At 44.9% G+C, this 102,802-nt stretch overlaps 1 protein-coding gene across 3 annotated transcripts; it reads right to left on the reverse strand.

The window, feature by feature from the left end:
- Window positions 1-14,517: 14,517 nt before the first annotated feature.
- Window positions 14,518-88,573, reverse strand: BLK (BLK proto-oncogene, Src family tyrosine kinase). 3 transcript variants are annotated; one of them, XM_072796052.1, is made up of 13 exons: window positions 37,844-38,005; window positions 34,909-35,017; window positions 32,659-32,710; window positions 30,809-30,902; window positions 29,837-29,935; window positions 28,560-28,663; window positions 25,068-25,214; window positions 24,472-24,624; window positions 23,018-23,197; window positions 21,813-21,889; window positions 19,649-19,799; window positions 18,277-18,408; window positions 14,518-15,970 (listed from the first exon to the last, which is right to left on the reverse strand). In XM_072796052.1, exons 2-13 carry the CDS (start codon window positions 35,014-35,016, stop codon window positions 15,786-15,788), a joined length of 1,482 nt encoding a protein of 493 aa, XP_072652153.1. In that variant the 5' UTR covers window position 35,017; window positions 37,844-38,005; the 3' UTR covers window positions 14,518-15,785. The 3 variants fall into 3 exon arrangements, with proteins under 3 accessions (XP_072652153.1, XP_072652152.1, XP_072652151.1); XM_072796051.1 differs by lacking the exons at window positions 14,518-15,970; window positions 37,844-38,005 and adding exons at window positions 16,329-17,619; window positions 88,399-88,573; XM_072796050.1 differs by lacking the exon at window positions 14,518-15,970 and adding an exon at window positions 16,329-17,619.
- Between the last annotated feature and the right edge of the window lie 14,229 nt (window positions 88,574-102,802).

The raw sequence follows: 102,802 nt of genomic DNA on the forward strand, positions 1-102,802 counted from the left end.
ATTAGAGGGACAATGTTTTGGAGAAGGAGGCCTCAGAGAACATCCCTTAATGCACCATGAGCACGCCTGTGGGACACTGGGTCCTTGGTGCAGGCCCTCCGATGCTGGGATGCTGCCATTCTTGGCCAGGCCATCCTCCCGTAGGGCCTGTGGCTTCCAGCAGGAGAGGTGCTTCCCAGCTCATCCAGATTTGCTGTGGAGGCTGCTAGTCCATCTTAGTGTTTACACTGCTGTCTCTGAGATGAGAGCCTCAAGCTTCCAACACGGTCCCCCAGCAGCAGGGAGCAGGGAGCGACCGAAGATGCCTGACCAGCTGCTGGCCCTGGGCTGACCCCCCTGACCCCAGAGTTATCACAGGGAGACAGTCCTGCGGTGGGCCCGGGACCACCAACGATGCAGCCAAGACAAGAGCAGTGATGGAGCAAAGGGGGAAGCCAGGGGAGGATCCCTCAGGCCCATGGACCCTGTCCTGGCTCCACTCGGGTGCTTAATAAATACCTCCTGCTTTAATGTACGAGAACCCAGACACTGGCTACTGTCTACTGAGCACATGACAGACATTTCTCCATTTATTTTCTCAACAGCCCTTGAGGTAGTTAGTTACATTTGATAGCCAGATTCTGTAGCTGGGGGAACAGACATGTAGCAGAGAAACGGTGAATGCTGCAGCGGGATCACTCCCCACCTGAGAAGCGACAGTGCCAGGAATGTCATCCGGGTGTGTTGGCCAGTGCTCACCTCACTCTACTGCCCTGGACTGAACCCCACCCAAATTCCCACCAAGCTTTTATTTATATCAATGTCTGGGGTCAGGAATCCTTGTGGGACACAAGGAAGTCAGAGAGACAAGGGAGGTAAAGATTGAGTGTTTTGAGTGTTGGTGAGTAGATAGCCCACCAGTGGTCCCCCTCCAGTCCCACTCCACACTGAAACTCACCATCAACCCACAGGATGTTAGCATTAAGGCTCTTCCAGCCACTGGGGAAGGAACTTGCCCAAGACCCTGCCTCACCTCCTCTGAGTGGGATGACAATACTGGTGGTTGTAGTATCTCTTGAGTCTCAGCCATCGTCTTAGTAAGGCTGGTCATAGTTTTGATTAACCTCGAGGGACAAGTTATAGAATCCTTGAGCCAGACAGAGGTCTTTCTTTCCAACCCCTGTCTCCACCTTTTTTTTTTTTTTTTTTTTTAAAGATTTTTCCAAATACTACCGGGTTGAACCACATGAGATTGCTAACATTCAATTACTTTTGACCAACAAAGATGGCAATTTCATATGGTCCAAACCAATACTTGAGAGGATGACACTGACCCAAGAAATTTACTGGAAAGCCCCTGATTGGAGCTCTGAAATCGTATTTTACCCCAAGTCTTTGCTCAACCAACTGACTGGTCTTGGCACAGTATTCTCCAGAGCCAGTTGTGTTGCGGGTAGCTGGGTGGCAATCCTGCAAAGGGTACTGGGTTGGAAGTCTAAAGCGATCTTGAACAATTCACCCAACTTTCTTGAGCTTCAGTTTCTTCATCTGTGCCTTCTCACAGGGTTTCTGTGCCATGAAACACAATGATACATGGGAAACATCTGGCTCTGTGCCAGGCACCCAATCTTTAAGTGTATTGGCTGAATCTGAGTCACCAAGAACAATGTTCAGCTCAGAAGATACATGCCCCAGAATGGATACGTTGGCATCAATCTCTTTCACCCCAACCCAGCTGCTAGAGGACACCTGCAGGTGCCTGAAGCCATTGCTGGCTACTATCCATAGTCCACTCTAGCCTTTCTCCATCCATCTTCTTTGCTTGCTCCATCTCCTACAGCCTGCTGGGTGTGATCTTGCCAGAGGCCTCATAAACATGTCTGACTTGCTGGTAGGGATCTTGGCTGGGGAGGCTGATGCCCTCTAAGACACACCCTCATGACCCACCCATCCTTCCCTAACCACCCCCAAAACATCCCACACCGTGACACCTTAACCCCCAACACACCCATCCTTCCATGAAACTCCACTCCCCAAAGCTCACCATGCCCGTGACACACCTACTACTCATTGGTCTTCTTCCTGTACCAGGGACAGGGTCCCGAACACTTTCAGCCACCCTAGAAATGGTCCTGGTAGAATGGCACACAGTCACCAAAAGCCTCTGGGAGAACCAAGGTATTGATCATGTTTTTCGAATTGGTTCCTCTAAGTCTTTTTTTTTTTTTTTAAGAGTTTATTTGTTTATTCATGAGAGACACAGGCAGAGGGAGACCAGGCTCCCTGTGGGCCTGCTCCCTGCTCCCTGCGGGGAGCAAACTACAATTTGCACAAGAGAAAAATGGAGGTACAGAGAATCTAGAACACTTGCCAGCAATTACTTGGAGGTTGGGCACAGGTAGAAGAGATTGTGGGAACTGTGAGACTTTCCAGCTCTGACAGTCTATGGGTCCCTTCTTTTTTTTAAAGCTTTTATTTATTTATTAATGAGAGACACAAACAGAGAGAGAGAGAGAGAGAGAGAGAACGAGAGAGCGAGTGGCAAAGACACAGGCAGAGGGAGAAGCAGGCTCCACGCAGGGAGCCCGATGTGGGACTTGATCCTTGGTCTCCAGGATCAGGCCCTGGGCTGAAGGTAGGGCTAAACCACTGAGCCACTCAGGCTGCCCCTATGGGTCCCTTCTATACTGGGGCCTACAACAGCTTTCCCCACTGGCAAATGGCATCACAACCTGGGAAGGAGCTGTGGTTTCATAACCAAATAGGGATGGAGCTAGAAGAAGGTGTCACGTCTCTGGATATCCAAGTAGCTTCTCTAAAGACCAGAAATTCCTACTCCCTGAACTCATGAAGGGGCTTTGTCCAGAATTTTCCAGAACTTTTCCAAAGGTCCCCAGATCCCAGACTCCTTCATACTTCCCTGGGATGCCACACAGCAGGGTCCTTCTGTTCCATCATGCCAACCCTTTCCAGTGGGATAAGGGTGAGCCTGACCCACAGAAGCTCTATGGTGAGAAGTTAAAGATTTTAAAAGTAAGATTGTTCCCGATACTTTCAGGGACATAAAGTTACTTGAGGTAGGCAGGCCAATGGAGTTGCCAGGGAATTGCTTTCAGAGTAGAAGGTCCATGGTGAGTGCATTCTGTAGGTTTCCAGAGGTTCTTGGACGCCTGCCAAACATCTTGCATAAGATGTTTCCTCAACTCAGTAGTATTTTCCCTGCAGTCTCACTTACTCTGGTTTGGCCAATCCTATTTTCTCAAAGGAAGTACCAAGGAAGCTTCACCTTGGCCTGTCACGATTATAAAAAGAGTTAGGAGAAACCTAAAAGATCATCTAAACTTCCCAGTCTCTTGACTTCATAAATGAGGAAACTGAGGCCCAGAGATTGGCGCAAACGAGGGTGGTGGTGATGGTGATGATGATGACATCACAGTTCCTGACACCCATTTACTTGACACCAAGAGGCATGATGTATATTAACGCCTCCTTTACCCCCTCACCCCTACCCCAGACACTTTTATTATACCCATTTTACAGATGGGAAAAGTGAGGCTGGCAAATGGCATGGCTGAGGTTCAGGGAGGCCTGCCAGGTCTCTGATCCCATGAAGTGTTCTTTTCACCCCACGTACTCTTGCAAAAAGCCAGGAGACACAAATTCTTAATTAGCTGGGCTAAGTTTAATGACATTTGTGTGAGCCACCCTCCATGGAGAGGGTCTCTTGCCAACTACCAAGGATAAGGGGACAGAATGAGTCGCTGCCGGGTGAGGGGCATCTGGTCGTGGTCCAGGGCTGGAACTGATGAGGTCCACTGGGACCCCCTGCTTTCCAGGCAAAAGTCCATGCAGTGGCCCAGGTCCAAATCCCAGTTCTGTCACGTTTGCTCATGGCCTTGGTCGCTTAAGATCTCTGAGTGTTTCCTCATCTGTGATGTGGGCACTCCAGGAACTATCTGTTAGTATGGGGTCCATATTAAGAAGAAACAAAGCATACTCACTGCCTAACACGGGGGCTGGCCCATAGTAGGCATACAATCCACGTCAGGTGCTCTCATAGGAAGACACGGCTGTCTGGAGAATGTCACAGGCATGTCACAGTCGTGGAGAGAGGAGACGCTGGTGGTGGGAACTTATTCCCGACCCCCCACCGCATTAGCCCACGCTGCCCTGGGCTGAGGGGTGGGAGCTCCTCACCATCTAGCAGCACCGGTCCGCCGCTTGTGATGCGCAGTGTCCGGACCTCCCACCGGCCCTGCTCGGGGCTGGGACGATAAGCCGATAAGCCACGTGATGGCACATTAAAGGCGTGGTGCAGGGCTTGGAGGCGGGTGATAACCTGGTGGAAGGCACTATCTGGAGAGGAAATAGGCTGGAACTGGGTGGGGGGCGGGTAGGTGAGTGAGGCCCAACATCAGGAGGCTGCTTACAGCCCCAGGGCGGGACCCAACCCCAGGGGTCACGTCATCCATTCTCTGCCACCAGGCACAATTGCACCCAGCAATCCATCACTGACCTCTGCCTGTCTTTTTTTTTGTTGTTGTTCTCCAAATGCATTAATGCATTCTCATACTAAAAGTCTAGAGCAATTCGGAAGAACAGAATAAAATGTGAGTGCCCTCCCTTATCTGCTTTTGTCCCATTAGCCATACCCCACCCCCAGAGGTCCCACAGGGCTCTCCTGGGTGGGTATCACTTGGATCCCTTTGCTGCATATTTATATACACACAAATGTGTGTGTGTGTGTGTGTGTGTGTGTGTGTGTGTGTGAGATAAATATAACACTGTGTGGGTGTAAAATCATGCCATATATGGTTTTCTCCACCTTTCTCCCCTCCTTGACACGTCTTGGTCATGTTTTCATATCAGTACATATAGAAGTACCCTGCTCATTTTAATGACAGAACAGAAATTTACAAAATAAACGTGTTCCAATTTGCTTTTATCTCTCCCACTGCTGTACCTTTAAGTTGTTCTCAAAGTTCGCTGTTTGGGAGGGTGAACATGTTGCTATGAAGGGTATTGTACATATACCTTTGAGAACAGGGCATGTTTTAAGGTAGGATAACCTTCTAGAAGGGTAACTGCTCTATTACTGAGTGTATGTATCTCCAATTTGGGGTGATGCTGCCAAGATATGCCCCCCCCAAAAGGCTTTATCAAATTGCACTTCCAGCAGCTCTCGATGAGGATAATCATTCTCCCACACCACCCCCAATACTATTAGATACTAGCAGTGTCACTATTTTGCCATTCTGATGGCAAAAAAACATTGCATTGCTATTTAATTTGCATTTTCCCATTTGTTGCTGTGGTTGGGCACGTTTCCCTATGCAGTGGCCCAGGAATTTAGCTGTTTGAAGTTCTCTTTCGGTGCAATTCCTATGTCTTATCATTTGTCTATTTGTTTCAGGCTGTTTGGAATGGGAAGAACTCCTTAGGTTTTCTTTGCAGTAATGCTTTTGATATAAGTACCACGAATGTTTTCTCCCATCTAATACTTAACTTTTAACTTGTTTGCATGTCCTGCATGAGGGTCTCCTCTGCATCCTATGTTTCTGGATGTTTAAGTCACATTTCTCCGGTAGAAATCTAGTGAAAATATGAACAATTACCCTTAAGTAGACTGTCCATTGTGTGCCAGGCTTTCTGTAGGAGAATGGAGAGGCACTGTCTTGTCCACTCCAGGCAGGGCCCCTGACTACTGGATATGCTTGGTGCATGAAGAATCAGCCATTCAGCTAATCAAGACTTGAGCCTCCAGAGCCTTGACCATTGGGCTCTTCTCTTCCCAATTTCAGCCTCCTAATGTGGCTCAAACCATCCTTGCTGGGCCCTCATGGAGCATGTTTTGGCTTATATGTCACTATCTATGGGATGTGGGCAAAGAGCAAAATTGCAACTTGTCCCCATTCATTCATATATTTGATAAATATCCATTGTGCCCTTTCCATATGCCCCATGCACTTTCTTGTGCCAGGAGCTGGGGACATGTTAGAAAAAGACACAGCCCAACTCAACAGAGCCCACAGTCCAGCCTAACCTTTGTTCATTTTGCTTTGTCATTTGCTTACCCACTTAATAAATATCTGTGGAAAAAAAAAATCTGTGAATCTCCTGGGATTCAGGTTTGGTGCATGGGGGTGGGTTGGGCCTCCTGTTTAATGCTAGGAGTTTACCAGGAGTAAGATGATGTCACCAGAGCCTTGGATGTAAGAAAGAAGCAATGCAACCAAAGAATGATGCAAAGGTCACCTGGATGGCTCAGTTCATTAAGTGGCTGACTCTTGGTTTCAGCTCAGGTCATGATCTCAGCATCCTGGGATTTAGCCCTGTGTCAGTCTCTGTGCTCAGTGAGGAGTCTGCTTGAAGATTCTCTCTCTCCCTCTCCTGCCTTCCACCCCACTTTCTCTCTCGTTTGAAAAAAAAAAAATTAAAAGAATGATTCCAAAGATGAGAAGCTTTACACAACTCTGTGAGTAAGTCTCCTCCCTGGATGCCCTAGTTTGGTTGGTCATGTGTGCAGTCATGCACACACATGTGTGCACACTCTTATGCACACACCCCCACTCTCTTGTCCAGCCTCCTGAATGGAAGCATGTATTCTATTTGCTATCTGGAAAGTGGAGGGCACAGCCCAGGCCCTGCTAGTGGTTCATGGGAAAAGGCCATTTGATCCCAAGCAATGAGCAGGAAGCTAATTTTAATCAAGAGATGCAGAGTGACCTTGGCACGGAAGGAAAGTTCCAGCAGAGAAGCCCCCAGATGGTACCAGCGCCCTTCCAAAAGACATCAGGCTGAGATTAGGGAACCCCCTTACCCTCTTGCTTTCCCACTGTCCCCAGCAATGCTGTCAGCTCATGGCAGCCATCCCTCTTCACCTCATCAGTCCTCAGCAATCTGCCTTCAGGCCCCTTGGGACTGGCTCCCGTCAGCCCCTGTCAGCCACTGTTGCCCAAAGGGACCTGGTGGCCTAGGGCCTGAGCTGCTGATTGGACATGGAGGCTGATGGGATGGGGGTGGGCGGGCTGGGCTTCTATACTGGCTCCCAGGTAACCGCAAGGAGGATGCTGTCTGGCCTGAGCCTTGACGGGGGAAGGAAGCGTGCATGCATTGATATCCTACTGGATGCACAACCCTGTACCCAAAGCTTCATAACATGCTATCTCAGTTCATCCCCATCTTTCCTTTGAGGTATGCTTGTGCCCATTTTAAAGATGATAAAACTGAGTTTCAAGGAGTTTAAATAATTTGTCAGAGATTCCGTAGCCAATAAGGCCACAGCCAAGAGGTAAGGCAAAAACATCGTCTGCTTCCTTCAAAGCCTATTTGTCCACAACATGATTTGTGACAGGCAAGGGAGAGAGGCCAAAGGGGTATGGGCAAAGCCCCTACCAGTGGGTTCCGGGGCCCGCTCCAGCTCTGCCTCCAGCCTGCTGAGTGGTGGGCAGCCACAAAGCCTTAGCTCCCACCCTCTCCTAGGGAATTCTCGCTGGAGGAGGCTGGGCACAGAGGCTGATCTGGGCTCAAGTCTTAGCTGCGTCAGCTTGGCAGATGACCTCACCCCTGAGAGCCTAGGTTTGCTCATCTACAAAAGGGAACTAGTAACAGAACCTACTTCCGAGGGTTGTCTTGTGGGCTAAATGAGTTTTTGCACATAGAGCTTAAGGAGAGCACCTGACATAAAATGTAGAGAGGTGGCATTGCTACTAGCATCCTCGATTATGAACACGGTGATAGGAGATTTAAGTTTCCAAGGATGAGGCTATATTTAAGAGTACTTTGGGTGTAGGTTCTTTTTAAAAAAAAATTTTCAATTAATTAACATATAACATATTATTAGTCTCAGAGGTAGAGTTCAGTGATCATTAGTCTTACGTAACACCCAGTGCTTATCACATCACATGCCCTCCTTGATGCCCACCACCCAGTTACCTCATCTCCTCTTCCACCTTCCTTCCAGCTACCCTTAGAGTCTCTGGGTGTAGGTTCTTGTCTTGCTCCTTGCTCTATCCCTTCAGGGTCAAGAGAGGACCTGAGAGGTCACTAGGTCCCTACAAGTGCCAGTTAGACATTTTCCATGTGCACCCACCATGCAGCCCACAAATTTTAACTTTCTCCCATTATCTTCTGGACATTCCCTGGTGGCTATATTTAGGTCTTTGGCTGATGTCAGGCAGAGTTGTTACCTTATGAATCATCAGCACAGTTCCTGACCTCATGCATGGGGACTCTGGCCACCTCACCTCTCCAGGGTCTGCATTACTGTCTCAAGTAGGAGAATCCATTAAGCCTGGTGGCCTCATAAGTGCCAGATGTTTCTCTTCCCTGCTTCTTTTCCACCAGGCATTCACAAAACCTCCTTGTCATCCTCTTGGAACGGTTTGCTTAACCTTATTAGAAGGATTGCACCACGAGGACCACTCCACAGGCCCTTTGCGGTTGTGTCTGCCCTGTTCCTCACTTCTCAAGAGCACTTTTAATCTCAGCACACTTGCTGGATCCTTCAGGTGCCGGGTGCAGAGCCAGGAGCCCAGGATTTGCATTCTGGCCCCTCCACTCTCTAATGATGTGATGTGATGGCGAGGGACGTGCCAGCATCGCTGCCTTCCTCCTGTCCTGAATGAAGAGAAACAAAGACAAACACACCAGGGAACACAGAGCGAAGACACCCCTTTGTAAACTGGCAACCCATTCTTAGGAGGAACTGTTTAAAGGCTCTATGCTCCGTTCCAAGAAATAAATAGCTATTCTGGCATGACTAAGGAATGAGGTTTTCTAGGGAATCAACTAACCTGATTTGGAGAGTGTTCAGGTATAAGAATTTCTGTATTCAGAAAAACCTGGAATCAATGAACATCTGTCCACCAGGAAACTGAGTGTGTTGGGGGGAACAGAGAAAGGACCAGTGCAAGTGTCTGGAGGGCTGGGCCCTAGTGTATGGGCTCCCTGTGGCTATGGGCTCCGATCTAGGCCTCAGTTTCTCATTTGTGAGATGGAGAAGGTGGTCAGGATATTGGACCAGATGACCAATCTTCAAGACAATTTTAAAGCCACACTGAGTTCAAACAACCCTTGTAAGGCAGCTGAATGTATGAAACAGACATAAGAGGGGCCATGGTACCAGAAGTGTGGGGGCGTGTGGGACCTTCTTGACTCCCAGCTCCATCCTACTGTGAGCTTCCTACTCCTGAGATCCCACCATAGATCCCCAAGGTTCCCAGGAGCCCAGCTTGGAGCATCGAGACCAGATTCTTTCCGATGAGTGGTTAAGCAGTGAGTCCTCGCTCCACCATTTATCAGCTGTGTGTCCTTGGGCCAGTTACTTACCTCTCTGTGTTCCCTCATGTATAAAATGAGGATCAGAGGACCTACCTTTCCAGGTTTGTGATGTCACTTCAGACCGAACAAATGTTGACTGATCATGAAGGTTTTTTTTCAGCTCTCTAAGTTCTAAACATAGTATCAAGGTTGGCTATCTATTGCAGGAGAATTTAAGAGCTCAAAAAAATAAAATAAAATAAAAGAGCTCAGCATGGCCACAGGGTTCACTGCAAGCCTGTCGGAGGCCCAAGTGTCTGTCATCTTCCCTGATCTGCCTGGGGTCATGGTGGCCACTGCCTTCTGCTCCCTCCTCTGTGGCTGAGTGCTCCATACTGGACTTGATGACAGAGACGACGCATGTCACACAAATCCTTGTGGACACCTGAGTGTGTGCCCACCAGGGGGTGTCTAGTAAGAGCCCCGTGCAAGTACCAGGCTTGTATCATCCTGAGGTGGTGATGGGACTGTCTCACCCAGGGGGCAGACAGTGGGAAGCCAAAGGCTCTTTCCTCAGAATAGAGTCCTGTTCCCCACCCGGGGACCTCCACCCAGCTGGGACCTGTCAGCCAGGCCCATGGAGGCCCCTCAGCCCCAGAGCCCCATGGAGACAGCAGATGCATCGGCCTGAAGCCGTGTATCATGAGCACACACAGTGGAAAAAAAACCTCCCCTAGAAACCAGTCACCTGAAGGTATGTCAGAGAGGGCTGAGGTTCTGTGGGGCCCAGATTTGAAGGAATTTGGGTTTATTGCTATTAAATGACACTGTCGACCTCACACCCAGTGGGAGGGCTAGGGCGAAACCAGCAGAAGATATCCATGTGGAGGAATTGAAACCCTTGTGTGCTGCTGCTGGGAACGCACAACAGAGCAGCTGCTGTGGAAAACAGTATGGCAGTTCCTCAAAAAATTAAAAATAAGGAGTGTTGGGGCACCTGGGTGGCAGTCGGTCGAGCACCTGACTTTGGCTTCAGCTCAGGTCCTGATCTCAGGGTCATGGGATCAAGCCCCATGTCGGGCTCCGCACTCAACATGGAGTCTGCTTGAGACTTTCTCTCCTTCTCCCTCTCCCTCTGCTTCTTTTTCTTCTCTCTCTCTCTCTCTCTCCCTCAAATAATAAATAAATAAATCTTTAGAAAAAAATAGGGAATGCCTGGGTGGCTCAGTCAGGTAAGCATCCAACTCTTGATTTCAGCTCAGGTCAGGATCTCAGGGTTCTGGGGTAGAGCCCCACATGGGGCTCTATTCTCAGCAGAGAGTCCGCGTAAGTCTCTTTCTCTGCCCACCCCTCGTCCCCCACAGGCTTGTGTACATGTGTTCTCTCTCTCAAAAAAGAATTAAAAATAGAACTACTCTATGATCCAGGCTTGAATCTTGAAGAGATATTTGTATACCCATGCTCATAACAGCCAAAAGGCAGAAACAACCCAGGTGTCCCTCAGCAGATAAATGGATACACAAAATGCAAAATATACAACATACAGTGAAATATTTTTCAGCCTTAAAAAAGGAGGAAATTCTGACCCAAGCTACCTTATGGATGAACCTAGAGGACATCATGCAAAGTGCTGTAAGTGGACACAGAAGGACGCATGCTGTATGATTCTACTTACATGAGATACTGAGAGTAGTCAACTCCATAGAGACAGGAAGTAGAATGGGGGCTGCTAGGGGATGGGATCAGGGGGGAGGGGAGTTAGTGTTTACTGGGGACAGGTTCAGTTTGGGAAGATGAACAAGTTCTGGAGGTGGATGGTGCTGATGGCTGTACAACAGTGTGAATGTACAGGACACCGCCGAACACTACATTAAAACAGTGCTAGGGTGGTAGGCACATTTTATGCTACTACGTGTATTTTACCACAGTTAAAACCAAAACCAAAACCAATAACAACATGAGACCTGAGGACACTCAAATACTTCTTTTAAAATACCTAAGGAATATAAAATATTCCTCTAGTTATGATTTATTACTTTATTTTATAAAATAAATCATTAAAGACAGCTTTATCTTTTGTCTAAACCTGGACTTTCACAGATGAGTTTGCTGAAAGCTAGTCCTCTGGTGGGGCGCCTGGCAGGCTCAGTCAAGGAGGGAGAGACTCTTGATCTTGGGGTTGTGAGTTTGAGCACCATGTCAGGTGGAGAGATTACTTAAAAATAAAACCTTAAAAAGAAGAAGAAGAAGAAGAAGAAGAAGAAGAAGAAGAAGAAGAAGAAGCTGGTCCACTAGTATTCCAGCTTAGCTGTGGATCTTACTTATTTGTAGATGAGAGTTTTATCCACACCAAATATTCTAGTTTCTGAAACTCATCAGTCACAAGAATACACTGGCACCTTCCATGTCCCTACTGCCAGGTAGAGATAGCAGAAGATTTGGAAGAAGAAATAATTATCTTTATGTGTTACTATTGTTATGGGTTGAATTGTGTTCCCCCCAAATTCCTATGTTGAAGCCTGAACCCCCAGTAATTTAGGATGTGATGGTATTTAGAGATGGGCCCTTTAAAGAAGTAATGGAATTAAAAGTCATTAGGGTCGACCCTAATTTGAGTGTTGTCCTCAGAAGAAGGGGAGATTAAGTCACAGACACACACAGGGGAGGCCATGTGAGGACACAGGGAGAAGGTGGCCATCTATAAGCTGACGTGAGAGGCCTCAGGAGAAACCATACTGCCGACGCCTTGATTTTGGAGTTTCTGTCTCCATAGCTATGAGAAAATACATCTCTGTCTTTGAAGTCCCCCCAGTCTGTGATACATGTTAGGGCAGCTTGGTATACCATTCTACTTTTTTTAAAATTATTTATTTATGAGAGAGAGAGAGAGGCAGAGAGACAGGCAAAAGAAGAAGCAGGCTCCATGCAGGGGGCCCAATATGGGACTTGATCCCGGAACTCCAGGATCACACCCTGAGCTGAAGGCAGATGCTTAACCGCTGAGCCACCCAGGCGTCCCTACCATTCTATTTTTAAAATACTCTTTAAGTCCTTAAAACAGCTCTGCTAGGGAGTCATTGTTCTCCACTGTTCATAGAAAAGGAAGCTGAGGCTCAGAGAAGTCAAGCTATTTACTCAAGTTTGGCCAGCTGGAAAGTCCAGGTTAAATCGAGGTCCTTGACTTCAAAACCCACCTGCTTTTTTTTGCAGGTCTGCATTGAGAGCAGGAAGGGGCATGAAAGTAGAGAAAGAAAAATCACAGCAACAAAGAGGTCAAAACACCAGTGGTACTAGAAGCCCAAGCCTGGAGACAGATCACAGGGGATGGGGGAACCCAGGTAAGGTGTGGGAGGTTGTGAGTCAGCATCCTTGAAGGCCTCTCTTTGGGGGCTATGCTAACAGTAATAAGAGCTAACATTTATTTTTTCTTTTTTGTATTTTTAAGATTTTATCTCCTTATTCATAAGAGACACAGAGAGAGAGGCAGAGACACAGGCAGAGGGAGAAGCAGGCTCCCTGTGAGGAGCCCGATGTGGGACTCAAGGCCAGGATCCCTGGACTATGACCTGAGCCAAAGGCAGATGGTCAACCACTGAGCCACCCAGGTGCCCCAAGAGCTAACATTTCTGAGCATTTACCAGAAGACAGGCACTGTGATACATGCCTCACATAAACTATTTTGTCTAAACCCTGAAACAAGCCTATATTTTAGGTGATTTTTATATAAAGGATATTTATTTGTTTGTTTATTTATTTAGAGTGCAAGCTGGGGGAGGGGAAGAGGGAGAGAATCTCAAGCATATTCTGAGTTAAGCTCCCAGAGCTCAACATGGAGCTCTATCCCACCCCTCACCACCTGCCTGCCCACAGGCATTAAGACCTGAGCCAAAACCAAGAGTTGGATGCTCAACCACCTGAACCACCCAGCTGCCCCATTTTAGGTGTTTCTATTATGTCCATTTTATAGATGAAGAAACTGAGGCCCAGAGAAATCCAGCAAAATGTCCAAGGTCACCCATCCTGGGAAAGGAAAGTGCTTGGATTTGGACCCGGGTCTATCTAACCGGGCAGAGCTTGCTGTTCTTCATTTTCCAACAGTGCTGCATGTGCCCTGAGTCGGTGGAGGGACACAGAAGGGAAGGCTCCATCTCCATCCCAGGCAGGGAAGCATGCTCCTCCCCAGAGCTCTGGGTGAAGGGCAGCCAGCAAATGTCTCAGGCCCGGGGCCCCCTTGCGACCTCCCCCCACATGCAGATCCTGATGGGAGACTAAGGCCTCTGCCGCCCTGAGTAAGCTGCCCTCCCACGTAGAAGACCAATTCCCAGAGCAGGACATGCAGCCTTTGCCCATTCGTGTTCTCTCTGGGTCTCTGTTTCTCTCTGTCTTGTCTCTCTCTGTCTCTATGTCTCTGTCATCCTGTATCTCCACATCCTCTCACAGTTCACTTTCTTTTTTCTTTGCTAAGGTTTTACTTACTTATTCATGAGAGACACACACAGAGAGAGGCAGAGACGCAGGCAGAGGGAGAAGCAGGCTCCCTGCGGGGAGCCCCATGCAGGACTCGATTCCACAACCACAAGATCATGACCTGAGCCAAAGGCAGATGCTCAACCACTGAGCCACCCACGCGTCCCCACACTTCACTTTCTGACGGGGAATTGAAAGGCTTCTTGCCCTTTACAAACTCACTTAGATGCCTAAGGGAAACCCACCCTCTGGGACACTGAGGCTCAGTTCTGGGCACCGCTGAGGCAAGTCCGCCCCCTGGTGGGGAGAAGTCTCCCTAATCCTTCAAGGTTCCCCTCCAGCCTCCCCTCCAAGGAACCGTCTGTGTGCCTGACAATGTGCCAGGCTTATGGGCTTCTTTCCTAGTTTCTGCAGGTTAGAGCTTGCATGCAGAACTGGGAAAAGCCACAGACACGAGCGAGTCCTGCAATTCCAGGACCCGAGCATCAAGACTGGAACGCCAGGTGCCTTGCAGCCTGCCCTCTTGGAAGGGTACTTCCAAACCCCACACGGTCTACCCAGTAGTTTCCAATCCTGTCTGAACTTTAGTACCAGCTGGAGGCATCTAAAATGTGCCCATGGTTAGCCCCGCCTGGAATCCTGACAGTGGTATTTTTAGATGTGCCTGCCTTCCATCCCCCGGTGATTTGAACCAAAGTCAGGGTTGGGAGCTAATCGAATCACTTAGAGTTCTTAGGAAAGATGAGATTTCCAGATCCTACTTTAGACCTGCTGGATCAGAATCTCAGAGAAAGACTAGAAACCTGTCTCTTACTTATTAATTTTTCCAAAGATTTATTTATTTTTAGAGGAGGAGAGCTCAGGAGGGGGGAAGAGGGAGAGTATCTCAAGCAGATTCCCCACTAAGCATGGAGCCCAATGTAGGGCTTGATCCCATGACCCATGAGAACACGACCTGAGCTGAAACCAAGAGTGGGATGCCTAACCGACTGAGCCACTCAGGTGCCCCAAGAAACTTGTCTTTCAAAACAAGGAGCGGAAGTGATTTTTATAAATAGTGCAGTGACAAAGCACTGGGAGACCCTTCCATCTTTATGGGAAGGTGGTGGGGTTCAAGGAGGTGGCCAGCCAGCCCTAGGCCTTGCAGCTCTGGACAGCTGGGGCCCAAGTCGTGGGAAACCACTTTAGAGGGGCCTTGAGGGGCAGGGAGGTGGTGCCCAGGCTGCTAAGGGGGAAGGAGGGACTCATTTCCTATCCTGCTGATATGAGCTCCTCCCAGTCCTACCTCCAAGGGTACCCTTAGGTCCTCTCAGGGCCCTGCTCATGTGAACCCTACAGGCTCAGATCTGCCTGGTGTGCTCCCCCACCCTCCACAGCGGCAGTCCACTCTGTGGTGCCCTGAACTCCAGCTTTATTCCCTCCAGCCATACCCCTCGTCCCAGGGTCTGAGCCTGATGGTCTCAATTCCCAGAGATTCTGGGGAGATGGGGTGCGGGCACCAAGCCTCCTCCAGAGTATGGGAGGCTGAGCTGCAAATTTTTTTCTGAAAGACTCAGCAGCCAACTCCCCCAAAGAACCCTTCCTTCCCGAGAGAGGTCAGAGGCAAGTCTCTTGAGACCCCCACTGCCCCAAGGACAGGGTTCCCTCTACCTCCCAAATCCTGGGCCGCCTAGAGGAGATCTGTCCAGGCCCCCATCTGACCACATTGCCCTCTCCACACACACACACTGAGACTTGCCCAGTGAGCCTGCCTGGCCTACCTGCACAAACATGCCCTGCTCCTGAGAGCATCATGCTCCCCTACAGAGCAGTTTATGGCAAGGGGCTGGGGGCAAAGAATAGGTTCAAATCTGTGTGTGGGGGGGTCCAGCACTGGCCAGCTAAGAGCCTCTAGACGAACTTAGTGGTGTGGAGTCTCTGCTGTTTACTTCTTGTGTGCAAGTGTGTAGGCATAATAACAATGGCGATGCCTTCCCAGAGCTGATTGAAAATCTATAGGGATCTATGGGAATCTATAGGGATCTATGGGAATGTACTCTGGAAATCGCAAGGACAGATGTGCATTCTTCTTTGCTGAGTCACCTCTGTTCCCCTGCAGAGGCAGTCCCCCGGTGAGGTCTCTCCCAGCCCAGCAGCTCCCCTCTAGTCCTCTGCTGCCACAGTCCAGCATCTGCATCCTCATCCCAATGAGCAGTGTGGCTTGGGAATACGCTTTGTGCTTGGCTTTCTTCCTCCGTACATGGTATGATGCTATTCCCACCTCCTTGGGTTTTCAGGATCAGAAGAGTCAACACATGGCAAGGTGATGGCCAAGGGTTCAAAGGGAGGGAGGGATGCACAGAAACACAAGGAGTTTTTAGGGCATTGAAACTATCCAGTATAATAGTGTCATGCTGGCGCCATGTCATGATACTTTCATCCAAACCCATAGGACATAACACAAAACGTGAATCCTAATGTAAACTACAGGCTTTAGTCAATAACAAGGTGTTAATTTGGCTCATCGGTTGTAACAAATGTACGTACTATTGCAAGATGTTAATAATAGGGGAAATTGAGGGGGTAAAGGGACATTCTCTGTACATTCTGCTTGTTTCTCATCCACCTGAGTACTCATAAAATGTATTATAATAAGTCTATTTAATAATCTATTATAAATAAAACCAAAAGAACCATGACATATAGTGCGCTTCCTGAACAGCGCAAAGCCTTGGCCGTTCTTGGTGTTAGCACGCCATCGTCATCCATACACCGCTGATGCTCCTGGTGGCAAGACTGGGAGCCCAGGGCGCTTGCAAGCACGGCTCTCACTGTCCCTTCTGGGGTTTTGCTGGGCAAAGGGTCCCGGACTCAAACCTGGAGCCCAGGGATTTCTGGGCTGAAGGCGCCACCTGCTGGCCCTGCTCAACCTCCCCTAAAAGGCAATGACCTTGGGGTCTGCCTGTTGTCCTTGGGGCTAGAGGCTCACTTTCCACGGATCCGCGAGTCCCTCGCTGCGCCACTCATGCAAACCACCTACGTTATGTAGTGATGTCCAGGCTTGTCACCAGTAACGACATGGCGAAGCTCAGATCTCGTGACTTTATTAAGGAAAAGTCCCCAAAGTGCTGGAGCTCAGTCTAGCTCAGGGCCGGTGGATGCTTCTCTGAGCGGACATCTCGGAGGACACAATCCTGCTTCTGGGGGAGCAGAGAGGGGGCAGCACGGGCGCGGACAGCGCAGGTGGGAGCAGCGGGGCTCCAGCCCCGAAGCCGGCTTTTCGATCTTGGCTTTTGGCGCCGGCACAGGGGAGTCTTACGTGATGCCAAACACTTAACAGTGTGCCAGGCGTGTGCCAGGCGCTATTCTGAACATCGTGGAAAAACTAACATAATCGTCTTGAGGAACTTACGAGGTAGGTGCTATTGTGGTTCTTCCCCATTGTACGAATGAGACATCTGAGGTACAGAGAGGCTAAGTGACCTGCCCAAGGTCACACAGCCAGAGAAGGGTGGGACAGCGATCAGATCTCCAGAGTTTATGCTGTTGTGACCCACCTGTCAGGCCGCCTCTACCTCTACTTTCCTCATCTGAGAAATGGGCGTACCCCGTCGGGGCTGGAATAAAAGCTGCGAGGTGAATATGCCTTGTCATGCTAGGTGGGGCGGCAGGTGCGAGCCATCCCCGAGGCCCCTCGGGCGCCCGAGCCCCGTCCCCGCACCGGGGCCTAGGGCTGCAGCTCGTACTGCTGCTCGGTGGCCGTGTGGAAGTCCTCGAGCACCGACTGCAGGAACTCGAAGGTGGGCCGCTCCTCCGGCCGGCTCCGCCAGCACTCGGCGATGACACCGTGGTACAGCTCGGGCGGGCACGAGTCGGGGCGCGGCATGCGGTAGCCACGCTCCAGGCTGCGGATGACCTCGGGGTTGCTCATTCCTGGAGGGAGAGGGGGCGCCCACGCGGCTGAGGGGCGAGGGGCCCACCGACTCCTCCCTCGCAGGCCACCTGGCTGCCTGGCTGGTGCCACTGAGAAGCATACCCCGTTCACCGGTCATTGGAGGACGCGCAGTTCCTCCGTGTGGGGGACCCTGTCTTGCTTACCCGTGATGGGCGCACAGCCCGAGCCCCGGGCTCCCTGGGCAGGTGCAGGCACCAGCCAGCTGAGGGAGACTGCTGGATTTCAGCTCCTAAGCTGCCCAAGCCCTTCATGGATTAGGGGTGGGGGTGGCTGGGAAACTTCACCGTCGGGATAGAGCTTTTGGGAGTACACCCAAGGCAGAAGGCCGAGGGAGAGACAACCTGTTCTCAACTGAGAACAAACCAATTTAGAGTGAACTTGAGTTCAGACCCTGGCCTGCACTTAATTCCGGGTTTGGGGGCTCACTGACCTCTGCTGAATGAAGGAGGCATAGTCCGTTGCCAAAAGCAATGTTGCCCCCAGAGTGACATGCATGGGCCTCTGTTCCGACTGTGGGGCCTCCATTCTGGCATGGACGTGGGCAGCCTCAGGCACCAAGGGTATGCTCTCTGTCATCGCAGCCATTTCTGGACAGCCGGGAGCCCCTCTAGTCACTGCAGGACGAAGCCACCTACCTGGGTATGGTACACGCCCGTAAGTGACGATTTCCATCAGGAGGATTCCAAATGACCACACGTCTGCTTTGATGGTGAACACTCCAAAGTGGATGGCCTCTGGGGCAGTCCACTTGATGGGGAACTTGGCCCCTGTGAGAAAAGGCATGAGCAGTTTTGTGAGGCCATGACTATCTGTCCCTATGTACCTGTCCCCATCCCACACCCCCTTTTGCAGGGCTTGGATCACTGTACACAACAGAGATACTTCCAGAGAACTATTAAGACCCACTCGGACACATGACCAGGCATGTGCAGGCACTGGGGGCCCACAGCACAAGAGGACAACATGACATAGATACCACCACCATCACCCTGTTTGGATCTTTGCTCAGTGGGACTTCATAGGACAACCCACATGTGTCACTACCTGAGACAGAAGAGTCATTTTCCACATCACATGCTTAATAACAGGAATCCATGGCTTGAGCAAATCACCTTAACTTGTCTCTGCCTCAGTTAATCCCTACCTACAAAATGGAAATGATGACATACGACCTATGTACATGGGTCACAGTGAGGAGGGCATTCCAAGCCTGCTGTCCCATGACGGCCCGTGGATGGCTGTAGCCCTGGCCAGCTTTCAAGCTACTGCACATAGCTCAGCCCTGGTTTACCTCTTCCCTTGCCCTACTTTCCTGGTCTCACCAGCCAGCCTGAAACATCCTCAGGGAACAAGCCCTATTAATCCTTCTCCGGTACCAACTGATTCATATGCTCAGCTAATATTGCTTGCTAGGGTACTTGATAGATGTATTTGACCATTTCAAATCCTTTTGTGAAAAGGATTTTTACCTCAGTTATAATAGCAAAGGAAAGCAGAGTGCTGTGTGGAAACCCTATCTTGAGTATAAGCCCTTGCTGTTCATGCTTCAGAGAAGTGTTTTCCAGAGTGTGTTCTGTGAAGCTCTAATTCTGTGGGACGGTAATAGAAGCTACGTGGAAAAAGTAACTTGGGCTCAAATTAGTTTGGGAGAGACCAGTGAAGCAATTATACACTGTTTTTTGTTTTTGTTTTGGCTGCAGGCCTTCTCAGTGCCTTTTATATGTTGGTGTGCATCGGGAATCTCCAAAGGGTGCCTGAACGGACTCTGCAGCATCTCCAAATGTACATCACAAAGCTGTTCCTCATCAGGCACTAGTGCTCTACAGAGTATCTTTAGGGAAATGCCGATCTACCTGAGAGTAAGGCCAGAATTGAGAAAACCACAAAGCTCTCAGATCTCTTTACACAGGGATTTGTTCTGGAGTGGCAAGAAGTCCAAGGGGGTTCGGGGAGTTGCTGGGGAAGGTAAGGCCCAAGGTCTCCCATGTAGATGGGGGCTCCGCTTACCCTCTTGGGCAGTGTATTCACTGTCGATGATGCGGGCCAAGCCGAAGTCAGCAATCTTGCAGCACAGGGTCTCAGACACCAGGATGTTGGCCGCCCTCAGGTCGCGGTGGATTGAATTCATTTGCTCAATATACGCCATTCCTTCAGCAATCTGAGGGCACAGGCCACAGAGTGAAGGACAGCGGAGGGACCTCCAAGCAAGGACGGAGCCCACCCAGCGACCCCTGCATGGCCCACATGAGGAGAGGAAGGACCCTGCCCACCTGCCCCGCCTCCTGTCTGGAGGGCCAGCCTTCACCCTCTCACTGCCTGGAGTGGGCACTTGGGGGTTTGGGTGTGTGTTCGTGTTTGTTGGCAGGTGCATAGGGGGTGGGGGGATGCTGCCGGAGAAGGACCAGGCTCCTGAGTGGATGGGAAAACTGGCTTCAATTGCTCCTCAGCCAAATAGGCCATAAACCCCAGCCCTCCGAAATCCAGAAAGGCAGAGGTGCAGGCGTCAGAGCCAGAGCTGCCTGAACCTCTCACCCACTCTGTCTCCTTCCAAGTGTCTGCAGGGCAGGAAGACAGCAGAGTGAAAGCAGGAGAAGAAGAAGGTCTCTCAAGGGGCAGAGGGAGAAATAAGCAGGGCAGGTGGGCAGGAAAGGATTTTCTCTTCTTGCCAAGTTGGAAGCAGTGTTCCCGTAGCAGGGAGCCATGGGTCGGAGGTGCTTCAACTCCCTGAGGGGTCACTGTCCTGACCTGGAACATGAGGAAAGGAGTCTCCAGGGTACGGAGTTGAGGTGGGCACCCCACAAGACATGTGGCCATGGGTTATGATTGTAGGGGAGATTTGCATTTCATCCTGCAAAGCAGGTAAAGGAGGCCCAGAGGGTAGGTAGTGTGCGTACACACGGGCATGGTGAAGAGCTAGCATGATTAGAATGTGATTTAGAAGCTGTTCACCTGGAAGGTTGTGATTTTCTGGTTTCCTAACCCTTCAATGCTTGGCTGCACCTAGGTATAAATGCAGGTGGCTTTTCATGTCCTTTGGTCCTGGGTGACCCAAGATTTCCCCAGGAACTGAGAAAGAGACAGAGGAGAGTGAGAAAAGGCAAAGAAAGAAAGAAAAGAGGGGTAGACACACCTATCACTGTTATGTGGTTTAAAAGTGGTTGCCAGTGTTAATTTTCCGAGACCACTCACCAGCCTACTCAAACTCATCTGCGCTTACCTCAGTGGAAAAAAGGGCGTCGTGATATCAGTTCCGGCACTGATACTAATAACAGATAATACCAGACAAGGTGGGGATGGGGTGAGGGGGAGGTTTCCTCTCTGCAGGCGGATGTGTGTATGTTTCTGTGTCTCACCGGCCGACCACAGACCAGAGCTTTTCTGCTGAGAGTTCCAGTTTTAACAGACACACACACCCAGGGCCACCAGATGTGTTTTCCTGCCAGTTAGAGCGCTCAGCTAAAATCCCTGGGGAGGAAAGATCCCTCCTCTCTCTTCTCCTCGTGAAGCTTGGACTGTCCTTCATCTACTAGGGAAGGCATTTGGGCACAATCCAGGAAGAAAGAAGGTCACGACAAAACACCTGCCTACGTGGTTACATGGGATTCATGTGAACTCTGGGTTCCCACACCATCCATTCTCCCTCTCCTCCTTAGTTATAGGACTCACCCTCATCCCATCCGGGCTGCCCAGAATAAAGACTACATTTCCCAACATCCCTTGCAGTCCAGCTGTGGCCAGGTGACATGGCTGGGGTGGGGGGGATATTAAACAAGTATAGTAGGTGATTTCGGGGACATGTCTCTGAAGGGAAGAAGGTGGACTTTCCTCCCCCTTGCTGGCTGAGAAGAGGACAAGATGGTAAAGCGTGAGCAGCATGAGCAGCCGTCTTGTCATCTAAGATGACATGCTAAGTACCCAGCAGGTGGAAGAAATGTGGGTCCCTGCATCTTTGAGGGGCAGACCCACCTACGTGCCCCAGAATGCTCACCTCTGGATGTTTGCACATTATTTGGGGTTTTCTGTCCTTCCCAGCTCAATCTAAATTTCATGGATGCAACCTCTAAACAGCCAATTTTGTGAAGCCACAGGGCACAGAGGAGAGGGCCTGGGGTCCTGGATCCATTTGGGCATCATTACCCTCAGGTTCCCCTGCACTCGGTAGCTCACAAACCTGGGCTGACATGTCGATCAGTCTTGGGAGGGACAGTCTGCTGCCTTCAACCGTCTTCAGGAAATCCAGTAAGCATCCTAAGGAAAGAGATGTTGCATCTGCTCTCTGCAAAATGATCCCAGCCTGCTGGTGCCAGCCTCTTCTGCGTGTGGGCTGGCATGAGGAAGTGTGAGGCGCCCTGTCAGATCTCTTGTACGTAGAGAATAAAACCACCCACAGCTGCAGAGTGCTTTCTGCTTTACAGAAATTCTAGTCTCCGTCCCCAGAGCACCCCAGGAGGCAGCTACTGCCCTCCCAGCTGCTCCGAGGAAGTTAGGTTTCATCCAGGTTCAGAGCCCCCCAGCCCGGAGCCAGGAGCAGAACCTGCTCTTCTGACGATAAGTTTCATGCCTATTCCTGGCACGACATTCCAAAGTATCTTCTTGCCCCCTTCACCCTTTGTTGGCTGATTCTGCCTCCGAGGACCAAGGGTACAAGAAAATGCCAGAATGGAGAGACCTGTCTCCCGGGGTGTGGTGCAGGGGACAAATGCAACTCCGCCATGGCATCTAAGAGCTAGGAGAGACAGTCACCCGAAGTGGGGCTGAGGAGAACAGGGGAGCCCTTATGCTCCCAGCTCAGTGTGGGGTCCCCTTCAGGACCATTTCTAGGGACCTAGGTTAACATGTCATGTTAGGATCCTACAGGAAGCAGTGGGCAATACGGGTCACGGGAGGTGGTGGGGAGGAGGTCACAGGCTGAGGCCAGACCCCTGATCCACTGCCTCATGAGACCTTGGCCCCACTGTGGACCCCCACAGCCAGCTGGCCTGACCTCTCTTCTCACCAGTTACAGTTGTCAAAGGTCCACGGCTAGTAAGTAGCAGAAGTGGAACCAGAACCCATCTCCGGTCGCCTAGTCGACCACTCTTTGCAATGCTCTGTCCTCCCTAGTGGGCATCAAACAGTGGCTGGGCCCAGAGGACCTGCCTCCTGAACGGGGGACACAGCTCTGTAAGAACCGTTGACCCATCTTGTTTCTGTCCTTCCCTCCTGCCCTGCCTCCCCCCCAGGCATAAGGAATACTGTAGATCTGTAGGACGTTGGCCAACTGATCCAACCCATGGCCCAAGGACTTCCACTGTGGCAGATCCTGCCCCCCCCTGAAGTCCAGCAGACCCACTGTGGCAGATCCTGCCCCCCCCTGAAGTCCACGTAGGGCACCACCTCTGGCCATGTACTCCGTCACGATGTAGATGGGCTCCTTGGTGACCACAGCATAGAGACGAACGAGCCGCTCATGCTGGAGAGTTTTCATCAGGTTGGCCTCACCCAGAAAAGCCTCCGGAGACATGGTTCCCTCCTTTAACGTCTTGATGGCCACTTTCACGTTGTTCTTGTAATAACCTGAGCCCGGGGCCGGGGACAGAATAAAGAAACCCTTCAGAAGACCCAGACACTATGGGAGTTGATCCCTTAACTAAAACATCTATAAGCTTCCAGCAGCCATCCTTATTCTATAAGCACTGAGGCCAGAGCTGCCCTCCTAGGGAGGGGCCCGGGCTAGAATGTACGGCTCCTGGGGTAAGAGATGAGCCTTCTCTTGCAGGAGGCCAGCCTGTCTCAGTCTCCTGTGCCTGACTGGAGTCTCGGGAAGTTGAGGAACCTACCTGCCTGGAGTGGGGGCTGTTTTACCTCCTGACTCCCACACCATGTCCCTGTCGTGTCCCCTCTGTCCCCCATATAGCCTGCCTCCTTTCCCTACATGAGTCTCCTCTACCCCATGGTCGATAGCTTCAGTATGGAAATTAGAATCTCAGCTCATGGCAAGATTGTCTAGGAGGCAGAGGGGGCTCATAGACTCCCTTCCTTCCTCACTATGCCCTGTGTTGTTCCTTTCCTGCTCCTCATGGTACCTGTACTCCACCTTCTCCCCTCCCTCCATCAAGTCCCCATCCACCCTGAAAGGTAAAAGATAAATAATAATTGGACCACCCTTCTCACGGAAGCTTTGCAAGGACCTATGTAGAGTTCCTGCCACATGCTTCAGGCATCAGCCCTGGGTGCTGGAGGACTTGGGACGCAGCAGGATCCTACTTGATATCATGCCCCAGAGATATGGCTCATTCCAGGGATAAAATAAAGCACTGTCTTTTATAGTGTGATAGTACCTTCAGTGAGCAGGAGAGTGGTCATTGGCTACACGTACAAGGACCTGGGAGTTAAGTGACTTGGCCAGAGTCACACAGCTACAAGCAGTGGCTTGGTCTATCATTAACTTCCTGGAGCTCCCGGGTCACTGTTGACCCTGTTGAACAAGTCATTTCCATCTGGCAAACCAAAGCTGAGAGGAGTCAACCAAATGTTCAAGTTCACACACCAGTCAACGGCAAGCTAGTCCCGGGCGGTGTAGAGTGGGGAAGGGAATCAAATAAGGTGTCCGGAGAGCTGGAGTCTAGTCCTACTGCACCACCATGGCATCCTAACAACTAAGGGCTAACTAACTTCAACATTCCAGGCTTGCGTTCATTACCTCATCTGTCAAATGGGTACCATCATCTCTGTTCTTTCTCCCGAAGAAGCCCTCTGGGGAAGCACAATGAAGTGTGCATATCCTAAGACTTCTGGGCTTCAGGACACAGGGCAGGGAGAGAGAGAGGCTCCTACTGCCACATACTCACCCATCCAGACTTCGCCAAACTGCCCAGACCCGAGTTTCCTGACCAGCTTGAGAGACTGCCGAGGGATTTCCCATTCATCCTGGGCCCAGGGGTTTTGAGGAGCCAGGCTCACACAGGGTTGGGTCAGCCTCTGGCATAAGCCATCCCCCTTCTCTGTGTTAGAGGAGAAGAAGTGGGGCTGGAGATTACCAGAGCAGCCAAATCACCTCCCCCACCTTGGGCACCATATCCTTCCCAGCCGTATCCACTTCTTGTTTTGGCCAACCACACTCCCATTTCCAGGTACACATGTGCACAGGTACACGTATACTACACACGCTCTGTTATTTGCATTCATTTTGTATAAAGCAAGGCATGCTCTCGTTGACCTGCTCTTTCTAAGATTGAAAATACTTGTTATTCTTCAACTGGTCACATGCTGAAGCAAGCCAGTAGAAGGGATTAGGGACATAGACTTTGAATCATTATGTTGATATTTGTCCAGCCTTGGGATAATCCCCCACCCCAAGATGGCACCAATGATTCACATGATCTTGAGGTCTTAGTGATAAATACAAGGGCTCCTCTGGCCCCCCAGTCACATTTTCCCCTCTTACGAGAATAGTGCTGCACCAAAGCCTGGAGAGTAGGGAAGGTGATGCGGGGGGAGATGTAATAGCCCCCTTCATCCAGGGAGCGGATCTTGTAGTGTTTGATCATCTCCCCCTGGGTGGTCACATCCTTCACAGTCAAGGAAAAGGCACCTAGAGGGGGTGATAAAGACACACGCATGAGAACAAAGTAGGGCATACACAGGGGAGATCAGGATTGGGATTTGGGCTTCATTTCAAAGCCTCCACAAATTCTGCTCTCTATTTTGACCCTTTCCACCATAGATTACCTTGGTTTCATCTCAACCTCAACTCTCCAGAAAGCCTTCTTTTTCATCTCCACCCAACTCAGATCTCGATGTTACTCCTCCAGTTTTCCTAAAACTCAGCCAGGGTATCCCAGAACTCTGGAGCAGGCCGGACGTTCTCATAGCAAACATGCTGTCCCCCATTTGGGCACCTGGTCATTTGGGGACTCTTTGCTGTGGACTATTGGGAAATGTAGGGTTATTGGAGGAACTAGGAGATTGATTCATGGATTCATTGGCTCATTCATTCTGGCTGAAAAGACTGGCCCTGCTCCCATAAGGAATAGCAAATCCTAACCTTATGAAGAAGGACATAATAAGCTACTTCCCAGGAGTTCTGTTCAAAGTCATACATGTCTATGCACTTGTCATGTATACTGCGGTCTGCCGGCAGACAAAGGATAGCAGATACTAAAGGGTAAGAGCAATTTAGTGGGAAAGAATTTCCACTGGAGAAACTTATTTCTAGAAACTTGCTGTTTTTATAAAATGCCTCTGTCCAGCTCTCTGGCTACCATACCTGTCACTCTTATTTGGAAGATGAGGAAGCTGAAGCCGGGAAGGGGATTGTGGCTTGCTCCGGGTCACTGGGCTGGTTAGCCACCTGGCTGGAATGCTCCCGAGCCTCCCTGAGGACGCATTTAAGGTAAGCAATACCACGCTCTCCCGCCAGGTGTCAGGCTCGGACACCTCTTCTTCTGGGTGTGCACACCTGGTTTTTCGCTGTGCCCTTTGCCTCTATCGCAAACCACCTTTCCCTCTCATCTCAGCTATCACTCCTCTCATCACCTACTTGCAAAAGGATGCAAGATAACGCGTGTACCTGGTGGCGCCAGACCCATCCACGCCCACGACCCTAGCTCCACCCTGCAAGCTGCAAACCATCTCCCCGGACTCGCCCCCTAAGTGCAAGTGCAACGCCCAGTATCTAAGAAACCAGAGAGTGGCTCTAGTGAGTTCATTCAACCTTGCATCACCGCACCACCCACCTTAGTGAACAATAGGGCGTCCCCCCCCCCCCCCCCCCGCCCCACACCCTCTGTAAGATGCATCATAAGAAGCCAAGGGGGCTCTGCTCTCCTCCACAGGATGCTGCTATGGGAGCTCATGATTTAGGACCCCTCACTTTCTGCAGTTCATCTAAGGGCCTGTCTCCTATTTCTTTCCACAGTTTAATATTCTTCTTCTTTCCACAGTTTAATATTCTTCTTTCCACAGTTTAATATTCTTCTTCTTAATATTCTTCTTTAGGACCTCCAAATCCTATCTGCTGGGACAGGGCTCTCAGAGATTGAGATTTCTTAACACTTGCAGAACTGTGCCTTCAGACTGGGAAACTAGTTGGTTCTCACACTCATAAACTGAGGCTTGAGAGGCTAAGGGACGTCCTGGAGGCCAACACTGAGGCGAGAATTCATTTCCCCTGCTTCTGAGGGCAACGGAGCCTTCTCTGCCTTGCATCCTCTGGCTGCATCCAGATGCAGATGGAGGGCACTTGCTTTGGAGCTCCGAGGAGCCTGTGTGCACATATCTAGGTGTGTATATGTGTATGGGCTTCATGATGCTGGGACAGTCCTGCAGCCCCAGCTCCATCTGGCCAATTTCCAGCTTGAGCTAGCTTCCCCAGGGTGGGCAAGGACAGGAGCAGATATTCCCAGCTTTAGACAACTCCTTCCTCCATCCTAAGGTCAGGGGTCCCCTTCTCCCCAGAGGGCACCTTAGCCATAGACAATGACTGAGACATCATTTCCAGGGGGAAATTGCAGGATTCTGGACTTGCGTCAAAATAATTGGAATGGGTGGGGATATACATGAAACACTATCGGCTGTGTGATCATTGTCGAAGCTGAGTGTTGGGTACAAGGGATTCCATTATACTATTCTATTTCTGTACATGTTTGAAATATTCTATAAAAACAAAACATGTATGTCATCTCCAGTGATTTCCATATCATTTCTTGGTCATAGGTGCTTTGCCTTCCCAGCTTCTGGCACTTTATTACAGCAGGCCTAGCAAATGAATATAGAATGTCACAAACAATGTCGAGTGGAAGGGACGAGACATACAAAAGATTAAAATAGTATGATTCCACTTGCATAAAATTGAAGAATATATGAAACATGGGTGGTAAAACTGCAAGGAGAAGCAAGGAAAGATTTGGGCTCCCTGGTTGGATCAGTGGTTAAGTGTTTGCCTTTGGCTCAGGTTAGATCCCAGGGTTCTGGGATCAAGCCCCGAGTTGGCCTCCCTGATCAGCAGGGAGTCTGCTTCTCCCTCTGCCTCTTCCTCTGCTTGTGCTCTCTCAAATAAATAAATAAAATCTTTAAAAAGAGAAAGAGAGAGAGAGAGAGGATTTCCCTAAAAGTTGAGATAGCAGTGATCTCTGGGGGGTGGGTTGGTTGAATCAGAAAGGGGCACAAGTGGAGCAATGAAAGGGCCTGTGGATGTCTAGAATGTTCTCTCTCTTGTGGCTGCACAAGTGTTTACTTATTATGAGTCTATAATTATACCTTCACTTATAATTTATGCAACTTTTATATGCTTTATATTTCATAACAAAAGGAACTTGAAGAAGGAAAGGAGAGAAAACCAAATGAAAGAGAAAAAGAAAGCCCAGTGGACTGTGAGCAGCGGCTGAAATGTTGTGCTCAGTCAGTAGGTTTGAATCCATGAGTGCTCCCAGTTCTCCACAAGTGCCACGTCCTTCTTTCACATCCAGCCACATGAGCCATTCTCCAAAATTCCATCACCTCCCAGGCTCCTGTAAGTGTCTGAGGTCACAGCCTCTGGCTGAGATGATCTTTAAGAAGTCTGTCGGCTTCCAAATTCTTTGATTCCAAAACGTGACTCTGGGTCATGCCCCCTCTTCTGAACCCCCCAGCTTCAGTGCCCCCGCCCCTGCGAGCCTGAGATGATGCACCGTGGTCTGGGTGGGAGCAGCCCTCCAACTGCCTCTCCTACCTGCACCCTGTACTTTTCCAGCCCAGCCGGTGGAGCCCAGTTGGTGCTACAGCCTCACACTCGGCTATTAGGCACTAGACAGGCTGTCCAGGCAGGGCCTGAATTGGGAGGGAGACGGGAGGCCTGGAAGCCCGGGTTCCCCTGGGTGGCATCCCCCCCCCCTGAAGCAGCCTCAGGTGGGGCTTCCTGGGGTCTGCATAGGAAGGGCGTGCAGGTTGCCACGCTTACCTTTGTTGGTTTCACTCTCTCTGATAAGAAAGGAGCCCGCCTTATTGACTGGAGCCAGAAGCTGTCTCTCAGCATCTTTCCGGCTAATTGACCTAAAGAACCATCTGGAAAAGGGCAAAGGCAGGCAGACCTCACAGGCTGACCAAGCTTCTGGGAATATTCTTATCCATCCCTCGCTTCTAAGCAGTACCCCTCCCCCACCCCCAAAATAAGACAGTGTTTCCCTGTTTTCAGGTTAGCTAGCCTTGAACTAACAACACCCCTCACACCTTGATTCATGAAATGCCCTTTGGTCCCTGGGCCCCCCTTTATTTCCACTTCCTATCAGTGGATGGACTTACTGTTCTCTTGAAACAAGAACATTTTGGGGGGCATCCCTTGTTAATTCTACTCAGGGGAAATGCACCCAATCCCCTTCCCTCAAAGCACGCCCTCCTTGAGGTCAAGTATGAATTCCACAAAGTGCTGAGGGTCTCAGAACACAGACTCCTCCCGTGTTCCTCTTCAGCATGGCCCAGCAGTGCCCACGGTCTCACATGCTATTCCAGGGAAGGGCATGGGGTGGGGAGTACCAGACACAGAGCCCTCCCAAAGGTGACCATCGCAGGCGGAGGGATACCAGGTGAGGCCATCACCCAGTGCCAGCCCTTTGCTCATGAGTTTGACACACTCTGAGCTCTTTCAGGGGGAAAAGCCACATCCTACTCATGTTTACAGTCTTCTCAGTCCTTGGACAGAGTCAGAGTCGGGGTACTGTTTGCTCAGTGTGTGCTGCATGAAGGGATGGATGAGTGGCCCAGGTCCACCTTCCTGGTGCTGTGTGGAAGTGGGTGGTGAGGATGCTGGGGAGTACTGCTCTCTGGAGGCCACTGCTCTGCATGAGGCCACTGCTCTGCGAGTTGCCCTGAGGTCTGAGTCCCTGAGTCCTGCCCACTTGGAGGCACTGGAGGTCAGAGAGCTTGTGAGGCCACAGGCGGGAAGTAGGGAAGTTTCTATCCAAGTAGGCCAGGAAACGGGCAGCTCCATTTCACAGATGGGAAGAGTGAAGTGAGCAGGGAGGGGAGGCCCGCTGAGCACTGGACAGCGATGTGAAGGTTGTTGGGTGAGGATGCGGATAAACCTGTGCAGCAGTTCTAGTTCCATGCCCCTTTCCTGCACCCCTCCATGCTGAGCTCACAGCAACCCCCCTTTCTCTGACCCCTCCCCGCCCAGCAGCCCACGGAGCAGAAGCAGCAAGCATGCCTCTGCTTTAGGGGGCCTTCCGTTCGTCCACCTACTTTTCCACCTCCAGGGTCTCCACTCGGGTCACAAAGTTGCTGGGCACGTAGCCTTCTCTTCCCGTGATGAGAGACCTGGCCCACCACCAGTCCCCAGCTCTACGGAGGAGGGAAAACCAAAATGGGGCAGTGGCTCAGGCAGGCCTCTGTTGGGGTCACCCGACAGCCCTCTCCCCTCAACAATGTCATTCCCGAGGCAGAGGATTCCCGGAGGGCCCGCAAGAGCGAACCTGTACAGGCTCAGTGAAGGGGTGCTAACTTGCTGAGCATCTGACAGGCCCAAGGGGTCCCTGGTCCTGGGAGGAAGGGGGTGATGCAGCCTCCAGGGGAAGAGTTTGTCCAGGCAGCCTGACCCCCACAGAAGGCCCCTGTCTTCAGTGAGTAGCCTTGATCTTGATTAATGGGACAGATTTCAAATTTAGTGAGTTGGGACTGAACGGGAAAGACAAAAGCAAGAGCAGAGAGCTGCTGCTCAAATGGGGAGCCGGCGGCCTACATGGGCCCAGAAGATCGGGGCTTTCGCGCTTTGGGCTCAAGGCCACCGTAGAAGTTCAAGAACACAAGTAGAACCACAGGATTCCACAGAGCAAGCCAGACATTTGAGAGAGAGCAGACTTTGGAGGAGTTTCTGAGAGGGAACAGGGAACACTGGGAATAGAGCTGATTTCATGGGTGGAATCCTGCGCGAGGTCTTGTCTGGCAAGGGAGACACACAACGCAGTGGTGGAGCAGCCAGGCAAGCGCTGTGCCCGTTGGGAGGGCTTCACGGAGGAGGTGATGTTCGAGGTGGGTTTTGAAGGAGGAGTAGGATTTTGACAGTGGGGCGGGAGATAGCGAATGGAAACCACCCTGTGAGGAAGACTTCGGAATGGCAGCTAGGAGGACGACGACCAGGTCAGGCTGGCGGGCAGTCCTGCCGTGATAGGCAGACACAGAGGCCTCTGACCGCGGGGCCACATTCCAGAAACTTACTCCTTCAGTATCTGCAGCTTCTCTCCCTTCAGCATCTGCAGGTCCCTGTCATTCACTGAGCTGTAGTCATACAGGGCCACCACGAAACGCTCCTCTGGAGGGAACAAGGAAGAGATCCGCACGCTCCAGCCCAGCAGCGTAAGGGCAGGGCCTGGGTGAGTCTGTGCTGTGGGCCCTCTCCGGTTCCCCAGGTCAGGATGACACAGGGGTGAGGGGCAGCTGTGGTGCGCCTTCTCACCCACCCACACAGCAGAGGAAACTCCTGTTTGGCAGATGGGCCTCCTGACCTTGCTGCCGGCAACAAGGTCTCCACGTCGAAGGCCTCAGGCTGGACAGGGCCATGCTCTAGGGGAGTGGCGGCCTGAAGATCTAGGGAGACTGGCTGCATGGGGCTGGTGGCTGCAATCCCGTTTGGGAACGCACGTTGGCTGATTCCTTACTGGCCCAGAGGCCCATGAGCTTCCCTTCTCTTCCCCTTCCCTGCCTGCCCCTTCCCACCTCTATTCCAAAGGGGGTAGTGCTCATGGAAACATGGCCACCTTAGCCGTGATCTGTAACCTGCCCAAGGCAGTGTCACAGGGCCCCCGGCAGCAGTACCCCCGACTCGCTGCTGGTGCCTGGAATGTATGTTCAAATAGCCCCTGCTAATGGGGAGGGCTTTTCTATACACCTCCAGGGTGCCAAGACCCCTTTTCCAGGTCACTTGGAGGCCACCTAGCTTACCTAGGAGTGGATGACTCAGCTTTGTCACTGATGTGTGGTGTGATGGGCCAGTTACCTCCCCACGGTGGGGAGAGGGGATTGGAATAGATGACAGTGGCCTCCTCCAGTTCTGAGATTTGAGTTATTGTACCAAAGGCGGTTAGTGTATTGTTTTCCCAGGGGCTTCCTTATGGAGATGTGAGCCCCCTGGGAGGAAGTGAAGGATAAACCCTGCGGGAATTAATTGTGATTCCCCCAGCAGGGATGAGAAACAGCAGGTAAGATAACTAATCCCGTTTCAGCCTTTGCTCATGAGTTGGACAGACTCTGAGCTCTTTCAGGGAGGAGCCGTGTCTGATTCAATATTTCAGCTTCCCCAGTATTCAGACAGAGCCAGGCTCTGGGTACTGTTTGCTTGGTGCATGCCCTGGAGAGCTCCTGGTGCTGTGTGCAGGTGGGTCATGAGGGTGCTGGGGTGCAGCTCTCCTGTAAGCCAGTTCCGAACAATGCTGCCATCCTGTGAGTGTCTCCAAGGTCCAAACCCCTGGCCCAGGAGGGCCAAGGTCACTCCTTAGGCAACTGCCAACTGTCCTCGTACCCATCCGAATGGAAGTAGAGACGGTGTGTGCGTGTGTGGAGGGGTGAGTGGTCAGAAGGTCAGCAGAGGCTTTTGTAGGTGGGCAAGTGGGGGGAAAGATGGTGTTTCTGTACACGGGACAGAGGGCAGGAGGGAAGACAGACCCATCGGCCTTTGCCTTTTGAGGTTGGGAGTTAGAATCTTTGAAAGCTTGGGTTTATTTTTATGCTGTTTGTATGTACTGTAATGCTTTTCTTTGTGTCTCATTTACGGTTTGTAAAGTCTTTTTTAAAAAAAAAAAATCCACCCCAGCTCAGGTACAGAAATAGGGCTTGGTTCCTGGAGAGGCCTTGGGCAGGAGGAGCCTGGGGCAAGGCTGGGAGGCACCCTTAGCTCTGCCTGCTGCAGCACCCTCCCCCCATCCCCAGCCTTCTCATCTCCGACCCTTGAGAGCTGGCCCTATCCTCTCCAGGAAGCTGCTGCTAACTGAGCCCCTGTTATGCCTGCACCCAGCCCAGGCCCAAGGAAGGTGGCCTGTAGAGCCTCAGCTTCCAGGGCAGCACCTTCTTACCTTGGTCCAAGCATGCGTCTGGAGGTGCAGGAGTCAGGTGGTTAAACAGGATCTGGAGCAGAAGTGCACACACACACACACACACACACACGCTGTATTAGTTCAACCCCCAAGGCCTGGGCAGGGCCTGGTGTGACAAGGAGGCTGCTGGCACCTGTCCGCTGGATAGTCTGTAGGGAGCTGCTATTTCAGCTCCTCAGGGACCAGTACCACCTCACAAGACCCCTGGACCATACACTAGGCTAGAGGAGAGGGCTGTGCGCTTTGTAAGAGGGAGCTATGGAACTGGGGTGGGAGTGGTGGAAAGTATGATCACCTGGATTCAAATGCTGCTTCTGCCATTAAATGATGAAGTTGCAAAAGGGTATTTATTCTCAGGAAAATTATTCTGAAAGTGCATTTCCCTAAAACTCCACAAATATATCCCTAGGTTTATTCCCTGTAGAGAAACTTTTGCACATGTGTACCAGGAAACATGTATGGGAATGCTCCCAGTAAAGAATTGTAATAATACATAAAAATTGTAAAGGGTGGGAAGCATCCTTATGACTAATGACAGAAAAATAAGCAAACTGGGGCGGAGTCATGCAAGGAAATTCTCTGCCACCTTTGGAGCTCCTGAGCTCTATCTAGCTGCATGCATCATCGTGGATGAAGTTCGTAAACGTAACGCAGATGTGACAACCCGTTCTCAGAAGAACGCATGCTGTTTGATTCGATTGATTGAAAGTTCATAATGGGCAGAATTAAACTAAATGGTCTTTAGGAGTATGCACACATGTAATGATACAGAAAAAGCAAAACTGAGGAATGATAGACACATTCAGGGTAGGGTCCTGAGGTGGACTGGGGGACAGCCGTCACTTCTTCTGAAGACCGGAAAGGCTGTGCTGGGGGTTCAGTGCATTATTCTTTTAATTTGACAGATGTGTTATGAATATTCTTTTTTTGTATCCCATATTAATTGAACACAATTTTGAAGTAGCATTTTACAAAAACGGTATCTATAGTATGGCTCCATTGAAAATAAAACACGTAATATAAATAACATCGAAAATAAGGATGGATCTGGGGACAGGAGCTCTGAAGTGCCAACTCCGGGTATCACTGGCTAGTAGAATAGTGAATATTTATAATTTCCCCCCATAATTAGTATATGTTATGTGGGTTTTTTTAAAACGTTAAAAACATTCCAGCTTCTATAACTTATCAGTATGCAACTTTGGGGAAATTATACAATCTAAGTCTGAGTTTACCCCGGTCATCATTCCCCATTCAACGAACATTTCACTGTTCCGTGCCAAGTCCTGAACTAGGTTGGGACACAGATCGAATGGCTTGTTTGTCTAAGGAATGGGATTAGCAATCCCCACCTCCCATCAGGTCACGCGTTGGAATAAAGTGATGGCCAGTTGAAGGTGCCCCTGGAGGTAGAGAGTAGGAGAGCGGGTTCCAGGCATGACTCCCAACAGCCCCAAACCAAAAAGGGATAGGTGGCCAGGTGAGGGAGGGGTGTATCATTAACAATCACCTAAAAATGCATCTTGGGGCTGCAGTAACCTCTGTGGAAGGGTGCTAACTGCCCTGTAAACAAGCCAGAACTGCATCCTGGGCTCCAAGGGAACGCGTGGGTTTGCTGAGGAGGTGTGGATAGTCTTAGTATTGCTCGTCCCTGGAGAGGAAGCTCCTTGGAATGCCAGCAGCAGTGCCATGAAGGGGTAATGAGTTCCAGGAGCTTCTGGGTAGGAGATGTTGCTAGATGCCCCAGGCCCTTTCCCACCACACCCTCTTCTCCAGCTGCCTTTTTAAATTTCTTTTTCCCTTCAAGGCTGCCCTCCTTCCCTTGTGAAATGACAAGTAGCTAAGAATTACTGGGGACTATCCATGCCCAGTCCTGGGCTAAAGGTTATGGAATTGCATGCTGGTATAGACATCACATATTGTTACATCCCTGAACAGCACTTTCCCTATATCCATTTTACAGATACAGAAACTGAGGCACAGAGGAGTTAAGTAACCTGCTTCAAAGCACAGCTAAATCTATGTAAACACCAGCAATCGAGCTGCTTAACGTTCTACTATACTGCCAACCAACATGAAGTGCCATGTTTGGTGGCAGGAGCAGGGACAGGGGGCCTATTTGTCAAAGCCCTGAATTATCTAGGGATGGTGTCAGGGCTGGCTGGAGACACATGTTCTCTGCTCCTCTTCCTCCCCCTCCCTCTCCAGCTGGGAACGGCTGTCACTCACCAGAGGTGGCAGTGGTGGAGGATCTTTGCTCTGGGTGCTGACCTTCACAGGGCTCCATTGACCCTTCTCCTTCTCCTTCACCTGCTTTTTGCTGCTCACCACTCCCATCCTGTTGAGAGCACACAGCAGATTGGTGATGTGAATAGGTCTTCAGAGCCTCAGTACAGAAAAGTTCCCTCAACTCCTTCCGGATGGCCAATTAGAAAGGCAGGGGGGAGGGAGGGAAGTGGGGGAGGGCAGTGAAGGTAAAAATCAGAACAGAGTCAGTAGGGGGTCTGGCAGACGCAGCTTGCATCCGTCTTTTTTCCCAGAGCAAGAAGTGGCCCAGAGAGCCACTGGGTTTAGGACACAGGGATCATCTGGTCTGAGTGAACTGCCAGAAACTGTTGGGGTGTACCCCAGTGTCCTGAGGTACAGGAACCCTGGCATCCAGAAAAAGTCTGCTAATGTGTCTGGTGGCCTGGGTTCTAGTCTTCACTTTGCCACTGGCTACATTACTTGGGAGGGTCACGTTCCTCTCTTGGCCTGTGTTAGAATCTATTGGGCTGCTCAGATTTTCAGGTGAGATGCTATAAATTCAGGGCACAGCAATGGTACAGGCATCCGAGGCCAACTGCCTCTTCTCAGTAATCTCAGGAAATCTTCCTTAGAGGTGAGAGAAATACGGCCAAGATCTTTCTTGGGTAAAGCATCATAGATTGATAGAAGTAGAGAAGATGCTAGAGACCACAGCCAACATCACCATCACATCAGCACCACCTTTGCTCCAGGGGTGGCTATTTAGGAAGGGCTTACCCTTGATGGAGAACTTTCTTTTTCGTAAACCCTGTCTAATGTCACCCTTTTCACTCTCAAGTAAGTGTAAGTAGGCTTCATCCCTGTCCCAGTGAGGTTTGACATGTTAAAGAGCTGGTTCATGGTCAGTTAACCAATGAAGAGCCAATTCTGGAGCCCTGGCTGACCCCAGACCAGCACGTTCCACCTCGCACTTGGCCCATTTCAAGATGCAGACATTTAGAGGAAAGGGCCTTCAGTTTCTGCTCTTGTCTGAAGGACAGTGTGATTGGCGGAGAGTTCCAGACTGCTTTCGAATGTGTTTGTGGCATTTCTTTGATTCCAAGATGCACCTTTTCCCCACATTTCAATGTCTCTGAAACCATGATATGTTCTACAATTGATGATTGTAGAGGACAAAAAGACATATTATTTTTTTTCAAAAAGACATATTAATAGCAAAAGACAAATTTATAAACGTGAAAGGTATTCTATGGTGAAAGAAACGATTATGGAGTCAATACATAAGCAATAGATTGGGGAAAAGATTTGCAAAGCATACCACAGACAAATGTGTATTTATAATATACACAGAGCTCATGAAAATTAACAAGAAGTATGGGTCTAGCATACAACCCACTCAATAGAAAAATGAGTAAAGATTGTAAACAGGCAGTTTATCTAACACAAATCCCAGTAGCTAAATAAACATGTGAAAAATGTTAAAATTACTTACCAATGGGAAAATGCAAATTAAGGTAATAAAATATTACATTACATCAGTAAGATTGGGAAAAAAATAAAAGGAATGATAGTATCAACAATTGATGGAAAAGCAAAGGAGAATTGTGCTTTCATACATTTCTAATATGAAAGTATTATAGTTACTGTTCTTTCATCTCTTCTTCCCCACTGTATTTTTACGACAAACCCTCTATATGGGTTGGGATCTTTGTCTTACTCATTGTTGAATCCAAATTGCTAAAATGTGCCTGGCAAGGAGTCAGGAAGGGCTTAATAAATATTTATCAGACAAATAAAATATGAAATATTACTGAATGTGTAAAAATTTTTCCAGTTCTATTAAAATTTAAAAATACATATACCTTTCAATTTACAATCCTACTTCTGGAAATCTCAGAAAGTAATCAAACATCATTATGTAGTAATGTATGAGATATAAAAATGTTTATGGCAGCAATATTTGCAGCTGCAAAAAGCAAAACAAAAAAAAACTGTGTAACTGCTCAGCATTTGGGGAATTGTTGAATAAATCTGCATTCTAAAAGTCTAATATATTATGCGACTCTTAAAAAGAATGTGCTAGATCTTTACAAGTGAAGCTGAGAGAAATTTCTATAACATGCTGTTATGTGAGAAAAGCAAGGTACACAGAGGTGTGTGAAGTTATCCCGTATTTGGGAATACGAAAGAATGAGAAAAGAAACCTCTATGTAGATACATGCATACATTTTTATGTTACATGGAGAGAGGTTTGGGAGGATGAACATGAAGTTGTTTACTTTCGTTATTGGGGGGAAGTAGAGACAGACCAGGGAGGTGGAAAACAAAACAAACAAAGCAAAACAAAAGCAAATTTTGAAAACCATGTGTGAGAGTGCATGCATTTTGTGGGTGTTACTGAGAGGCAGAGCGCCCAAAAGTTATTTCCTAAAATGTTAATGTTGTTTATCTCAGGTGATAGGACTTCGTGTGACTTTTACCTTCTTTTGTATAATTTTATATGTTCCTTGAATTCTTTAATAGGAAGCATATATTATTGGTACAAACAGAAAAATAAAGAGAAAATGCTGATGGCTTGTCCAAAAACAGAGAGGCCCAAGGCCTGGAGCCAGGGTCAGCCCCTGTTCTTAAGAATGGCCACTGAATAGCCACCAGGGCTGCCTGAGCCTCACGCCTTTCCTGACCTCTCCCTGCCTCCTGCTCAATGAAGGGTCAGCAGGCAGCAGCTTCTAGAATTTTCCCAACTTGGACTTCTGCTTCTGTTACTGACCAAATAATCAGCCATATCCAGTCAGCCATATTGCCACCAACTATAAACTACCTGAACAAATGTTTATGTCCACTTAAACAACATAATTGAATATTTAAATTATTTGACATAAAGGAAATTCCTAAAATCAAATCACCCACTACTTACACTTCTTTGTCCTTTGACTCCTTAGCAGGGTATACACAGATGATTCTCCATGGTTTTTATAAAGACATAGGTTCTCTGTGGGTCCCTCCTCCCCAGTGGCTCTGACTGGAGACTAGAGTTATTCAGGAGGCCAAGTGACAACTAGAGCTGTGACTGGGTGCTGGGGCTGCCACCCTGCTGTGAAATTTTCGCCCAGCAGTTTCAGACTGGGCGGAGCCAGGAAATGCAGAAGTCCATGCAAAACCAAAGTGTAACATGTGCAGGTCCTGGGGGGCTCCAGGTGGCTTTGTTGCCCTGAGAAGACACTGGCCTCCTTTCCAGTGGTGAAGGACAGAGGATGGTTGGGAGAAAAGTGTGTGTGTGTGTGTGTGTGTGTGAGAGAGAGAGAGAGAGAGAGAGAAAGAGATGGAGTGGGGAAGGAAGGAGAGAGAGAGTGTACACATGTGCACCTGTATGGGGGTATGTGACAGAGCAAACGTGTGCATGTATCCATGTCATGTGTGCTTGTGTGTGTGCTTGTGTGTTGGGGTGCGGCTAGCAAAAGGATGGGAAGGTGAGGCAAGGGACTTCTATTTGTATATTTGGAATGGATTCAACCCTCCCGTGCAGACTTGGACCAGAGCAGGGAGGTCAGTGTTTGCCCCTTTGAGATACTCAAAGCCTGACACACAGCAGCAGCCTGACAGGGGATTTGGTGGAGGCAGCAACTAAAAATAGAGAAACTAGAAACCTTTATTTACAGTTGCTTAGCAGTTCACAGGTAGAAAACACTTGGCATATAGCGTTTATTTGATATTCATGAAAGTATCAATAGGTTGGTTATAATTATCCTCCTCTTATAGCTGAAGATAAGAGCAGCGAAGTGGGTGCCTAAGGTCACGCTGAGGCGACAGAGCCAGGAGCTGGAGGTGGTCTCTGCTCAGTACTGCCTGGGACTCACTGCTCAAAGCAGGTGCACAGGTGGCCCTGCCTGGAGCTCCATCCCCCTTGACCCACAGTTCAGGTTCAGGTCTAGATACCCCGGTAAGTCCTCTGTGGGGACCTCCACCTGCCTCAGAAGCCCTCCATCCAGAGGTGAAACCTCGAGGGTAGCTGCTGGAGCAGAGATGTCTGGGGGCTGTGTGCCCCCCTGGAGTTCGGGCACACTCAGGCAGATTTCTCTCCCCTCCTTGGTGCAGTGTGGGGAGTCGGGAGCTCAAGGAACCTGGACTCAGAAGCAAGCTACGTCCTGGCCTGGCTATGTGAGCTTGTGCAAATCCCTTCATCTCTCTGAGTCTCAGTCTCCTGGCCTACAAAGTGGGGAAGTATGAAACTTTTCCTGGTTTCATACATAAAGCCTCTCTGAAAAAGCATACTGAAAGGTGAATGCTGAAAAAAAAGTCAAACAATTGACTTTGCTGCTTTGTGGGGAGAGAGCAGTTTTCTGCAGAGTTAAACCATATTATGAAATTCTCAATTACGTCTTGTCTCTTTGGCAAATCTTTACTGTCTATTTTCAGCGTCTCACAGATGTTTTTGAATTATGCACTCACCCATCATTATGGGCGTGATTTCAATGACTATTTGACTATTTGTGTCAAATTAGAGAAAAATGCCCCAAAATATTAAACCAGTTGTGCAAACACTACTACCCAGGAGAAAATCGTTGTCCTGCCAAGACCAAGCTGTTGGCAGGTGGTCACAGGCCCCCGTGATGCTGAGAATGTTCATTCCACCAGCTGACGTGCTCAAATTCAAATGCAACATATGGAAAATATTTTGGGATATTGACACACAAATATGTAGGTTTTATAAAGGTCAAGACCAACAGCTTGTACATAATTCTCCTGGTCGTCACACGAACCAAAAAGGTGAGGGTGGGAAAAGAACAGAGCATAGAGAGTGCTAAATAAATATTAACTAGAGGACACCCAGAGTTCCTTGGATGACACTTTCCCTCTCTAGAGCTTCATGGTACCCAAAGGTGGCCCTGGGATTCACTGGGATTTTCTTTTTCTTTTTTTTTTTTAGAAACTAGGGTATTTGGTGGTGTTGATGGGCAGGGCGACAAAGGCCAATGTAGGTGATGGCTGCTGTGCGGCCCAGAAAAGTGTTGATGGCTCTGAGTCCCTCTACCTGTACTCTCTGTTCCAGAGGCTCAAGCATGTTATTTTAGAGCCAAGGCTTGATTTGATTGAAGAAAAGTCTCACACATTTATGTTATGTGTTATGGAATGACAGAAAACTCAAGTTGACTCTGATTTACTTTTTTTTTTTTTTAAAGATTTATTTATTTATTTGTGTGTGTGTGAGAGAGAGAGAGAAGCAGAGACACAGGCAGAGGGAGAAGCAGGCTCCATGCAGGGAGCCCGATGTGGGACTCCATCCAGGGTCTCCAGGATCACGCCCTGAGCTGAAGGCAGCATTAAACCGCTGAGCCACCCAGGCTGCCCTGGTTTACTTTTTTAAATAGCAGATACTATAATGTGTTAAGTGTTTCCCATGTGCCAGACACACTACATACACTGTCGTGTTTGAGAGAGACCACGCAACACAGCAGACAAGAATACTGAGCTCTGAATCCTGGTTTTTCTATTTTTCTACTTGTGTATCCTTGGGCCAGTTGCTTAACATTTCTGTCTCTTAGTTTTAGGATAATACCAGTTTACAACAGTGTTACAAGGATTAAATTAGTTATTACAGGCTCTGAGGACATCTTGGAACAAAGCCTGGTCTAAAGTCAGCGTCTAATAAATTATTTGCTATTATTCTGCATATGCAAATTACCAATAATTTTTTCAGTAACTGTGTAAGATAGGCTTGACTACCCTCTTTCTACAGACAGATGAACTTCGGACATAGTGTTTCTCCAGGTCAAGCAGCTGGTAAGCGGTGGTGCTGACCTTACACCCAGTTCTGACAGGTTCCTAAGTCGGCAATTTGGAAACTTGCCTTGTTAGTAGCTGAAAGCTTTCCTTTTCTTACTTGACCCGTCAGACATGGGTGGGCAGCACTGAGGTGGAACAGGTGAGCCTGTGCAAAGCCAGGGCTCACCCCGGATGTTGACTGCCATGATGAGATATTGGCTTCCCTTCGGTGAGTTCTCCCTTTCCTCATGGAATGTTTGCCAATATCCAGGCATTCTGAGTCCTGCCCCCTATGAAGTCCATTTCCTAGACGAGAAAAGTATAGTAATGGCCCTGTGACTCTGAATCAAAGAAGAAACCAAAGAACTTGAATTGACACCCATTTTTTGAGTCTCAACTTCAAGATAACTCAACTTGAATGAGACCACCTCACCTTTGCCTCCATATTGATCCCTCCACATGCAAACATGAAACAGTAGCAGTGTTGGCTCTTAGAGCTCTATATTTTTGTGTTCATTCAGTTGCTGTCAACCGTGTACTGTGTCAGGGAAAAAGTGAGATAGGAAACAAGTAAGGAGTCTGCCCTCATGGTAGGATAAAGAGGTGAGACATTTACACAAGTCACAACAATTCAAGGTAGACAGAATTACATACTAAAGAGAGCTTTCGTGGGTTCAGCAAGAAGAAATCACTTCCATCTGGAAGAAAATACTAGCTAGACCTTGAAGGACAATTCAGATGTAATTTAAAAATTTTTTTATTTAAAATTTTTTTTAGATTATTTATTTATTTATTTATTTATTTATTTATTTATTTATTTACTTACTTATTTATTTATTTAAGACAGAGCACAAGCAGGAGTGAGGGGGAGCAAGAGAGGGAGAGCGAGAAGCAGGCTCCCCACTGAGCAGAGAGTGTTATGTGGGGCTTGATCCCAGGACCCGGAGATCATGACCTGAGTCGAAGGCAGATGCTTAACCAACTAACTGAGCCACCCAGGCGCTCCCAGTCATGACAATTCTTAAATCAAATCAAAATCCGGATCCCTGGGTGGCGCAGTGGTTTGGCGCCTGCCTTTCGCCCAGGGCATGATCCTGGAGACCCGGGATCGAATCCCACATCGGGCTCCCGGTGCATGGAGCCTGCTTCTCCCTCTGCCTGTGTCTCTGCCTCTCTCTCTCTGTGACTATCATAAATAAATAAAAAAATTAAAAAAAAAATCAAAATCCTTCCTGCTTCCTTTGTGCCACAAATATCTGCCACAACTATATTTTACTTACTTTTTTTACTTTTACTTCACAGAAGTGCCAGTTGTTTTGGCCTTAGATTATGTATGCCTAAGAAAATAGCATGATATAGAGTATGTATATATAGTATAGGATAATATAGTTTAATAGTATGTCTAAGAAATAGCTTAACCAATCGAGCCACTCAGCTGCTCCCACATGTAATTTTTTTAGATTAAAATTATTTTTAATGAAAAATTTTAAAATATAAAAATAAAGAGTATGATGAACACCTACATACTCATCATCCACATTCAGTAATTGTACATTACTTTCTTGATATTAAGACAAATCATTTTATAAATAAAGGATTGAAACTTTCTGAAACCAAATGAAAAAAATGGCTTGTGAAACATGCCAGGTCACTTCCACACACTTTGCATTCCTCACTAAAATATGAAGACATTTTCTCACATAACCACAATATCATTATCACACTTAACAAAGCTAGAAATAATTCTGTAGTATTATCTAATTTCCAATCTCAAAAATGGCTTCTTGCTGTTGGTTTGTCCCATTCTGGATTCAAACAAGCTTCATACATCACATATATGATTGTTCTGTCTCTCCCTCTACTCCAGGAGCCCACAATCCCCACTTTGGTTAATTTTATGCCATCAGTTTGTAAAAATCCACTTAGTGGTCCTATAGAATGTTCTGCATTTTGGATTTTGATGACTTGTTTCTCTCCCTGTTCCTCATACATAGAGTTAACTCTATGGGCTCCATTAGATCCAGGTTCATCTTTTTCTCCTAGGGATGTCTTATGGAAGGACCATGTGCTCCACCTCACATACTATCAGGAGGCTCTCACTGTCTGGCTGCACCACTTTAGTGATGCTAAGACAGATCTGGGTTCAAGTGATGCTGGTCTGATTTCTCCATTGACAAGCTCCTCATCAACACTTCAACTAATGTTTCCATTAAGGGTTACTAAATACTACTAAATACTGATGCTCTAATTCCATCATTCCTTCCACATTTGTTAGGTGGGGAGTTGAGAAAATAAAGGATCAGAAAGGAAAAAATGCCATCATAATTCTACCAGAGTTGGGTAGTATTTGCATATAAACAAATAGGGCTTTCCCAGAGACATGGAGATAGGAAACTTGTTCAAGAAGAGTTTTTCTATACACTGGATTATGAACCATATAATAGGATTATTCAAGAAACGTCAGTTTCTACTTTGCACAATCCTTTTAAAAATTTTTTGAAGATTCTTTATTTATTTAGGAGAGAGAGAGAGAGAGACCACAAAGAGGGGGAGCAGCAGAAGCAGAGGGAGAAGGGGAGAAGCAGATGCCCCACTGAGCAGAGAGCCCAACGTAGGGTTCAATCCCAGGACCCTGGGATCATGACTTGAGTTGAAGGCAGACGCTTAACTGACTGAGCCACCCAGGTGCTCCCGTGCGATACTTTTAAATACTAGTAGCTTGTTTGTTCAGTACTGGTATAGGACCAGATACAGAGTTGTAACTCCTGGTTGAGCATGTGGAGCCCCCAGGCACATACAAACCGCTGCCAGGGGACAAGCTGGCAGTGATGACTTGAGACATGGTTGTGGTTCAGAATGGCTGACAATTTGGGCACAGTGAGGAGGAGACACACATGTGGCTATTTCAACTTTGTAGAGTAAAAATCTTTCCACAGTGGAAATTTACTCCCCACCATGGTCAAGTTAGTAGGAAAGATTTTCAAGTGGTAAGAAGTTTGAGGGTGCTGGGCAAACTTCAGGAAGGAAGACCGCATTCTTCGTGAAACTATGTTAAGTGAAATGCAAACACATGTTTACTGAGTCACCTACATTTGATTCTGCTGACATAGAGAAGCTTGAAACTTGGTAGGCATTTATGAGGAAAAATGGCACAGTGTTGATATCTAAGATTTTGTTATAATTACTAGCCTGTGAATAAAATTCCTTTATTTGGAGACAAATTGCAAATTTATATTTTCAAAAAAACCACAGTAGTGATAATTAAAACATGCCACAGATATGCCAAAGCATAAATACAACTACTGCTATACTTTGTACTGATGGGACTATGGGGCCTTAATTTACTTTTCAATTTCCAAATTTTGGGGGCATTGTTTGCATTTTTAAAAAAATTGAACGAAAAATCAAATCATGAGTTCACTACTGCCTGATGGAGTCAATAATACTTCCTTAGCACAATTATTCTCAAACCTCAGTTTGCAATAAAACCAACTGGGAGTTTGCAAATTCCTGAGGCCCAGCTCTAGCAGTTCTGTTATTTGGACCAGAGTGGAGTTCTGAGGTTTCCTTTTTTTTTTTCTTTTTTAAAGACGTTATTTATTTATTCATGAGACACACACAGAGAAAGTGGCAGAGACACAGGCAGAGGGAGAAGCAGGTTCCATGCAGGGAGCCTGGTGTGGGACTCGATCCCGAGATTCTAGGATCACAGCCTGGACTGAAGGCAGACACTCAACCACTGAGCCACTCAGGTGCCCCCACAAAACCCTTTCTTAATTTGGCTGCACTTTGCAGGTATTACTTGTAAACAGGTTTAAAAGACAGTCCTGCAGAGCTTTGGGTATTTCTTCACATGAGTCCCTCATAAATAATACTCTTGTTTTTTTGCCAGTGATCCTCTTGTCTTTAAATGAAATGAATTTTTTCTATTCTCTACATATATTCCTTATATATTAATATATTTCTGCAAGTTTTTGACGTGGGGGAAATAACTTCCCTTTCTGTAATCACAGCTAGCATTTCTATGATACCAGTTCATAAAGCATTTTCATACATTGTATCTTAGAAACCTCAAAATGACCCTATGAGCTAAACAGATTTTTTTTAATTTACTTTCTTTTTTTTTGTTTTTTTAAAGATTTTATTTATTTATTCATGATAGTCACGGCGGGGGGGGGGGGGGGCAGAGACACAGGCAGAGAGAGAAGCAGGCTGCATGCACCGGAAGCCCGACGTGGGATTCGATCCCGGGTCTCCAGGATCGCGCCCTGGGCCAAAGGCAGGCGCCAAACCGCTGCACTACCCAGGGATCCCCAGCTAAACAGATTACCATCATCCTCCTAGTTCTCAGACAGGACAGTGAAAGTAGAGAGGTAAAGAAACTGAAGTGCAGAATAAGATTTTGAGTCTCATCTCTATCTTCAAAGCTTTGTTTTCTCCTACTGATCTCACAGATATCTCTCCAGGCCTGTCTGTCGACAACTTGAACTTCTTTAAAAAGACACTATCTGAACACCAATAAAAAATAAATTTATTATTAAAAAAAAAAGACACTATCTAAGGAAGGCACTTGCTGGGATAAGCACTGGGTATTATACTATATGTTAGCAAATTGAATTTAAAGAAAATATTTTTTTAAAAAAATATATATGTTTTTTATACTCTCTGGAGTGTCTGGGTGGCTCCGTTGATGTGACTGTTAATTTCAGCTCAGGTCATGATCTCAGGGTCATGAGATTAAACCCTGTATAGGGCTCTGTGCTCAGTGGAAAGTCTGCTTAAGATTCTCTCTCTCTGCCGTTCTCATGCCCCCAACTCTGTTCACATGCATGTGTGTGCACTCTCTCTCTCTCAAAACAAACAAACAAAAAAAACCCCACACTATCCATCATTCAGTCTTTTCAAGCCACCTCTCCAACGCTTATTAAACACAACCCAGAGATGGAATGTGTAAAAAGAAGGGAGGCTTGTGCAGGGAAGCACCTCTATCTATCAGGTTTCAGGGGGCAAGGGGCACACATGAACTGGAAAAATTGATTCTATTTTATGCTTTCAGAGATGAAGCTGGAAAAGATTAAAGACAGAAACAGAAAAGAACAAAGAGGTCTCAGCCTCTGACATTTTTGGGTTAATTGTGATTATTAAATGGCTCTAAGGACACAGATGTCCAGCTAGAGACACAGAGATTTAAAATTAACATATAAAAATTTTCATTGTAGGATTTGCCTATTACATGAAAATATGAATGCTAATGATCACTAGCACAGTGCTTAGTGCTCCTTCTCACTCAAGGCTAGACACTATGCTGTGTGCTTTACATACAGTATATCTAGGCCTGACAGCATATTCCTTCCCATTTTAAATGCAAAGAAACTGAGGGTCGGTGAGGTTTAAGAACTTGCTCAAGACCCTGGGGTGGGGAGGGGGAGTTGGGTGCCTTCTTGACTCAGTGATTGAGCAACTGCCTTTGGCTCAGGTTGTGATCCTGGAGTCCTGGGATCAAGTCCCGCATTGGGCTCCCTACAAAGAGCCTGCTTCTCCCTCTGCCTCTCTCTGTGTGGATTAATTAATTAATTAATTAATTAAAAAAAAGACCATAGGGAATGACATATTTAAAAACCAATTCTATCTGGCTTTGAGGTCTGGCTGATGCTACTCTGTTCCAAAGTATGGGAAGTAATGAAAATAAGACACTTCTGATGACATCTGTGAAGAATGTGAAACTGATTAAATTATATATGAGTGATAGACAATTAAAGGTGGATTTTGATAGGATTTTAGAATAGGACGAGCATCTTGGTGATTTTTAAGTTATTCATTTATCTATAATCACTGTTGGAAGTCACATTCTGGACATTTGTTATCCCAGAGCCAGGCAAATTTGTTTGAGTGAGCCACCTTACTGAGTAATGCTAAATAATAATTAATCTCACATTGAGGAAGGACTACAGTGACATACTTCAGGGTTCTATCTTCAGCCTTTCTTAGTCAATATTTTATCAGCAATTTGTATGCAGACCCAAAATTTTGTTCATTAGATTATCAGAAGATATAAAACGTATGTCTTTTCCTATTTTACACCTATTTTACAGTTTCTAAATAAGTAGAAACTAAACACACATTTCCCCCAATTTAACTTAGGATAAAGTAATACAACTTTTTTGATCAACTATTTAAGTTTTTTTTAAGCATAAACCTTAAGAGACTTTGAAATGGGTATCACCACATTTTTTAGTCAATTGGATAAATGACCCCCTTGGCTCCTGAAGTCTGATTAACAAAAAAAGTCTTTCCATGAAGCTCAGAAGGAATTTAATGGCAATGATGTCTGGTTAAAGAGTGCACTCTCTACATATCATACTGATGAAAGCTGAGATGTTTCTGTCCTCCTCAAAGCCAAGTAGAAAAACCATTATTTTTTTTCAAACTAACAAAAGTGAGTCAAACAGTTAAAAAGTCAGAATGAATACAATTATTCTTTTTACACAAAGATGAGAGACACTCTTGCATTCCCTTTTAAAGCAAATTCTGTGCCAAATCCCTGCTCCCTCAGAAGTGTAATCTGGAGGACAATTATTGCTAGCAAAGTCAGAGGTGGCCTCTTTGCCAATCTTGAAGATGGTTTACATGAAGAAGTTATTGGTTTGGATCTGAGGAGGCAATGATTTTTTGATATAGTTATAGTAGCACAATCCACAAAAGAAAAAAATTGATAAATGGGTTTCATTAAAATAAACAATTTGTACTCTGTGAAGAATCCTGTTGAGAGAACGAAATGACAAACCACATATTGGGAGAAAATATTTGCAAAACATTTTTGATAAAGAATTGGTACTCAAAGTATGCAAAGAACTCTTAAAGCTCAACAATAAGAAAATAACCCAATTTAAAAATCGGCAAAAGTTCTGAACACATCCCTCACCAAAAACAGATATACAGATAGCAGATAAGCATATGAAAAGATACTCAATATCATATATTGTTGGGGAATTGCAAATTAAAACAACAGTGAGATATTACTACACACCTAATAAAATGACTAAAATCCAAAACACTGACAATACCAAATGCTGGTGGGAACACAGAGCTAGAGAAGCTCTCATTCATTAATGGTCAGAATTAAAAACGGTACAGCTACTTTGAAAGACAGTTTGGCAGTTTCTTACAAAGCTAAACATGCTCTTACCATATGATTAAACAAATATACTCCTTGATATTTACCCAAGGAGTTGAAAACTTACGTTTACACAAACACCTGTATGTGCATGTTGATAGCAGTTTATTCATAATTGCCAAACTTGAAAACAGCCCAGATGTCCTTCAACAGGTGAATAAATAAACAAACTATGGTACATCCAGACAATGGAATATGATTCAGTATTTTTAAAACGTGAGCTATCAAGCAATGTAAAGACATGGAGCAAACTTAAATGAATATTACTAAGTGAAAAAAGAGAATCTGAAAGGCTACATACTATATGATTCTAGCTTTATGACATTCTTTAAAAAGCAAAACTATGGAAAAAAAAAAAAAAAGCAAAACTATGGAAACAATAAAAGGTCAGTGATTGCCAGGGGGTTGGGAGAGAGGGAGAGAGGGCCAAAGAGGTGGAGCACAGGGGCTTTTTAGGGCAGTGAAACTATTCTTTATGATAGTGTAATGGTAGATACATGCTATGCATTCGTCAAAACCCACAGAATGTACAAAATCGAGAGTGAACTCTAATATAAACTATAGACTTTATTTTTTATTTATTTATTTTTAAAGATTTATTTATTTATTTATTCATGATAGACATAGAGAGAGAGAGAGGCAGAGACACAGGCAGAGAGAGAAGCAGGCTCCATGCAGGGAGCCTGATGTGGGACTCGATCCTGGGACTCCAGGATCGCGCCCTGGGCCAAAGGCAGGCGCTAAACCGCTGAGCCACCCAGGGATCCCCTAGACTTTATTTTTTAAAAGATTTATTTATTTATTTATTCATGAGAGACACACACACAGAGAGAGAGGCAGAGACATAAGCAGAGGGAGAGGCAGGCTCCCTGTGGGGAACCCGAGGCAGGACTCAATCCTAAAACTCCAGGATCATGCCCTGAGGCAAAGGCAGACGCTCAACAGCTGAGCCACTCAGGCGCCCCTAACCTATAGACTTTAGATAATAATAAACCAATATTGTTCATCATAGCAAATGTGCCACACAAATGTGAGATAATAATAGAGGAAAATAGGGAAAGTGAGGGAAGTATATGATAACTCTCTGTACTTTCCATTCATCTTTCTGTAAACATAAAACTCCAGAAAAGTAAAGTCTTTTAACTAAAAAAAGGCTAATATATGATCAATTCATGTAAGAGAAATTAAGAAATAATCATTAGGAAAATAGCACTATGAGTCCCACTCATACAATGAGAGTACCATAAAAAGAATAAAGACCATAGAGGAATATAAATACTATTAAAAATAATAAAAGAAATTTCCAAGAATCAAAAAAGAAAGTCTTAAAACAGAAACAACTCTTTGGTATGGACAGATTTCTTAAAAAGATAAACATATTTGGGGCACCTGGGTGGCATTGGTGGTTAAATGTCTAACTCTTTGGGGTGCCTGGGTGGCTCAGTGGTTGAGTGTCTGCCTTTGCTCAGGTCGTGGTCATGGAGTCCTGGGATCAAGTCTTGCATCAGGCTCCCCGTGGAGAGCCTGCTTCTCCCTCTGCCTATGTCTCTGCCTCTCTCTGTGTGTCTCTCATAAATAAATAAATAGAGTCTTTAAAAAAACTGTCCAACTCTTTGTTTCGGCTCAAGCCATAATCTCAGGGTTGTGAGATCGAGCTCCACCTCAGGCTCCATGCTCAGCGTGGAGTATGCTTGGGATTTTCTCTCCCTCTCCTTTTGTCCCTCCCCTTGCTCTTGTGTGCATACTCTCTCTCTTTCCCTAAAATAAATAAATATTTTTTAAAGATTTTATGTATTAAGTCGGTCCTGAGATCACACCCTAAGCCAAAAGGCAGACACTCAACCACTGAGCCACCTAGGCATCCCTAAAATAAATAAATCTTTTAAAAAGATATTAACATATTTGAGAAAATTTCAGAACTCCATGAATACATAAGAGGCCTTAAAATTTTCCATAGAAAAAATTTTCCTATAGGAAATGTGCACACATGATCGTTAGATTTGATACTAGAAATGGAGCCAGGTTTTTAAGTTTCCTCATGGGAAATACTTCAAGCCTAGAATTCCAAATCTAGTAAAATGATCAATCCAGTTTGAAGGCAAGGACAGTTTTGAACATGCAAGAATTCAGAAAATTCAAGATTACATTGTATATATATTAAAAAATTTCTACCTCCACTCATGAATATTTAACTCTACAGAAATTGCCCTCTTCTCCAAAACAAGTCGAAACTTGGACCGAAAACTCTTTTCAGATACTGGACAGACAGCATGGAATTATGATCCCTGGGAAAGAGGATATAAATGAAGTCTGACAATTGTCCCAATTACTGTGAGAAAGCAGATCCTAAGCCAGAGCTTTGAGGAACATAGTGGTTTCACTGAGTTGAGAGAACAGAGATTGGAGTAATGAAGAGGCCAAGGTGCCTAGAATATGCTGGGCAGAAAGCTGAAGAAGAGGGAGCTGCTGACAAAGAGAGTATGAGCACCACAAATCATAGAGGGATGCACTTAAGTCTTTGGTCTCCTTTTGAATATCAATTAATGCAGGTGTGAAACCACCAGAAAGAATCACTAGGAAACAGTAGTCTTATCAATTTCTAGAGTTTACACAGGGCTGGAAATAGTTCAACTTCCCACCATCCAGGGTAGAAAGACTCTACAGTACATAGAGCATTGGGCAAAGTTATTTGAAAGTTCTTGCCTTAGTAGTGGGGCTAAATTGGCTCTAAAATAAAGGCTCTGGACAGGCCCCAATAGAGCTTAAAAGCAAGCCTTGAAATGATCAAAGTATTCCACGAGAGACTTAATAGTGTCCTATAATAAAGCCTAGCACTCTCTAAAGAAACAGCAATATTCAACACTCACTTTTATTGGATAAAAATCAGTGTCTGGCATACAATAAAAATTAGTAGACATGCCATTTGCAACAACATGGATGGACCTAAAGGGTATAATACTATGTGAAATAAGGCAGACAGGGAAAGACAAATACCATATGATTTCACTAATACATGGAATTTAAGAATCAAAATAAATGAAACAAGGGAAAAAGAGACAAAAAAAGAAAAAAAAAACAGATTCTTAACTATAGAGAACAAACTGGTGGTTACCAGAGGGGAGGTGGATGGAGGATGGATAAAATAGGTGATGGAGATTAAGAGTATACTTATCTTATATATACTTATATACTGAGTAATGTATAGATGTGTTGAATTATTATATTGTACACTTGAAACTAATATAACACTGTATGTTAATTATATAATTAAAAAAAGAAAAGAAAAAAATTACTAGGCATGCAAAGAAACAGTAAAACAAACATAACTTGTAACCAGGAGAAAAGTGAATCGACAAGAACAGAACCAGAAATTACAGTCTATATAATTAGTCAACAAGAACCTTAAGGCAGCCATTACAAATTACATAAATAGACTCAAGTGTATAATTGAAAATCATGAAATAGAATGGGAACAGAAAAGAAAGATAAAAAGGCTTAAATCAGGGGTTCCTGAGTGGCTCAATCGGTTAAGCATTTGACTTTGGGTCTAGTCATGTTCCCAGAGTCCTGGGATCGAGCCCCACGTTGGGTTCCCTGCTCAGTAGAGAGTCTGCTTCTCCCCCACATCCTGTCCCTCCCCTGAATTGTGCTCTCTCTCTCTCTCAAATAAATATATAAAATCTTTATTAAAAAAAAATGACCTAGGGACGCCTGGGTGGCTCAGTAGTTGAGCGTCTGCCTTTGGCTCAGGGCATGATCTCGGTCCCAGGATCAAGTCCCACATCAGGCTCCCTGCGAGGAGCCTGCTTCTCTCTGTCTGTGTCTCTGCCTCTCTCTCTGTGTTTCTCATGAATAAATAAAATCTTGAAAAAAAAAAAAGACTAAATCAACCTTCTAGAGATGAAAACTATGATCTGTAAAACAAACAGGCAAAAAAGTGTCTCTAGAAGGGATTAATAACACTTTAGACCTTGTAGAAGAAAGGTCATTGAAGTTGTGGATATAGCAGTAGAAACTATCCAGTGAAGCAAAGAGAGAAACAAAACTGGGAAAAAGGAACAGGGTGGTAGTGAGCACCACGAGACAGTATTAAGCAGTCAAAAAATCATGTAATTGGGCTATCAGAAAGGAATTGGAAGAAAAAAAAGAAATACATGAAGAAATGAAAGATGAAAAATCCAAAGGCGTTGAAAACTATAAAACCAAAGATTCAAGAAAATCAATCAATCTCCTGTATGCAGAAAACGGTATGAAATTATATCATGATCAAATTGCTAAAACCCACTCGTAAAAAAAATTAAAAGCTGCTAACAAATAAATACATTATATTTCTATAAAAAGATGATAGCAGAAAATCTTCAGGTAAAAAAATCTTAGGTAAAAAATCTTTTAGACTATAAAACCATACACTATAGAAGAAATATTAATAGACTTTTTCAAAATTAAAACTTCTGTACTTTAAAAGACATTATTATGGGGACACCTGTGTAGCTCAGTCAGTTAAGTGTCTGACTCTTGATTTCGGCTCAGGTCATGATCTCAGGGTGATGAGATGGAGCTCTGTATTGGGCTCTGTGCTGAGCGTGGAGCCTGCTTAAGATTCTTTTTCCCTCTGCCCCCTCCTTACCCTTACCCCCCACTCATGTATGCTCTCTCTCCCTCTCAATAAATAAATAAATAAATAAATAAATAAATAAATAAATAAAAGACACAGCTATGGAAATGAATAGGTAAACCACAGACTGAGAAAAAACATTTGGAAAAAAATGTATCTGATATAAGAATATATAAATAAATTTTATAACTTCATAAAAAAAGATAAAAATTCAGTTGAACAAATACTTGAACAGAGAAGATAGGTGAGTGGCAAGCCAGCACAGAAAAAGGTGCTCAATAGTATCAATTTTTAGGAAAATGGCATTTAAAATCACAATGAGATATCCCTACACTCGCGAGAATGGCTAATATCAAGACTGATCATATCATGTTGTGGCAAGGCTGTGGAGAAACTGACACTTTCTTATAATGTTGATGGTAAGGTGAAATGGAACAGAAATGGGCACCTGGGTGGCTCAGTGGTTGAGCATCTGCCTTTGGCTCAGGGCTTGATCCCGGGGTCCTGGGATCAACTTCCACATCAGGCTTCCCACGGGGAGCCTGCTTCTCTATCTGCCTATGTCTCTGCCTCTCTCCCTGTTTCTTTCATGAATAAATACGTAAAACCTTAAAAAAAAAAGAAAGAAAAATGGAACAGAAACTTTGGAAAACAGTCTGGGAACTTCTTGTCTTTTAACCCAGAGATTTCATTTCCAGTTATTTATCAAAGAGAAATGAAACCATAGGACCACAGAGACACTTGCATGCATCTGTAACATGAGCTTTACTCATGTTAGCTGCCAAATGTAAACAACTGAAGCCTTTATTAACTGATGAATGGATTTAAAACATTGTGACTGTTAACAGACGGTTGGTACCTATAAGGACCTGAGTGAATCTCAAGAGCATTGTGCTAAGACAAAGAAGCCTAACCCAAAAGAAAACATGCTGTGCATTTCCACATATATGAAACTCTGTGTGGGGCAAGACTACAGTAACAGAAAGCAGATCGATGGTTCTCAGGGGCAAGGGGATGGGGTAAGGGATTGAACAAAACAGGCCTTAAGGAAACTTTCGCGGGTGATGGAAATATTCCATATTTTGGCTGTGGTGTTTACCCAAGTGTATATATTTGTAAACTCCATAATTGTACACTTAAAATGGGTGAGTTTTATGAAATGTCATTTATGCCTCATTAAAGTTGATTTTTTCAAAAGAGCACTTGGAAGCCATGGAAGGATGTTGAGTTGTATATTCCATGGTATGTTGAGTTCTTAGCATGATGGAAGACTTATTCCTGTCCAGACATCTTAAATTAAGCCTTAATAGCAATGGAACCTTCCCTCACATGCAGGCACAAGCGCATATGTACATAGGGGAAAATTAATAGCACTATGGTATGAAATAAATGACTCTAGAAAAAATGAGGGAAAAAAGTATCCAAGAAAGACAATGGCATGTAAGATAAAAGAAATACTGGCAGAGGGGCGCCTGGCTGGCTCAGTCTGTAGAGCATGTGGCTCTTGATCTCAGAGTCATGAGTTCGAGCTCCATGTTGGGTATAGAGATTACTAAATAAATAAATAAACTTTAAAAAAAAGAGTGAGAGAGAGAAATAGTGTCAACTGAGTGTGACTCCAAATATATAAGGGAAAATAAAAGAGACTACATTAAACCCTGATATCTGGAAAATCCCCCCCTCAAATGACAAATTTTAGTGACAAATTTTAATCATAGATACTTCTCTGTATATCCAATTTTTCTGCTTGATTCTACAAAAAACATTTATGTAACCAAATAATTATAATTACTATTTGTCAGTTTTAAAAATTTCAAGTATGAACCTGTCAATGAGGCACAGTACAGGTAATAAAGACATAGAACAGAATATAAATGTGGGAGCCTATGTAAAAGGTAAGAGAACAAAAAGTAGGTTGTGAAGTTGAAAGGAGAATGTGTGTGTAGGGGGGTGGGGTCAGTAGATATAGTCTCAAGCTCATAAATCAAGATATAAAGATTTAAATATGTTACTTTAAATCATAAAGTCCATAACTAGAAGGATGAAAAAAACTGGTAGAAGCATAGGGGTTAGAGAGGAGAGGGTACAGGTGGACGGAAGGTAAGGTGTTCTGCATCTTTCAGAATGGGAATCAATATAATTAGCCAAGAGATGTATTTAAAAGTGTTAGTATGCTTTAAGTTGTAAAAGTAATGAAAAAGACATTTATTCACAAAAATACTCTTTAAAAAAATTTTTTTGGGGGGCACCCAAGTGGCTCAGTGGTTGAGAGTCTGCTTTCAGCTAAGGGCATGATCCTGGTTTCCTGGGATCGAGTCCCGCATCAGGCTCCCCGCAGGGAGCCTGCTTCTCCCTCTGCCTATATCTCTGCCTCTCTCCCTCTGTGTGTCTTTCATGAATAAATACATAAAATCTTTTTTTTTAAAGTATTTTTAAAGATTTATTTATTTATTTAAGAGAGAAAGAGAGACAGGGCACAGCAGAGGGGACAAGGGGAGAGAGGGCTAAGAAGCAGACTCCGTGCTGAGTACAGAGCCCACTGTGAGGCTCCATTTCACGACCCTGAGATCATGACCTGAGCCGAAACCAAGAGTCAGATGCTCAACCAACTATGTCACCCAGGTGCCCCGCCACAAAAACTATTCTTATTGCTTATTTCTGTGGTGATGGCAGAGAGGAAAACTTTCATTTTTCAATTTAGAGCTTTTGGGGCTCTGCACATTTTGAAAAGCGATACTCATGGATAACTTACATAATAATAAAATCTAACTCAGTAAACAAATGGGTAGGTTAATTAGTAAAAGAATAAAAGAGATCTAACTGACAAAGGAAAATGTCCAGAATATATTATTGTGATGGAAAGAGTAAATTGCGGGAGCTTTGTATAATCTGATCCTTGTCATGTTGATCCTTGTAGGCGGGAGTGGGGGAGAGTGGGGAGGCTGGCAGTGTACAAATATATTTGCAAATGAAAAGAAAATGTCTGGAAGCCGTTCATATAAATGAAACTGCTGACAGACATTTCTCGAGAATGAAATTCACAGGCCAACGGATTGGAAGATTTTTTCTTTAAGATATTTTTATCTATTCTAGAGAGAAAGAGAGTATGCGTGAGAGTGGCAGAGGGAGAGAGAATCTCAAACAGACTCTGCTAAGCACAGAGCCCAATGTGGAGCTGGGCAGGGGCTCCATCTCAGCCTTGAGATCAGGGCCAAAATCCAAGAGTCTTGGGCTTAACCGACTGTGCCACCCAAGTGCCCCAAACTTTACAATTTTGCTTTACATACCTCAGCACGGTTTGGATTAAACACAAAGTAATATGCTTAAATATGTAATACTGTAAAATATTATTTTAAAATGTGAAGTTAAAAAAAAGAAAGTAGCCAACTACCTAAAAATACATAGGGACATGTGCTCTTGAGTGATGAACGAGGTGATGGAATTCTATCCTTCATGTACTCCACCCATACTTGGGGGACTCGGCCTCCTCTTATGAATCACATTAAATATGCTTTCCTCTTTACACAAATCATCTGCTTTTATTACAGGAAATCCAGAAAGTAGAGAGGAAGACAAAAATTACCTACAACACCATCATCCCGAGAGATAACCACTATTAACATTCTGGTAGTTATTTTCCATTGCCATTTTTGAAAAAAAAAAAAGCAAAGCTGGGATCATTATCTACATCCTGTTTGGTGACCTGCTTTTAAAAGTGTGTACCATGGCCATCTGTTCCTGGCATTACCCATTTTGCGTGTTAGCATAGTATGCAAGGCTGCAAGGCATATTATCAATAAGTTGCACCATATTTATTTTACCCATTTCTTTTGTACACACCCAAGCTGTTTCCATCTTTTAGTCTCAGAAGGAATGCTGCAAGGATGCCCTTTGCTCATATACTTATCCTTGATCATGTCCCCCATTAATCTTGGTTGAGGTAAAAGTCCTGGAAGTGGGATTACTAGGCACAAGACCATAATGCATTGAAGTCTTCTGACATATTTTTCCAAATCAGCCTTCAAGCATTTCATACCACAGTATACAAGTGTGTATTTCCTTGTACCTTCTCTGATAGAGGTTATTATTCTGCTTATACTTACTAAGTTAATTCATTTTTTAAAAGTTGTCTTTTACTTTTTAACCTAATTTTTCATAAGCAAGTAATACATGCATGTTGAAAGTCAGAAAAATTCAGATCCATGCAAAGAACAAAATAAAAATTACCCGTCATCCCACCACATATGGAGAGCCACTATGAACACTTTGATGATTAATTTCTAGAGTTTTTATAGATGCCTATACACTTTTTAAAAACTGGGGCCAGGGGCATCTGGGTGGCTAAATTAGTTAAGTGTTCGACTCTTGGTTTTGGTTCTGGTCATGATTTTGTGGGTGGTGAGATTGAGCCCTTTGGGGCTCTGCACTCAGCGGGGACTCTGCTTGAAGATTCTCTCCCTCTGCTCTTGCCCTGCTTGAGTGCTTTCACTCTGTCTTGGTAAATAAGTAAGTAAATCTTTAAAAAAAATGGGACCAAACTGTTTATACACTATTATAATATAGTTATTTCAGTAAACAGTACAGTAACCTATAATTAATTGCATGGCACTGTACAGACTCAGCATTAATTTATTTAACCAAAATTGGCCAAATAAGTTATTTGCAACCTTTGACTATTACAAATCTCTGCAGAGGTAATGCTCATTGACATTCTCACAGCAATGGCACAAACCCATTTGGAAGGGCGTTTGGTTCTTCGTCAGTGGCTTTTATCAAGTTTTATTTATTTATTTTTAAAGATTGAATTTATTTATTCATGAGAGACAGACAGAGAGAGAGAGAGAGAGAGAGAGAAGCAGAGACCAGGCAGAGGGAGAAGCAGGCTCCATGCGGGGAGCCCAACACAGGACTCGATCCCAGGACTCCAGGATCACGCCCTGGGCCAAAGGCAGGCGCCAAACCTGAGCCACCCAGGGATCCCCCTTTTATCAAGTTTTAAAGGAATCTTTATCAATCTGTTCAACTTGCAGTGACAATATAGTTTTAATTCCATTTTCTAATAATATTTGTCCTGTATGCATCAACCAGTTGTATTTCTCATGTGATGAACTGGGTGTCCATATCTTCTCCTCATTTTACATTCAGGCGCTTATCATGTTCTCAATGATAATATAGGACCCCTTTCGTGATAATTGTATTTAATTCATACATTAATTTGTCATATATATTGTAAATTATTTTTCTTGACTTATCTTTTGCTTTTTAATTTTATTTATGGTATTTATTATACACAAAGGAGCATCATCTTTATCTAGTCTGTTTATTAATCTTCCTTAACAATTTTTGCCTTTGGTATTTACACTTAGAAATATCTTTACCAAAAAAAAAAAAATATCTTTACCACTCCAAGATGATAGAAATATACAACTAGTTTAAAATTTTTTACTATTAATTATGAATATTTTATGTGTATGAAAAGCATAGAGACTGTTAACAGCACTCATATCAAACAAATATTTATATTATGTACATTTCCTTCGATTCCCTTTCTCTTCCTCCCTCCCTTCCTTCATACCTTTTCTTCTTCCTTTTTATGCCACAGATAAAACTAAAGCTCAATCATTATTTTTCCTTTTTCTTTGTCGTCAAAGTAATCATTATCTTGAAGTTAGTGAGTCCTATCACCATGTATGAGTTTGTACATTTGTGACCTATGGATAAGCAATCACAAACAATATATACTCTTGCTCAGTATATCTTGCAAAAATGACTTCATAATGCACGTCACCTTTTTGCAACTTGCTTTTTTATTTTTACCCACGATTGTGTTTTTAAGATTTCTTCATTTTGCTACATAGATCTCTAGTTCTTCTTTTCTTTATCTTATTCCATTAAGTGAATAAAAACCTCATTTTATTTATCCATTTATTCACTCTTACTTGAGAGACGTTGGCTCCACTTTTTCATCAAGACAAACTGCACTGTGATGAAGATGTCCCCTTGTGCCCATCTGTTAGAATTTCTCTCAACAATGTAGCTTTAAGTGACTTTGTGGACTTACAGGGCAAGAGAGAGAGCTCCTTCAGCTCTACTGTAAATTCCCAAAATGGTCTCCAAAGTACCAATTTGTATTCCCACCAGCAGTACCCATTTCCTCCATATTCTCGCCAAACCTGTTATAAGGCATTACTTTTTATAATCAGATGGGTGATAAATGGAATCTTTTCATTTTAATTTCTTTTTCCCTGATTACTTTTGAGATTTTTTTGTTTATATGGGTTTTCCCTCTGTGTATGGCCTTCATATCCTTTGACCATTTAGATAAAGACAGATTTTTTTAAAAAAGAACTCATTTCTAATACCAAGTAAAAATATAATTGCCTAGAAATATATCTAACAAAAATGGGCAAATTTGTATGCTGATATAAATTTTATTGGAAGACATTGAAGAAATATCCTAAAGAAAAGGAGAGTTACACTATGATCATGATTAGGAAGACTCCTATCTTGAAAATGAATGTTCTTCCTGAACACTCCTGAACACTCAAATATTGAATGTATTTTCAATCAACATTCCAACTATTGCTTTGAGGAACTTTAGAAGTTGATTTTAAGATTTTACACATGAGCAAAGGCTCAAGAACAAGAAATATATCCCTGAGGAAAAAGAATAAGATAGGAGACCTCTATGAGATATCAACACTTATTAAAAGCTGTCGCAATTGAGGTGAGGTGCACGGATAGAACAGGGAAACGGAATAGAGGGACCCAACCAGACCCTCACCCACATGAAAAGTAGTACATTCCAGAAGAGACACAGAAGATGACCAGGAAAATGACAAGCCATTCAATGCACAATTCTGGGACCACTGATTTTCCCTATAGAAAAAGCATGAAACTGTATCCTTACCTTACAATTGCTTTCAATTGTCCAATTCAAATTGATGGAAGAATGAAATGTCAAGGGCAAAAATTAGAACTTTTGAAAAGTATATAGAATATTTCAATTATAAAGAGAAATATTTTTGTTGACAAATCAAATATTACATGATAATTTTTTTCTTTTTTTTTAAAGATTTTATTTATTTATTCATGATAGACATAGAGAGAGAGAGAGAGGCAGAGACACAGGCAGAGGGAGAAGCAGGCTCCATGCAGGAAGCCCTTGATCTCGGGACTCCAGGATCATGCCCTGGGCCAAAGGCAGGCACTAAACCTCTGAGCGACCCAGGGATCCCCAATTTTTTTTCTTTTTTAAAGCCCATCTTTCTCAGAGCACCTGAGTGGCTCAGTCAGTTAAGTGCCTGACTCTTGATTTCAGCTCAGGTCATGATCTCAGGGTTGTGAGATCAAGCCCCATATCAGGCTTAGCAGGAGTCTGCTTGGGATTCTCCTTCTACCTCAACCTTTGCACTCACCCCCAAATCCTGCATTCTCATTCAATAAATAAATAAATAAATAAATAAATAAATAAATAGTTTTAAAAATCCCTTTTTAAAATTTTTTTTTAAAAAAATCCTTTTTTTAATGATTTGAAACACTTGCTTTGTCACATACTCAAATTCCACATATTCATGGGCCTATTTCTGGATTCTATTTGTTCTTGCATAGAACCACACGTATTAATTACTTCAGTTTAATAATACAGTTCAATGTCTTCTTTTAAGGCTTTATTATTCTTTCTCACTTTTCTAACATAATTTAAAAATAATTTTGACAAGTTAAAAATGACTGTGTTAATTTTTGTTGGTGTTACATTTAAATCCATGCATTATTCTTGGAAAATAGGTTTGCTAATGTTATTATTGGGAAAAAAAAAAGGTAGGAGATCCCTGGATGGCTCAGCGGTTTAGTGCCTGCCTTTGGCTCAGGGCCTGATCCTGGAGTCCCGAGATCAAGTCCCATGTCGGGCTCCCTGCATGGAGCCTTCTTCTCCCTCTGCCTGTGTCTCTGCTTCTCTCTCTCTCTCTCTCTCTCTGTGTCTTTCATGAATAAATAAATAATAAAATCTTTTTTTAGAAAAAGGAAAAAGAAAGGTATTGGTCTTTGTATATTTGAGTTATAGTATTAGTTCTGATAATTTTTCAATTACTTGTTTTAGAGTTTTCAGGAAGACAAATATATCACCTGTTATGTCTTTTCCTTAAATATGTAATTTTACTGCTTTGTCTTCTTATATCACACAGGCTAAAATTTCCAAAAGAAAGCTAATAATATCAACATTAGGCATGCCTCATTTATCTTGAATTTGGCTATTGGCTTTCAATAGATATCTGGAAAGTTTTCCTTTCTCGTAGGTTACAAGAAGCTTTCACAGGAATGTCACTGAATTCTGTTTAATGTCTTTCAAAATACCTAGCAGGACAATTGTCAACAATTATATTTCTATTTTGACTTGCTGATGGGACAGATTGACATTTTTCTTAATGTTTAATTCCCCTTTCAGAATGGAATGAACTCTGCTTAGTTACAATATATTAAATATAATATTTGACTCAAATTGCTTTAAAAAATATTTTTGCTCCTGTATTGATCAGCCAAATTTATCTATAGTTTTGTGTGTGACAACTTATTTTTTCATAAAACTAAAAATGTTGTAATATTTGTTGTATTCATTATAGCAACAAATTTAAATATAAGAAGTTACAAAGAAGAAAATGTCCTATAATCAATCCCAACACCCAGGAGCAACCTCTGTTAATATTTTGGTGTATTTCAGCTTAGTCATTTTTGAATGTGGGGGATGGCATTTTTCCAAAACTGAAATCAGTATGCAGCATGGTTGAAAATGGTATCTTTGAAATGGATTTAAATCCTGACTTTATGATTTATAAACTACATCACATTCATCAATATCTTTCATCTTTTGAAATCACATTTTCCCAGTCAGTAAAATAATAGTTGCCTCCCAGGGAGAAAGAGAAGCGGGAGATAGAAGTCCTCGGCATGGTGCCTGGTACAAATACCTTCTGAATACATTTTAGCTATTACCGGCTTTAAGTACACTTTTGTATTCCTCTTATCATTGAATACTACACCATAGGCTTTTTTCATATCATTCACACTTACAATAAACACAATTTAAAAATTGTGTACACACACTGCATGTGTGTACAAACATACATATACAGCTTTATCTAATATTTGTGCACAAATTGCTGCCTACATTTCAGATTTGTTTATCCCCCCTTGGTTTAGGCTCTCGGAAGAAAAACTATTTTGGATCAATATTGTGTGGAACTGTTTCAGCATTCCTCACCCAAACTGTCAAATTGCTTTCCAGAATGACTGTGACAATGTGGGCTCCCAGGAGCTGCATGTGAGAATGAGCCCCACCTGACTGCAGCAGGGTCCTCTGGCACCCAGAGCAGCCCAGAATTGTCTCATTCCTCTGTGTGAGGACCTTGATCTGTCCCCTGGGCCACACTGAGGGGTGAGCACCAGACACAGTGGGAACGAGACAGTCCAGGCTCCCTCTCCAGAGCTCTTTCTAGTTGCCAGGTGGCCAATGAAGGGGAAGCTGGAGGGGAAATAAGTAAACGCCAATCATTTCCAAAAGAGGTAAGCGCTGGGCAGAAAGTAGAGGACGGTGTGATAGAATGACCTCAGAAGCACTGGGTGATTCAGATGATGAGGAAAGACCTGAGAGGGGAGGGAGCTTTTTAAAGTGAGGTGGCAGCCCTGCAAAGGGCGGGAAGGGCATTGGGAACAGCAGCAGGGCCGGCCCCGAGGAGGGCGTGCACTTGGCACATCCTAGGAGCAGGAGGGTCGGTGTGCCTGGGACAGGGTGCGCAGGAAGGCAGGGAGGTGGAGGCAAAGCTGGGGGGCAGGCAAAGAAGGAGCTGGGCTTTCTCTCGAAATGCCACGTTAAGCTATTTTAAGCAAAGCTATCTTACCTTTTAGAGAGATCAGTGAGGCTGCTGCGTGGAGGAGACTGTGGGGTGCGAGCCCGGAAGCAGGGTCACTAGGTAGGAGATGGCCCAGGAGGCACGGTGACAAGTAGTGAGACAGGGTGTTGTCGGTGGAAATGGGGGGAGCTCATAGAAACGGGGAGGATGCCAATGACACGGTGGGGATGACCTTCAGATGTGGCGGGCAGGGGAGAGGGAAGAGATTATCCTCCGACCTCTTGAGGAGTTAGAACCTCCTGCTGCACACCCTGCCCCCTGCTGCAGGGCGTCTGCATTCAGAATTAGAACCCCATATCCAGCAGGGGTTTCACAGGTCCAGTTGTGAAATTTGAATGCGCTGAGTAAGCACAGGTGGAAGTGGGTACTTGATCTGGGGGCACCCACCATCTAAAGCCTCGACTGGGGCCTGAATTAGAAAGTTGGTCTGTGAATTGTGGGTGAAGGGTCCTGGTGCCTGTGTGAAGCTGTGGGGCTGCTCCTTGGGGAGCCACCAGCTCTGCGGCAACGGGGACGACCAGGTCCTGGGCCTGACTCAACCTTCGATGGGCTATGGACCCTGTGCATTCCCTTGCCCTCTCCCGGCCTCAGTTTCCCCTTCTGTGAAGTGCACTCTGAGAGCCTGGCACCCACTGACAGGCAGCTCCCACAGCTTTCTGATGATTTCCTTGGGCTCCCCGCTGATCCCCGCTGGGGGCACAGGGCTGCTGCTGCTGGGCTGCTGGGGGGGTGGGGTGAGGCAGGCAAGAGGTACTTCCCTGGCTTTCCGGGAGTCCGCTCAGCTCCGAGAGGGGGGCCCCTGACTCCGGTCCTATCCTCGGGGCCTTGGGGAGCAGGACCCCCCATATCAGAGGGTCGAGAGCTGGGAGTGCGGAGCGCCCTGGGCTGCGCCCCGCTTCAGGAGCCGGCGGCTGGCTTCTGCACGCACGAGGTGCCACTCACTCCGCAGCCCGGGAAAGCTCTGTGTCAGATAGGACTGAGAGCAGGTGAGGCGCAGAGGGCAAGGCAGGAGCTGTGACAGAGAGGCGTCTGGAGGGTCCAGGTGTGCTTGGAGGCTGGGAGGCCCGTGACAGTCCTGGGTAACACAGCAATGCCCCTGTACTCAATTCCACTGAACTGTGCACCTAAAATGGCCCGTTTCCCCGAGATGCATATTTTACTGCGTGCACACGTGCACCCCACCCCCCGGAGTCCTTAGATGTCAGGCAAAGCCCATGATCCACACCCTTCTCTTCTCCCTCCCGGCTGCGTCCACTCTCCCGGCGCCCACTGCTCCCAGCACACTGCTTCCCAACTGGGCGGTCAACAAGCCACTAGGCTCCCGCCTTAGGGCATCTGCCCTCGCTCTCCCTCTGCCTGGGACATCCTTCCCCAGACATTGTGGCTCCTTTACCTTGTGTCACCCCTGCTCAAATGCCCCCTGAGTAGAAGCAGGGCCTTCCCTGCCCTGGGAAGATAACACAAACCCCATCTACCCCCATCCCAGGCCTCCACTCTCATTTATCTTACTCCGTAATCCCGATCGCCCCACGACACTGTGTATTTACTAATTTGTTCAGGATCCGCTTCCCCCCCTGGAAAGTAAGCCCCCTGAGGGCAGGCCTCTGTTTTGCCCTTGGATGTAACTCCGCTGCCTGCACGTGGTAACCGTGCACAGCCGTTTGGCTGGATGAACGCTGGCCCCTCTTCCAGCAAGGCACCGGTCCTAGTATGTACAGTGGCCATCCAACAGGTCATCTAATGTGTTCGCAGCAGCCTTGGGAGGTTCTAGAGGAGAAGGTGCTGAGCTTGGGAGGGTACGATGAAGCAACAGGAACCCCTCCCCCTCCCTTCAGGCCCTTGCTTTTCTCTTCACCTCAGGGCCCAGACCACTGCTGTCACTTTCCCCAAGGTAGCAGGAAGGGTAGGATTTGCAAATCACAGTGAATGCCTGTCAGTCACAGCTCAGGCGGCTTCTTTGCACCTCTGGGAGCCCCTCAGAGGAGCTGCTGGCATCTGATGTGTGCAGCAATCTATAAAAGTTACAAGCCACGTGCTAATGGTAGCTGCTTTATTAAACACACGCACCACACTTTCACTTTCAATAGGCTCCCCTCCATAATTGCTAGAGAGAAAGAATGTCTCCCTTTGGGCACACCGGTAAGGCAGTCCTTAGGCACTCTTCCCTTCCCAGGAGACCTGGTGTGTACACTGTACACCTTGAAGACCCCACAGAATGGAGTGCTTCTCCCTGTCACTTCTACAGACCAGACCTGAGATTTCCAGACCCTTGTTCATGCCCTGGGAAGGCTTCCAATGAGCCTCTTCGCTTCCTGAGGGTACAGATGGTTTACATAAAATCTGCAAGCCTGGGAAATCTAGACCAATCCATCTTTATTCCCACCTATTTCCTGCCTTCTGGGACCCCTTCCTTCCTTCCTTCCTTCCTTCCTTCCTTCCTTCCTTCCTTCCTTCCCTCTCTCCTTCCTTCCTTCCTTCCTTCCCTCCCTCCTTCCACAGTTACTGAGTGTGCTAAATACTTGTCATTCCTTTTCCCTTCCATACCCACTGAGTGTTCTGATTTTAGTTCTTGGGCAAAATGGAGGAAGATGAAGAATGTATAAGACATACTAGATTATCTTTTTCTCAACAGACATCAGCAAGTGTTTCTTGAATAGTTCAGAAAGACCCTGGGAAGGGATGAACCATCACCAGCAGCCCTTCTTCTGACCTCTCCCTGGGGCACCACACAGGGAGGGGAGCTCTCCCCACACAGGTGGTTGGGCCCTCCCTGCACCCTGCGGTCTGAGGTTGTCCACAGCAGTGTTTGTCAAAATTCTTTTTCCTTTTCACTGTGACCATCGATAAGAAATACTGTACATCTGTAAGCTAGAGCAAACGCAGGTGCGCATATGCATACACCCACCACTACCACTATGAAACAAAGGTTCATGAAACATTTTTTACTCTTACTTTAAGCAAAGCACTTGGATATTTTCTGTTCTATTCTACTTCATTTTTTAAAAAAAGTTTTAATTGTGGTAAAATATACATAACATAAAATTTACCATCTTAATTTTTGAGTGTGAAATTCAGTGATGTATATTCATATTGTTGTGGAACCAATTCTCTCTCTCTTTTTTTTCTTTTTGTGGAACCAATTGTGAAACTTTTTCATCTTACAGTATTGAAACTCTATATTTGTTAAAGAACAACTCCCCATTCTCCCTCCACCAACCAACCACCACTCTACTTCCTGTCTTTATAAATTTAACTGCTGTAGCTATTTCACCTAAGTGGAATCATTCAGAATTCATCCTTTCTGATTGGCTCATTTTATTTAGCATAATGCTCTCCAGGTTAATCCATGTTGTGGCATGTGTTTGAATTTCCTTCCAGGGATCCCTGGGTGGCTCAGCGGTTTAGCGCCTGCCTTCGGCCCAGGGCATGATCCTGGGGTCCTGGGATCGAGTCCCAAATCGGGCTACCTGCGTGGAGCCTGCTTCTCCCGCTGCCTGTCTCTCTCTCTCTCTCTCTCTCTCTGTCTCTCATGAATAAATAAACAAAATCTTTAAAAAAAATGAATTCCCTTCCTTTAAAGGTTGAATAATATTCCATTGCACAAATATGCAACAATTTACTTATCCATTGTTTATCCCTTCAAGCATGGCTACAATGAACAATGCCATCATGAAAATGAATATGCAAACATTTCTTTGAGACTCCACTTTCAATTCTTTTGGGCATATACCTAGACATGCAATTACTGTATCATAGGTATCATAGCTCGATTTTTAATTTTTGAGGAACTGCTGTACTGTTCTCCAGAGTGGCTGTACCACTTTGCATTCCTACCGACAGTACACAAGGGTTCCCCTTTCTCCACATCCTCACCAACAAGTGTTTTCTATTTTTTTGCCAGTAGCCATCCTAAAGAATGAGAGGTGATCTCTCATTGCACTGTTAATTTGTATTTCCCTCACTAATTAGTAATGTTGAACATCTTTTCTATGCTGGGGTTGGAAATTTGTGTATCTTCCTTGGAAAAATGTCTCTTTAAGTCCTTTGCCCATTTTTAAATCAGGTAGTTTTTTAAGCTGTTGAGTCGTAGGAGTTCTTTATATACTTTGGATATTAATCCCCTATCAAATAGATGATTTGCAAATATTTTCTCCTATTCTGTTTATTTCATGTTTTAAAGGTTTGTGACAATCCACTGAGTTGATTTTATAAACAACTAATGGGCCATGATTCCTTGTTTGAAACCACTGCTCTGAAACAGAGAGGCGAACGAAGTGACTCAGGGAGTTGATGTCCTACAAAGCCCCTGCACAACACGACTGTGCAGAGCATTAGATAGAAAGGAGTGTCAGGGTTAAAATTGTCCTTCAAAGGAAAAATTGTATTTTAAGTGCATCTACTACTATTGGAAAAAGCAAGGACCTGCAAATGAATGAGGTAAGAAGGAAAAGAATAAGTCCAAGAAAATGGAAGGGAGGAGAAAACAAAATGCACAGATTAGGGCAACAGGAAACAAAGAAACAGGGCAACAGAAAGGAAAGTCATGTCCTGAGAAATATGCCAAGTTAAAAGGAGCAAGGGGAGAGCCCATGGGTGCCACGGACCTCTTGTTCTGGGCACTGGGCCAGTCCCTGGGGATGTGGTGTTAAGCTACTGACAAGCTCCCTGGGTTCACACTCTGTTCTAGCTCCCATTTAATCCCACCCACACAGCCCCACCACCACATAGGCTTTACAAATTAAAAATAAAAAAAATAATAAATTTACAATTTTTTTACGAATTAAAAAAAATGGGGATGACAGAGGCAAGATTTGCCTGAGATTCCTCAGCCAGGTGTGGAGTCAGGCTGGGCTGCAACCCAGGGCTTGCCCACCTTCATTCATCTGCTGTGGCCATCTCCACTGTCAGCCCAGGGAGGGAGCTCTTCCTTACAGTGCTATGCCTATGAGCAGGATGGCAAAACCCTGAAGACATATGCATAAGGATTATGGGTGTTTGTGGTGACTGCTGGGCCGGGGAGTGGGGGTGGCAGGCGGGGGGTGGGAGGGAAGGATTCCCAGAAAAGGCATTGATTGGGGAGTGGTAGGAGGATTCCAAAGGAGGCTGGGCCATTGTGACTGACCCTGGAATGGCAAGTGGCCAGGAACAGGTGGGACAGAGGTGAGGTCAGCGGGTCCTAATTCCTGTGCAGGCAAAGCATCCTGGCCGGTTGTGTTAGGCACCATCTGGGACCGTAACAGGTTCCTGGGCTCCCTCACATGATGCAGGAAGTCTGAGGTGGGGCCAGGTATCTGTATTTTTAAAGCACATCCCCCACTCTGCCACCCTCCTCCAGCTCTGAGTGCTGCCAGCTGCACAAACACATTCACCAGCGAAGCTGCCAGGAGACAGTGGCCTAGGGGCTACTCTAACCCAGAGGCGGGCAGATGGGATGGTTGCAGGGGTGGGATGGGCAGAGAAGACACACAGGGCAGGGCAGCCAGGAGTGTCTCTGCACAGGCTTGCTTGCTCCCTACCCCTGCACCTCCACACACTTACCTCCTCCCCACCTCCCACCTCTCAGAGCTCAGCATTCAGAGCAAGAACTCTGCTCTTCAGGGCTTGTGAGAACTGAGTGGTCTGCTGGGCCTCAGACACCCCGAGGGAGGCCATTGCAGGTATCTTACCGATGGTACCCAGATACCTTTGTCCCAACATTTAGTTCTGCTTATGACTTTGGCTTCAGAGTGGGACTGAGACATGAATGCATCCTTCGCAGAGGGACAACTGGGTTATCTCAAAGTGAACAGAGCAGTGATGGGAGGACCCCATGGACAGACTGTGGCCCTATCACTTTAATTGTGATTTTCAGCTGAGCTGGAAGGACCACTTGACTCAGCAATTAGCAGCACACGGTAAAAGGGATCAGGGACAGAGAACCTGTCTAGACCTGATTTATATAAAGAGAGGATTGTCCTTAAAACTCCTAGCTATTGAAACAAAATGGTCCCTTGTACCAGATGGGGAAAGTTCAGACAGATCAGCAGACCAGGTGTCATTACAAGTTTCATTAGGTTCGATATAGTAAAATGTCATAGCCACTGAGACCAATAAAAGAAAAAATCCTAAGGCGCCTGGGTGGCACAGTTGGTTAAGTGTCCAATTCTTGATTTCGGCTTGGGTCATGATCTCAGGGTTGTGAGATCGAGCCCCATATTAGGCTCTGTGCTCAGTGTGGAGTCTGCTTGGGATTCTCTCTTCCTTTCCCTTTGCCCCTGCCCCCACTTGAGTTCTTTAAACAAATAAACACATACATATATGCATAAATAAAATCTTTTTTAAAATCCTAAATATTCCCCTCACAAAATACCAATAAGTTAAATACCCTCGAAGGCATAGGCTTCTCCGTTTTGGTAAACACTGAGATCTGGCTGGTGGGTTGTTCTGGTTACCCAAAATCTTGTTCACACACAGCCTCCACGTACAATACAAGATAAGCGGTCTGCCAACTGACCAAGTTTAAGTAATGTGGAATTTAATAAATGCTCCTAGCCTCTTCCAAGCATGTCCTATCTCTTTCTGAGTATTCAGAAGGCACTTTAGCATTCTGTAATGCCTTCAGGGCCTCCCTGGGTCATTCAGTATCAATTTAGTAACCCATGGTGCAATCTCCGGTGAGCCACCTCCCCTCTTTGCTTCCACCTCCTCACCCGTGACAAGGGCTTTAGAAGGATGATCACTCAGCCCTCAGCCCTAATGTGTTGTGGGCCTGTAATTCCACTGCAGATTTCTGGAGGTGCAGAAGAACAGTGGAGTTTGGGGGAACCCCGGGCTCTGCTGAAGGCTCCTGATAATGAGGAGGAATACAGAGATGATTCTGCCCCTGCATTCTCATTGCCCAAAGGAGCCCAAGGTGGTGATTTCAGAGATCCCACTGGGAATGGTTCTCTGGTTTCTTTTTTTTTTTTTTTTTTAAATTTTATTTATTTATTTATTTATTTATGTTAGTTACAGAGAGAGAGAGAGAGGGAGGCAGAGTCACAGGCAGAGGGAGAAGCAGGTTCCATGCACCGGGAGCCCGACGTGGGATTCGATCCCGGGTCTCCAGGATCGCGCCCTAGGCCAAAGGCAGGCGCCAAACCGCTGCGCCACCCAGGGATCCCTGGTTTCTCTTCTCCTCTCAACTCCCTCTGCCCTCATCATGGTCCATGAATCACATGATCTTCATTTCTGCCACCCTTAGGCTCACTGCACTGCCTTGGGCAGCTCTATCTCCCAACCTGTTGACACTCACTTTAAGATTCAGAGTCCTGGTTCCTGAACCAGCCACACAGTGTCATCAGCAGCCTCAACCAGGCCCAGGGTGTAGACGTCAGGGGCTAATCCAGGCAGTGGGTGTGGAGGTAAAGGATGAGGTAAATTGTGGCAAAATATGAAAAGAAATATTCTATCAAGGGCCAAAAAATTTTGAGAAAAACTCACTTCAGTATTCCTTGAATAAATAACTAATGTTTTAGAAAGGCAATCATGTTATGTTGCCCAGAAAACCTTGAAAGTGAATAATCTGGATTCATCTGTAAAATGAGCGAAAGGCAAAAAAGTAAAAAATGCTTTTATGAAGGGAAGTTCCTGAATGACTTTATATCAAATAAGACAAAATATGTACTTTAGAACAGTGTCTTACCACATAGTATAGCACTAAATAAATGTCAGTTGTTGTTATTATTATAGCATGGTACAATAATAGTAGTGATTCCAAACCATCAAGAAACAATCATATTTATTTATCTTGAAGTCTGTGTGATTTGGGACAAGATTTTTTTTTAGAGAGAATGTGAGCAGGGGTGGGGCAGGGGCAGAGGAAAAAAGAAAGCAAGAATCTTTAGCAGGCCTCCACACACCCAGCACAAGCCTCACATGGGGCTTGATCTCATGACCCTGAGATCATGAAATCAAGAGTCCAGTGCTTAGCCAACTAAGTCAACCAGGCACCACTGGGAAGAGATTTTTAAATCTCTCCAAGCCTCAGAGATTGCTTTATTTATACAATGGGGTTAGGACTAGGTTTCCTGCTTGCCTTAAAGGATCAAACAAAATCATTAAGTAATTTGTAAATGATAAAGCACCATATAAAAATCTCTGTTGAGACCACAGGGACAAAGCCTAAAAGTTTAGAACCATCAGTCTTCAGACTGTCCACATCCCTGTTGGACAACTGATGTGTTGGCACGTTGATTGCAGTACAGTGTTTAGAATGAGGATTTCATGCTAATGATCCTGATTAGATCACGTTAAGAAATGATAATAGGTTCTAGAAAAGAGCTAAAGAACACCCAACATCATTTTCTTGGGTATCACTCCATGGGTTTTTTTTTTTTTTTAATTTTTTTTTCATTTATTTTTGATAGTCACAGAGAGGCAGAGACAGAAGCAGGCTCCATGCACCAGGAGCCCGACGTGGGATTTGATCCCGGGTCTCCAGGATCGCGCCCTGGGCCAAAGGCAGGCGCTAAACCGCTGCGCCACCCAGGGATCCCCCACTCTATGGGTTTGATTGAAGAACAAGTCTTCATTTAAGACTTAGTCAAGGCATTGTCAGCTCTGGGGAGCCTTTCCTGACTCTCTGTGTCCTGTCACCCCTCTCCTGTGCCCGCAGCACTTCTTATAGCACCAACCACAGTATACTAGGTCTAGAGTTTAATGTCTGTTTTCTTTATATATATATATTTTTTTAATTTAAATTCAATTAGCCAACAGACAGCACATCATTTGTTTCAGGTGTAGTGTTCAAGCATTAATCAGTTGTAACACCTGTCTTCTAAATCAGACTCAAGGGAAGGGAGTATTTTTTTTTTTAATCTTTCTATCTTCAGGGTCATTCTAGCATTCGGAACATATTAAATACGCAGTAAATCTTTCTCTTGTTTTGAAAGAATGGATGAATTAATCAATCGGAGAAACCCAAACATAAGAAAATGCCTTTTTAACCATCCCCCCACCCCTAGGACCCTATTGCCATGAAGAGTAAACAGCTTAATTCACCAGGACAATGATAGGTGCCATTTATACCAAAGCCAGTGCTATTCTAAATACTGATTATTGATCATTAACCAATACTTCAAGACCAAGAAAGCACATTGATCTAATGTTTAATGTTGTATCATATCTAAGATGCCCAAAATTAAATTATAATTTCCTTTCTTTTATTGCATAATTATTTCAAATATTTCAGGAAGTCGCCTATTTTTTAAAAATGGAAGTATAGTTGACACATAATATTACATGAGTTTCAGGTGTACAGCATGGTGGTTTGACAAATCTATGTGTTCTGCTGTGCTCACCGCAAGTAACTATTACATTACCATTGAGGAAATCTTACCCCTTGAAGGGCTGCCAATTTTCAGTAATAATAAGTGGGTAATTTAGCAAAGGTTCCCAGAGGAAGCAAGGAGAGTGAAATGGAATTACGCCCCATCTTCTTTGCCTCCAGGTAAGTCCTGGAGTTTACAGAGATTTAGCACAGGAATACTAAGGGAAAGGAAGTCAAATACATTTAGGAAGCTAAAGTCACTTATTGGTGCCAAGTAGTTTGTTGTTAATAAAACATCTGTTTGAAAAGCCCAATGATATTCAGGAGATCATGAGCCGAAAGCTCCCACCCGTTGGGTTGAACTATCGAATTTGGTCTCTTGAATTTCAAAGTTTCTTTGGCTCCTTAAGCCTTGAGTGATAACATTTCAGTTTGATAAACACAGCTCACCTCCTATGGTTAATGCTTGTAGCCGGAAAGAACAATTAACCAACCACAAATATTTCTGTATAAGCCTGACTCCCTGGAGAAAAATGCAAGGATTTAAAAAATGCCAAAATATTTCCTTTAGTTAAGCACCATGGATGGCCATAATCATAGCAAAGTCCCTCACCTTAACACATGAGCAATTAGCTTTGGTTAAAGAAATAAAAATAGAAACAATTCTCAACCATAAGGCACCTTAGCATAATGGGTATGCATATAATGGGTATTCATATGTATGAAACAGACATGGGTTCAAATCCAAAGCTCCCTGCAAGCTAGCTGTAAGCCCTTGGAAGTATTTCCAAGCCTCAGTTTTCTCATCCTTAAAATAGGGATAATATGTTCTCCATCCCATGACTGGACCTCTGTATATAGACACAAATCTTTAGGATTCTTTCATTTTAATCCCAGCCTCCCAAGAGGAGCTGTGAGGAGTGTGTGTGCGTTGGTCAGGGGCGGGGGGGAGATAAAGAAAGAATGGGAGAGAGATCAGTTGTCTTTTAAAACATTTTTGGGGTGACAGCCTTCTTTGAGAATCTGATGAAAGTACATATTTTTCCCAGAAAATATACTTTTGTACACACAGTACCCAGTTTTGTGCCCAGTTTCAGCACTCTTCTCCTTGCTTGTGCTCTGTCTCTCCCTCTCAAATAAACAAAGAGAATTCTAAAAAAAAAAAAAAAAGAACCTTGGGACAGATGAAGCTAAAGCAATGGGTTTTATTTCTTCCATTTGTTTTAAAAGATTTATTTATTTGAGAGAGAAAGAGAGAGGGAGGGAGGGAGGGAGAGTGGGGGAAGGGCAGAGGAAAAGAGAGAGAATCCTGAAGCAGACTCCCCACTGATTATGGAGTCCAACAGGGGGCTCAATCCCAGGATCCTGAGATTGTGACCTGAGGCAAAATCAAGAGTCCGGTGCTTAACCACCTGAGCCACCAAGGCACCCCAGTTTTGTTTCTCCATGAGTCACTTCATTTCATAGAGAGGAAAGCCTGTTCTCTGGCCAAGACCACATTGGTCACCCCAGCTGGCAAACATGGTTGCAGACCACAAGATGCTGGATGGGAGAGGGTGAAGCACACAGGCCACTATTACCATGACATCAAATGCAGTTCAAAGTCCACCTGACTCCACCCTCAAAATGAACATTTTGGCTCCCTGGATAATTGGCATTCCTTGAAAGGATCAGGAAAAAATAGGCTTCAGCTATGTCATAGAGCTCAGCATGGCTTTGCAAACTACATGTTATTTTTTTTAATCATAGCCCTCTATAATGTAAAAAAAAGAAGGAGAAGAAGGAGAGGAAGAAGAAGAAGAAGAAGAAGAAGAAGAAGAAGAAGAAGAAGAAGAAGAAGAAGAATCATCAAACCAAATGTCCAGGTGAAATGGTGAAGTAGAGTTAACAATGAAATGTTACGCATCCACAAAAATGATCATCATGAAGCCATGTCACCATGGAAAAGATGCTTATGTTATGATGAAGAAAAGGAAGAAAAACAGGATCCAAACTGTTATGCCCCTTATGATTCCAGCCATAAAAACTATCTATGACCCAAGACAAGTAGCACTTGGATTAAAAATGTGAGGTTAGTAGAATTATTGATGATTTGTATCTGTTTTCAAGTTTTTTTTTTTGGTATTATCTAATGTTCCCAATTGCCAAGTAAGGAGATAAATGATAAATCTGTACAAAACCAGCCTGTTCTTCCAAGTGGCTATGGCCCTGTCCTGCCTCCAAACAGCCGGCTCGTTCTGTGACTTCCCTTCTGAGCAGGCTAGGTGGGCAGACCCCATCAGAGCCCCCCCCAGACTTCCCCTACTCCCCACAAAACCAAGCCTGCCACTGAAAGAGCAGTGAGAGCCCATTCATTGTTCTCACCTTCCATCACCACCCTGGAGGACCCTCCGAGGTCCTTGGCATCTGAACCTAGCCAGTGGGGAGACAGGTTCATGCAAGCAGCCTGAGGACATCCATGTCCAAATCCGTGTAAGCCTCTGGTGTTCAGATTCATGCCACACACAAGGGAGCTGACCCTCCAGAATCAGAAGTAAATGATTTGTCTGATGCTTGCTGGTGCCGGATAGAGACATGGGGTCTCTTGAATTAGAGAGGTTGGCAGGTTGGTGCTGGGAAGTTGGCAGCTCTCACAACAGACATGAAGAGATTACAGAAAAGTTGCAGCCATAGCAGCAGCTTCAGCTATCAGGAGGCCACCCGGCCTTCTTAGAGGTCATAGTCAACACACTACTCAGTACAGAACCCAGGCCTATGAGGTTGCTGGAAGGACCACTTGTAAAAGAAGTGCGTCCTTTGGCTCACTTTTCTCAGGACAAGTGCCTAATTGCCTCCCTGTCATCTAGGTGCCTGCAGCTAGGGCATGTGGCTTGTAGGGGCAGCAACCTGCCTGCATGCTGCACACACATTTCCTTCCCAGAGCACTCAGCTGGGGCCTGGTTCACTCTGCCCTGTAAAACCCTTCCTCCTGAACTTCTTCCATCATGGCTCTTCCGGCCCCTGGATAAATGAGTGGCTCCCTAATCGGATGGCCCCAAAGCATATGGCAGGATCTCTGTGACAGGCCTATCAGACAAACTGGGGTGGGGAGGGTGGTTGTACATGTCTGACTTAGCAGCTCTCATTTGTGTCCTCACGGCCTAGTGTGTGTCTGGCTGATTTAGTGCATGTCACAAAAAATAACAATAGGCAACTGAGCCAAGTCCCCCGGGTGGGGAGACAATGGGGCAGGAGGAATTTCAGGAGAGGACAGATCCCCAAAGGTGGACAGCTGTGGGGAGCAACAGGGAAATGAACAGTGATGTCATGGAGGCTTGAGCTACTGGGTTGCCAGGGGTGACGCTGACCCAGAAGGGGAAAGGCAAGCTGGCAGGACCCAGCCCACAGGATAAGAGAGGCATTTTCTGGAGGGCCATTTCTTCAGGCAAGCTTGTGCTAGATGCCTCCTTGGGGAAGAGGTTTCTCGGATGCTAAGTGAGGGCCACCCTGTGCTCCTCCATCCTTGGCTGTCATTTTGGCTCAGTTGCTGCCTGTGGTTCTGCAAGCTAGGATTTCACAGCACACGGGTAGCCTTTGCCTTGATGTGGGCACTAAGTTTCTCTTGCCCGTACCATAGGCCTGGGTCAGGGTTCTACTCACAATGGGCAGCTGAAAGACCAAATAATAAAAAGCTAAGAGCACTGGTTTTGGAGTCACACAGACCTGCGTCTGCATCTGGGCTCTGGTATTTGGTGAGTTCCTTCCTGATGACACCACAGCGCTTTTGTGGGAATTAAGTGAAATCATTGCACAAAGCACCTGGTGCATGTCTTGGCACTCAAGTACTGGCAGCTCTTCCACACTTGACGGATATGCATCATATGCCGAGTAGATCAGCAAAGGGTTGACTGGAAGGAACACTCAGAGCCCATTTAGCCTACCCCCTCATTTGGCAGAATCAAAAACTGAGCCCAGAGAGAGGAAATGCCCCAGCCGAGATGGCGACACCAGTGCCCAGTTGTAGAAAGTCTCAGGGACAGAACTAGCTTGGCACTCCTGGCCATTCTCTTCTCAGCTCTCCTGGTTTCTTCCCCACTATTTGTCTCAGGCTGCTCCTCCAGTCCTAATTTGAGATTACCATCCTGTCTTACTGAAGTCATCTGCACCCCCCAATGCCAGGCTGATCTTTGACACCCTTTCCACTTTTTTCCACCTTTTCCACCCTTTCTTCACATGAACCCTTGTATCCTTCCCCAAACTGTCAAGACTGCCCATTAGAATTCTAGATTGATTGGCCACTTCTAGATTCCAAGTACTGTCTGGCCTCCCGAGCTGGATCCTTTATTTCCATTGGGGTCACCAGGCTTCTGTCCCATTAAAGTTCTTTTAGAGTGTTCATTTTCCTTCCTCTGATGGCTCCGAGGATGTGGGTGCTGTCTTCCCCTCCAATCAGGGTAATCTGCCCTCCTCAGAGGCGGAGATACACTCCACCTCAGCAGGATCCATCAGCGCCCATCTTGATACCCCCCTGGTGGTCTAGGCCACACTTGGCAGATCCAGGATCATTCCTGGGGTGGTCTGCCACAGGTAAGAAGGCGGGGTGCTCTGCTTTCTTCTAAGTTCCTGTGTCATTCGTCCCAGAGCTGGAACTGGTTGGCAAGTCATCCTTCCTCCTTCCACCTGCCTCAATTCCCTTCCCCTTACTCTTCTCTATCCATGGGAGCTCTCATAGCTCCTATGAGCGCCACCTTCAGCCCAGGGCCTGATCCTGGAGACCCGAGATGGAGTCCCATGTCGGGCTCCCTCCAGTGGAGCCTGCTTCTCCCTCTGCCTGTGTCTCTGCCTCTCTCTCTCTCTCTCTATGTCTCATGAATAAATAAATAAAATCTTGGAAAAAAAAACAACATTCAGAAATGTTCTGGATCAACAGAACATTCAGAAAACAATAAACAAAATGGCAATTGTGTAAGGCCTTACTTATTAATGATTTCTTCAGATGTATTAAACTCTCCAAACGAGAAAAAAAATCCAGTGTGTAGATCCAGTATGGAAACAAGGTTTACATTGGCACTCTGTGTTGGAAAAAAAAAAATCTAATCAACAAGTCCAGCATTGATTATCCATGGTATCCATCCGCAGGTAGAACAGACACATGTTTTTTGGGGTTGTGAATGAATTTTTTTTCTATTCATTTATTATTTTGCTCCTTGTCCATGTTTAAGCCATTGCCACAGGGAAAGAGAAAGCAGAAACAAGAGAACTCTCTTGGCTCAGATGGAGAGAAATGCAGCATGTTGGTCCGGACAGAGAGGAGCCCAGGGGATCTCACCAAAGTCCCTCCGGCCAGAGTGGCACGGGAGTGCTGGGCGGACTCCGGCATCCCATGATGTGGCCCAGAAGTCCTGGGGCGGGGGGGGGGGCGGCGGGGAGGCTAGACTCGAGTCATAGGTTGGAATGAGACATCCTAGCAGCAGCCTGTGTGGATTGCTAATGAAGACCAGATGGGCCATCCCAAAGTCCTAAGCCCTGTGCCCGCATCCCCCAGAACTGGGACCCAACCCTAGAGAAAGGAGGAGAGCACTGAGCTCACTGGGATTATTTTCCACTACACAGCAGAAATCAAGATACTCAGACTAGACATTCTGTTTTTGAACACTGAGTGTGGACCGAGACTCCTACTCACCCCACATAGATCTGCTCTGTCATCACCTCCCTGAGCCCTCCTGATATTTGTCCAGACATTAGGACCACCTTCATAATAAACTCGCTCAACCCACTCGTCTACCTTCTATGAAGCTGCTGTCCTTGCCAAGTTTCAAAGACTTCCCCTTAGCCTCATTGCTCTCGAAAATAGCACATTCTTTTAAATGAACGATAAATGAGCCAAATACATATTTCTGAGTGTGACCTTTGGAAAGTAAAAGAGAATAAAGCCAAAGGACAAATTCAGCAGTGCGTTGTCTACCCTTAGATTTGCAAAGGGGTCACAGGAGAGCTTCAGGGTGGTTTCATGGCTGCCTCAGGGAGACACCCTACAGTGTGGCCGAGCAGAGTGAGGAGCTGGGAGGTCCAGCCTGAGGGTCAGGTGGCTTACTGCTGTGTGACCTCAAAAAAGGGACTCCACTCTCTGGGGGTGCCACTGGGACCTGGTGATACCACAGCGGGTTGTGCACATGGGGACCGAGAGGGTGGAGAGCTGCGTTCACCTGGTATAGTGCTGGAGGCCTCTGCCATCATAGCCACTTGCTGGTCTCAGTGACAGAAGCTGCCAGCCATGCCTGCTGGTGCCTGGGTCGAGGTGGCTTGGCCACAGGAAGGCTCACCAAGCCTGAGATCTCGGGACTGGAAGTTCCACGATGCTCAGGAGCTCTCCGGGTGATGGCACTTCAGGCAGAGAAGAGGGCTGGGCACAAGCTCTGAGGTGTGAGGGGCAACAGGGAGTCACCAGGGACAGGACCGCTGGGGCCACATGCCTGAAGGATGACGAGAGGGGAAACTAGGATGGGACACCCAGATGTCTGGTCCTGTGAGGCCTGGGCTTTGTTCTCAGGCACTGAGGAGTCAATGGAGATTTTACCCTGGGGGTGACAGGGCCACCTTTGAGCTTCAGACACACTTTGCTGGCCACACAGAGGACGGAGGGCAGTGCAGGCCACTGTGGGCGGAGGCAGGAGCTCTAAGCATGTGGCAGTGTCCAGTCGAGAGGCACAAATGGCCTGAGCTGAAGCCATGGAGATCTGGGGACATGTCCGAGAAAGGCGGGGACAGATGTTACTACAGCATTGCCCTCACTCAGGGAAACTGGTGAGCTCACCCCCTGGTCTCTGCAGAGATTCCCACTTTCCCCATGCTTTAGGTTTCTTCTGTGGGGAACAGTTCCCCCTCCTAGAGATGCCAGGGGACTTAGTCACCTTTAGCAGGGCGGCAAAAGACCAGACAGGGAGCCTGAGGGCTTCAGACCCCACCTCTTCACTGTGGAATCAGCCAAAGGAAGGCCACCCCCAGGGAAAGAGGCACACCTGGAGCCTCCTTCATCTTCCTTCTCTATTGCTCCATGGGACTCTCCTGTGACAGAAAGCCCCCCGCCCCCATCCTGGAGCCCTGAGCCCCCAGGGAGCTGCTGGCCATCCATGTACCTGTCTGGGCTCTGAGCTGAGGGAGGTAGGAAGGGGATGCTCCCTCCCTTCTCAGGACCCACTCAGACTAGAAGACAGATATTTCTTGCCATTTGGCAGCAGAAAACTTTGTACAGTGGAAAGAATGAATGAGAACAACTTTAGGGAGGATGATGCTTTGGCAGCTGGATTTCTACAAAATAGATGAAGCTTGGGAATCTCTTTATAAGGCAGACTTTATTCCTTCATTTTGTTGCAACGGCATTTGTGCTGTTTCATTGTTGTGGATGGGTATGCGTGTGTTGTGGCTGTGAGTGTGCCTGCATACATCTGTGCATGTGTGTGTCTGTGTGTGTGCGCATGTCCACGTGATTGTGTGTCTGTGCGTATCTGTGCGTATCTATGTGCGTGTGTGAGATGGAGAGAGACCATATCCTACATCAATAACCTCCTTCCCAGGGCATCTGGGTGGCTCAGTGGTTGAGTGTCTGCCTTTGGGTCAGATTGTGATCCCAGGGTCCTGGGATTAAGTCCCACATCAGGCTCCCCACAGGGAGCCTCCTTCTCCCTCTGCCTATGTCTCTGCCTCTTTCTGTGTGTGTCTTTCATGAATAAATAAATAAAAATCTTAAAAAAAAAATACCCTCCTTCCCTGAAGAGATTTACTTTCTGTCTTTCTAGTTATAAAATCCTTAAAATAAGGTCCAAAATGGACAGCTTCCCCCAAACACCACATGGCAGAGAGCTCCAGGATGTCTAAGGCTAAAACCACAAGCCCTTCTCAGGCCGAATCTCATGGGCGTGGGGGATGCAGGACACCCTTAGTCACTCAGGCCAAACTCCAAGAGCAAACTACCATATTGGAGACATTTTTGAGCACATGCTTGGTGGAGAATGGCTAGCAGCCTCTCCCAACTGCAAGGAGCTAAAGGTATGTAACCATGAGTATCCATAGGTTTTAAATATGAAACTCATGACAGCATTATATATGGACAAAACCAGCTCCCAAGGGCCCATAGTTCTTACTCTTTCTTCATTCAATTGTCAATGGGCTTTCCAATCAACAGGAAGAGAAGGACCAAACACAGAGGTGTCAATTTGCTTACATACAGGCAGTCTCTTAGTAGCAGGTTTGATAATACACAAATAACTAGGAGGAGCGGAATGGGGAGGAGGGTGGAGTGCACATCATACAAGTGGCTTTATGTGCAGGCAGCAATTAGAGGAACCTGATTTGAAAGCAGAAGGCTCCAAACCCACAGGGATGAATGTTACAGTGTCATTTTGCAGGAACCCAGTGAATGATGCATTGAAAGGATTGCACACCATGCTCAGCCTCACCAAGGGGCCTCATGGAGGAAGGTTTTAAACCCTTTTTCTATACCACAAAACAGTGATCTTTCTGCCAGGAAACTATCATACAAGCCAATGAGATCTTTCTAAAGGTCACAGTCCTAGCTCAGAGGAAGATGTCAGTCACAGGGCCTGTCCCCTCATGTCTGAGCCAGAAGCGTCTCTGGGGGTATTATTTCCACTTCCCATTTGCTGGTTCTCAGAGGTCACTTGTCTTGGTGACAGGATGGAGCAAAGGAGCCTGGGAAGATGTATTTGACTGGGAAGAGAGGATGGGAGCTGGTTCTGTTCTCTGACAGCCCAGGAGGCAAGTAGCTTTAGCTAAGGTTAGGCTCTGGCAGAAATATGGGTAGAAAGGACACCCTACTTTACCTCTTCCACACGTGTGAGAGAGCCACCAGGCATGGTTGTCAAGACAGACTTGAGCAGCTGTCGCCTTGCCAATCTCAGCCTCAGAGAGTTGCCAACAATGAACACGCCATACTTCACTGAGCCCGGTTCACCCCTGCTTTGTATATCTAGCTGACACTGGTGGCAAAGACCTCTCAGAGGTGATTCTTGGAGCAGGAAGAGAATCCCATGTTGACCCATGTTCCCATGACATGGGAAAGCCACTTTTACTCCTTGGCAGTTAATTAGAAGCCAATCCTTTTTGTGCCAATAGTCCTGAATCCTCCTGAATTGATGAAATCTGATGAAAGCCAGAAATGGGTCTTTGCAGAAGGTTGCCCATGTCCACAAATGCCTGCATGCAACTTTCAGAAGCTCATAAACTCCAGGAAACTCATCAGGGATCCATGGTCTCCAAAAGTTAGGTCACTAGCCACAGCAACTGGTGTAGGGGTATGACCCTTGTAGGGAGAGGGTCTCTATCCAGGATCATGCACCCTCTTCTCTTTTCCTGTCACCAAACACACAGCAGGGCTCCCTGGGTGCCTGGGCCTCCTTCACAAGGGTCAGAACTCAGGAAATCCCAGGAGGCAGGTTATTCTCTACTCATCTCTGTTTTGCAAAGACAGATGCAGAGAAGATGCTGATCTGTGGTTTGAAACTGAGATATTCTGCTTCTCATCAGCAGTGTGTCCAGGTCAACTTGTACAGGTTTGTAGGAATCAGTTATTAAATTTGGGGGAATTCTGGGAGCATCCCAGAATAAGTACATCACTATTCAAAATTAAACCATATAAAATTTAAATTATATAAAATCAAAATTAAATTATACAAAACACAATTAAATGAATTATATTAAAAACGAAGGTAATAATAAATTCTCAGATGTCCTCATTCCCTATTTATTTCACTACCTTTCACTGTTATTTCTGCTTTTCAGGTTGTTTACATCAATCGTGTCTGGGTGGTGGAAATGCTGTATAATGATGTGCTTACTGCACATTTCTTCCCAGCCCTCTGTTCAGTCAGGTCACATTGGCAGCTTGAAGTTGGCTAGCTAGGAGTGTTTACACCACAGGAAGAGGCAAGGGCTTCAAACTTGGGTTGATTTGCTTTTTTTGTTGATTGTATGGGCTTCATACAGTGATGGAGAAAATGTTAAGAATGTAGGTTAAACATTAAAATGTGTCCTATGTGTAGCCATTAATAGCACTAAAAAATTGAGAAACGTTTTTTGAGTATTTAAAAACTATTATCCAGTTTGGCAAAGAAGCCAGTGACCTCACTGCCTACCAAGTGCAATTCCAATATGTCTTTGTCACTTCGGTCTTAACATAAATGAAAATACCTGCAACATTCATGCCGCCCCTGTACTTGTATGTCAATTGCAGTCGTAGCTTGACCGTGGATACAAGAATTTGGTGAAAGTCAACAAAAGCACTCTATGGAGAATCAATGGCTCTGTGTTATTTATAATAAAGAATATTGCATATGTTGTTATTATTTGTAAATTATGTGCTACATATTCTTTATACCAGTGAAATTGATAATAAACGTATGTGTGTATGAGTGTGTGTACATTTGTTCCTCGGAGATTGGGTTGTTGAACATTTAGCAGCATACTACTGCTCTCAGTCTAGAAGATACCTATTTTCACCTAACATCCCCACCGCACCACCACCCCCTCTCCCGCCACCGCTGCACTGACAGTTGCCAGGGAGCCCATCAGACAGACAGACAGATACCACAACATTAAATGATTCCTTTCCACATGAATGCACAGGGAAAATAGATTTGAGCCTTTCCCATTAAGCCACCCAAATAAAATCATGAAATGGATTATTTATTACTTTTGATCCCATCTCCAAATGTAATACTACTAAAAAAAGTAAATTTCTTGTGGAGCACCTGGGTGGCTCAGTCAGTTAAGCGTCTGGCTCTTGATTTTGGCTCAGGTCATGATCTCAGGGTTATGGGATCAAGCCCCACGTCAGCCCCACACTGAGCATGAAGGCTACTTAAGATGTTTCTCCCTCCTCCTCTGACCTCCCTTCTCCCAACCCTTTTCCCAACTCATGCATGTGGTCTCTAAATAAATAAATAAATAAATAAATTTTCTTTTTAGGAACGCCTGGGTGGCTCAGCGGATAAGTGCCGGCCTTCGGCTCAGGGCGTGATCCTGGAGTTCCGGGATCGAGTCCCACATCAGGCTTCCTGCATGGAGCCTGCTTCTCCCTCTGCCTGTGTCTCTGTGCCTCTCTCTCTCTGTCTCTCATAAGTAAATAAATAAAATCTTTAAAAAAAAATTTTCTTTTTAAAAATAAATTGATTGTGGGGCACCGAGGTGGCTCAGTGATTGAGCGTCTGCCTTCGGCTCAGGTCATGATCTCGAGGTCCTGGGGTTGAGTCTCGCATTGGGTTCCCCACAGGGAACCTGCTTCTTCCTCTGCCTATGTCTCTGCCTCTCTCTGTGTCTCTCATGAATAAATAAATAAAACCTTTAAATTTTTTTTGTACCATAGAAATGGCAGGAATAAAGAGAATCTTACCATGGAACAACTACATATAATCTCTGTAACAATACAAGATGGACTATCTGTAAAAATAGACAGTGAAACAAGCTGTTTATATACCTACAATAGACTCACAGCCAAGTATTTCACCATAGGTTGGCCCCTTGGGTAAAACAAATAAACAAGGAATTGGTCTATGTTTTGTACAAAGAAAGGGAACTAATTCTTTAAAAAAATTTTTTTAATTTAAATTCAACTTGCCAACATATAGTATAACAACCAGTGCTCATCCCATCAAGTGCCCTCCTTAGCGCCTGTCACCCAGTTACCCCATCCCTCAACCCCCAACCCTTCTGCAACCCTTTCTTTGTCACCCCGAGTTAGGAGTCTCTCATGGTTTTTCTTCCTCTCTAATTTTTCCCCACTCAGTTTCCCTCCTTTCCCTTATAGTCCCTTTCAGTATTTCTTATATTCCACATATGAATGAAACCATATGATGATTGTCTTTCTCCAATTGATTTATCTCACTCAGGGTAATGCCTTCCAGTTCCATTCACATCAAAGAAAATGGTAGGTATTCATCAGAAAGGGAACTAATTCTTATTGAGCACCCACATATGCACCAAGCTCTTTCAAAAATGCTATCCCGTTTTTGTTCATTTATTCATTTTCTGGTGCTTCTGGAAAGATTTGAAGCCACTTATAAAAACAAACATGAAATAATAGGAGAGAAAAATAGATGAAGAAATCACAACCAAGGTGTAAATTAGGGCAGAGAAACAAATTAAGGGTAAAGCTGGTACACAGAAACACAGACCATGAGGTGGGGCTACCCAATTCTAGCGGTTAAATGCAAATTAGGCTCTAAGTGTCCTGGAGTCCAAAGCACAAGGTGGGAAATTATTGGTGTGAAGAGTCAGTATCTTTAGGACATCCATTGCTCCAGAGAAGCATGGATTTCCTGAGTCTGGAGCCTGACAGTAATTGTGCAACTCTTACTGTGGTCCTGAGTGGAATGGTGGACAGCAGTCTCAGCTACGATGCTTACGATGACACGGTAAGTTCCCTACCTTGTTTCTTACAGCAGCCATCAGCTCTAGCCTAGGATGACATGCCCTCACCAGGAAAGGGTGCCCGAGCATGATTCTGGAATGCAATCCCTGAGATCCAGACACACAGCTCTCGGACCAACTAGCTTGAAGGTGGAGAGAGGTGGGGGAGGGGGAGGGCATCCCCAAAATAACTAGATTCATTTTTCTCAGTTGTATTCAACACATTTCCTCTTTGAGAAACATAACAAAACCATGATCTCCCTTTGAGATTTCAAAATAAATATTGTGAATAAAGGCAAATTTTAAAAGTTACAACGTGAAATGTGCTTTTTACAAATTACAAGGACTCCTCTGGTGATTCTCACATGGAGAACTGAATAGAGTCTAGGTGGAAATATTGTGGACTTTTCAGTTTTAACTCACCTAAGAATTAGGGCTCTGGGGTTTAATTCTTTTAACCCTGTGAACACCGTGATGTGCTGTTACCAACTAATAAAGAAATAAGACTCCAGGGTAGAAGCAACTTATCCGAGTTATGTCAGTACAGAGTGAGGTCAACGATTGCTATTTCACAAAAACATTTGGTGACTTGCTCAAGGTCACATAGTCAGGAAGCAGCAGTGCTATCTCGAACTCAAGCCCTCTGGTCCACAGGCTGGCCATCTAACCTCTATGTTAGAGAATCCCTGAGCCACAGCTGCTTTGTTGGTGTACTCCTATGCCCACATTCTTTCTAATTCATGGGAGCCACAACCCACTGGGAGATAAAATTAAATTATCATTACTAAATATCGGACTTGGTGATTCCAAATATTTGGTGTTAGTGGATCCTTTTGGGAATGTAGTAGAAGCCAGGAGCGCTCCAAGTGGAAGAGTATGTGTGTGCATAAAAGCTTGCAGACAAGTTCAGAGAGCTCCGAGACCCCGTGACACTCATCAAGGGTCCGAAGTCTCAGAGGTTGGAACTCCCAACTCCATCCATTAAGCGCAGACCACCTCATGTCCTTGAAGACACTACATAAACAGGCGCAAACGTTTCCTGCACTGGAGCAACCCTGAGAGTGAGGACCTCCTGACACTTTGCACCCCAGGTGACTCACTTGCCTCACCCCAGTCCTAGCCCAGCGGCTCAAGTATCAAGGTATGCAGAGGAGCCAGCAGAAAGAGGTAAACGACAAGGAACCCAGAAGAACCTTCTTCTGCAACCTGATTTTTGGAAACATCAGCCCTCTGGTGAGAAAGCACACAGTAGTCTGTGATGAGTGAAGGTCCTGCAGGGTCAGCAGGCAACACAGCAGAGCCTCTTCTATGCCTCAGGCTCCAGCTCCAATCATCCTGCTCAATCTAGTTCTCATATTTGGGCTTGAAGCTGAATGCTAGTTTACAGAAACCTGGGTCCTTTGCTCACACTCCTCCAGCTGGAAGTGGCAAATCCAGTCCTAATGCAGAACTGGCTGGCTCCAAGGCCCAGCATCTTCCTCGGCCAACACCTTGCCTTGCAGTGAGCAGAACACACCAGAAACGTAATCACAAACACCTTCTGCCACAAGGGCCCCCGTTAAAACCCTGGGCACAGCGACAGCACTGAAGCTCTTTGTGGCTAAGGGTCATTATTAAATCTACGTGCGTTTCTACCTTCAAGCTTTCTTCCTCCTGTCTTAATCCTCACTGGCATTCCAGAGCTTGCCCTTGTTCCGTTTCCCTCAAAAACCTTTTCACAGGGTACCCGCCCTGCTCCAGACACTGTCCTGAGCCCTGGCACCCAGAGGGGGATGAAAGAGGACCAGCTCCCTGTCCTGGGGGAGCAAAGGTCCAGAACTCCTGCAAACAAGTAGCCCTTGGCATGTGTCAGAGGTTCACGGGGACACAGGGATGGATTTGGGCATTGGTGATAGAAGAGAAGACAGTGGCACTGATCCCAGGAGTTTGAAGAGGTGGAACTTGCCCAGATGAGAAGGTGGGGAGGGGGTCCCAAGTTGAGGGAGCAGCAGGAGCATGGCCTGGAGTGGTCCAGAGAAGTGAGGCTGGCTTAGTGAAAACAGACAGGGAGGCAGTGGGGGGAACAGGAGATGTGACAGGAAGAGTACTCCAGGCCCAGCAGTAATCGACGATCTCAGTTCTGATCTTCATCTGTGTGTTGTGATTTTCATCTAAGTGCTGTCTTCCTACAGTTTCATGATTCTTTCTTTCTGTAATCTGGCTGGGACATCACCCTAGAACCAGGGCACACCTGCTCTGCTGGGCCTGGGAGTGAGGGTTGGGGGGAGGAGTGGGGTCAGGTCTCTCTGTCTCCCTTGTTACTTCCCCACACACCTGACCCTCACAAACAAAGATGCTGGCCCCTTGACATGGGCCAGACGTGGCTCTGTCTGGCTGCTGCAGACTCAAGGGCAGCAAGTACAGTGAGCTCCCAGGCCAGGTTGTCACTAAAGCAGGAGCTGGTCCTACATTCCTAAGCCCACAGCATGGCTCACAAGGAATTGTTTTCCAGCACAGCTCAAGCTGTTTGGCTGGCCACAGATTCTGTGGGGATGGTTGGGCCCAGAGGATGGCAGGTTCCATCCTGGTATTCCACACAAGGTCAGGGGCCTCACTTGCTTCTGTTCTGGCCTTCCACTTCGTCACCAAGTAAGGGGTCAGGTTTGGGTCTCTGGGCATGCACTTGGAGTCCTGAGAGCCTGAGCCAGCACAGTGAACTCTGCTGGACAGACAGAGGGTGAGGTACTTAGCCCTAAAGCCCCTTACACAGAGGTCAAAAAAATGTGTGTCGAATAAAAGAATAATTGAATGAGAAATGCCACAAAGAAAGAGAAATATAGGGGATCCTGGGTTGCTCAGTTGGTTAAACATCTGACTTCGGCTTAGGTCATAATCTTAGGGTCCTGGGATTGAGCCCTGCATTGGGCTCTCTGCTCAGCAGAGAGTCTGGTTCTTCCCCTCCTTCATGCTCATTCTCTCTGTCTTTCTATCAAATAAATAAAATCTTTAAAAAAAAAAAAAAAGAGAGAGAGAGAGAGAGAAATATAGAACTTTCCAGGACTAAGAGGGGTGGGGGGTAGGGGAAGTTGGGAGAGACAATGGTAAAAATGCAGGGGGTATTTTTCCCCCTAGGATCTACTCCAATCCCCAATCCCAGATGTGAGCTCCAGGTTCAGTTGTCATGTCTCCTTACTCTCCTCTGATGTATAACAGTTTCCCCATCTTTCCTCATTTTCGGTGACCTTGACAATTGCAAAGGTCAAGTAATCTGCAGATTGTCCCTCACTTTGGGTTTGTCTGGTGTTTTCTCATAATGAGACTGGGGTTAAGGGTTTGGGGGAAGAACAGCACAGAGGGGAAGTACTTTTTTCCTTGCACCATAGCCAAAGTTATATGATGCAACACAACTTATCCCTTGAGATGAATCCCGTGATTCACCTGCTTAAGATGGTGTCTGCCAGCATTCCTCACCACAGAGCTACTGTTCTTTCCTTTCCATGCTTTATTCTAAGTCCCTTCTGCACTGAAGGTGAGGGGAGCCAAGCTCCATCCAGGAAGGAGAAGTATCTACATATATCATGCACAATTTTTCTAACTATGGCAACACACTGATAACAATTCTTTAGTTCCTGGGTAATGTTGGGATAGTTGGGGGTGAAAACAGTGGCCCAATAGCAAATGACTGGAACAGTTGTCTAAACCCTAGAATTTTAAAACTCCTCTCCAAATATGTTATCAACTGCTCATTCCTTTTCAGAAACTGATCTCTTAGCCAAAAACGTCATCATTAAACCTGTTCCATCACCCGACCCCCGAAGTCTGAAAAATGGAAAACCATATATTTAAAAACAAACAAAATTTTAAAAGGGCAACCACCAATCATTTGCCTTGAGCCAGACACTCCCCATACATCACTGCTCACCTCTCCTATGTCTGCCCCTGAGGTACCATTACCCTGTTTATAGAGAGACTGAGTAACTTGCCTGGAGCCCCACAACCCTCATGCATGTGCCCACCCATATTCCCACCCCACACACTTCTTCTGTCTTTCCTCTGTGGCACATTCTGACTTTTCCAGCTTAGAAAGCTCAAGAAGCGAATCTCCCTGGATGGCTGAACTTTTATAAATCAAAACCAGAACAAAACAAAACACTCTCTAATGTAGAAATGAACCAAAAAAGGGACAATCTATTCACAGTTGTGGCTAAGATCATATTAATGTCTTCTCTATCTGTAACATCCAAAGTAATGTTCCTGCCCCCTCTCCCAACTACAGGCCTCAGAGCATTGCACAGTTGAAAAGAGTAAGATGGTTGAAAAAGCAAAAGATGCAGAGACTTACCTTGATGATGCTCAGTGGCTTGTCACCATAGCTTTTTCAATCCCAGCGCCCTTGTGATGCAGCAGCCTTCTAGCTGTAACCAGCAACTCTTGATACAATCCCAAAGAAAAAGCCCATCCCTGTTGTCTCAATCGGTTCACGTTGCTCGTGGCTTCCTGCTGGTGGCAAGCACCAGGCAGGGGTGGCAGGCTCACCGGTCTGTGGTCAGAGCCTCACCAGCTTCCCCCAAGGAGCCCCGCCCCTCTCACAGAGCACTTTGAAGGCTTCTGTGGGTTTGCTGGGTCCAGTGGGCACCGCTGACCCAGAAAAACCTGTGAGGAAGGACCATAAGCAGCTGGTCTTTCTCAAGCCCTGGGCCACTGTTCCAATGACCCTCTGCCACTAGAATGTTTTCTCATGGGGTTTTGGTTTAATAACATGGGTGGTGTTTTTCTGCACCAAACTTGGCAGTTAGTAAACCTCCAAGCTAACTCTACAAGGTATTTCACTCTGCTTTGCAGCATTTATCTGCTAGACAAGAAAGAGCTTGGTCTCTGCAGCCTTGTGCCATCTGTGTGAGCCTGGGCAGCCCTTCTCTCAGCCTTGTTGGTTTTGTTTTGTCTTCCAAATAGTGCTGATAATACCTAGTCCAGAGATACTATGGGCACAAATGATAAAGTGGCTGTGAGTGATGAGCACAGAATTGGTTCCCAATAAACACTAACTCTCATTTTTTTAAAAATAGGACTCCAACCAGTCGTTGATTCTGATGGCAGAGCCTCTTCAATTGTGCTACTTCACTTGGCTCTGAAAACTCAGGAGAGCAGAGAATGATGGAGGTGGTGTGGGAAGGACCCTATTATCTGGAGTGGTGAGGTGCTGTCCTCTAGTACACCAGCTGAGGGACCAATAGGACCTCGAAGGTTGCTGAGATAACCTCAGGAGATTTGTGGGTCCAGCCACACATGCTAAGCCACTGCTCACCTATTTTCTGATACAGGGATGAAAGGGAGCCCATGGGCATGCTCCTCTCCTGCCTTTACATCTGGGAACCTTGGTAGTGATAGGATTGAGACAGGCTTGCTTCTACTGCTGGCCTGGGGCCACAGTCCAGAATCTCAGTTTCCTTATGGATTTTAGAACCAAGACAGTAATTTGCTGTGAACTTTTGGTAAGAAAGGGCTTTTTGACAGATTTCATAGTAATAGCAACAAAGAGTTTTTGGATTCTAAGCCCTCTTGAAAACAATCCATCTGATTTCCGCAAAAGGTTTTTGTGACAATAAATTGATTAATGCATAAAAAATATGTATTACAGTGTTAAGTACATAATAAACTCCAAATAACTGGTAGCTGATGTGACTGCACCTAATCTAAGTCCCAAATTTGATCCTTAACACTGCTTTTTCTTATTTTTTCCTTGGTAATGAAGAGCCCAGAACAATGACCCAAACCAACTGTGCTCAGTGAATCATAGCTCTTATTAATTTATTATTATATTCATCTCCTGACACCTAAGAGTTGGATCTAAACATTAAACACAAGTTAAAGAATCTCAAACTCCTTAAACTTTTTATTTAAAAATTGCTGACTTGAATTGCAATTATTTAGCCTTACTATTTTTTTGTTTTAGGTTTTATTTATTTATTCACGCAGAGATAGAGAGAGAGAGAGAGAGAGGCAGAGATACAGGCAGAGGGAGAAGCAGGCTCCATGCCAGGAGCCTGATGCAGGACTCGATCCCAGGACTCCAGGATCACGCCCTGGGCCACAGGCAGGCACCAAACTGCAGAGCCACCCAGGGATCCCCTAGCCTTACTATTTCAATTCAATTAACACAATAAACTTTTTTGAGCATTTGCTCTGTGGTAAGGACACATCAGATGCTCAGGGTAGAGATATAAATGAGCATTACCCTCCTTTGAGGGAATCAGCCTAGGGAGCCTGGGAAGGGTGTCTGGTAGACTCACATTATAATGGGATGTGGGAAGTGTGGCTGTAGGAACCCAACAAGGCACAGTATTAGAACAGAGGCAGGAGCAATAGGAATATCAGGGATTATTGGGGGAAGTTACCAAGCAGATGGCTTTGAACATGACTTGTGACTAAGAATCCTTCAAACTCTCAGAGGCAGATACGTATGTTGAGTCTTACTGAACAAGGATGTAGTGATGCTGCCTGAGTTATGTCCCATTATGCCTACTTAAATAAATGACTAGACAAGTGACTTTTGGACAAATTTTATGTACTTGCACCTGATGATATTGAGAGTATAGTGGGGAGCAGGAAATCTACCTCCCGAAGGAGAAAATCTATTTTCCTCTGACTCTGGCTTATCTATTCAAGATTAGAACACAAGAAGATGTGAGTGTTTGCAGGAAGGGGAAGGTAAGCTGGACTTTGTGTGGTCTGGAAAAAAATGTCACCTTTCTATCCACCTCCAGTAGTCAGGGGTCGGAAAAAAAAACAAAAATGGATTCTAGCAGCCACTCAGAAAAGAACGAGGAAATGACCTTGCTCTTGGGTTTCACATGTCTGAGCAGAAGTGAAAGTTAATTTCAGCCATTTTCACCCTCACGGAGTCATAGAATCCATGAGAAAGGCAGAAAGGAGGTGGGGGCAGGACCCAGGGGAGAAGATAGGAAGCAGTGAAACGTGTTAGGTAAGGCTAGGAGTATCCTTTTTAGATATGTTTGTTAGAGAACCTCAGAGAGGGCTCTTAATAGCTGCACTGAGATTGGACTCTGAAACCCCCAGTTTAGTGTTCAGCCTCATTGGCTCCCCTACTTATTTTTGCACTTTTGAGGTGACTTATGCAAAATTTGGAGCTCTGCTTCCATGTATCTACAACAACCTCCTGACACCAGTACCTTTCTGATCAAAATCAAAACCTGTGGTCAATAAAATATTTGAGTAGGAGAAACATTAAAATACTCCAGTCAAAAATTCACTACAGGAATAGTGGAGTGAGAAGCTGGGCAATCTCCCTTTGAAGAAAAGAAGTATAAAACTAGACCAAGATGTCAAAACCAACCATTTCAGGACACTGGAAAATGACCAAAGGCAGACAACAAATTAAGAAGTATTTAATCTTAAAAAACTGCTACTGCATTAGAAGGACCATGAGTCTATGGTCTTCTTGCTTACTGGTTCTACCCCCCATCTCTCAACCCTTAGCTTGAGTGATGAGAATCACAGACTTTCCAGTGGGAATGAATGGTGGGCTTGGTTTGAGGGCTGTTAGTTAGTGAAAAACAGTAACCTTACCATCTAGTGGTGACAGATATGGTCTATGATGAGGAGATGAAAATCTGATTTTATGGGTTAAAGGTCATGGAATCAGTTCTAAACAGGAAGTGAGAACCTGAAGTTTTACTTGCTTGAGGTTATAGCCTCTGTTCAGAGTTGGCAGTAAATCACCCAGAAATGTAATGGGGGGAAATCCTGGAAGTAAGAGAGCCATGATATGGTTGAGCTAATAAACACCCCCTACCTCTTTGGCAAAGTGCTATAATGTACATGAGTTGGGGAGAACTGAGAGAGTGAAGCAAAAAGAGAAAACCAAGGGAAACCTAAGGGCTTGCTGTAGATTTGATTTGAATTTGTTCCTCCAACCACACACACAGCTCAGGCAGCTGAAGGTGGAAGGTTACTTATTCAAGGTGACTGAGCATAAGTTCTGTCCAAATAATTGCCTGACCATTAAACAGTGCAGAAACAGGGGTTATCCTTAGAAAGCTAGACTAAAAAGCAAAATAGAATACTCAAAAATAAGAACTGCACAGTGATATCAGTGGCTGCACACCATGGAGGAAAACAACTTCACAATCTAGGTGCAGGTAAGTTGGTTAAAAAAAAAATCAACAACTTTCAGGAAAATAAAACAGAATTCAGAGTCATGACAGTGTCCAATTTTCAACTAAAAACTATCATACATGCAAAGGAACAGGAAAAAAAGTCACTAGATTCTGATTCCAAATGGGCCCAGATGTATTTAGCAGACAGACTTCAAAGCAAATATTATAGTTATGTTCAGGGAGTTAAAGGACAATATGCTCAAAGAATGAAAGGAGTTTATGTTAATGAACCAAGAAGAACAGAATCTCAACAGAGAAATGGAAATTCTTACAAAAGAATCAAATGGATTTTCTAGAGCCGAAAACTACAAAACTAACATTGAAAATTCACTAGATAGGTTCAACAGCAGATCTGAGATGGCAGAAGAAAGAAGCTATGAATTTGAAGATAGAGCAATAAATAGTAATCCAATCCAAAGAAGGATAGCACCGCCCCCCCCAAAAAAAGATTAAGAAAAATGATCATAGCTTTAGAGATGTGCCAGACAATGTAAATGGTTCAAATATAAATATAATAGAGCCCCCAAAGGAGAGGAAAAAGGAAAGGCTGAAAAATAATTTGAAGAAAACATAGTTGAAAATTCTCCACCATTAGTAAATAACACTAGCTTAAAGAGTCAATGCTATCATCTGAGTGTTTATGTCTCCCCAAAATTCATATGGTGAAACCTAATTCCTGGAGTGAAGGTATTAAGAGGTAGAGTCTTTGGTAGGTGATTAGGTCATGCGAGTGGAGCCTCATGTGGGTTGTATAGAATCAAATTCTCTCAGTAGTATTTATTTGGAAAAGAATGAAAATTAGTGCCCAAGAATGAAACAGGCCCAAAAGAGCCCTCCCTTCCCTTTCACCATGTGAGGTTACAGTGAAAACATAACCACCTATGAAGTGGACCCTCACTAGACACCAAATCTGCTGGCACCTTAATCCTGTACTTTGCAGCCCCTAGAACAGTGGGAAATAAGTATATGTTGTTATAAGCCACATAGTCTATGTAACATAAATACAAAGAGATCCACATCTAGACATCATGGTCAAAATACAGAAAACCAAAGAAAAGAGATAATTTGCAAACAGCAAGAGGAAAAATAATGCATCACATTATATGGTAACAATTCAACTCAAGATCGACTTTTAATTGGGAACAATGGAGGCTGAAGGGCAGTGAAATGCATATTTAAAATGCTAAAAGAAAAAAGTACTGAAGAATTATCACCTAAGAATTTACTATCCAATAAAATTATCTTAAAAATGGAAGCAAAGAGGTGTGTTTCTCAGTTGGTTAAACATCTGCCTTTGGCTCAGGTAAATGATCCTAGGGTCTTGGGATCAAGCCCTGTGTTGGGGCGGGGAGGGGGGGGGTCCATGCTCAGCGGGGAGTCTGCTTCTCCCGCTCCCTCTCTTTGCTGCTTCCTCTGCTTGTGCTCTCGCTCTCTCTCTCCATCAAATAAATAAATAAAATCTTTTAAAAAAATAAGAGTGAAATGAATCCTTTTACAGATAAAGAAAAGTGAGAGAAATTGTTTTTATCTGATTTAAACTACAAAAAGAAAGAAAGAAAGAAAGAAAGAAAGAAAGAAAGAAAGAAAAAAGAAAAGAAAAGAAAGAAAGAGAGAGAGAAAGTAAGAAAAAAGAAATCCTTCTAGCTGAAAGAAAATAGCACCAGGTGGTAACCAGTTCACAAAAGGGAATGAAAATTGCTGGAAATGGCAAGCATGAAGGTAAATAATGTAAATACATTTTTTTCTTCTCTTAACTTTTAAAAACACAGAGGATAGTTCAAAGCAAAAATTACAACATCACACTGAGGGTTTATAGCACACATAAACATATATGACAATAATAACATGGAGGAGGGATGAGAAATGGAGCTATACTAGAGCAAAGTTTCTTTTTTCACCAAAAAAAAAAAAAATCAGTTTTCATTTGAAGTCAATTGTGATAAATTGAAGATGCAAAGAGGTGATCTTACCAAGTGAGCATAGTAGGAGGTCCATAGTGCTTGTCTCTCTCTTAAAAACAACAACAACAACAAAAAAAACACAACACAACAAAAGTACAAATAAAGAACTACAAAAAAAAAAAATGAAAATAGCACTGAGAGAGCTCTGGAATACAATGAAGAACTTGCAGCAATGCAATGGAGCACAAAACCAAGAATGGCTGCGTAGAAAAGCATGGAAAGTATCTTATCTGGACCACCTTATGCCCCTGATATAACTTGGTATCAAAAGACATTCCCTCAGCATGACTTCCTCATATGTGGAAAAAGGACATCAAGAGAATCTCAGCAGACCTTACCAATGCTACAGGCACCCAAATGCTTTTACCACCAAAGACTCCCACAGTATTTATTGTTGCTGACTTCAGATGATGAAGCTACCTGGAGTTGATGCTGCTGTGCCCCCTACCCAAAGAAGAAGCCACTGCTATGCCCTCTCCCTGACCCCAAAGAACCACTGCTGTGCTCCCTGCCCTAAGAAGGAGCTGCTGTATCCCCGAGGGCTGGGGCTGCCATGCCCCCCACCCCCCTGCCCAACAATTGCATGCATGCCTCATACCTTAGCTCAGCAACTGCTCAGTGTACAGTCATGCTTCAGACAATGGCATGACCACCACAACTGCACCTGTGTTGTTGATTCCAGAGCCATGGTCACTTGACATTTGCCTACATCTTAGACAGCAGTGCTCCTGCTGCACTGAGCATGTCTGAACCCCTGACTCTGGAGCTACAGATGCCTTACACATGATCATGCACCAGACCTGGTACTATGACCACTTCACTGCACTCAGACATTGGTGCTACCACCATAGTGAACATGACTGCATATAAACCCAGCACCAAGAAAGATCTTCTTGTCCACAACATTCCCCTGTAGAGAATAAAGGGAACAGGAGAATCCCAAAAACCTTTGCCAACAGAGACCCCAACACACAAGGACCCATCACTGTCACTGGGAAGACCTGAAGCCTTGGGAACCTCCGCAGTCTTTGCTGATGCTGACCTCAGCTGCTGGAGCTGAAACAGAGGATACACCACTGTGCCTTCCCTAGTTCTAAAGCTAAAACCATATTCTGCACCCAGAGCTGGAGACGCAGCATCTCACCCATGCAGTGCCCTAGAATCCAGCCACAGATGAAGCTCTTTCCCCACCAAAGCCAGTTTGGAAAGTCTGGAAGAGGTCTTCCTTAAATGTTCAGACATCAACACAAGGCTATAATGAAAATGAACTATCAAGGAAACATGCCATTACAAAAGGAACACAAAAATGTCTTGATAACTGATCTCAAAGAAATGGAAATCTATAAATCTTTGATAACGAAATAATTGTTTTTTTTTAAGGAAGCTTAGAAAGCCATAAGAGAATACAGATAGATAACTCAGTAAAATCAGGAAAACAATACATAAATACAATGAGAAGTTTAACAAAGAGATAGAAGTCATTTAAAAGAACTGAACAGCTGAAGAATGTAATTAATAAAATGAAAAATGCAATGGACAGCTTCAACAGCAGACTTGACCAAGTAGAATAATCTGCAAACTCAAAGACTCAACAATTTTCAATTATCTAGTTAGAGAAGAAAAAGGAATGAGAAAACATGAAGAAGCTTACACGATTTATGGAAACTAGCAAATGAATCAGTTTATGCATAATGGGGTTTCTAGAAAAAGGAGAGAGAGAACTTATTTTAAAAAATAATGACTGAAAAATTCTCAAATCTTGGGAGGAAAAGAGATCCAAATTCATGAAGCTCAAAGTCCCTAAATAGGATTAGCCTAAAAAGGACTACATCAAGACATAGTATGATCAAATTGCCAAAAGTCAAGGGCAAAGAGAACTTTGAAAGCAGCAAGAGAAGAGAGACTCATCTAAGAAAAACCCCATAAGACTATCAGTGGATTTCTCAGCAGAAACCTTGCATTTCCATAACTCTGGAATAGTCTTTCTTTACTCCAGAAAGACTGAAATAATACATTTAAAGTATTGAAAGAAAAATCTGCAAACCAGGAATACTATAACCAGCAAAATAATCCATTAAAAATGAAGGAGAGTTAAATGTTCCCAGACAAACAAAAACTAATAGAGTTGATCAGCACTACACATGACTTGCAGGAATGCTTTAACTCTTCAGATTGAAAAAAAAAAAAAAAGCTAAACAGGATTGCATCAAATGGAAAAAGCTTCTGCACAGCAAAGGACAAAATCAATGAAATGAAAAGACAACCTAAGAAATGGATGAAAATATTCGCAAACCATGTCTGATAAGGGAATAATATCCAACGTATATATGGAACTCACAACTCAGTAACAAAACAAGAAAACAACAACAACAACAAAAAAACAAATGGACAAAAGATCTGAATAGACATTTCTCAAAGGAAGACATACAAATGGACAACAGGTACATGAAAATGTGCTCAACTTCACCAGTCATCAAGAAAATGCAAATCAAAACCCCAATGAAGTATTACTTCACATCTATTAAAATGATTATTATCAGAGAGACTAAAGATAACAAGTTGGCAAGTATGTGGTGAAAAAGGAATCTTTTAAAAAATATTTATTTATTTATTTACTTTTTAAAGAGTGAGTAGAGGGCCAGAGGAAGAGAGAGAGAGAGAGAGAGAATCCTCAAGCAGACTCCCCACTAAATAGTCCCAGAACCCTGAGATCATGCTCTGAGCCAAAACTATGGTTGGCTGTTCAACTGACTGAACCACAGGCACCACAAAAAAGGAATCTTTGTACACTGTTGGTGAGACAGTAAATCGATACAGGCATTATGTAAAATAGTGTGGAGATTCCTCAAGGAATAAAAAAAATTAAATTACATTATGATCCCACTTCTGGACATATATCTAAAGTGAATGAAATCAGCATCTCAAAGAGATTTTCACTCCTATGTAGATTTCAGCATTATTCAAAATAGATAGGATATGGAAACAATATAAGTGTTTGCTGAATTGATGAATGGATGAAGTTTTTACATATATATGTATATATATATATACACACACACACACACACACTCATATATATATAATAGTCTTTAAAAAGAAGGAAATCTTACCATTTATGACAACATGGTAAGAAAGGAAAGAAGAAAGAAAGAAAGAAAGAAAGAAAGAAAGAAAGAAAGAAAGAAAGAAAGAAAGAAAGAAAGAAAGAAAAATAAAGGAAAAAAGCTGATGGAGAAAGTAAAGAGGAATTAAAAAGGTGTACCCAAATACAAAATCAGGCAATAAAGGATGAATACAGGAACAAAATAGAGATGAGACATGTAGAAAACAAATAGTAAAGTCATAGATCTAAATATAAACAATTACATCAAATATGAATGGATTAAACACTCTAATCAAAAGGCAAAAATTGTCTCAGACTGAAAAACAAAAAGCAAGATCCAAACTCATTCCGAGTACAAAATATGCACTTTAAATTCAGACCAATTTAAGGGCTCCTGAGTGGCTCAGTGGGTTGAGCAACCAACTCTTGATTTCAGCTCAAGTCATTACCTCTGGCTTGTGAGATCAAGCCTCACATCAGGCTCCTCACCCAGAGTAGAATCTGACCAAGATTCTCTCCTCCCTCTGCATCTCCTCCTCTCTCTCTTTCTCTCTCAGATAAATAAAATCCTTAAAAATAAAATAAATAAATTCAGACCAACATTAAAGCTAGACCAACAAATAAAGTAAAAGAAAAACCTATATGATGTTAACAATAAATATAACTAGAGTGTCTCTATCAATATTAGACAAAATAGACTTTAAGATGAGTTATCACTGAAAGAGAGGCTTATTTCAAGTAACAAAGGTCGATAAAGCTAGAAAATGTAAAAAATTATAAAAGTGTATGCACTTAACAACGAAATCCTTGAAGCATATGAAGTTAAAACTTTAGGGACACCTGGGTAACTCAGTCAATTAAGCAGCTGACTCTTGATTTCTGCTCAGGTCATGATCTCAGGGTCCTGGGATTAAGCCCTGCATCAGGCTCCATGCTTAGTTGGGAGTTCTGCTTGAGGATTCTCTCTCTCTCCCCTTACCCCTCCCGCACTTGCACATGTGTATACGCACATTCTCTCACTCTCTCTTTCTCTCAAATAAATAATTTTTAAAAATGTAGTTTATAATCCAAAAATTATAGTTGAAGATTTTGATAGTCTTCTTTCAGGAATTGGTAGATAAGTAGAAAGAAAACTTGTAAGTTGAAAGATCTGAGAAATAGTATCAATTAACTCAACTTAACTGACATATAAACACTCCACCCAGGGACATCAGAATATCCATTCTTCTCCAGTCTGCATGGGACATTTACCAGCATAAACCCCGTTCTAGACCTAAAAGAAGCCCCAACGATTGCGAAAAGAATGAAATTATACACGCACATTCTCCAACCACAAGCGATATTATATTAGAAATCAATAATAAAAATAAATCTGGTAAATCTCCAAAGATGTGGAAAATGAACAACACATTTCTAAATAACCTCAAAAAAGAGAAATCAGAGGGGAAATTAGGAAATATCTTGACCTGAATCAAAAATTTAAAAAGTAGATCAAATTTTATGGCAGCAGCAAAAATAGTATTTATAGGGAAATTTATAGTTTTAAATGTCAACGTTAGAAAAGAATAAAAGAAATATCTAAATTCAATGGGAAAAAAAGAGCAAATCCAATCTGATGTAAGTAGAAGAAAGAAAATAATAAAGATCAAAGTAGGAGCCAAAGAAATGGAGGGCAAACAAAGTAACAAAAAGAAAATCAATGAAGCCAAATGATAGTTTTGATAATCCTTTAGACCAATCAATAAAAGAGAAGACCCCATTTTCAACACAGAATCTCCAGAAGATTCAGGAATTTAAAATGAGGGTAAATGGATGCTAAAAACAGAACAATTGATGAAAGTTTACTTAAAAATCGGTTAGGCTCCACCCCCTTGCTTTTTTGTCTCCTACTCAGCACGCATTGGTATTTGCCCCTTTTCATCCTAGCAGAAGCCTAAAGGTTTATTCTCAGTCAAGTTACAACAGAGGGACCCTGTACTGGGAGATTCCAGGCACAACTGAAGATACAGCTATATACTGATCTCAGAGGGAGTGAGTGAAAATTTGTTTAATAAAGATTGAGAACTGCCAACTTCAGCTCTCTTCCCAACTCTACGTCCAAAGCACAGGCATCAAGGCCTGTGCTTCCAAGCTGGAGAATAGAAAGTTCTTTGGGCGCTCTGACCAGCCCCGAGTCTAAAGAGTTTCCAGGGAAACAGCTCATGCCATATCACTCTCTAAGTGGAACAAGTTGACAGTCCCCACCCATGGGCTCAGAGTTTCCAAAAAGATTTTTGAGTACATTACTCTGAAATATGAGCAACTAGTCAAGAATAAGTATTTGAAAAAAAGCCTCTACTACATCAGATAGAGACAAAACAAACAGGAGGTGGGGAAAAACAAATTGGAGGAAACAGAACCCTTACAGGAAAGGACAACTTCAAAAAGACTTTGACTGATATTCTTAGAGAGTTAGCTAATAATATTGAACCATGATATAAGAAAAACAGGATGTTTAAAAAAGAAGAAATAGAGGCTTTATTTTTTTTTTAGAGATTTTATTTATGTATTCATGAGAGACACACAGAGAGAGGCAGAGACATAGGCAGAGGGAGAAGCAGGTTCCATGCAGGGAGCCTGATGTAGGACTCGATCCCCCAGGATCACGCCCTGCGATGAAGGCAGATGCTCAACCCCTGAGCCACCCAGGCATCCCAGAAATAGAGACTTTAAAAATAAAAAGAGTCTTAGGGATCAGCAAAGAAATGGAAGGGCTGAAAGATAAAGCTGAAGAAATCTCAAAGAAATAGAGAAAAAGAAAGGAGATAGAGAAAAGAAATGAAAATTAACCATCAAGAAGGTCCAACTTTTAAATTAACAAGAACAAAAACCTCACAAAGATAAAAAAAAAATAAAACAGAAAGGAAGAAATTATTCAAGAACTAGTTTAAATGTCTGAGTTGAAAGATGCACGTTTCCAGATTGGAGAGACTCGTTGAAGGGTCAGCACAATGGGTCAAGATTAACCAAGGCCTGCAGCATAAAATATCAGATCAATGAAGTAAAAGGAATATCTACACATCTCCAGGGAGGAAACCAGTGAACAGAGGACCAATGGCCAGAATAGCTTCAGACTCCTCAAAGGAATGCCAGAAGCTAAGAAGTAATACAATAATGTCTTCAAAATTTTAAGGGAAGTTATTTCCAACTTAGAATTCTGTCTTAAGCCAAACTATTAATTAGGGTGAGAGCAGAATAAGGTCAATTTGGGGGCATGCAACATCTTAAAACATTGATTCTCAGGAGAGGTACAGCTGTGAAGCATGCTTAGAAAGCAACCCATATACTTCGGAGCAGGTCAGAGGCCTCTAGAGGATTTCTTTGGTGAGGTGATATTACCACATTGCTTGTTGTATTTCAATGTGTTGAGAAGAGATTTACACAACTACGGACAACTAGTTTGGTGGGTGTGGGGGGTTGTTGAATTAGTGATAAACACATAGATAATGAAGCAAATGCAAAATCAAGTCAATTATATCCAGGGAAAATTTAATATTGTGTTTGAAAAAAATAAGCATAGTATACTGTATCTTTCAGCTGTAGTAGATTTTATAATCAGCATACAATGAATTATCTAATAAAAATTATTATATAGCTAGACAGGAAAGATAAGCAGGGTGTCTCTGAGATACTGAAAAAGAGCTAAATTTATTTCATAGTAAGAAGTAAAAAGATCTTGTCTAAAACTGAAAGATCAAGAAATAGCAATCCAAGCATGCTATTTGGTGAAATGGAAGTAAATGTCACAAGTATCAGTTGGAAATGTTAAGACTCTGGGAAGCAGAAAATGGCAGGCAGTTGGCAGAGGCAAAGAAAGCCCTTTGTTTTCATAGCAAGTCTCTCTGAGTCTTTAAAACACATACATGTATGGCCTTGATAGACACTAAAATGAGATCTTTTTAAAAGAAGAAAAATCGAGAGAGAGAACAGGATGACCTAGGATATGGGGAGGAAATGTTCTCTGCCCATAGGTGCAATAGTGCCCAGACACAAAGGGAGACTCTGGGACTGTGGCGCTGAGAAAAATCTGAGTGCTGGATGAAGAGGTAGCAAGGAAAGGTGGTTTGTTTGTTTGTTTGTTTGTTTGTTTGTTTGTTTTAAGATTTATTTATTTGAGATAGAGTGTGCACAAGTGCTTGCACAAGCTGGGGAAGGAGCAGAGGGGGAAGGAGAGAAATCCTCAAGTAGACTCCCCACTGAGCTCAGGCTCCATTCCAGGACCCTGAGATCTTGACCTGAGCGGAAATCAAGAGTCCTAAGATCAACAGACCAAACCATCTGGATGCCTCATAAATGTGTTTTTTAGCAGCCATCCTGAAGTTGACCATATTGGTGGTCTTGTCCCTTATCCTTGGGTATACCAACAGGAAATGGACTTGTTTTTTCAGAAATAGCTCAGTTCAAAACTGGAGAGGGAACAGGGCTTGTCATAAATATCATAACCCCTGGGCCTTAGAGGAGTTACCTACAAACAGGGTCAGGAGAGCACAGAGCAGTATTTTCCAATTTTTTTTTTTTACTGTGACCCAGAGTTTACATTACAACTCATAAATGTGAATAACTAAATGCAAAGTTTCACCAAGAAATACTTCTCCTTATTTTTTTATATTTTCTGTTCTATTTTATACTATTGTATTCTATTTTTATCTCTTTTCTTCTGTATGCTTTATTCTTTGTTCTATTTCAGTTTTTTATATATATATTTTTTTAAGATTTTATTTTATTTTATTCATGAGAGACTCACACAGAGAGAGAGAGAGAGGCAGAGACACAGGCAGAGAGAGAAGCAGGCACCGTGCAGAGAGCCTGACATGGGACTCAATCCCGGATCTCTAGGATCAGGCCCTGGGCTGAAGGCGGCGCTAAACCGCTGAGCCACCCGGGCTGCCCTATTTCAGTTTTTTAAATGCTGGTTTTGACATACTAAATTGATTTCTACTACCATTCAGTCATCAAGCTCCATGGAGCCAAAACCACTGGCATAAAGAACCTTGACTTTTGGGAGCCTAGGAAGCAAGTGGGTCCAGAGTGAAGAGCACACGCTTTACCATTGCACAGGTTGAAGGTGAAATCCCACCTTTATAAAATCCCCAGCTGTGAGAATCTATTGTGTCACCTAACTGCCCCCAATATCAACTTTGCCAACTCTAAAACTAAAATAACAAAACCCAACCCTGAGGGTTCTTGAGCAGCAGATATGCAAAGTGCCCAGCCCTCAAAAAGCACTCAGAAAATGTTCATTAGCTTTTCTTTTAAAATGATGGCACAATACCCCAAGAATGTGGGTCCTTATAAGTGAGTCCTCACTAAAATAGCTTAGTGGTTAAGACCTTGGAGTCTGAAGTAAGACTACCTGAGTCAAACCATAGATATTTAACAGCCCCAAGAACCTGGGAAGTGTTTAACCTAGCTGGGGTTAGTTTATTTGCCTTAAAATTGTGTCAGTAATAATACCTTAGGGTCTCT

This window comes from Canis lupus, chromosome 24 (genome assembly GCF_048164855.1).
Source record: "Canis lupus baileyi chromosome 24, mCanLup2.hap1, whole genome shotgun sequence".
NCBI classification, from domain to species: Eukaryota; Metazoa; Chordata; class Mammalia; order Carnivora; family Canidae; genus Canis; species Canis lupus.

Bases quoted from the DNA above. Each gene is read 5' to 3' on its own strand.
- BLK (XM_072796051.1), bottom strand. From the start codon at position 35,016: ATGGGAGTGGTGAGCAGCAAAAAGCAGGTGAAGGAGAAGGAGAAGGGT. The intron at 30,903-32,658 runs GTAAGAAGGTGC...TGTTCCCTCCAG, and splicing joins AGACGCATGCTTGGACCAAG to AGGAGCGTTTCGTGGTGGCC. The intron at 19,800-21,812 runs GTTTGTGAGCTA...CTGTGCCCTCAG, and splicing joins TGATCGACATGTCAGCCCAG to ATTGCTGAAGGAATGGCGTA.